At 40.1% G+C, this 144,179-nt stretch overlaps 6 protein-coding genes across 10 annotated transcripts; all 6 read left to right on the top strand.

Annotated features, from left to right (window-relative positions):
* Window positions 1–13,185: 13,185 nt before the first annotated feature.
* Window positions 13,186–13,665, top strand: LOC125383688 (keratin-associated protein 10-8-like). The gene has a single exon (XM_048402392.1). It carries the CDS (start codon window positions 13,186–13,188, stop codon window positions 13,663–13,665), a length of 480 nt encoding a protein of 159 aa, XP_048258349.1.
* Window positions 13,666–15,194: 1,529 nt separating this feature from the next.
* LOC125383689 (uncharacterized PPE family protein PPE16-like) lies at window positions 15,195–15,764 on the top strand. The gene has a single exon (XM_048402393.1). The coding sequence runs from the start codon at window positions 15,195–15,197 to the stop codon at window positions 15,762–15,764; it is 570 nt and encodes a 189-aa protein (XP_048258350.1).
* Window positions 15,765–21,048: 5,284 nt separating this feature from the next.
* Window positions 21,049–21,492, top strand: LOC124137430 (sodium/potassium/calcium exchanger 1-like). Its single transcript, XM_046503712.2, has one exon. The coding sequence runs from the start codon at window positions 21,049–21,051 to the stop codon at window positions 21,490–21,492; it is 444 nt and encodes a 147-aa protein (XP_046359668.2).
* A 170-nt stretch (window positions 21,493–21,662) lies between these two features.
* LOC124137363 lies at window positions 21,663–38,607 on the top strand. 3 transcript variants are annotated; one of them, XM_046503636.2, is made up of 4 exons: window positions 21,663–21,939; window positions 28,845–28,952; window positions 31,172–31,424; window positions 37,867–38,607. In XM_046503636.2, the coding sequence occupies exons 2-4, from the start codon at window positions 28,883–28,885 to the stop codon at window positions 37,913–37,915; spliced, it is 372 nt and encodes a 123-aa protein (XP_046359592.1). In that variant the 5' UTR covers window positions 21,663–21,939; window positions 28,845–28,882; the 3' UTR covers window positions 37,916–38,607. The 3 variants fall into 3 exon arrangements, with proteins under 3 accessions (XP_046359592.1, XP_046359591.1, XP_046359590.1); XM_046503635.2 differs by having other exon boundaries at window positions 21,671–21,939; window positions 28,861–28,952; XM_046503634.2 differs by lacking the exon at window positions 21,663–21,939 and adding an exon at window positions 22,372–22,428 and having other exon boundaries at window positions 28,861–28,952.
* A 13,683-nt stretch (window positions 38,608–52,290) lies between these two features.
* Window positions 52,291–88,023, top strand: LOC124137361 (1-aminocyclopropane-1-carboxylate synthase-like protein 1). 3 transcript variants are annotated; one of them, XM_046503633.2, is made up of 14 exons: window positions 52,291–53,166; window positions 57,201–57,371; window positions 64,880–64,939; window positions 72,054–72,124; window positions 74,307–74,376; window positions 76,096–76,162; window positions 77,083–77,180; window positions 77,570–77,629; window positions 83,822–83,922; window positions 85,007–85,139; window positions 85,509–85,650; window positions 86,193–86,335; window positions 87,414–87,567; window positions 87,799–88,023. In XM_046503633.2, exons 2-14 carry the CDS (start codon window positions 57,243–57,245, stop codon window positions 87,843–87,845), a joined length of 1,275 nt encoding a protein of 424 aa, XP_046359589.2. In that variant the 5' UTR covers window positions 52,291–53,166; window positions 57,201–57,242; the 3' UTR covers window positions 87,846–88,023. The 3 variants fall into 3 exon arrangements, with proteins under 3 accessions (XP_046359589.2, XP_046359587.2, XP_046359588.2); XM_046503631.2 differs by having other exon boundaries at window positions 52,292–53,166; window positions 57,198–57,371; XM_046503632.2 differs by lacking the exon at window positions 52,291–53,166 and adding an exon at window positions 54,893–55,111 and having other exon boundaries at window positions 57,198–57,371.
* Window positions 88,024–111,994: 23,971 nt separating this feature from the next.
* On the top strand, window positions 111,995–112,940 carry LOC125383690. Its single transcript, XM_048402394.1, has 2 exons — window positions 111,995–112,437; window positions 112,592–112,940. The coding sequence occupies exons 1-2, from the start codon at window positions 112,079–112,081 to the stop codon at window positions 112,938–112,940; spliced, it is 708 nt and encodes a 235-aa protein (XP_048258351.1). The 5' UTR covers window positions 111,995–112,078.
* The last annotated feature ends 31,239 nt before the right edge of the window (window positions 112,941–144,179 follow it).

The raw sequence follows: 144,179 nt of genomic DNA on the forward strand, positions 1-144,179 counted from the left end.
ATTGGTGTTAGAATAGTTTGGTTCCTCGTGAACAAATCACCACGAAAATATATTGTCCTTTCCCACAGCTAATTCTCACCAATTGACCAGAGTTACAATAAACTAGTGCTAAGCATAGCGGAGTTATGCCCCCTTTTCTTTGTACGTGTGTAACCTCTCTGTCGCCTTTTGACGTCATAGAGAAATGTACGGCATGCTATTTTTGGCATTGAATGTATGCCGTTATACATACGCATATAACTCTATTTCATATGTAGATATGTCGTTCAGATATTAGGCAGTATTTTGTGACAGTTTCCGTAGAGCTTCTAAATAAAAAAAATCGTCGCACAGTATTTTATCGGTGTACGATAAAAAGCGGAGAAATTTACTGTTTTTCAACGCAGGATAAATTTTAGGACAACACTTAGAAGTGTCTTTTTTTAAAACCTGTTTAATATTTGCAGTTAAATTTACACCATCAAATAGGAAATTTAATATTCTCCACCTCAGCGTAATTTTATAGCCAGAGGTAGATCCAGTGCCGCGTGAGCGCAGTTCCCGCACAACCTTCACTTTTCCGATCTTAGGAAAATGTGCGCCAGAAAAAAACTCGGCATCCAGAGGGTTAAAAGGCAACGGAAATATGGTATAAATGTACTCAACACACGTCAGAAGCAATCTGTGCATACAGTCTTTCTTATTGTTTAATTACGTCCTATTTGGTTGGTGCTACATCTACAGCATCTACAGCATCAAACATATTTACGCCCGTATTCACAACCAGCCTCTACATCTACAATGGATTTAACATAAACCACAATATCTAACATCAACCTTCACATCTACAATCCACCTCCTCATCTACCTTCCACCTCAACATGTTCAATCCTCTCCACTTCTTCCGTCTGTTCCCAGTTGTACAATCTGCTCCACGTCTTCTGTCTACGTCTAGATTTACAATCTGCTCCACATCTTCTGTCTACGTCTAGATTCACAATCTGCTCCACATCTTCTGTCTACGTCTAGATTCACAATCTGCTCCCCATCTTCTGTCTACGTCTAGATTTACAATCTGCTTCACATCTTCCGTCTACGTCTAGATTTACAATCTGCTCCACATCTTCTGTCTACGTCTAGATTTACAATCTGCTCCACATCTTCTGTCTACGTCAATATTTACAATCTGTTCCACATCTTCTGTCTACGTCTAGATTTACAATCTGCTTCACATCTTCCGTCTACGTCTAGATTTATAATCTGCTCCACATCTTCTGTCTACGTCTAGATTTACAATCTGCTCCACATCTTCTGTCTACGTCAAGATTTACAATCTGTTCCACATCTTCTGTCTACGTCTAGATTTACAATCTGCTCCACGTCTTCTGTCTACGTCAATATTTACAATCTTCTACATCTATCATCTTTTCACAGTTCGACATAAGTCTTCCATAATCACATCTACATGTTTCAACATCTACCATATTTTTACAATCAGTCAAACGTATCACCTTCCTTTCACCTTCATGTCTACCATATGCATACACAAAATCAAACTGCCTATCTAGGGACTTAATAAAATTGCTAATTGCTTACTGACATACAGCCCGTTTGCGCTTGCAGTCGCCGAGTACGAGATGTCCGGATCTGAGGCAGTAGATGTTGAAGTCGTAGTGGCATCCGGGCTGCTGGCAGTCAAGCCGAGGACGCCGAGATCCACAAACTGGAATAGAAAAAACAGCCTGGCGCATGTCAGTCACACACTAGAGTAGGACGTAACAGCTTATGTAGCAACAATGTTTATTATTTGTAAACCTTTAGATAACAAAGACAATTATTGTATTGTATTCCGTGATGTATCAGTAGTCTTTGATCGCAGAGTGGGCTAGAGTAAAGGTTGGAGAGGAATGGCATAAAATGCCAATCATTGAAATGGCTTACTAGTTACACAAGTAATCGCGCCAAAGCGTATTTGTGAATGGGGAAATATCTAAACGAAGCTACATGAAGGCTGGCATGTCACAGGGTGGGGCGTGCTTGGTCCTCTACTCTTTATTGTCTGTATAAATAACATTAGACTGTATGACAAGACTTTTTGCCGACATTACATCGATTGGCATGTCATCAAATGATAACAGTGTATTGGAACATTCAAGTAGTACACATACATCAATCTTAAGTACATGGGCGAAATTTTGTTCTATTCTCTCGCAAGACAACGTTTGGGGTCTACAACTATATTTCACCTGAAAAGATAACAGCTCTGTAAAAAAGCCATATGCACTGTGGTGTTATACTTGAAGCCCGTGGCAAACGATTTTGTCATAGATACCTTAATAAAAACAACTTTCAAGATGATTTACTCAGTTGGAAAACTAAAAAATCTACATCACAGAAATACCATAAACAATCTATAATAAATGTTCCCAAGACAACACTTTGAATGCGCATGTGAGGTATTGGATGGTTGCATCGAAGGGGAAGTGAGAAATTACAACAATTACAATTAAAAGCTGCACGTGTCGCACCTGTTCTACCTAAATATGACCTCAATGCATTCATTTTATAACACAACCGACTGGAAACCTCTAATTTGGCGTAGAAAGAAACGTAAATTCTTCTACAGTGTTGTACGCATATACATATATATTGAATTTAGAAGTTGTGAAATTTGTAAATACCAGGGAGATGGCAATCTAAGAACTTGTCCCCTAATCAGGTTCACATATTGTGAATAAATGTTTAAATCATTTGAGAGTGTTATACAACAGGCTGCTAGTAGCATATATTTCTTATGAATGTGTTCAATCGCTTTGAAATAAATATTTCACAAAAAGTCAATTTCGATATGCACTTTACAATAACAATTTTATGAACATCTTGCGTTAATGTGATTCAGTAAGTCTTTCTGTTGTTTGGATTAAACGTGCATTTCATTATATTGTACTATACCCAGTATTACATTTCTGCTATTGCTGTATCCAACGCTATAACTATCTGGAAATGATGTAATACGACTCATTATGATTTGTTTTATGTAATAATGTAATATGATACGTCACTAAAATTTTACATTAATAATAAATGCATTTGTATAGCGCAGCATTCAGTGTGCATAAGTGCTCTGTGCGCATTACCTACGTGCATTTTAAATATATTGCACGACTACACTGCAACTAAGTGAAAGATATCTTGTCATGACGGTGATATGTCCAATTATAAATATTTGTAAAAGTTTTAAAATTGGTAACTTATTTACAGTCAATTCTAATGTACGTTATTATATTCTGCATTCATAATGTACCAGACGTTTAAAAAGTTAAAGAATAAATCAATAACGATATAATCATTTGGAAAATACAGATGTAAATTGAATATCGATTTTATGTTAATTCTAAAAGTTTCATTCTTTCATCGTGTATGGCAACAAATGTTTTACTTCTTTAAAAACAGATACTTTTTGCATCTTAGTTTATCCAATTGATTAAATATCATTCAAATGTCATCCAATAAAAAACTTATATGGTCTAAATTATAATAAATATATGGTTTAAATTATGCTTAAACATTGTTATCATTCGATCAAGATTACGTTATATTTGAAATGTAATATACATTATGTAATGTTAATTTTATCACTGTAATACATTCTATATATTCTATATATATATATATATATAGCTAATGAGAATATCTCTTTTACTTACCAGAGATTAGTAAGAGTAGAAGACAAAACGATTTCATGTTGTTTCTCTCTGACCACAGCGTGAAGAGACAGATGCGTTATCCCAGCCCGGGCTGATATAAACCGTAATGCACGTCCACAAGTAGCAGCGGGTGACATACATATCCCTGGTGACGGCCATGCCCTGTCACAGGCTAGTCACCGGTGTCAATCAATATGTAACGTCGCGCACTATCAGGAACACCCCCAGAATACGTGCCTTGCTACATGGTGACAGGGGCCGGGGGGTGGGGGAGGGGGAGGGGGGTTACAAGAGGCGGGGAACTTGGTACTGGACAAAAATGCTTGTGTGGGTTGTACAAGCTGGATTATGAATTTATTAACTTTGTTAACTTATTTGATACAGTCGGGCTAACTGAAACATGGTTGAAGGAGACAGATTTGGGTGGTTTAATCAGAGATTTTATTAATTATGGCGTCTTTAGTTGCTGTATACGGTGTCATATTAGGTTAGGAGGAAAATATTTGGCGAGGCGTGGTCACGTTTCAAAGCACATGGTCTTAGCAGTAAAATTGGAAAATTAATGGGTTGTAGGTATCACAATGTAAAGGTTTGTGTGCGAACTAATGGTATTGTTTCTGACATGTTTGAAAGCAATATTGGCGTTAGGCAAGGGTGTACTTTAAGTCCGTTTTTGTTATCTTTCTTTATCAACGAATTAGCTCAACAAATTCAGCAAAACTGTTCTGAAGGCATCCAACTTCGACCGGAAAGTGTAAAATTATTTCTTCTTTTGTTTGCCGATGGTATAGTGATGTTTACAAGCACACTACCTGGACTACAAAAGCAAATTAAGAGGCTGGAATGTATCTGTCGACAAGAAAAAGACAAAAGTTTTAAAAATGGTGGTTCGCTAGCTGGAAGAGAGAAATGGTAGATATCCAAAGAAATGTTATAGCATGCTATTACTCTATGATGAACAAGGATACTCAAACTAGGCATATTCTGTTAAGCATCAACTTTATTTATGTGGTTATGTACATATATGGACAGAATAGGACACGTATATACCATATCATTTCATAGATGCTTTTACTCAGACCCTGAAAGATATGGACATTCAAAATTGGCATTTTCCCTGATCAGTACCCAAAAATCTATCAAGTTATTACCTCTTCAAAAACAGTTTCTGTAGATTCTCTCAATCATTCTGGTGTTGCTTACATGACAGAACTTCCAGAACGGGGGTAGTCTTCAAGGCTCACCCGGTCACGTTTCATCTCTGCTGCCCACCCCTTTACGGACACATAGAAAGGGCATCCGTCCCTAGTGTTGTACTCATACCTTCAGGGTGTCTTTTTGTGTTGATCATTGCACGTTCCTCAAGTATGTCCATTTTCCAAGGTCACGTACCCCTGCTTATTTACCTGATTTGTATTGCGAAACGATTTGCTCAGCTGACTGAGGTGAGGTGTTTGTGGATATGCCTCTATGACATTATCTAATGTTCACCATTACGTAATTCCTTCTATGTGAGGCTCAGAACCCATCAGTGAACCTTCATAGAAACAAAAGATAAGCTCGCACAACAGTTAGGAATAGGTATACAAGTATGAGAATATATGTTGCTATTTCTATCTGTTATCATTTTCAAGTTCCAACATGTCCACATTAAAATTATTTAAAACAAAATTTGTGGAAACTGTATGTTAGCCTATATATTAATTAATGAAATTAGCTTGTGAGTTATCATGAGCATTCACTGATTTCAAGTGTTAAGAACAAGAATCATCGTCCGCTTGGCCACAGAAAGTGATCTTCACACATGCAGTAGGTTGTTTGAAACCTGGATTTGCCTGGCGTCTTATCTCTTGTAATAAAAAGATTGTTCCTTAATCGAGGTCATTCCAGTATCCACTGCTGAATGTAGGAAATATTTACTGAGGGTTTCACTTCAAAACCCCTGAGAGCCTCATCTGTATTCCGTCACACAGCAAATGACCATTAATCAAGATGGTAGGGTAATCGACGGATAATATTCTCTGGAGCTGATATATATTTTTATATATTGTTATTATTTATGTCATATATATAATCTACACTTTATTTTTAATTTACTTCTATGCCAAGTTTATTTTTAGAGCAACCCGAACTCATGGGCAAACAATGACAATACATGCTCCTTCAAGATTAATGTGTTTACATGGTAAATCCAGAGTAGATTTCAGAAGCATATTCAAGTGTGGTCCAAATGTGAGCTGTATATATTAGTCAAGATTCGCCTTGAGAGAAGGGAGATGAATTTTCTCAATAAAACGTTACATATCGTTGCTGCTAGGTGCTTCTGGGGTAGGTGTTATTATGACGAACACTTTTATAAAAGCGACAAAACCCGATTCCTAAGAAATCTCTGACAAAGGCAGCTTCGATTGTTGATTTCGACTAAACCATGAGCATGTGTTTCTATGACATAGTGATAATTCTACTTGTTCACAAAAAGATGAGCGTATCCTGCCCCATCGGTGGCACCCGTCACAAACACATGCAAAGGCAAATCAGTTTTCCGCCTGATAAAACACGGTCAAATCAAGTCAAATAGGGAATTGCATCTGACACCGTTAAAACAATTTCCGTCCGTTTAGATAATCAGTTCAGTCTTTCTCGTATTATAATCAACCAACCAGTTAACACAGAAAGATTTCGCAAGTAGTATTACTATCCGCCGATCATCACTGGTAGCCAATGCAGTTCTTAGAGGAGCGGTTTTATGTGGTCGCGAATTCGACACTAGGTGATGGGACCTGGCAGCTGTATTGTGCACCCGTTGTAGCCTTACCCTAAACCCGTAGCTTGTCCAGATAATTGTGCTGAATGTCATGCAGAGGACTGTTGCAATCCTGAAGTGAAAAATGCATGGATTTATTTTCTAATGGATTCATAAACACGTGCTCATAATGTAGACGGAATCGTATTGTCGACCCTGCTTTATGCAGAGATTTCTATCGGATTTGGAAAAGGGTTTTGTTGCTCTATTCTCAAACTTAATGTTGAATAAATGATCACGGCCAGATTTCTTGCGTGATTGCTTGGTTGAACAAAATTGTCCCCAAAGCCTTATCGGCAAGTTGAAGCTTGGCCCTTATTAGTTTTCAACTGATGATCTAATTTCTCTTTTTGACATCATTCAATTTGTGGAAGTTTGTGGTCATCCAACTTTTGATGTCAGCACTGCAGGCTGTGATTCTCTGGAATTCTCCCTAACTGATGATGATTTGAATCCTAGATACAGTTGCGTGTCATCAGCAAACAGATGAAACCTGGGGTTATGAGGTCTTGCAGTTCTTCCAACTGGTAGGGTATATAATGTAAAAGGTATTGGGCCAAGATCCCTGTGACACTCCAAAACTTCAGTACGCTTCTATCTGATCTCACTCCATCAATACTCACTGACCAGTGGCATCATGTGTAATATGATGTGAACCATGACAGAACAACCAACTTCTGACTCCAATGTCTTCTGAAGTGTTGAGTTGTACCTTGTGTCAAATGCTGCTGGCTAAAGAGAGGAATCGCTGCGTCCTAGGAATCAACAGCATGACGTAGGTCATTCTGCACACGCAGCAGAAGTGTTGAACGCGCCTGATAGTCATATAGAAGGTTGCCAATAATTTTACTCATTCCTGAGAACAATGCGTTCGCGTCGATAAATTGTGTGTTAGCAAAGACAATGGCTGAAGTTGTATTGGTTGAATCCGAAGTATTGAGAAGGTTGCTGAAATAGAACACCGATAATTGGTGCCTCTTTACAAGCCGATGATGCGATCTAGAAGAGACAACTTCGGTCAAACGAGTACTGTTTTCCTCGAATATTGCGGTTAATGTTTAGTTAATGTTTTTTTATATTGTTCGATTGTTTCTCCGAACAGTACCCGAGAAAACACACCATCGTTCATTCAGAAATACAACCATGAGTTTTCTTGAAAATGTGTGACAGTCGTCACACTGATGGCTTGCATAATAGAGCATAGTAACATCATGGACATTTAATACTATCCATTTTTAGGGTCCATTTCGCATCCAAACATATTCGAGTTTCTCAGTATCATACAGTTGGTTGTGATCGTGAGGATAAGTTACTGCAAAATTATTTGCGCCGAGCAGCTGATTAGATATCGCGTAAGTTGCAGTATCCATCATATCAGTTGCAGTGTCGATCGTTGCAGTATCTAACAAAAGCTGTAACAGTGAGAGGTCTCCGGACAGCAAGCGACCACATGACTACCTAAGAACTAATGACTGTGGAGCTTTTATATGAATATTGGTTGTTTTATTTTCGCGTATGGTTGAAAATGAAAACCAAACTCAATTGAAAAAGTCAACTTCGCCTTTGCTTGTGACATCGGTCATAAATGGAAAACGGAACAATTCAGAACGAGACTCTCTAGCATTCCGTGAACATGATAGGTAACATGCGGTCACAAAACATGCGATCACAAAACAGTGGACGTGGGATCGTATTTATTATAATTTGGGAAGTATTTATGACATATTTGCTTGCAATTATTGGCATATCGTTAGAAAAATGGTGAAGTATCCCACGTGACATCATCAGACGACTGACTTGTCTGTGCGCCGGAGTGTGTTTTCGTGTCTTGTACCCGGGGCTGGTCATACACGCTATTACTTTGACTTGTCATTGAACTTAAGCTATTTTCGATGTGCGTTCCCTTTGTCCATTACGTTGAAAGCTTGCCTTTGCTATCCCACCTCAATTCGGGCAAAGGTCATGCAAATATCGGATGCTGTGTGACTGTCGTTATAAATGTTGATTTCGTTCTGATTTTTCATTTTTTAATACATTTTACTTCATACATATAACTTTTGTGATTTAAAACTATGGCGAAGTTTCTTTTGGCTGTCAGTTTATAATATCAATCCTATCTTTAATATTTTAGAAATTGTTTGTTTCTTGGCCCTACATCAAACTACCCAGAAGTACCCTGTCAAGAGAGGATGCATTACATTGACCTGCTGTTTCAAGTGAATTCAGCTTGCAGCATGTGTTGGTTGCCAAGTATTATCTTAAGTCAGGTACAAACATGTCATGCTGCCTGCGTATTGAATAATAACACAGACGTTGATCAACACAACTATTATTGCTAATACTATCCACATTCCAATCACATACTACTACTATTGCTAATACCATTAACTTGCCAAACACACACTACTGCTATTGCTAGTACTAGCCGAAATCCATTCACAGACAACTACTCTTGCTGATGCTACCCACATGCCAAACAGTCACTACCACTATTGCTTATGCTGTCCACATGCAAAATACAAGTACAGATACTGTGGTAATAGCTGTCACTGTAGTCATCAGCGGTAGCTGCTATCAGTGTTAGGAGTTGCTTTTGATGTAGTTCCCATGGGAGGTTGATGGAGTTGATGTCAATGTGTGCCACTGTAGTACTTGATGGAGTGTTCGTCGGTGTAGCCTCCAGTGGTAGTTGATGGAGTTGCTGTCGATGTAGTCCCAGTATATACAATTGTTGTCGGTGTAGTCCCGACTAGAGGTTAATGGAGCTGTTGTCGGTGTAGTCCCCAGTAGAGGTTGGTGAAGTTGCTGTCGGTGTAGTGCCGAGCGGTAGTTGATGGGGTTGCTGTATCTGTAGTCCCTAGTGGGAGTCGATGGTGTTGCTGTCGGTGTAGTCCCCAGTGGTAGTTGATGATGTTGCTGTCGGTGTGGTTCCCAGTGAAAGTTGATGAAGTTGCTGTCGGCGTAGTGCCCAGGTGTAGTGATGGAGTTGCTGTCAGTGTAGTGCCGAGTGGTAGTTGATGGAGTTGCTGTCGCTGTAGTCCCCAGTGGTAGTTGATGATGTTACTGTCGGTGTGGTTCCCAGTGAAAGTTGATGAAGTTGCTGTCGGCGTAGTGCCCAGGTGTAGTGATGGAGTTGCTGTCAGTGAAGCGCCGAGTGGTAGTTAAAGGAGTTGCTGTTGGTATCGTCCCCAGTCGTAGTTGATGAAGTTGCTGTTGGTGTAGTCTCAAGTGGTGGTTGATGAAGTTGCTGTCGGTGTAGTCCCCAGTAGGAGTTGATGGCGTTTTCGCTGTAGTCCCCAGTGGCTGTTAACGAACCTGCTGTCGGTGTAGTGCCCAGTGCAACATGCTGGAGGTGTAGTGCCAGGTGGAAGTTGATAAAGTTCCTGTCTGTGTAGTTCCCGTTTCTTGTAGGTGGAGTGTATGTCGGAGTAGTGCCGAGTGGTAATTTGGCTCTGTCAAGAGATTAACTGGTTCACGATGAATGGAATGTATGATTGCAAAGTGTTGTTGGTAACTGCAATAGTTTTGCCAATTCAACGCTTTAATTTCGCTGATGTTAGTTTCCGCCGCTCTGTCATTTGTATAAATAAAGCTATTGTTAATACTGACAATACGTTAATATAATTTCATGTGAAGTTTACACATATATATGCAGCTTTTCCATGTGACGAGAGGTCGGTCACATGACCGCGACATTGACGTTCCTAAGTATATGAACTACACAATTTGACGTCCCTACGTTTTTAACGAGTCTGATTTCTTACACATTCCTTGGGGAAACCCTGGGACTTCCCTAGAGTGAATGAATAAAAAACGTTCTTTCTGATCATTCATACCCCATAATTTCGAACTCTGCGTTTAAGTATACATTGAGAAACGTCAGAGCGTTAGACTTCATGCCCGTTCACGCAAATCAACGCTGAGACCCATCTAAGCGAACAACACGAAGAAATGCACATCCAAACTACCGTGTTATCAACTCGATATGTGTCTAAACTACAATAGCAATCTATGAATGTACCTTAGTATCTATTTGACACATCTTTAATCAATGATGACTAACACATGTAACCGCCACAAGTTTATCAACAACTTCGGAAATCTCTCCCGTCACGTTTATCGTGTCGTCCCTTTTGGCGTCTTGTGCACGATGTAAATGTATTACGCCTAACTGAAGAAGTTCGTAACATACCTTTCTTATCCAATGATGATATTATTTGAATACATTTGTTGTAAACAAACTATGCAACAGATTTTCCTGTAAAGCAAGTTGAGCATACATGTATACGATCATGTCATGGACTCTTTTTGAGGACCTATTTTATTCCGCGATACAGCTGGTTGTTGTTTGACTGTCAGTGTAAACATAAAGCTACACGTGCCACTTTAAACAAAATTGCATAGATCAAGCGCTCAAAACTTCGAAGTAAAAAACAGTGATATCAAAAAATTATAAGAATTGACTTTTACTTGTTCAATGAGGGCCAAACATTGTGCATACAGTTTGGCCCTCACTCTAGGAATGCTCATACTCCAATGCACACGCACATGGTTAGTTAGTTCTTAAATATATTCAACAACAAAAGTTCCTGTGACACCAATATTTTAGTGTATTTTTCACACAAGTAAAGTTTGGTTTTCAATATTGTAGTACATGAATGGAATCAAGTCACAAAAAACGCAACTCCTGCAGAAAAGCATGCATTCCATGCAAAAGTTGACTTTTACGCAAGCCCCATGCATTTCACTACCCAAGAATTGGTATAAAAACATGCGCGTTAACGGGATTCCATCTGCATTGTTTAGCATCGTGCTAACAGCAACCACTCAGAAAAACAACCAAATTACGCAATTATTCAACATTACGAAATGCCACGCCTGTCCGAAAATGAGCCTCTGCGAGCCATTGGTATGCTTGAAGCAGGATCTAGTCAACGTGCTGTTGCAAGACAATTTAATGTCCACAGAAACACCATTTGGTGTTTATGGCAACGTTGGCAACAGACTAATGCAGTCAGAGACCATCCTCAGAGTAGCAGGCCATGTGTAACAAGTAATCGACAAGACAACTGGATTCGAGCAACACACCTACGAAATCGATTCCAGCCAGCAACAGAGACTGCAAGATGCATCCCTGGCCTTCGACGAATATCTTCACAAACCGTACGTCGTCGCCTCAGATGTGCAGGCATTGTCGCCAGAAGACCCGCCAGACGTCCCATTTTCACAGGAAACCACCGTCAAGCACGTCCACAGTGGTGCAGACAGCGTCTACGCTGGACGGCCATGCAGTGGGGATAAGTTCTATTCACTGACGAGTCTCATTTTCACCTCAGCCACAGCGATGGACGGATTCGAGTGTACCGACGTCGAGGTGAACGTTACGTCAATCATTGTCATGGAAGAAGATCGGTTCGGTGGTGACAGCGTTATGGTATGGTGTGGGATTAAAGCAAGACAGAGGACCCGTTTGATAGTGGTAGAGGGAAATCTCAATGGACAGCGTTACCGAGACGAGATCATCGGCCCTGTTGTTCTACCGTTTTTGCGACGTCATGGCCCATGCATTACCTTTCAACATGACAACGCCCGGCCTCATATTGCTCGACTTGTTCAGGATTCTCTTCAACAAAACAACGTGAATGTCATCCCCTGGCCGGCTCGCTCCTCTGATCTCTCACCAATCGAGCACATGTGGGATGAGATGGATCGAATTGTTTTTAGATTTGGTAAAAAACATTACTTTGCATTAAATCTTATTCAATGTCACAGGAACTTTTCTTGTTCAGTATATATGCTGTTCTTGATCGACAACAAAAATCATGGTTGTAAAAACCTGTCAGGTAGAACACCACCCGCCCTTATAGAATGTAATGTAATATAATGTAATGTCCAGTTTTCTCCGAGAGGATTATATAAACACGATCTCTGCTGCCAGTTCTTTACTCCAATAGAGCGTCTGACTTAAATGCATTCTATGACACATAGGTGATATAAGAGGAAGATTTGTATGTAGGGTATATGTATGAAGGAGATATGAATGAAGGAGATATGAATGAAGAAGATATGTATGAAGGAGATATTATAAAGGAGATATTATAAAGGAGATCTTATAAAGGAGATATGTATGAAGGAGATATGACTGAAGAAGATATGTATTAAGAAGGAGATATGAATGAAAGAAATACGAATGAAGAGATATGTTCGACGGAGATATGAATGAAGACGATATGTATGAAGGAGATATTATAAAGGAGATATGTATCAAGGAGATATGACTGGAGGAGATATGTATGAAGGATATATGTATGAAGGAAATATGTATGAAGGAGATATGTGTAAAGGAGATATGTATGAAGGAGATATGTGTGAAGGAGATATGTATGAAGGATATATGTACATGTATGAAGGATATGTGTACTACGGAGATATGTATGAAAGAAATACGAATGAAGGAGATATGTACGACGGAGATATGTATGAAAGAGATATTTATGAAGGATAGATGTATGAATGAGATATGAATAAAGGAGATATGAACGAAGGAGATATTAATAAAGGGGTTATGAATGAAGGATATATCCATGATAGATATATGTATGAAGGACATATGAATAAAGGAGATATGTATGAAGGAGATATGCATGAAGAAGAAAATTATGAAGGACAAAGCAGATGTGTATGAAGGAAATACATATGGAGGAGGTGTGCATGAAGGAAATATGTCTGAGGGAGATATGCATGAAGGAGATATCAATGAAGGAGATATGTATGAGGGAGATATGTATGAGGGAGATATGCATGAAGGAAATATGCATGAAGGAGATATGTATGAGGGAGATATGTATGAGGGAGATATGCATGAAGGAGATATCAATGAAGGAGATATGTATGAGGGAGATATGTATGAGGGAGATAAGCATGAAGGAAATATGCATGAAGGAGTTATCAATGAAGGAGATATGCATGAAGGAGATATGCATGAAGAAAATATGCATGAAGGAGATATCAATTAAGGAGATATGCATGAAGGAGATATGCATGAAGGAGATATCAATGAAGGAGATATGCATGAAGGAGATATCAATGAAGGAGATACGCATGAGGGAGATACGTACGAAGGAGATATGTATGAAGGAGATATTCATGAAGGAGATATGCATGAAGAATGTATGAATGCGGGAGATATGTTTGAATGTGATATGCAGGAAGGAGATATGAATCAAGGGTATATGAATGAGGGAGATGTGTATGAAGGAGATGCAAATGAAGGAAATATGCATAAAGGAGATATCTGTATGAAGGAGATATGCATGAAGGATGTAAGCATGGAGGAGATACGCATGGAGGAGATATCAATGAAGGATATATCCATGATAGATATATGTTTGAAGGACATATGTATTGAGGAGATATGCATTGAGGAGATATGAACGAAGGAGATATGAACGAAGTATATATGTATGCAGGAGATATGAATGAAGGATATATCCATGATAGATATATGTATGAAGGACATATGAATAAATGAGATATGTATGAACGAGACATAAAATGAAGGAAATATGCATGATGGATATATGTATGAAAGAGATATAAAGAAAGGAGATGTGTATGACAGACATATGAATAAAGGATAATTGTATGAAGGAGATATGCATGGAGGAGATATGAACGAAGTATATATGAATGTGGGAGATATGAATAAAGGACATATGTATTGAGGAGATACGCCTTCAGGAGATATAAATGATGGAGATATGAACGAAGAAGATATGTATGAAGGAGATATGAATGAAGGAGATATGAACGAAGGAGATATGAACGAAGGAGATATAAACGAAGGAGATATGAACGAAGGCGATATGTATGAAGGAGATATGAACGAAGGAGATATGAACGAAGGAGATATAAACGAAGGAGATATGCATGAAGGAGATATATACAAAGGAGATATGAACGAAGGTGATATGAACGAATGAGATATGTATGAAGGAGATATGAACGAATGAGATATGAACGAATGAGATATGAATGAAGGAGATATGAACGAAGGAGATATGTATGAAGGAGATATGAAGGAAGGAGATATGAAGGAAGGAGATATGAACGAAGGAGATATAAACGAAGGAGATATGAACGAAGGAGATATAAACGAAGGAGATATGAACGAAGAAGATATGAACGAAGGAGATATAAACGAAGGAGATATGCATGAAGGAGATATAAACAAAAGAGATATGAACGAAGGTGATATGAACGAAGGAGATATGTATGAAGGAGATATGAACGAATGAGATATGAACGAAGGAGATATGAATGAAGGAGATATGAACGAAGGAGATATGTATGAAGGAGATATGAAGGAAGGAGATATGAAGGAAGGAGATATGAACGAAGGAGATATAAACGAAGGAGATATGAACGAAGGAGATATAAACGAAGGAGATATGAACGAAGAAGATATGAACGAAGGAGATATAAACGAAGGAGATATGCATGAAGGAGATATAAACAAAAGAGATATGAAAGAAGGTGATATGAACGAAGGAGATATGTATGAAGGAGATATGAACGAAGGAGATATGAACGAAGGAGATATGCATGAAGGAGATATATACAAAGGAGATATGAACGAAGGTGATATGAACGAATGAGATATGTATGAAGGAGATATGAACGAATGAGATATGAACGAATGAGATATGAATGAAGGAGATATGAACGAAGGAGATATGTATGAAGGAGATATGAAGGAAGGAGATATGAAGGAAGGAGATATGAACGAAGGAGATATAAACGAAGGAGATATGAACGAAGGAGATATAAACGAAGGAGATATGAACGAAGAAGATATGAACGAAGGAGATATAAACGAAGGAGATATGCATGAAGGAGATATAAACAAAAGAGATATGAACGAAGGTGATATGAACGAAGGAGATATGTATGAAGGAGATATGAACGAAGGAGATATGAATGAAGGAGATATGAACGAAGGAGATATGTATGAAGGAGATATGAACGAAGGAGATATGAACGAAGGTGATATAAACGAAGGAGATATGTATGAAGGAGATATGAACGAAGGAGATATGCATGAAGGAGATATGAACGAAGGAGATATGAACGAAGGAGATATGTATGAAGGAGATATGAACGAAGGAGATATGAACGAAGGAGATATAAACGAAGGAGATATGTTTGAAGGAGATATGAACGAAGGGGATATGAACGAAGGAGATATGAACGAAGGAGATATGTATGAAGTTTAAATGAATGAAGGAAACACGTATGAAGGATATATGAATGAATGAGATACGAATATAGGAGATATGCATAAAGGAGATATTCATAAAGGAGATATGAATGAAGGAAATATGTTTGAAGTTTACATGAATGAAGGAGATGAATATAGGAGATATGCATAAAGGAGAAATGAATAAAGGAGATATGTATAAAGGAGAAATGAATAAAGGAGATATGCATGAAGGAGAAATGAATAAAGGAGATATGCATGAAGGAGAAGATTACGAAGGACATATTATGAAGGAGATATTCATGAAGGAGATATGCATGAAGGAGATATGTATGAGGAAGATATGAATAAAGGAGATATGCATAAAGGAGATATGAATGAAGGAGATATGCATGAAGAAGAAAATTATGAAGGACATATTATGAAGGAGATATGAATGAAGGAGATAAGTATGAAAGTGACATGTATGAAGGAGATATGAATGAAGAAGATGTGTATGAAGGAGATATGAATGAAGGATATATGAATGAGGGAGATATGAAAAAAGGATATGTGTATTGAGGAGATATGAACGAAGAAGATATAAACGAAGGAGATATAAACGAAGGAGATATGTATGAAGGAGATATGAACGAAGAAGATATGAACGAAGGAGATATAAACGAAGGAGATATGCATGAAGGAGATATAAACAAAAGAGATATGAATGAAGGTGATATGAACGAAGGAGATATGTATGAAGGAGATATGAACGAAGGAGATATGAATGAAGGAGATATGAACGAAGGAGATATGTATGAAGGAGATATGAACGAAGGAGATATGAACGAAGGTGATATAAACGAAGGAGATATGTATGAAGGAGATATGAACGAAGGAGATATGCATGAAGGAGATATGAACGAAGGAGATATGAACGAAGGAGATATGTATGAAGGAGATATGAACGAAGGAGATATGAACGAAGGAGATATAAACGAAGGAGATATGTATGAAGGAGATATGAACGAAGGGGATATGAACGAAGGAGATATGAACGAAGGAGATATGTATGAAGTTTAAATGAATGAAGGAAACACGTATGAAGGATATATGAATGAATGAGATACGAATATAGGAGATATGCATAAAGGAGATATTCATAAAGGAGATATGAATGAAGGAAATATGTTTGAAGTTTACATGAATGAAGGAGATGAATATAGGAAATATGCATAAAGGAGAAATGAATAAAGGAGATATGCATAAAGGAGAAATGAATAAAGGAGATATGCATGAAGGAGAAATGAATAAAGGAGATATGCATGAAGGAGAAGATTACGAAGGACATATTATGAAGGAGATATTCATGAAGGAGATATGCATGAAGGAGATATGTATGAGGAAGATATGAATAAAGGAGATATGCATAAAGGAGATATGAATGAAGGAGATATGCATGAAGAAGAAAATTATGAAGGACATATTATGAAGGAGATATGAATGAAGGAGATATGTATGAAGGAGATATGAATGAAGAAGATGTGTATGAAGGAGATATGAATGAAGGATATATGAATGAGGGAGATATGAAAAAAGGATATGTGTATTGAGGAGATATGAACGAAGAAGATATGAACGAAGGAGATATAAACGAAGGAGATATGTATGAAGGAGATATGAACGAAGAAGATATGAACGAAGGAGATATAAACGAAGGAGATATGCATGAAGGAGATATAAACAAAAGAGATATGAACGAAGGTGATATGAACGAAGGAGATATGTAGGAAGGAGATATGAACGAAGGAGATATGAATGAAGGAGATATGAACGAAGGAGATATGTATGAAGGAGATATGAACGAAGGAGATATGAATGAGGGAGATATGAAAAAAGATATGTGTATTGAGGAGATATGCATTCGGGAAATATGAATGGAGGAGATATGGCAGAGGGCGATATGCATGAAGGAGATGTGACTGAAGGGAGATATGAATGAAGGACATATGTATGAAGGAGATATTCATGAAGGAGATATTCATGAAGGAGATATTCATGAAGGAGACATAAGAGATATGTTTAAAGGAGATATGTGTGAAGGAGATGTGAATGAAGGAAATATGCATGAAGGAGATATGAATGAATGAATGAGATATGAATATGGAGATATGCAAAAAGGAGATATTCATGAAGGAGATATGCATGAAGGAGATATGTATGAAGGAGATATGCATGAAGGAGATATAGAGGATATATGTACGAAGGAGATATGAATGAAGGAGATATGAATGAAGGAGATATGTACGAAGGAGATATGCATGAAGGAGATATGTATGAAGGAGATATAGGAGATATGCATTAAGAAGATATGTATGAAGGAGATATGAATGAAGGATATATGAATGAATGAAATATGTATGAAGTTTACATGAATGAAGAAAACACGTATGAAGGATATATGAATGAATGAGATATGAATATAGGAGATATGCATAAAGGAGATATTCATGAAGGAGATATTCATGAAGGAAATATGTATGAAGTTTACATGAATGAATGAGATATGAATATAGGCGATATGCATAAAGGAGATATTCATGAAGGAGATATGAATGAATGAGATATGAATAAAGGAGATATGCATGAAGGAGATATTCATGAAGGTGATATGCATGAAGGAAATATGTATGAAGTTTACATGAATGAAGGAGATATTAATATAGGAGATATGCATAAAGGAGATATTCATGAAGGATATATGAATGAATGAGATATGAATATAGGCGATATGCATAAAGGAGATATTCATGAAGGAGATATGAATGAATGAGATATGAATAAAGGAGATATGCATGAAGGAGATATTCATAAAGGTGATATGCATGAAGGAGATATTCAAGAAAGAGATATTCATGAAGGAGATATTCATTAAGGAGATATGTATGGAGATATGTATGAAGGAGATATGTATGAAGGAGATGTGTATGAAGGAGATATGTATGAAGTTTACATGAATGAAGGAGATATGAATATAGGAGATACGCATAAAGGAGATATGCATGAAGGAGATATGAATGCATGAGATATGAATATAGGAGATATGCATAAAGGAGATATGCATGAAGGATGTATGAATGAGTGAGATATGAATATAGGAGATATGCATAAAGGAGATATTCATGAAGGAGATATGAATGCATGAGATATGAATATAGGAGATATGTGTGAAGGAGATATGAATGAAGGTGGTATGCATGGAGAAGATATGTGTGAAGGAGATATACATGAAGGAGATATGTATGAAGGAGATATGCATGAAGGAGATATGTGTGAAGAAGATATAGGAGATATGCATATATAGGAGTTGTGCATAAATGAGATATGCATATAGGAGATATGTATGAAAGAGATATGCATAAAAGAGATATGTACTAAGGATATATGAATGAAGGAAAAATGTATGAAGGAGATTTGCATAAAGGAGATATGTATGAAGAATATGTGAATGAATGACATATGTATGAATGTGATATGCATGAAGGCGATATAAATTAAGGCTATATCAATGAGAGAGATATACATAAAGGAGATATGTAAGAAGGAGATATGTATGAAGGAGATCTGAATGAAGGAGATATGTATGAAGGAGATATGAATGAAGGAGATATGAATGAAGGAGACATAGCAGATATGCATAAAGGAGATATGTATAAGGGAGATATGCATGAGGGAGATATGGATAAAGGATATATGAATGAAGGAGATATGAATGAACAAGATATGTATACTAGCCACATAAAGAAACTGTGCACGGAGAAAATATATTCTGGATTGAAATACAACACAACAAGAACAAAATGATGCAGACGCTGTAGCAGCTGAATGATCGGACCATAAGAAAAATGTCAACGGGACCTGAACAACATCTGTTACGATGACGTCAGAAGATCAAAATGGAGTAGGGGGTCAAACGACAAAGTCACAAAGTCAATAACGGGTATGACCACACTGTGCGTGAATCACAGCAGTGCATCGGTGACGCATGGAGTCCACCAAATGGGCATGGAAGGCCTGGGGAATGGCCTGCCATATCCTCCTCAAATCCTGTGCCAAGTCACGGACGTTATCTGGAGGATGTGGAAGACGACGCAGACGGCGCTCCATTTCATCCCACACATGCTCTATTGGGGAGAGATCTGGAGAAATTGCAGGCCATGGCAGTAACATGACATTGTTATGGTGAAGGAAATCCATTGCGACCCTAGCCGTGTGAGGACGAGCGTTGTCCTGTTGAAATGTCAATCGCGGGCCATGACGTTGCAGGAAAGGAATGACCAGAGGCCTCAGAATCTGATCTCTGTAGCCAACACCGGTGAGATTGCCCTGAACAACCAACAAAGGGGTTCGGTGCGTTGCTGTTATCCCACCCCAAATCTTCACTGAGCCACCTCCAAAACGATTCCTCTCCACAATACAGTTGCGTGCATAACGTTCTCCCAAACGCCGGTAGACACGTTGGCGCCCGTCACTGTGGGAAATGTTGAACCTCGATTCATCTGTAAAGACAATATTTCTCAACCATATTCGAGGTTGGCGAACATGATTTCGACACCATCTTAGACGGTTGACTCGATGACGGTGTGTCAGGATGGGACGTATGGCAGGGCGTCGTGGTCGAATCCCGTACTGACGTAAACGATTCCTGTAAGTGTTGGGATGGATACGGCGCAGTCCAGGAATTGTCTGGGACGTCGTTACTGCCGTTTGGAACCTGTGTCGGAGATATGTCACTCGAATCCACCTGTCCTGTCTTGGCGTCGTTACTCGGGGACGTCCTGAGCGTGGGTTGTCGGCAACGTCATTTGTGTTCTGATAATGCCTCACCAATGCCGATATCGTGTTACGATTGCATTGGAAATGTGTTGCCACCTGTTGTTGCCTCATTCCCGCTCGGATCATTCCAATGGCTTCATGATGCTGTGCAGCTGTCAATCTTGGAATGATTTGCTTGTGATATGCTTGTGTCTGCGCCTGAGATGTTTTGAATTTTTTAATGACCACAGATCATGCTTTCCAAAGTGACAGCGAATTTTGAGTTGCACATGCTGTGTACAGCTGCACAGGATGCACATGCAGTAACACATTGCACGTCCATAGGCCCCCATCAATGACGTCATATCGCATGGACGTGCATGAGCGTTTGAATGTCTCCAATAATTACTGTGTTCAAACCTATATTTCATATATGGACGGTGTGCCATTATATCTATATTTTCTCCGTGCACAGTTTCTTTATGTGGCTAGTATATAAAGCCGATATGAATGAAGGAGATATGAATGAAGGAGACATGAATAAACGAGATATGAACGAAGGAGATATAGGAGATATGCATAAAGGAGATATGCATAAAGGAGATACGCATAAAGGAGACATGAATGAAGGAGATATGTATGAAGGGGATATGCATGAAGAAGATATGTATGAAGACGATATGAATAAAGGAGATATGAATAAAGGAGATTTGAACGAAGGAGATATGAGCGACTTCGAAGGAGATATGCATGAAGGAGATGATAATAAAGGGGATATGCATGAAGAAGATATGTATGAAGACGATATGAATGAAGGAGATATGAATGAAGGAGACATGAATGAAGGAGACATGAATGAAGGAGACATGAATAAAGTAAATATGAACGAAGGAGATATGAATAAAGGAGATATGAACGAAGGAGATATGAAGCTCAGGTTAGGAAGCTAAAATCTTAACAAAATCCTCAAAGCATAACTTTTTGATTATACCAGATAGCCTGTGTAGCCGGAACTGTGGAATTTCATTTTGACGTTTGACGTATATCTAAGTACAAGCCGGAAAACGGGGAAGACTCGTTGTGTTTAGACAGTTTACATGTGAAAACAAGGATGCTCCCTCCCTCATCTAGGGCAGGGATAATTGCCCTCGCTGCTATGCCACGAACGCTGACGGGAAGCTTGCAGTGAGAGACACAAAGAGAGGGACGAGAGAGAGAGGGAGAGAGAGCCGTACGTTCCTTATCTGTATCTATATCCTGCCTAACAGTTGTACACACAGAGCGGTTGCTGACATAGTCATTTGTTCGTTGCCGTTAGCAATTTTCGAACTGTCACGTTGAGAGAGGGATCCTCGCCCGACATAACCCGTCGTACATTTCTGGACGTTACAATCAGGGTAAGTGCGCTGCATTTTACTTTGTAAAGCACGTACTTTTATTTTATCCAAGAGTGGCAAATTCTAGAAGCTCACCCATACACATTTTTCTATGTTAATGGATAAAAGACATTCATTAATTAAAGTTACTCATTTTTATTTATAATTTATAGCAAACATATAATGTAGTTCTTTGAAACCATTAATACAAGATGAAGTGTGGCTTAAAGCTGATAAGGTTCTCCTTAGCATTGATATTCGTTGAGCTGTTCGGCCTTAAGTGCAACTCCGTGGTCAGTTTCATAGAGCAGGCGGAAACACGTCCTGCAGTTCAACTATCATGCTTGACTTGCGTTACTGAAGCTCAATCACTTAAATAAACCTTTGAAGTACAGTTCTAAGGAGGTAGGGTTGTTTATGTAGGTCTTTGTATTTAGAGCGTGCCTGCAGTAAGTGAGATTATACATGTTCACTAGAGAACATGCCACGCCGATTATGAGGTAACATGAGGTAAATATTAATCTTTATTATAGTAATTGCCCCCGTGATATTCGATAAGGGTGTTTTATTTTATCACCATGTATAGTGCAACGGACCAAACTTGCCGTGTCATTTTCAAACAGAGGGAGTATAATCGTGTTTGATGTAATCGAACTAGAAATGTGTATTTATTGCTTTTTACAAAAGTGTCTACATAGTGTATTTGAGCATATACGTTTTAATCATCTCAGTCTCCTGTATCTCCGCTGGCAGTGGCTCGTTTGTTTTACGTATTATGGCTACCTTATTTTTGATTTAATTGTGACGAGATTTAAATAAGTAATTGAAGTTATACATGGCGGCCTGTGTAGGTAGAACACGGCAGCAGTAATTGAGGTTATACATATAGGCCTTTCTTGGTAGAACACGGCACCAGTTATTGAGGTTATACATGGAGGCCTGTGTAGGTAGAACGTAGCAGCAGTAATTGAGATTATACATCGAGGCATGTGTTGGTAGAACGTAGCAGCAGTAATTGAGATTATATATGGATGCATGTGTAGGTAGAACACGGCAGCAGTAATTAAGATTATACATGGAGGCCTGCGTTGGTAGAGTGTTCACTCGGTTTTGCCAGGCTGTGTTGTGTTTGCTAGGTGTTGCTAGCTTATGTTGTGTTCACTGGGTGTTGCCAGGTTGTGTTGTGGTCACTGGGTGTTGCCAGGTTGTGTTGTGGTCACTAGGTGTTGCCAGGTTGTGTTGTGGTCACTGGGTGTTGCCAGGTTGTGTTGTGGTCACTGGGTGTTGCAAGGTTGTGTTGTGTTCACTGGGTGTTGCCAGGTTGTGATGTGGTCACTGGGTGTTGCAAGATTGTGTTGTGGTCACTGGGTGTTGCCAGGTTGTGTTGCCAGGTTGTGTTGTGTTCACTGGGTGTTGCCAGGTTGTGTTGTGGTCACTGGGTGTTGCAAGGTTGTGTTGTGTTTACTCGGTGTTGCCAGGTTGTGTTGGCGTCTACTGGGTGTTTCAAGGTTGTGTTGTGGTCACTGGGTGTTGCCAGGTTGTGTTGTGGTCACTGGGTGTTGCCAGGTTGTGTTGTGGTCACTGGGTGTTGCAAGGTTGTGTTGTGTTCACTCGGTGTGCAAAGGTTGTGTTGGTGTCTACTGGGTGTTGCCTGGCTGTGTTCACTCGGTGTTGCCTGGTTGTGCTCATTGGGTGTTGCTAGGTTGTGTTGTGTTAACTGGATATTGCTAGGTTGTGTTGTGTTCACTCGATGTTGCCAGGCTGTGTTGTGTTTGCTAGGTGTTGCAAGCTTATGTTGTGTTCACTGGGTGTTGCCAGGCTGTGTTGTATTTGCTAGGTGTTGCTATCTTATGTTGTGTTCACTGGGTGTTGCCAGGTTGTGTTGTGTTCACTGGGTGTTGCCAGGCTGTGTTGTGTTTGCTAGGTGTTGCTAGCTTATGTTGTATTCACTCGTCGTTGCCAGGCTGTGTTGTATTTGCTAGGTGTTGCTATCTTATGTTGTGTTCACTGGGTGTTGCCAGGTTGTGTTGTGTTCACTGGGTGTTGTCAGGTTGTGTTGTGTTCACTAGGTGTTGCCAGGTAGTGTAGTGTTGTTTCGCAGGACGTTGCTAGGTCGTCTTGTGTTTACTGGATGTTGCTTGGCCGTGTTGTTCGCGTTGTGTGCTGCGTAACATGCCCACCTATGTCCTCTGTCTCTTTAGAGCGAACCACGCCCACATCAGTGCAATTTTCCTTCCTTACTTCACAATGCTCGGTATCACTCAATGCTAGGTATGGTGTTTTTGCTTAATCACATCAATTAAAAGTCTACTTGTGCAGAACATGTACATCTTTTGTATACAAGGTTGTTCTAAATGTGTTGAAGCCAAATTATATGGTATACGGCATCCCCATGCGTGTTATTAAACGATGAAGATCAGGGGCAACACCAAAAACCTGACTAGAGGAGGGGAACTGTTTTTGGTGGAATTAGAAGCCAATCGCTTGCAACCCGACACACACTTTGAGCCACGTGATATACTAACCCATGTAAATATTTACCGAGTTGGTCCTTGCGAATTTTGTGTGCTCGTCTTAACGTTCTTCCTCATCGCAGCAATAATCAAGCAAGGTGACTGGTATGTAAAGAGGATTAGCGTGTTTTAATGTTCATCCAGTTTGAAACCCAAGCCGTAAGGAGCATGAGCTTCCAGCACCTGATGCTCCGCCGGCCTACTGGTATCAGAGTAGATACATCCCACGAGACCTACATCTAAACATATCTGTACATAATCTATGTATGTCGACAAAGTGTACTAAGCTACGCACGTGTACAGATCCTTCCCGCTCCATCCCAGCGTAAAGATCCAGGGCTCGGAAGTGTGTCATTAAAACACCTCTACAGGAAGGAGGTTATTAATTCAACTCTGAACTATAAATTGTGGGTTAGTTCACTAATTCAAATCGTTGCTGACATAATTGCTGGCTTTACAACCAATGCTGACGAAGACGGCATACTGGCTTAGTTGACGTGTCCAATGTAGCCCCAGCCCGTTGTCTAACAAGATGCTGATCGGAAGAAAACGACAGGGGGACAAAAACTGCACAGTTCAAGGTGCCGTTCAAAACAACTTAGATAAATACATCCTGAACGGCATTATGCTTTTATATAGAATAAAAACAATAGAATCGATGTAGGGATTTGTTACTTTTATCATTATTTCATATATGTGATTACGACCACTGACGTGTAGATGTAGATATGTGATGAACGACCACTGACGTGTAGATGTAGATATGTGATGTACGACCACTGACGTGTAGATGTACGTATGTGATGTACGACCACTGACGTGAAGATGTAGATATGTGATGTACCACCACTGACGTGAAGATGTAGGTATGTGATGTACGACCACTGACATGTAGATGTAGATATGTGATTACGACCACTGACGTGAAGATGTAGATATGTGATGTACGACCACTGACGTGTAGATGTTGATGTGTGATGTACGACCACTGACGTGTCCATGTAGATATGTGATGTACGACCACTGACGTGTAGATGTAGATATCTGATGTACGACCACTGACGTGTAGATGTAGATATCTGATGTTCGACCACTGACGTGTAGATGTAGATATGTGATGTACCACCACTGACGTGTAGATGTACGTATGTGATGTACGACCACTGACGTGTAGATGTAGATATGTGATGTACCACCACTGACGTGTAGATGTACGTATGTGATTACGACCACTGACGTGTAGATGTAGATATGTGATGTACGACCACTGACGTGAAGATGTAGATATCTGATGTACGACCACTGACGTGAAGATGTAGATATGTGATGTACCACCACTGACGTGAAGATGTAGATATGTGATGTACGACCACTGACGTGTAGATGTAAATATCTGATGTACGACCACTGACGTGTAGATGTAGATATGTGATTACGACCACTGACGTGTAGATGTAGATATGTGATGTACGACCACTGACGTGAAGATGTAGGTATGTGATGTACGACCACTGACGTGTAGAGGTAGATATATGATTACGACCACTGACATGTAGATGTAGATATGTGATGTACGAACACTGACGTGTAGATGTAGATATCTGATGTACGACCACTGACATGTAGATGTAAATATGTGATTACGACCACTGACATGTAGATGTAGATATGTGATGTACGACCACTGACGTGTAGATGTAGATATATGATGTACGACCACTGACGTGTAGATGTAGATATGTGATTACGACCACTGACGTGTAGATGTAGATATATGATTACGACCACTAACGTGTAGAAATACATATGTGATGTACGAACACTGACGTGTAGATGTAGATACGTGATTACGACCACTGGCGTGTAGATGTAGATATGTGATTACGACCACTAACGTGTAGAAATACATACGTGATGTACGACCACTGACGTGTAGATGTAGATATGTGATGTACGACAACTGGCGTGTAGATTCATGTTTCATTTACGGACGATGATGATCTACATGATATGCATTGGACACTATCGCGGTTTTCAGCACCGTTTGACCCCACTGTTCCTTGTGTTTCAAGGCACTAAGATGTCTAACGCCTAACTGATCAATCCCTATCTGACCTAAATAACTGACTACTTTGAGAGGATGTATGTGTTTTCAAATTCATATTTGGGTATTGATGCATGTGTGTACTTCCTCAACTGTTACGACGCATATTCCTAGTACTTAATGCTGTAATATCGGACAAACAGGACGAAGCAGGATCACCGCAACTGTAAATACGAAATATTTCATATGTGTTTACGTGAGTGAAGGCAGATTTATCTGAAAATCTCGAATATCGTTCTTAGGTAATTAAGATTTTGGCTTTCTATAACTATATCATTCTGATCTTTCCTCAAGTGGTTCTCCTTCAATTCCGCTAAGGCATTTCCAGATAATTGCCTCGCCGCTTCAGACCCTACACATTTATTCAATCATAATCTTATATATTCCTATGGCCTTAACGCCTACTGAGAAAGACGATCCCACATCATCTGACTAAAGTAAAATTGTACTGAATGAGGACTGTTAGCTATCCTGTCAAAGACTGAATGTTAATGTATCTTTAATATTGGATTTCACCAGGTGTCAACATTTAATCGTATGCCGTAACATGCCCTCTTTTGCTCATGTTTATACCTATATACTTCCTCCGTTGTACACCTTTATACATATATGCTTCCTTTTTTGCACATGTGTATTCACCCATATACTTCATCTGTTGGACAAGCATGTATACCACCTGATTTGCACGTTCATATACCCATATACGTCCTCTGTTGCACAAGCTAACACCTACATATCCTCTGTTGCACATATGTATACTTATACACTTCTCTTGTTGCACCTGTTTATACCCATATGCCTCCAATATTGCACATCTTTAAGCCTATATACTTGCACATATTTATATACCTATTGTCTTCCTCTTTTGAACTTGCCTATGCCTATATAGCTCCAAAATTACACATGCCCATGCCTCTGCCTATATACTTCTTCTGTTGCACATGTTTATGTTGATATACTTCGTCTGTCATCTTTATATACACATATAATTCCTCTGTTGCACAAATGGATACCTGTCTACTTCCTCTAAGGACAAGACTTTTTACTTCCTCTGTTGCAAATATGCATACATATATACTTTCCCTGTTGCCCATGTATATATACATATGCACGTGTTTATAACTATATACTTCTACTGTTGCACATGTTTATTACTATATACTTCTTGTGTTGCACATGTTTATAACTATATACTTCTACTGTTGCACATGTTTATAACTATATACTTCTACTGTTGCACATGTTTATAACTATATACATCTACTGTTGCACATGTTTATTACTATATACTTCTACTGTTGCACATGTTTATTACTATATACTTCTACTGTTGCACATGTTTATAACTATATACTTCTACTGTTGCACATGTTTATGCCTAAATACGCCCTCTCTTGCAAATGTTTATATGCATATATACTTCTTCTATTGTACGTGTTTATGTCTATATACATCTGTCGCACGTGTATACTTGTATACTTCCACTGTTACGCATACGCACACCTATCTACTTACTGTATTGCACACGCTTATACTTATATACTTCCCTTGTTGCACATGCTGTTGCATATATACTTCCTCTGTTCAACAATCTTATGATTACATACTTCCTCTGTGGCGCAAAATTATGCCCATATAATTCCATGGCTGATGAATCGAAATAACGAAAGCCAGCCTAACAGTTTTGGGTGTCTTTTATACCCATACCATCCACGATATGCACGTGCATCATGTTTTTGACAAGACTTTTCCACAACTGAGTCCCATTGCACTTTTGTAGGCTGCGTTTGGGCAAAGCACTCAATTTTAAATTCAATTGTTAAATGGACTTTAAGGCAACAAATAAAAAAAAGTAGAACGATAAATGAGTTTCATTGCCTTTCATTGCTTCTGTTGTACATGTATATACCTATATACTCCTTCTGTTGTACATGTATAATACCTATATACTGCTTCTGTTGTACATGTATATACCTATATACTGCTTCTGTTGTACTTTTATATACCTATATATACTGCTTCTGTTGTACATGTATATACCTATATACTCCTTCTGTTGTACATGTATATACCTATATACTGCTTCTGTTGTACATGTATATACTTATATACTACAGCTGTTGTAAAGGTATATACCTATATACTGCTTCCGTTGTACATGTATATACCTATATACTACAGCTGTTGTAAATGTATATACCTATATACTGCTTCCATTGTACATGTATATACCTATATACTGCTTCTGTTGTTCATGTATATACCTATATACTGCTTCTGTTGTACATGTATATACCTATATACTACAGCTGTTGTACATTGCAGTTTCACTACTTTGATCCGACGGATGATGCAGTTACCGATGATGCACTTCGGGTGTCTTGTAGCGGCACTGCTTCTAACATTTTCATCTGTCGGTAAGTAAACTGAAACCACAAACTCAATATCGTCAATCAACCCCCCTCCTTCCCCATCCTCCCGAACCCCTCTTCCTTATCCCCCCCCCCCCCCCCCCCCCCCCCCCCCCCCCTTTGCCGACATCAGTACTTTTATCTCAGCATAACTTGTAGCTTTGAGCCCCGTGTTTGACAACCCTTCTAATCCTGCAGTATGGGGAATGATGGTTAACGTACGCGTGTCCTATCTCATTTCCCTGAAGATTATTTATGTACGACGCCTTTTTGCAGACACCGGAACATTTCACTGTAAGACTCAAGGGTTAAACATTGCACGATGAAGCGCTAGCGGGTGACGCTGATACTTAATCAACAAGAAAACAAAACCAAGTGTGCGACTGGCTTTATAAAACCCACGCAGTACTAGCATCGCAATTACCCATTATTATTGCTAACAGTTTCATTTGTGGTCGAGTAACTGACTCCGGCAAATTTTGTGTGTCCGTGTACTACTAACCTTATAAAGTCCAAGAAAGTGTGTCCGTTTGGTAAGAACATAATCCAGGGTAAAATAAGACTTGTGCTATGAAAGATGGTGTGTCCGTGTAGAACAAGCATCACAATTCACGCAGATATGCTATACCCCTTAAACAAGCTATGATATATCTGAACCTGTTAAGTTTCCTTGCATTATGCAAATATATACTCCTTAGCTTTGTCGCCTTTCGGGATTAAGTTCCTTTTGAAAATGTATGTTCCTCTCTACTGAAACATATCAAAGATGAAAAAACGATTCTTGTTCAGTTGGTAAATATAATGACTAGAACTAAAGGCACTTCACACATGGTTCTGATTAGGGTGGCATAGAGCTGTGGGACACTGTCTGGGGTAGGCCAGAAGAACAGGTATGTACGAGGTAGTTGACAGAAGCAACAACCCACAGTTATTATATAGCGATGTGTTTGAGGCTGGTAATCAGTCCTAATTAACTGGCGCGGGATAAAGTAGTCTTAGTTTTCTACCATGCGTCACTTCCGGCTTTCTGACATAAATATTTCTTCAGTCTCCACTCTCTGCCAGGTATGCAGTATGCAGACACTTAACTGCTGCCGTAGAAATATGCGGCATGGTGTACCTTCTGTACTTTAACTGCAAGAAGTGCCTATAGGAATAGAAACCTCCGTGAAGCAGCTTGAGCTGCTCATTTAAATGTTTTGAGTTTTCGTACATGTGGGCCAGCATTTACATTTACATACACATAATAAGGAACACATTGACTCTGACAGTTATGAAACGCAAGCAATATGCAACCTACCCAATACTATGACACACAAGTAATATGCGACATGTACAATAATATGTCATACAAGTTATATGTAGCATTGAAGAGGTGCTGTAATTGCAACTGTAGTATTTCACCGTAAATTCAACTGCAGAGGTTCTACAGGTTCAACTGTAGTACTGCAGCACTTCTATAAGTACAACAGTACTATTGGAGAGGCTTTTTAATTTCTACTCTTGTACTGCAGGTTCCAGTAACTTCAAATCAAGTTTTGCGGAAGTTGTGTAATTTCAACTGTAGCATTACAGATCTTCTTTAACTCATGGGGTCTTTTTAATGTCACTCGTAGTAGTGCAGATGTTCTGTAATTTCACCTGCAGTATTGAAAACATAACGTAATTTCATCGGTTATCTTATATTAACTCACGAACTGGAGAGGTTCTGTAATTGTAACTATAGGATTGGATAGGTTCTGTTATTTTAACTGTAGGATTAGAGAGATTATGTAATATAAACTCAAGTATTTGAGAGGGTCTGTAATTTTAACTGTAGTATTGGAGAGGTTCCGTTGTTTTATCTGTAGTATTTGAGAGGGTCTGTAGTTTTAACTGTAGTATTGGAGAGGTTCCGTAGTTTTATCTGTAGTATTTGAGAGGTTCAGTAGTTTTAACTGTAGTATTGGAGAGGTTCAGTAGTTTTAACTGTAGTATTCGAGAGGTTCTGCAGTTATAACTGTAATATTGGATAGGTACTGTAATTGTAACTGTAGTATTGGATAGGCTCTGTAGTTATAACTGTAGTATTGCATAGGTTCTGTAGTTTTAACTGTATTATTGGAGAGGTTCAGTAAATTCACCTGTAACATTGTCGAGTGGCGTTTATTCTAACCTTGAACTTACTATTACTGTTATTACATCCCCCCCTTACATTAAATTCAGTAAACCCTTATTCATTCAAGAGAGCGGCCGTGGTCAGGACGTGAAGGATCTCCCCCGTGTTGCTGACGACGTGAACGATGTCTCCCGTGACGAGGACGCAGACTCCCTCGCAAGGGTACAGTTCGATAAAGACCTGCTTGACGAGTACTGCGAGGACTACAGGGCGGCTGTAGCAGGGGGGCAACCTGGCTGCGGGAAGGATCAGCGCCCTCACTGTCTGGCTAATGGATCAGTGGTGCTCGGCAGCTGCCGGCTCAAGCGAGCAGTGTGTTTGTAAGTGATTTTACCCGTGCTTTATCACAATGTCATCTTTTTATACAAATTGTGTGAATGTAGGGTGCTACCGGTAGGGCGGGACACGCTTAGGCTTTTCGCCAAAATGTAATCTGTTTCTGCTTATAATCTAGAATGGTTACTCTCTTGCATTGACACTATATATTTATATCATAATTGAAGCGTCAAGCGAGCAATGTGTATGTTAGTGATTGTATGTGTGCTTCATCACAATGTCATCTTCATATAATTATTTATCAACTCGGGATCGTACAATCGACTCTGTTTTGGGCAGATCTTTCTTATGTAACCTGGATCCTTTTTCTTGATCTTCGCAATCAGGAGTCACCACAGCAGGAACACAACGACTTGTTTTCGAGATACGATGAGTTTTATTTAAACTAGGTTTGGAGACTGTAAAACAGATACCGCACAAACGTACTGGCAGCAATCTAAATTACTTAGGAGCGCAGTGACCTCTGACCTAGCTACTTGCGTCCCGCAAACCGTTCTCCCCGAATCATGATTTTCCACCCCATTTTATCCTTACACTTTTCTAATGATAAATTACTATGACGTCACGAGGTTTGACCAACACGTGAGTCTGTTATGAAGAGTGAGTAGTACCCAGCTTCTTTGTGACTTATCCGAGGTTCTGGCCTAGTACTTTCAGGTTTATCCTATCTATTAAGTCTTTAATATATGATCTAGCTTCCAATTACAAGAGTAGAACTGGTTCCCTCCCTTGTACAATTCGTATAGATTAATGCTACCCACTAATACCTCTTAATCATCTTGGCTGACTCGTGACAACCTTAACTCTTTACATGACCCTGAGATCCCTGTACTGTGTACCCTGTCATCCTTTATGGAAAACCAATTAATTAAATATAATTGGTCGCCACCTGCGCTCCTCACACATATAGGTATACAACGTGAGTCATTTCATCTCATAGTGAAGTTAACAATTTCATGGTAATATATAATTCATGTACATCAATATACTTGCATTTAATTTACGTATTTATAGATAATTATAACCGGGTGTGCAATTCCTGGTTACACTTATGAATATTGAAAGTGTTTTGTCGCTTTTATATATTATTGTAATTGCTGCACCAAGCGAACAGCGTGTGTGAGTAATAATACTTGTGCTTTATCACAACGTCATCTTCATGTAACTACTTACTTATATAATTGCTGCGTCAAGCGGGCAGTCAGTGTGTAAGTGATTATACTCCCGCTTCATCACATTATCGTATTACTTTGTCAGCATGGTTATATACAGGGCAGGTGATGGACAGTGCAGGTTATATACAGGGCAGGTGATGGACAGTGCAGGTTATATACAGGGCAGGTCATGGACAGTGCAGGTTATATACAGGGCAGGTCATGGACAGTGCAGGTTATATACAGGGCAGGTCATGGACAGGGCAGGTGATGGACAGTGCAGGTTATATACAGGGCAGGCGATGGACAGTGCAGGTTATATACAGGGCAGGTCATGGACAGTGCAGGTTATATACAGGGCAGGTCATGGACAGTGCAGGTTATATACATAAGGGTCATGGACAGTGCAGGTTAAATACAGGGCAGGTCATGGACAGTGCAGGTTATATACATAGCAGGTCATGGACAGTGCAGGTTATATACAGGGCAGGCGATGGACAGTGCAGGTTATATACATAAGGGTCATGGACAGTGCAGGTTAAATACAGGGCAGGTCATGGACAGTGCAGGTTAAATACAGGGCAGGGCATGGACAGTGCAGGTTAAATACAGGGCAGGTCATGGACAGTGCAGGTTATATACAGGGCAGGTCATGGACAGTGCAGGTTATATACAGGGCAGGTCATGGACAGTGCAGGTTATATACAGGGCAGGTCATGGACAGTGCAGGTTATATACAGGGCAGGTCATGGACAGTGAAGGTTAAATACAGGGCAGGTCATGGACAGTGCAGGTTATATACAGGGCAGGTCATGGACAGGGCAGGTGATGGACAGTGCAGGTTATATACAGGGCAGGCGATGGACAGTGCAGGTTATATACAGGGCAGGTCATGGACAGTGCAGGTTATATACAAGGCAGGTCATGGACAGTGCAGGTTATATACATAAGGGTCATGGACAGTGCAGGTTAAATACAGGGCAGGTCATGGACAGTGCAGGTTATATACATAGCAGGTCATGGACAGTGCAGGTTATATACAGGGCAGGCGATGGACAGTGCAGGTTATATACAGGGCAGGTGATGGACAGTGCAGGTTATATACAGGGCAGGTGATGGACAGTGCAGGTTATATACAGGGCAGGTCATGGACAGTGCAGGTTATATACAGGGCAGGTCATGGACAGGGCAGGTGATGGACAGTGCAGGTTATATACAGGGCAGGCGATGGACAGTGCAGGTTATATACAGGGCAGGTCATGGACAGTGCAGGTTATATACAGGGCAGGTCATGGACAGTGCAGGTTATATACATAAGGGTCATGGACAGTGCAGGTTAAATACAGGGCAGGTCATGGACAGTGCAGGTTATATACATAGCAGGTCATGGACAGTGCAGGTTATATACAGGGCAGGCGATGGACAGTGCAGGTTATATACATAAGGGTCATGGACAGTGCAGGTTAAATACAGGGCAGGTCATGGACAGTGCAGGTTAAATACAGGGCAGGGCATGGACAGTGCAGGTTAAATACAGGGCAGGTCATGGACAGTGCAGGTTATATACAGGGCAGGTCATGGACAGTGCAGGTTATATACAGGGCAGGTCATGGACAGTGCAGGTTATATACAGGGCAGGTCATGGACAGTGCAGGTTATATACAGGGCAGGTCATGGACAGTGAAGGTTAAATACAGGGCAGGTCATGGACAGTGCAGGTTATATACAGGGCAGGTCATGGACAGGGCAGGTGATGGACAGTGCAGGTTATATACAGGGCAGGCGATGGACAGTGCAGGTTATATACAGGGCAGGTCATGGACAGTGCAGGTTATATACAGGGCAGGTCATGGACAGTGCAGGTTATATACATAAGGGTCATGGACAGTGCAGGTTAAATACAGGGCAGGTCATGGACAGTGCAGGTTATATACATAGCAGGTCATGGACAGTGCAGGTTATATACAGGGCAGGCGATGGACAGTGCAGGTTATATACATAAGGGTCTTGGACAGTGCAGGTTAAATACAGGGCAGGTCATGGACAGTGCAGGTTAAATGCAGGGCAGGTCATGGACAGTGCAGGTTATATACAGGGCAGGTCATGGACAGTGCAGGTTATATACAGGGCAGGTCATGGACAGTGCAGGTTATATACAGGGCAGGTCATGGACAGTGCAGGTTATATACAGGGCAGGTCATGGACAGTGCAGGTTAAATACAGGGCAGGTCATGGACAGTGCAGGTTAAATACAGGGCAGGTGATGGACAGTGCAGGTTAAATACAGGGCAGGTCATGGACAGTGCAGGTTATATACAGGGCAGGTCATGGACAGTGCAGGTTAAATACAGGGCAGGTCATGGACAGTGCAGGTTATATACAGGGCAGGTGATGGACAGTGCAGGTTAAATACAGGGCAGGGCATGGACAGTGCAGGTTATATACAGTGCAGGTCATGGACAGTGCAGGTTAAATACAGGGCAGGTCATGGACAGTGCAGGTTATATACAGGGCAGGTGATGGACAGTGCAGGTTAAATACAGGGCAGGTCATGGACAGTGCATGTTATATACAGGGCAGGTCATGGACAGTGCAGGTTAAATACAGGGCAGGTCATGGACAGTGCAGGTTAAATACAGGGCAGGTTATATACAGGGCAGATGATGGACAGTGCAGGTTATATACATAAGGGTCATGGGCTGTGCAGGTTATATACAAGGCAGGTGATGGACAGTGCAGGTTATATACAAGGCAGATGATGGACAGTGCAGGTTATATACAGGGCAGGTGTTTTGAGAAGAGTTGAGAGCTGAGAGATCAAAGAGGACAAGAATCGCCGCTCCCTTGGAATCAAGTATGTCATTTTGCACGTGGCAAAGTTACTTTTGTTCTGTGACCACTCTTGTAAGCCGATTGGAGGACATCTCCAGCAGTGTTGTCTTGCATGTCTTTATACAGCCTACCCGCTACTACCTGCTCAATCAACCCTGAAAGGAAACGTCGGTTTGAGACCGGTCGATAGTTCTCGATCCAATGATGGCCTTTCTAGTAGGGGCATTATCAGCGCTTCTGTCAGAACCTCGTTTTGAGCCAACGACTAATTTACTATTGAAGTGATTGTTGGCAAGACAATACCTTAACAATGTCGAGACTGCAATATTTTCTGGGACTCTTTGCTAAACGTTTTCTAACTTCGTCAGCAGTGGTGGCATCAAAGCGTGGTAAGTAGGTCGTAGCTGACTTTGCCGGATGAACCCAACCAGCTGCATTTGGCAGCATATTGTTCATTGACAAACTGAGATCATTTTGGATGTTTTATATCTTTTCAGTTAAGGACTTGATAAACTTGATAGCAAACTTCTCTGTTGCTGTACAGGAAAGCACAATCGCGCTTGCCGTTTCTTGAAGAGTTGTGCATTTCCAGTTGACATACTTCCCGCTGATCTTGAACATTGTACATCTTTGACGTGAAACATCTCTTCTTTACGTCTTCATAAACTTTACAATGTTCCTCTGTATTGCATCATCTGGCGGTAGACAGTGAGCGAGGCTTTGCACATCTGAGTCCCTCAGTAGACCATGCAGTTAGTTGTCGAATACTCACCTTCCGTGACTTCTCTACGAGTTCTCTAGGACCAACGTTGTACAAGTTGTGTCAGTAATTGTGTTGGCTTGTTGAAAGGTTATGGATGATTTTACAGCAGCTTTCGAATCCAGTACAAAACAGGAATGGACATGTCTTCAGACTAACTTTCATTATAGGAGCGCCTGACATTGGATAACAGCTGGCTGGGACAGAATGAGTTTATTCCGATTCCGTTTCCTCTTTTTCTGTCGCCACGAAAAGTTGCAAGATTGCTGATTTGCTGATGCGGAGTTAAGCAAACAATACTCACTCACTCCTCTTTTTCTGTTTGTGCATTCTATCAATGACAACATCACGTACTGACTTTAGCCACTCGTGAAAACATATGCATTCCACAGGTACATCCTCTCTTTCAGCCCATAGCTGGGCAAACTCATCGACAGAATCCATAATGATTTAAAACGTTGTGATCCCAAGTGGTAGCCAGCTATCCACGACATATTATTTTAATAGCTGTTAAAATTGTTATTGTCACGAATAGAGTAGTCACCCGTTATATGACCATATATATAGCAGTATTATGAGTCTTGGCAGCCACAAGTAGTTGCATTTACATCATAAGCTGCCAAGTCCACGTTCCGCAACGCGTTTCTATCATTGAAAAATACATGAATGAGATGATGTTCGTACAGGAAAATAAAAATGGTTGTGGTTCCGAAATTGAAATATTGTGATTTTTGTTTCACGTATTTAAGGGTTAATTTCAGTAACATTCGGTATTTTACTGATTGACTTGATTCTGTTTCTGCTTTGACCAAGCGTTTCAAAGCGACCTCAAGAACTATACTCTCTAGTCGATACTATGGGCTCTTGCTATTTGTAGACCCCTCCATTAGCAAACGTTGCTGAAGTCCTTTGGTATTTTTCAGTGACATATAGTACAGATTTATCTAACTCCTTATATGATGTAGAAAGAAAGTCACTGCATTCGATAGTTGTGTAATGCAATATCAAGTGGATATAATAACAATATAGAAGATATTGGCAATATTCATCCTAACCAAAGACCTGCCAACGCCAATGTTGTGAGTCTGTCTCCGGCATCCCAGAGACGCTGCCGCAGTCATGGTCACAAGAGTGAGTGAGTGAGTATGATTTTAAGCCGCTTTTAGCAATATTCCAGCAATATCACGGCGGGGGACACCAGAAATGGGCTTCACACATTGTACCCATGTCGGGAATCGAACCCGGGTCTTCGGCGTGACCAGCGAACGCTTTAACCACTAGGCTACCCGACCGCCCCATGGTCACAAGAAAGGACGAAGGCCAAATGATCGATGCTATTAATTTGGTAGATGCGTTGCCCCTCCTGCAACAACCATTATCATAGCAGAAAGGGCATCTACATTTAAGGCTAAACGATGGATTGCATATTTTCTCCAATATCCTAACTTTCATGCAATCGATCGAGTGATTTTCAGAAATGAAATGTTTGTAGACACAAGGAGAAAAAATTCTGATTCCTGATTCTAGGCTGGGTGATTCACGTCAATGATTTCCGTTGTGTCTCTCAAACATCAATCAATCCACAAAGTGATGACGGCTTCCGTTATATTTATGCAAATGGAATAATGTTGTGTCTTTTTTGTATGTCTGCAATTGTTCACTAGAATCTTTGATTTTCAGGGAGAATGTACTTGAAGACTTTGACTGGTTCTCCTGTGCCATTCAGTAACGCAATCCGATGTGTGCTTGTCTCCCTGATGTAATCATTGCGTCATCTAGCAAGACAGCGCGCGGTGTAATCGCCTCCTTCACGCGGTGTAATCGCCTCCATGGAGGAATCCCTGTGCCGCGGATCTGCAAGCCGGGCCGGAGAAAGGCATCGACCAGGAATCAGTTCAACGTCAGAACTTGACATAACACTGACTGTCAGTCCTGCAAGACAATTGGCTAGGCGTGATATACATTATTTAGGGTGTGAATGTGACCTCCTTTTATGACCTCTGTAACCCGACGCTATGAACGAAAGCATGTGGCAAATATGATGCCGCAAACAATCACCTTAGTCAGTAGTACAACATTATGTGGCGAATGACCGTGTATGTTCATTATTTGGATTTGCGTCATCAGGACAGACATAGCATGAACGATAGTATTATGAATGTTTCACATGTTCTAATCTAGATTAGATTTTACTTCATATGATGTGTTCAGTAGCATATATTGGTCTGTTTGCATACATACGTTGATGCATTATGACGGACTCTCGCACGGAGAGTAGTCTACTTTCATTCTCCCATGCAACTGGATAGAGTGGATACAGCTGGCTCCAGAATATCTGTGTAACCTTATTCCACGTCGATATGATTACTCATTACAAACTAAATAAATGGTAGGCAGTCATAATAAACATTTTCAAGACTTTGCTTTGCAGTAAGTCCTTTCTTCCAGCTACAACCCTCTTTTGGAATCTGTTACCAGATGATATTCAAGCTGGTTTAAAACGGATCGAATACTTCTGAATGTTGACTCCACTTCTGACACAAAGGGTTTTGACGTGAAATCTGTAATGTATGGTGACGGGAACTTAACAAGAAATGGGAACTAACTCTTATGTAGCCAGGATTCTTGATTTGGTCTTCAGGAACAAAACAACAATTATTTTTCAAGCACAATTAAACAATTCTCTTTTAAGTATTTATTAATTATATATACATAGCCGGGGGTGTAACTTCTGGTGACACCTATGTCTGTTCATGATTTCACAGAAAAAAATGGTAGATCAATATCTATAAATATAAATCAGACTCATATGCATATGACTGTAGTCTTTGAAGAACAAGTGGTCTTTTTACTCTATAACTTGTTTCTGCATGAACTTATACTTTTGATGTCTAAGCCAATGTTATAATGCTTCAGGGAGCATATACCTACATAAGCCTGTTAGGCCTGTTTACAATAACTTTCAAGTTAAGTTGAATAAAATATGTTCAAACTAAACATCCTCTCGATTAAGGATATTCAGCAACCTGCATCACCATTCCTCTCTATGAAATATTGTTTAGTAACATATATTACGTTTACTCTTGGTAAAGATGAGGTGAAGTGAAATGGAATTTAACGTCGCGTTCAAGATTATCGGCTTATATCGCGATGTGCATTTGTGTGTCAGCGTGTATGTGCGTGCGCGTGTGCGTGCGTGCGTGCGTGCGTGTGTGTGGCTGCTTGTACTAGTCCGGACTTCTGCCGATTCTTTAATGCTATCCCACTGATATACTATGCCGCAGTTTAGCAGAAATACCAACAACGAGGCGACCAGTCCTTGGTTTAGCCCCTTAATGTCGAACATCTGGCAGGGTAACAACAAGTACCAGCTTTTAACGTTTATTGGTATGACGCGGGCGGAGATCGATTCCCCGACCTTCTTCTCTCCGGGTAGACGCTATATCACTAGAACACGGAGGCGGTCTCTCTGTAAAGGACAAATAGCAACACGTTTACCCCTTATTCTCTCTATAAAGAGCGTTCAGTAACACGTTTCACCATCACTCACTATAAAGGACGTTCAGTGACACGTTTCACCATCACTCACTATAAAGGATGTTCAGTGACAAGTTTCACCATCACATTCTATAAAGAGCGTTCAGTAACACGTTTCACCATCACTCGCTATAAAGAGCGTTCAGTAACACGTTTCACCATCACTCACTATAAAGAGCGTTCAGTGACACGTTTCACCATCACTCACAATAAAGGACGTTCAGTGACACGTTTCACCATCACTCACTATAAAGAGCGTTCAGTAACACGTTTCACCATCACATTCTATGAAGAGCGTTCAGTGACAAGTTTCACCATCACTCACTATAAAGAGCGTTCAGTGACACGTTTCACCATCACTCTCTATAAAAGAGCGTTCAGTAACACCTTTCACCATCACTCTCTATAAAGAGCGTTCAGTAACACGTTTCACCATCACTCTCTATAAAGAGCGTTCAGTAACACGTTTCACCATCACTCACTATAAAGGACGTTCAGTGACACGTTTCACCATCACTCTCTATAAAGGATATTCGGTAACACCTTTCACCATCACTCACTATAAAGAGCGTTCAGTAACACGTTTCACCATCACTCTCTATAAAGGATATTCAGTAACACCTTTCACCATCACTCACTATAAAGAGCGTTCAGTAACACGTTTCACCATCACATTCTATAAAGAGCGTTCAGTAACACGTTTCACCATCACTCGCTATAAAGAGCGTTCAGTAACACGTTTCACCATCACTCACTATAAAGAGCGTTCAGTGACACGTTTCACCATCACTCACAATAAAGGACGTTCAGGGCCACGTTTCACCATCACTCACTATAAAGAGCGTTCAGTAACACGTTTCACCATCACATTCTATGAAGAGCGTTCAGTGACAAGTTTCACCATCACTCACTATAAAGAGCGTTCAGTGACACGTTTCACCATCACTCTCTATAAAAGGTTATTCAGTAACACCTTTCACCATCACTCTCTATAAAGAGCGTTCAGTAACACGTTTCACCATCACTCTCTATAAAGAGCGTTCAGTAACACGTTTCACCATCACTCACTATAAAGGACGTTCAGTGACACGTTTCACCATCACTCTCTATAAAGGATATTCAGTAACACCTTTCACCATCACTCACTATAAAGAGCGTTCAGTAACACGTTTCACCATCCCTCTCTATAAAGGATATTCAGTAACACCTTTCACCATCACTCACTATAAAGAGCGTTCAGTAACACGTTTCACCATCACATTCTATAAAGAGCGTTCAGTAACACGTTTCACCATCACTCTCTATAAAGAGCGTTCAGTAACACCTTTCACCATCACTCACTATAAAGAGCGTTCAGTAACACGTTTCACCATCACTCACTATAAAGGACGTTCAGTGACACTTTTCACCATCACTCTCTATAAAGAGCGTTCAGTAACACCTTTCACCATCACTCACTATAAAGAGCGTTCAGTAACACGTTTCACCATCAGTCACTATAAAGGACGTTCAGTGACAAGTTTCACCATCACATTCTATAAAGGACGTTCAGTGACACGTTTCACCATCACTCACTATAAAGGACGTTCAGTGACACTTTTCACCATCACTCACTATAAAGGATGTTTAGTGACAAGTTTCACCATCACATTCTATAAAGAGCGTTCAGTAACACGTTTCACCATCACTCACTATAAAGGACGTTCAGTGACACGTTTCACCATCACTCTCTATAAAGGATGTTCAGTGACAAGTTTCACCATCACATTCTATAAAGAGCGTTCAGTAACACGTTTCACCATCACTGACTATAAAGGACGTTCAGTGACACGTTTCACCATCACTCACTATAAAGGATGTTCAGTGACAAGTTTCACCATCACATTCTATAAAGAGCGTTCAGTAACACGTTTCACCATCACTGACTATAAAGGACGTTCAGTGACACGTTTCACCATCACTCACTATAAAGGACGTTCAGTGACACTTTTAACCATCACTCACTATAAAGGATGTTCAGTGACAAGTTTCACCATCACATTCTATAAAGAGCGTTCAGAAACACGTTTCACCATCACTCACTATAAAGGACGTTCAGTGACACGTTTCACCATCACTCACTATAAAGGATGTTCAGTGACAAGTTTCACCATCACATTCTATAAAGAGCGTTCAGTAACACATTTCACCATCACTCACTATAAAGGACGTTCAGTGACACGTTTCACCATCACTCACTATAAAGGATGTTCAGTGACAAGTTTCACCATCACTCACTATAAAGAGCGTTCAGTGACACGTTTCACCATCACTCACAATAAAGGACGTTCAGTGACACGTTTCACCATCACTCACTATAAAGAGCGTTCAGTAACACGTTTCACCATCACATTCTATGAAGAGCGTTCAGTGACAAGTTTCACCATCACTCACTATAAAGAGCGTTCAGTGACACGTTTCACCATCACTCTCTATAAAAGGTTATTCAGTAACACCTTTCACCATCACTCTCTATAAAGAGCGTTCAGTAACACGTTTCACCATCACTCTCTATAAAGAGCGTTCAGTAACACGTTTCACCATCACTCACTATAAAGGACGTTCAGTGACACGTTTCACCATCACTCTCTATAAAGGATATTCGGTAACACGTTTCACCATCACTCACTATAAAGAGCGTTCAGTAACACGTTTCACCATCACTCTCTATAAAGGATATTCAGTAACACCTTTCACCATCACTCACTATAAAGAGCGTTCAGTAACACGTTTCACCATCACATTCTATAAAGAGCGTTCAGTGACAAGTTTCACCATCACATTCTATAAAGAGCGTTCAGTAACACGTTTCACCATCACTGACTATAAAGGACGTTCAGTGACACGTTTCACCATCACTCACTATAAAGAGCGTTCAGTAACACTTTTAACCATCACTCACTATAAAGGACGTTCAGTGACACTTTTAACCATCACTCACTATAAAGGATGTTCAGTGACAAGTTTCACCATCACATTCTATAAAGAGCGTTCAGAAACACGTTTCACCATCACTCACTATAAAGGACGTTCAGTGACACGTTTCACCATCACTCACTATAAAGGACGTTCAGTGACACTTTTAACCATCACTCTCTATAAAGGATGTTCAGTGACAAGTTTCACCATCACATTCTATAAAGAGCGTTCAGAAACACGTTTCACCATCACTCACTATAAAGGACGTTCAGTGACACGTTTCACCATCACTCACTATAAAGGACGTTCAGTGACACGTTTCACCATCACTCTCTATAAAGGATGTTCAGTGACAAGTTTCACCATCACATTCTATAAAGAGCGTTCAGTAACACGTTTCACCATCACTCACTATAAAGGACGTTCAGTGACGCGTTTCACCATCACTCACTATAAAGGATGTTCAGTGACAAGTTTCACCATCACATTCTATAAAGAGCGTTCAGTAACACGTTTCACCATCACATTCTATAAAGAGCGTTCAGAAACACGTTTCACCATCACTCACTATAAAGGACGTTCAGTGACACGTTTCACCATCACTCACTATAAAGGATGTTCAGTGACAAGTTTCACCATCACATTCTATAAAGAGCGTTCAGTAACACGTTTCACCATCACTGACTATAAAGGACGTTCAGTGACACGTTTCACCATCACTCACTATAAAGGATGTTCAGTGACAAGTTTCACCATCACTCACTATAAAGAGCGTTCAGTGACACGTTTCACCATCACTCGCAATAAAGGACGTTCAGTGACACGTTTCACCATCACTCACTATAAAGAGCGTTCAGTAACACGTTTCACCATCACATTCTATGAAGAGCGTTCAGTGACAAGTTTCACCATCACTCACTATAAAGAGCGTTCAGTGACACGTTTCACCATCACCCTCTATAAAAGGTTATTCAGTAACACCTTTCACCATCACTCTCTATAAAGAGCGTTCAGTAACACGTTTCACCATCACTCTCTATAAAGAGCGTTCAGTAACACGTTTCACCATCACTCACTATAAAGGACGTTCAGTGACACGTTTCACCATCACTCTCTATAAAGGATATTCGGTAACACCTTTCACCATCACTCACTATAAAGAGCGTTCAGTAACACGTTTCACCATCACTCTCTATAAAGGATATTCAGTAACACCTTTCACCATCACTCAATATAAAGAGCGTTCAGTAACACGTTTCACCATCACATTCTATAAAGAGCGTTCAGTAACACGTTTCACCATCACTGACTATAAAGGACGTTCAGTGACACGTTTCACCATCACTCACTATAAAGGACGTTCAGTGACACGTTTAACCATCACTCACTATAAAGGACGTTCAGTGACACTTTTAACCATCACTCACTATAAAGGATGTTCAGTGCAAGTTTCACCATCACTCTCTATAAAAGAGCGTTCAGTAACACCTTTCACCATCACTCTCTATAAAGAGCGTTCAGTAACACGTTTCACCATCACTCTCTATAAAGAGCGTTCAGTAACACGTTTCACCATCACTCACTATAAAGGACGTTCAGTGACACGTTTCACCATCACTCTCTATAAAGGATATTCGGTAACACCTTTCACCATCACTCACTATAAAGAGCGTTCAGTAACACGTTTCACCATCACTCTCTATAAAGGATATTCAGTAACACCTTTCACCATCACTCACTATAAAGAGCGTTCAGTAACACGTTTCACCATCACATTCTATAAAGAGCGTTCAGTAACACGTTTCACCATCACTCGCTATAAAGAGCGTTCAGTAACACGTTTCACCATCACTCACTATAAAGAGCGTTCAGTGACACGTTTCACCATCACTCACAATAAAGGACGTTCAGTGACACGTTTCACCATCACTCACTATAAAGAGCGTTCAGTAACACGTTTCACCATCACATTCTATGAAGAGCGTTCAGTGACAAGTTTCACCATCACTCACTATAAAGAGCGTTCAGTGACACGTTTCACCATCACTCTCTATAAAAGGTTATTCAGTAACACCTTTCACCATCACTCTCTATAAAGAGCGTTCAGTAACACGTTTCACCATCACTCTCTATAAAGAGCGTTCAGTAACACGTTTCACCATCACTCACTATAAAGGACGTTCAGTGACACGTTTCACCATCACTCTCTATAAAGGATATTCAGTAACACCTTTCACCATCACTCACTATAAAGAGCGTTCAGTAACACGTTTCACCATCACTCTCTATAAAGGATATTCAGTAACACCTTTCACCATCACTCACTATAAAGAGCGTTCAGTAACACGTTTCACCATCACATTCTATAAAGAGCGTTCAGTAACACGTTTCACCATCACTCTCTATAAAGAGCGTTCAGTAACACCTTTCACCATCACTCACTATAAAGAGCGTTCAGTAACACGTTTCACCATCACTCACTATAAAGGACGTTCAGTGACACTTTTCACCATCACTCTCTATAAAGAGCGTTCAGTAACACCTTTCACCATCACTCACTATAAAGAGCGTTCAGTAACACGTTTCACCATCAGTCACTATAAAGGACGTTCAGTGACAAGTTTCACCATCACATTCTATAAAGGACGTTCAGTGACACGTTTCACCATCACTCACTATAAAGGACGTTCAGTGACACTTTTCACCATCACTCACTATAAAGGATGTTTAGTGACAAGTTTCACCATCACATTCTATAAAGAGCGTTCAGTAACACGTTTCACCATCACTCACTATAAAGGACGTTCAGTGACACGTTTCACCATCACTCTCTATAAAGGATGTTCAGTGACAAGTTTCACCATCACATTCTATAAAGAGCGTTCAGTAACACGTTTCACCATCACTGACTATAAAGGACGTTCAGTGACACGTTTCACCATCACTCACTATAAAGGATGTTCAGTGACAAGTTTCACCATCACATTCTATAAAGAGCGTTCAGTAACACGTTTCACCATCACTGACTATAAAGGACGTTCAGTGACACGTTTCACCATCACTCACTATAAAGGACGTTCAGTGACACTTTTAACCATCACTCACTATAAAGGATGTTCAGTGACAAGTTTCACCATCACATTCTATAAAGAGCGTTCAGAAACACGTTTCACCATCACTCACTATAAAGGACGTTCAGTGACACGTTTCACCATCACTCACTATAAAGGATGTTCAGTGACAAGTTTCACCATCACATTCTATAAAGAGCGTTCAGTAACACGTTTCACCATCACTCACTATAAAGGACGTTCAGTGACACGTTTCACCATCACTCACTATAAAGGATGTTCAGTGACAAGTTTCACCATCACTCACTATAAAGAGCGTTCAGTGACACGTTTCACCATCACTCACAATAAAGGACGTTCAGTGACACGTTTCACCATCACTCACTATAAAGAGCGTTCAGTAACACGTTTCACCATCACATTCTATGAAGAGCGTTCAGTGACAAGTTTCACCATCACTCACTATAAAGAGCGTTCAGTGACACGTTTCACCATCACTCTCTATAAAAGGTTATTCAGTAACACCTTTCACCATCACTCTCTATAAAGAGCGTTCAGTAACACGTTTCACCATCACTCTCTATAAAGAGCGTTCAGTAACACGTTTCACCATCACTCACTATAAAGGACGTTCAGTGACACGTTTCACCATCACTCTCTATAAAGGATATTCGGTAACACGTTTCACCATCACTCACTATAAAGAGCGTTCAGTAACACGTTTCACCATCACTCTCTATAAAGGATATTCAGTAACACCTTTCACCATCACTCACTATAAAGAGCGTTCAGTAACACGTTTCACCATCACATTCTATAAAGAGCGTTCAGTGACAAGTTTCACCATCACATTCTATAAAGAGCGTTCAGTAACACGTTTCACCATCACTGACTATAAAGGACGTTCAGTGACACGTTTCACCATCACTCACTATAAAGAGCGTTCAGTAACACTTTTAACCATCACTCACTATAAAGGACGTTCAGTGACACTTTTAACCATCACTCACTATAAAGGATGTTCAGTGACAAGTTTCACCATCACATTCTATAAAGAGCGTTCAGAAACACGTTTCACCATCACTCACTATAAAGGACGTTCAGTGACACGTTTCACCATCACTCACTATAAAGGACGTTCAGTGACACTTTTAACCATCACTCACTATAAAGGATGTTCAGTGACAAGTTTCACCATCACATTCTATAAAGAGCGTTCAGAAACACGTTTCACCATCACTCACTATAAAGGACGTTCAGTGACACGTTTCACCATCACTCACTATAAAGGACGTTCAGTGACAAGTTTCACCATCACATTCTATAAAGAGCGTTCAGTAACACGTTTCACCATCACATTCTATAAAGAGCGTTCAGAAACACGTTTCACCATCACTCACTATAAAGGACGTTCAGTGACACGTTTCACCATCACTCACTATAAAGGATGTTCAGTGACAAGTTTCACCATCACATTCTATAAAGAGCGTTCAGTAACACGTTTCACCATCACTGACTATAAAGGACGTTCAGTGACACGTTTCACCATCACTCACTATAAAGGATGTTCAGTGACAAGTTTCACCATCACTCACTATAAAGAGCGTTCAGTGACACGTTTCACCATCACTCGCAATAAAGGACGTTCAGTGACACGTTTCACCATCACTCACTATAAAGAGCGTTCAGTAACACGTTTCACCATCACATTCTATGAAGAGCGTTCAGTGACAAGTTTCACCATCACTCACTATAAAGAGCGTTCAGTGACACGTTTCACCATCACTCTCTATAAAAGGTTATTCAGTAACACCTTTCACCATCACTCTCTATAAAGAGCGTTCAGTAACACGTTTCACCATCACTCTCTATAAAGAGCGTTCAGTAACACGTTTCACCATCACTCACTATAAAGGATGTTCAGTGACAAGTTTCACCATCACATTCTATAAAGAGCGTTCAGAAACACGTTTCACCATCACTCACTATAAAGGACGTTCAGTGACACGTTTCACCATCACTCACTATAAAGGATGTTCAGTGACAAGTTTCACCATCACATTCTATAAAGAGCGTTCAGTAACACGTTTCACCATCACTCACTATAAAGGACGTTCAGTGACACGTTTCACCATCACTCACTATAAAGGATGTTCAGTGACAAGTTTCACCATCACTCACTATAAAGAGCGTTCAGTGACACGTTTCACCATCACTCACAATAAAGGACGTTCAGTGACACGTTTCACCATCACTCACTATAAAGAGCGTTCAGTAACACGTTTCACCATCACATTCTATGAAGAGCGTTCAGTGACAAGTTTCACCATCACTCACTATAAAGAGCGTTCAGTGACACGTTTCACCATCACTCTCTATAAAAGGTTATTCAGTAACACCTTTCACCATCACTCTCTATAAAGAGCGTTCAGTAACACGTTTCACCATCACTCTCTATAAAGAGCGTTCAGTAACACGTTTCACCATCACTCACTATAAAGGACGTTCAGTGACACGTTTCACCATCACTCTCTATAAAGGATATTCGGTAACACGTTTCACCATCACTCACTATAAAGAGCGTTCAGTAACACGTTTCACCATCACTCTCTATAAAGGATATTCAGTAACACCTTTCACCATCACTCACTATAAAGAGCGTTCAGTAACACGTTTCACCATCACATTCTATAAAGAGCGTTCAGTGACAAGTTTCACCATCACATTCTATAAAGAGCGTTCAGTAACACGTTTCACCATCACTGACTATAAAGGACGTTCAGTGACACGTTTCACCATCACTCACTATAAAGAGCGTTCAGTAACACTTTTAACCATCACTCACTATAAAGGACGTTCAGTGACACTTTTAACCATCACTCACTATAAAGGATGTTCAGTGACAAGTTTCACCATCACATTCTATAAAGAGCGTTCAGAAACACGTTTCACCATCACTCACTATAAAGGACGTTCAGTGACACGTTTCACCATCACTCACTATAAAGGACGTTCAGTGACACTTTTAACCATCACTCACTATAAAGGATGTTCAGTGACAAGTTTCACCATCACATTCTATAAAGAGCGTTCAGAAACACGTTTCACCATCACTCACTATAAAGGACGTTCAGTGACACGTTTCACCATCACTCACTATAAAGGACGTTCAGTGACACGTTTCACCATCACTCTCTATAAAGGATGTTCAGTGACAAGTTTCACCATCACATTCTATAAAGAGCGTTCAGTAACACGTTTCACCATCACTCACTATAAAGGACGTTCAGTGACGCGTTTCACCATCACTCACTATAAAGGATGTTCAGTGACAAGTTTCACCATCACATTCTATAAAGAGCGTTCAGTAACACGTTTCACCATCACATTCTATAAAGAGCGTTCAGAAACACGTTTCACCATCACTCACTATAAAGGACGTTCAGTGACACGTTTCACCATCACTCACTATAAAGGATGTTCAGTGACAAGTTTCACCATCACATTCTATAAAGAGCGTTCAGTAACACGTTTCACCATCACTCACTATAAAGGACGTTCAGTGACACGTTTCACCATCACTCACTATAAAGGATGTTCAGTGAGAAGTTTCACCATCACTCACTATAAAGAGCGTTCAGTGACACGTTTCACCATCACTCGCAATAAAGGACGTTCAGTGACACGTTTCACCATCACTCACTATAAAGAGCGTTCAGTAACACGTTTCACCATCACATTCTATGAAGAGCGTTCAGTGACAAGTTTCACCATCACTCACTATAAAGAGCGTTCAGTGACACGTTTCACCATCACTCTCTATAAAAGGTTATTCAGTAACACCTTTCACCATCACTCTCTATAAAGAGCGTTCAGTAACACGTTTCACCATCACTCTCTATAAAGAGCGTTCAGTAACACGTTTCACCATCACTCACTATAAAGGACGTTCAGTGACACGTTTCACCATCACTCTCTATAAAGGATATTCGGTAACACCTTTCACCATCACTCACTATAAAGAGCGTTCAGTAACACGTTTCACCATCACTCTCTATAAAGGATATTCAGTAACACCTTTCACCATCACTCAATATAAAGAGCGTTCAGTAACACGTTTCACCATCACATTCTATAAAGAGCGTTCAGTGACAAGTTTCACCATCACATTCTATAAAGAGCGTTCAGTAACACGTTTCACCATCACTGACTATAAAGGACGTTCAGTGACACGTTTCACCATCACTCACTATAAAGGACGTTCAGTGACACGTTTAACCATCACTCACTATAAAGGACGTTCAGTGACACTTTTAACCATCACTCACTATAAAGGATGTTCAGTGACAAGTTTCACCATCACATTCTATAAAGAGCGTTCAGAAACACGTTTCACCATCACTCACTATAAAGGACGTTCAGTGACACGTTTCACCATCACTCACTATAAAGGATGTTCAGTGACAAGTTTCACCATGTTGTGTAGTAAAGTATAGTTTTGCCCTGAACTACACTCGTAACAAAAAGAAACGCACAGGGGATAATAGGAATGTTGATTTTGTTCATTCATAAAATATTCAATACAAATGCAATAGTTTTTATTGAACACTGTTAGGCACATGTTCGTTAACTGGTGTCACTTTTGTAGATTTATACAGAAAGTTTTATAAGACTGCACGAAGATGTCATGGAAAGGAAATTTAAAGCAGGATGCACGTGAAATTGATGCACAGTGACTATGGCTATAAAAGGTCAAACAGCAGTCAACATTCTATCCTATGTCGACTTATTGGAAGTGGGAAAATGCCGAGAAGGAATGCTGCCATTGGACGTCGTAAAGCTGCAGTTGTACGTCATTTCAGCATCCACCAGAGCATCTCGTTTATGGGATCGGTATACCCGGCTCAATTCAACTCAAGATCGTCCAAGAAGTGGTAGTCCCCGCCCTGCACAGGATCGCTACATCCGGGCCATTCATCTACGTCACCGAGATGGCAGGGCATGAGCCTGGTTTGAGGAGGGTAACGAATCAGGAATCGTCTGCGAGAGGTTGGAATTAGACCTAGAGGACCGGTATTCGTCTGTGTATTGAGGCGTTTACATCCACGACAACGTATGCGATGGAGCAACACGGTACAGGCAGTGTGATGATGGGGAGCCATATCCTGCAGCCGATGATCTGACTTGGTGGTGGTTCAGGGAAATCTGTCAGCAAACTGGTACATCGATCAAAATCTTCAACGTCACCATCTTCCGATAATCAACCGACAGAGGGAGTTGTTTCAACATCACAACGCCACACCACACACAGGCTTTAAACGGGGTATAACCAACGGGGTGACGACCTCAATTAAGGCAGTGATGTACACACAAAGGGTGACCACCTCAATTATAGCAGTGACGTTCACACAATAGGGTGACTACCTCAATTATAGCAGTGACGTACAAACAATAGGGTGACTACCTCAATTATAGCAGTGAAGTACACACAATAGGGTGACTACCTCAATTATAGCAGTGACGTACACACAATAGGGTGACCACCTCAATTATAGCTGTGACGTACACACAATAGGGTGACTACCTCAATTATAGCAGTGACGTACACACAATAGGGTGACTACCTCAATTATAGCAGTGACGTACACACAATAGGGTGACTACCTCAATTATAGTAGTGACGTACACACAATAGGGTGACCACCTCAATTATAGCAGTGACGTACACACAATAGGGTGACCACCTATATTATAGCAGTGACGTACACACAATAGGGTGACCACCTCAATTATAGCAGTGACGTACACACAATAGGGTGACTACCTCAATTATAGCAGTGACGTACACACAATAGGATGACTACCTATATTATAGCAGTGACGTACACACAATAGGGTGACCACCTCAATTATAGCAGTGACGTACACACAATAGGGTGACTACCTCAATTATAGCAGTGACGTACACACAATAGGATGACTACCTCAATTATAGCAGTGACGTACAAACAAAAGGGTGACGACCTCAATTATAGGAGTGACGTACACACAATAAGTTGACGACCTCAATTATAGCAGTGACGTACAAACAAAAGGATGACGACCTCAATTATAGCAGTGACGTACAAACAATGGGGTCACTACCTCAATTCAGGCAGTAGGCTACAAACAATAGGGTGACCACCTCAATTAAGGCAGTGGATGACATCGAATACTGTGCTTCCACAATACAAGATGTAGGGTTCAACAGATCGGGTGCAGTTGGATGTCATCAACAGTGTTTCAGTAGACTCTATATCAATATTATGGTCGTCAAAATGGCGGTTTACGTCCATATATGCTTGTTCGAACCACCACTAGGCACTGTTACTGACACGACACAGTCGGAACATGTGGGTTTAGTTCAGCTAGTTTTAGTTTAGCTCGGAGAAGGGGCGTTAGAGCTCTGCCTAAGAGGTGGCTGGGGATCCCAGGGGTTAGCATCAGAACCTTGACCCGAGCATGCCTACGTGATTACACTTCCCCGAGGCGTGATATAAGGACTAACGTGTCTTGTGAAGACGACATGGACGGCATAGTTCCCCGAGGCGTTGTATAAGGACTAACGTGTCTTGTGAAGACGACATGAACGGCATAGTTCCCCGAGGCGTGATATAAGGACTAACGTGTCTTGTGAAGACGACATGGACGGCATAGTTCCCCGAGGCGTGATATAAGGACTAACGTGACTTGTGAAGACGATATCGTGGGCATAGTTCCCTGTGGCGACATCAACGGCATAGTTCCCCGAGGCGTTGTATAAGGACTAACGTGACTTGTGAAGACGACATCAACGGCATAGTTCCCCGAGGCGACATCGACGGCATAGTTCCCCGAGGCGACATCGACGGCATAGTTCCCAGTGGCCTGATATAAGTACTAACGTAATTGTGAACTTAATGCTGACGAATTTAGGAAAATGATACTTTCATGCAGTTTCCCTGGAAATTCTCGACGATAAATTTACATATTTCGAGAAAGAAGTTTAAATATTGTGTATTTTACTCATATTGCAAGATGTTCCGTTAATGATGAATCAAGCCCCTTCATACCAACTGCAATCAATTATCCTTCAGCGATATCTCAGGAACAAAGTACCTTGTAACGGTTTAGACCACCATGTAGGCCTCAATTGTATACAACCATAAGAACATTCCTCAGTGCCAGAAAACAGAGCCGGCTATTGGTGGATGTGACCGTTATCTGCAGTCGAAGTGACCTACAACACAGGGACATTTCTCACAAAGGCCACATCAGTGACGGCAAGCACTGAAGATACGTGATCTACATTTCTCTCAAGGTCACACAGACCAAACACAGATCGCTGGTTTCATTTCATTGGGTTCCAAGTCACGGCTGTGCGTGAGCCTCCACGGTAAGTTCAATTTAAGTTGTAATTTAGGAAGTCACGGGGACGCCGTATTATGTGTAAAGCTAACTTTTACTAAGAGTAAATACACATCGGAAAGACATTGTTGCTGTTTTGGGTTGTGATTTAAGTATTTTCTTTGATCTATTACTTTGTTGTTTTGTTACAGTTTGCATAAACCGCCAGTTACAACCCACTTTATGTTCTCAACATCACATTCCTCTACCACATTCCAATCATAGATTAGGGGTCGTGTGGCTGGTGAATGTGTGGTCACATGCGGCATGAAATTAATCTTAAAAAAAACACAATTATGTCTTACTGTATGCGACCGTTTTGCATTGGGGATAGGAACTACATCACAATGATTGTACTTTTGACAACAATTACAAAACCATACATCACTTTTGATTCTGTTCATGTATTGTTCATGTAATAATATATCAACCAATCATAAAAGGTTCTTCAACAATAACAATGTTATTTTACCAAACATGTACAGGCAAGTGCCACGTACGGCACTGTAGCCCATATGCGTTTTTTCCATATAACAAAAAATACTTCTGAATTAATTCCAAACATCTATAGTGGAATTAATATGTTTTATCTTTCTGTGTTAACTAATATGACTACATAAAATAAAAATCTTAGTTGCCATACTATCGTCCATGTTTTAGTTATGGACTGAATCGTTTCCACAACTCAACCACAAAGTCATATGATTTGGATTTGAGGACTTGTCACTGATGCCCTAAGTAGACCTCAGTGCCGTAGCCTGCCCCCCAGAAGCATGGGGCCGGTTGACATGCTCATTCCAGTCGTACATTGAAAGTGGACACGTTTGTCAAGATATGTCAGTATGGTGTTGTGATATTCTTTCTTATTATTATCATTAATATTCAAAAGAAAGAAGCTTTTCAAAATAAGATATGCAATTACGAAAACAGAATCCTTAGCAGACAGGTGCTTGTGTTTTGTTTACATGAAGAGCGTCATGGGCCCCGGAAGAGCACGTTTGTGACCTGTGCGATATCCCAGAGATAACAGGCCTCCCCAGATCACCCTTATGTAGCTAATTGTTGTAGCTGTCTGTTTCTGGTAATAAACTGCTATTATTGAACACGAAAAGGAATAATCCCACGTCGTGTGTTTCCTCAAGGACTAATGTTCCGATTGAGAAGGTCTACACAAAAGAAGAAGTGTTATTAATCGTCATTAACAACATAACATATTCCTCAGTAAAGCTGAAGGGGTCCTTGTCGGCACAGGTACTACATGTAGCTACTATACCCCAGGTATGTTTCTGCAGACAGAAATATACCCTAAGCCAAAATCAGAATACAGAAACGTACCCGATTTCTAAACGAGTCCGTATAGTTCTCAACCCGAAACCGAAACCGGTTCATGTTGTGCCAGGTCGCCTGATTACGAGTGCATGCTGGGGAATACTGTGCAGAGCGGAATATGCAGAAGCTTGGATGTCTTCGGAAATCCAAACGTTGGTAGTTTTTAAAACAATATCGCAGAAAAAGAAGAGGACACAGTCATCGGAATCCCCCGCAATGGGGAATTGGAAATTCAAATATTTGTTTTGTTAATAACGGAAAAGAGAGATTAATACTTGTCCGTAATAATTAAATCTTTGTTAAAATTGGACTCATTGTGTCATAATAAATAGCGGACGAAGTAAGTCAAAGCAGGAGTATCCATGCCAGTGGACGAGCATTCTCTGTGGGGCCTCTCCCTGGAGTCTCCCTGGAGAGAAGCAATCTCCCGATAACAACATACAAATAGCATGGGTATCATGCCCTCCCAGTACTAGTGTGTGTGGTGTGTGGGTTGAGGGGGAGACAGAGCATTTTCGGGCCGCGGGACAAAGTGTGACAAAGTGCGTCAGCGATTAAGGAACCGGTTCAGCGCTCTGCGCAATGCGGAATGGACTCGTCCTTGGGTATGTTTCTGTTATTCTGGTTTTGGCTAAGGTACATTTCTGTATACAGTGAGAGAGTGAGTATGGTTTTACGCCGCTTTTAGCAATATTCCAGCAACATCACGGCGGGGGACACAAGAAATGGGCTTCACACATTGTACCCATTCTGTATACAGAAAAGTACCTGGGGTACATAATTTGCAAATTTTTAATGTATGGTGAACAATAACATCATTTTGGATTCTTGATTGTTGTTTGGATGTTCATGTAAAAGGCCATATACCGACGTATATGGTCTCAGCTCATGATCACTGAAAATATTTGGAATCGGGGTTTTTTCATATATTAAATGAACCCAGTCTGCCGTGGCGGTGTAAGCATTTGCCACAAGTGAAACACCCAAGCTAACAAAGTTGAAGCATAATGATAAGTAGTATGTCGGCGAACTTGCAGCAAGGCTGTGGTATGTTTTAACCGTTTCATGGAATTCAGTGCACGGCCGTAGCCTGGCCGATCAAATCTATTTGCGTCTGTACCGCTTGTGATCCGAAAGGACAAGCGGTCTTACTTCTATTGAGTACTATGAATGAAATGTTATTTTAAATCTTAGAAGAATATCAATCATCATCATATGAACACATGCTTGCCGTAAGAGGCGACTCATGGGAACGGGTGGCCAGGTTCGCTGACTTGATTGATGCATGTCATCGTATCTCAAATGGCGCGTGGATCGATGCGTATGATGTATGAATTGGACCTGACTCGATTAATTACAGGCCGCCGTCATATAGCTGGAATATGGCCGAGTGCGGCGTTAAATGGCAGACTAATTAAACAACACATAAACACATGTCAACGGAAAATGTAGACACTAAATCATCATTTCATAGTTCAATATTTGACAAACTGTACTAAAAACAGTCAACAGAGAAATAACAGTTATCATATGCCAATGGAACCCTTAATGTTGTCAATATGTCCATTATTGTAACCACATGCTTCTTATTGCCAAGTGTGGACAATGTGATTATATAGTATCTGAGTATGTGTATCTGCTTTGTTTATTGGCAGTTTTTATGGGGGGTTTTCACATATTTATTTTTCTTCAAGAAAGTGCTGCCATGTCATACGATTTACTTTTGTAAAATACAGCTTGCAGCAAATGTATTGTTTTGGGGTTTGTTTTTTTGTTTAACGCCGCACTCAGCAATATTCCAGCTATATGACAGCGGTCTGTAAATAATCGAGTCTGGACCAGACAATCTAGTGATTAATATCATGAGCATCGATCCACGCAATTGGGATCGATGACATGCATCAACCAAGTGAGCTAGCCTGACCACCCGATCCTGTTAGTCGCCTTTTACGGCAAGCATGGGTTGCTGGAGACCTATTCTACCCCGGAATCTTCACGGGTTGCAACTTTATTGAGAAACTTGTGATAAATTATATGTCCTGATAATGATAATATCATTATTTAACTGGTTTGCGCTACTTTTGATACTTGGAATTAACTATTTCCCAATGACATGTATCAGTAATGTAAATATGCATACATTCCAAAAAATAATTGCCGCAGACGATACGGAACAAATAAAGTATTTATTTTGCCACTACAATACTTGACATTGTTATTTGTATCTGGGCCCATGGCCTTCAGACTGATTGATTACATTCCGTTCCTCGGTAACATCATTGTTGTGCATTTCTGAGGCATCACATGTGGCGGGGCTCTGCATCAACGTTTTCCTGTGTGTACAATGTTGACATATACCAACCATAGATGAATAATTCGTGGCATTGCAAGAACATGTCTCACAATAAGGGATATACATACACTGTTATAGACACGGAGGAATACATGGCGGATAAGACACCTCTTACTTTGATCTGAAGCCGCGCGCTTCAGTGCAATGATTCAAATGTATAAATATAATGTACCTTCATTATATCGCGACGACAAGAACGCATAAATTATTATATCCATTTTGAACGCGTAATTACACAGGTAATTGAGATTATGTACGTTTTTCAAGTAGCTGATAAGGTGGCAGCAATTTAATCAGAATCACCATATTGCTTGGTATTGCGGCAACTTGCTTTTTAGAAGAGAAGCTGAGAAGCAGCAACTGCAACCTCGTCGTCAGGGAGGATGACAAGTATGTCTGGAGACAACCTTCTTTCAGCGCGGGGCTACAAGGCAATGCAGGTCCACAGCCCCCTGGTCCAGTACAGTCAGCTTGTCAGCAACGATGCCTACGACAAGGACACAAACTCTGAGGTAACGTTAAACGAAATCTTTCGTTATTACCAGGTCGCGTATATAGATACTTTCCCCCGCTATAGTTATAATATTACGTAATATATACCAGCGTCGCATATATGGGGTAACATTCAGTTATAATCCCACCATGGTCGCATGAAAAAGGTACAATTCCGTTATATCCCTACTATATATGGTATATATGGTAACACTACGTTATATCATCAGTGAAGTCTCATATACAATGTAACAATCGGTTATATCGCAACTGGTGTCACATACATAGTTTAACATTCTGTTATAACGCCACTCGAGTCACATATATAGTGTAACATGCCGCTATAACGCCACTCGAGTCACATATATAGTATAACATGCTGCTATAACGCCACTTGAGTCACAAATATAGTGTAACATGCCGCTATAACGCAACTCGAGTCACATATATAGTGTAACATGCCGCTATAACGCCACTCGAGTCACATATATAGTGTAACATGCCGCTATAACGCCACTCGAATCACATATATAGTGTAACATGCCGCTATAACGCCGCTCGAGTCACATATATAGTGTAACATGCCGCTATAACGCCGCTCGAGTCACACATATAGTGTAACATGCCGCTATAACGCCACTCGAGTCACATATATAGTGTAACATGCCGCTATAACGCCACTCGAGTCACAAATATAGTGTAACATGCCGCTATAACGCCGCTCGAGTCACATATATAGTGTAACATGCCGCTATAACGCCACTCGAGTCACATATATAGTGTAACATGCCGCTATAACGCCACTCGAGTCACATATATAGTGTAACATGCCGCTATAACGCCACTCGAGTCACACATATAGTGTAACATGCCGCTATTACGCCACTCAAGTAACATATATAATGTAACCTGCCGCTATAACGCCTCTCGAGTCGCATATATACAGTAACATTCCGTTATGTAACGTTCCGTGTGTCACATATGTAGCCGGTAGTATCCACGCACAATAATGAGGTCGACAGCATTTGGGATGAGACTTTTATTCAAGCAGGGATTATTATAGTTATTTCCGTACTTGTCTCAGATCTGCCAACAAAACCCTGGGTGACCATCATGGTCAAGAAACTAGCACTTTTTTACCAGTGCAGAAGCCTGATCGAATGCAACAAACAAAATGCAACAAATCCCATCCACGCGGCTCGTTTTCTCTCCCAAGTTGAACGACGAGCCACCCGTACAGTTCTTAACTACAAGATGCATTCCTTGCTTCTCCCATCTGTAACTTTAGGTTCCACACTTACCAAATCTGTAGCTACGACGACCTCAATGGTGTCATGGCCGTCATTGTCAAGTTTGTCACCATCTTCTTCCCCTGAACTTCACCTACGACTGGTTGGCTAGAACTAAGTAATGAGGAAATTTTCATTTCGTCATCATCACGGGAATGGTCAATTCCAGTACTTGAGGTATCACACGTGGTGGCCACTGGACCAATTTCAATGATTAAAACCTTTCACCATGAAGCTATCATAATCCAAGCCCGGAGGACCATCATCAATGGTGTGTGCATTAAACTGTAAACAGGGTCTTGTCCACCACTGCCTGTAGTCGCTCCAATGGAAAGTAACAAATTGTGACGTAACACTTCCTTTCTGGCCTGTACAATCTTCTCTCAATACAGTTTGCTGTTCTATTACAATATAGACTTCGTTTTCCCTTCATTCATGATGTGTGTTCATCGATGCTATCAGCAAACACTATGAGATCATCTAAATACATCGTACACATTTTTAAATGGACATCACTAGAAATCTGTTACATTTGCCTTTGGTAAGTAGCTATAGCATTAACTAAACCAAACGGTAGACTGTTAAATTCATAGAACCCTGAAGGTCCTGCTGTGAATGCTGTGCCAGGTTTTATGTCTCTCCTTAATTTCAGTTTGATGTTATCCAGACTGAATGTCAAGGACTCCGTTGACCTGAGACAATGAAAGCACACGGGAGCGCAAATAAATCCGACGATTCAAAGAGGGATAATCCACACAAATTCTGAGGGAAGGGCCCCTTTTGCGAACTAAAACCATGTTCGAAGCCCAAGGACTAAACGGTGACCTGATCACACTACAAGCTAGCAGCTGATTTTAATGTTCTTTAACCTCATCGTAAAGTCCTGGTGGAACACCCCTATGACACTGCCTTAACGGAACGTCATCAAACAAGTTTATCTTGCGAGGAACTGTTGACGCATGTCAAATATCAGTATCACCAGAGGAAAAGACATTAGCAAATACTCTACAATGAACTTTTCAATTCCTAAGTTGCAGCTGAGCTGTTAATTGACTTCCATTGTCTGTAAGGTCTACTTCATTTGTTTCGCCTATAAACCCTGGGGGTAAACGTGAAGCGATGGGCCTACTATCCTGAGAACTAAGTGTTCGTCCCTCAACATTGGTCTTGATCAGTTATCTTCCCCTCTGTGCACATGGTCAAGACGAACCCTACATCCTCGAGCACGATGACCAAAGTGACGACATCCCCGTCACTGAGGACCACGTGGATCAAAAGGATTTGTTGCCATAGATGTATTCTCACCCTTTGTCGTAGACCTAGCACGTTTCAACTCTTTCTCGGGTTCGTTTTCCGTGAAAACCCCCTTAGAAACAGTTGAAACATTTGGCAACCTGTCCTTAGTATGATGATCATGCTGAAAATCAGAGCTGATCAAACTCAGATTGTATCAAACTTGTGTTCGGGGCAATCCTTGATTCACCGGCGAAGACCTCCCCAAACGTTCTTTCTAAGCATCTCAGTAGAACTGAACAACATGCAACAACATGCTCTTGCTGAGTAAACTTGTGTGGCATTTGTTCTAATCTACTCACCGTAACAGTAACATCTTCACTTTCCTCCTGTTTCGCACTATATAAAATAGCAAGAACATCTTCACCTTCCTCCTCTGCACAGACGACACTCATACATTACTGAATTAATTTAGTAATCGAAGCAGCAGGACCCAAACCCATAGCAACCATAGCTACATGACCCCGCAACGACCTCCGGACTGTGTGACCCAAACATGTTCAGGATGTTTATTCTCCCTAAGAAGACAGGTTAATCAGCTTCTCCTTTAGCTGCAGGGTCACCAGAAAACAGTGAGGAGGTTGACAAATATGAACAGTAGACTGTTTAGGATCCTTGCCAGGAACATGACCTGACCCTGATGCGCCTAGTTCAGACTCGATTAGACCGTCACCAACGACATACTCAGCCAACCATTGGCGTACATCACCTGGACTAGCACCCTCGGGCTTAACACCCCACTCCTTGAGGCTTAGAAGTAATGCTTTCTCTTCCTCCACACAGAGAGAGAGGCATGTCTACAATAACCCAGAACCAACAGAAGTCACGGGACTACTACAATGCCTTACTCTCAGGATGTTACACTGGTTAAAACAAAAAAGACATAAGTAAACAACGCTTATAACGAATACGCTTATAACGAGCTTCCGGACATAACAAACTGTTTCTTGGTTCCGTCCATTTTGTGTTTAGATGTTGTAAACGAACTATGCTTTAAACGAACTTCGGTTATAACGAATTAAAATTAGTGGTCCCTTTGAGTTCGTTGTAACAGTAGTTCGTTATAACCATAGTTTACTGTACATGTACATACTTCTAAAGTTTAACAACTCCAGCCACTTGCCTTCAGTTTAACAACTAAGTAATTAAGTGTGGCAATCAAAAGCTAATTTACACTCGAGTATTTATGAAATGCTATACATTTACTTTATGTAGTAGTATGATGAAATTAATGTATACTTAATGAAATAATAATTAACCTGGTAGCTGTTCGGTTTCTGAATACACAACTGAAAACAACTTAAATATCTGGTAAAACTAAATTAGCACATAATATCTATCAAAACAATTACATTTGTTTCAGAATCTAACAATATTTAAGCATTTACACTTGAGTATTTATGAAATGCTATACATTTACTTTATGTAGTAGTATGATGAAATTAATGTATACTTAATGAAATAATAATTAACCTGGTAGCTGTTCGGTTTCTGAATACACAACTGAAAACAACTTAAATATCTGGTAAAACTAAATTAGCACATAATATCTATCAAAACAATTACATTTGTTTCAGAATCTAACAATATTTAAGCATCCAAAGACTGTAGAATATTTACAGTTATAGTGTTCCGAGGTACAGATCACGTGTAAAGGCTCAAAGCATTAACTATAAATGTCTGCAGGGAATTTGTTTGACAGGCATTACTTAGAAGTTGACGGCTGACATGGCAAACACAATTTTATGGATAAAACTTCGTTAATACTATAGTGAGTGAGTATGGTTTTACGCCGCTTTTAGCAATATTCCAGCAATATCACGGCGGGGGACACCAGAAATGGGCTTCACACATTGTACCCATGTCGGGAATCGAACCCGGGTCTTCGGCGTGACGAGCCAACGCGTTAACCACTAGGCTACCCGACCGCCCCCGTTAATACTATAAAAAGCGACGGTTCAGTATAGATCCTTAATTAGACACAATTTTATGGATAACAACTTCTTTAATACTGTAAAAAGCGACGTTTCGGTATAGACAATGGTATAAGGATCTATACCGAAACGTCGCTTTTTACAGTATTAAAGAGGTCGTTATCCATAAAAGTATGTCTACCTTGTCTGTAGGGAAGAGGCACATGTCACGTTCATAAAGTCACATAAGCCATGGTGGTCTTCACTGTAAACGGCGTCCATTAAAGCAGCACTGCTGGACATGGACTTGGTCATGGTATTTTGAATGCTGTGGTCTTGGTCATGATATAGTGAATGCTGTGGTCTTGGTCGTGATATTGTGAATGCTGTGCTCTTGGTCGTCATCGTGTGAATGCTGTGGTCTTGGTCATGATATAGTGAATGCTGTGGCCTTGGTCGTGATAATGTGAATGCTGTGGTCTTGGTCATGATATAGTGAATGCTGTGGTCTTGGTCGTGATATTGTGAATGCTGTGCTCTTGGTCGTCATCGTGTGAATGCTGTGGTCTTGGTCATGATATAGTGAATGCTGTGGCCTTGGTCGTGATAATGTGAATGCTGTGGTCTTGGTCATGATAAAGTGAATGCTGTGGTCTTGGGTATGGTATTTTGATTCCTGTGGTCTTGGTCGTGATATTGTGAATGCTTTGGTCTTGGTCATGATATAGCGAATGCAGTGATCTTGGTCGTGAACTTGTGAATGCTTTGGTCTTGGTCATGATATAGCGAATGCAGTGATCTTGGTCGTGATATTGTGAATGCTTTGGTCTTGGTCATGATATAGCGAATGCAGTGATCTTGGTCGTGAAATTGTGAATGCTTTGGTCTTGGTCATGATATAGCGAATGCAGTGATCTTGGTCGTGATATTGTGAATGCTTTGGTCTTGGTCATGATATAGCGAATGCTGGGGTCTTGGTCGTGATATTGTGAATGCTTTGGTCTTGGTTGTGATGTTGTGAAGCCAAACTGTGATTCAAGCAGCCAACAACACCGTTGTAATCAAAGAACCATAAAAAAACTAATTAAAAAAAACAATGCACGCATCATGAGCATGCATATATAACACTACCACATGGTGATATGAAACAAATTCACGCCACATTCTTCCCATTCATATTATGTATATATAAACAGAACATAAGTGTTCTGGGAGTCAGCATTAATGTTTATACAATACTGACATGAAATAGGTTAGCCTTACGTTATCGATGTGATGAGTGGGCAATGCGAACACATCCATGAACTATGACATCCATTGTTGCCATCGCGATACGACCTGAACAAGTAAAACTTTCCTCATAAATGAAACCTATAAACATGAATGGACCAACCAACAAGTCAAGCAGTACTTGATATATACAAGCTAGATACAATTACACTGTAAACTGTTCAACAATGTTATAACATAATATGTAATATTTTTTCTGCCTACCTAATATGACACCGTATACGGGAACCAAAGACACCATAACTAATCATATTATTGGTTATTGTGTCTTTAGTTGCCGTAAACGGTGTCATATAAGCTATAGGTAAGCAGAAAATGTTGGGCGAGGCGAGAGCCGGACCAAAGATTTTTTTAACTAACCTAATATGACACCGTATACGGCACCTAAAGACACCATAACCAATGTATTATGCCAATAGGTTTACAATATCTGGTATCCTTATCGCACATGTTATGTCAGAGAACTTGACACTTACAACCGGTATAGATGACCGGACCAGTACATGTGTTTCCGATACAACGGTTCAACGTAAACACAAACGTCAACAGTGGAATATATGACACTAAATGTGAACATTTAAACAAATATTATATCTACAATGGATAGAATTATCATAAAAATGTGTGCATATTATCAGAAATATGCGGGCCACTCTAATTTGATAGCAGCCCGCTTTTCCCTAACGACGGGCTGTTATCTATTCCATTGCTTGTTTGCGTCATTCTTTAGTATGTCCTATGACGTTGCTATTTGTTTAATCAGTGACCTTGTTACTTTGTCAGTTTACTTTGTCTCACAAGTTTTATTAGTCAAATCTTGAACGTGGTTTCTTTTAAAATTAATGTCTTTTCACATCAAAATTGATTATATTAAAATTCAAACCAGTGCTCAATAAAATTTTCTGTACCTGAACTTTCATGTGAAATATGTGAGGTGGGTGTTACTGATGGTATACGGTCTTATGTTAGATCAATAACAACCATCTTGGATTATTACTGACGGTATACGGGTTCATGTGGGGTTAGTCACCCTGCCCTCTGATTGGTCTCCCACTTTGAGGCATAATAATCTATTATATTCCCGATTAGGTCGACTACATTTTGTATATGGGTAATAGTCTATTATATTCCTAACTAGGTCTCCTATATAGGGAGGCATTCTATTATATCCTAAATATTGTTGCGTAAATAAACATTTATTCCGATGTATTCCCACTGGGGCCGCGGACGAAAGGAAGCGAATGGGGAGAAACATTCAGTTCTACACCTGGGTCGCCTCCAACGGTCGACATCACAAATCAAGGGGTCGTTTATTGTTAATACAAACACACCGATTACCCACTTGATAGAATCTACACATATCTGCACGAAGTACGTTAACCATCCATACTGTTTTAATTACTTACATACTACTGCATGTCAATCAAACACTATCCTCTTGTCTCTCATGCAGGCTTTCCAGATATGTAATGCAAGTCTATAATGGTGTGGCAAGTCTAGGGTTTAAAGTGCCCGGGAGGACATTCTCACGATGCGCTCTTATTATGAAACAATTTGACAAATAAATATGTTCACATTTCAGATACTGAATGTTAGTTTAGTCTACGAATGTATATCATCAACGTATGTACAGACAGTGTAAAATGATTAAAATACAAAACTAAAGCGATCAACTATCATGCTAATCCACATTATAACGCTCACTATTAAACTCATACGATTCATTTACGGACTTTAACACAGGGTTTCATTGACATTGGCACTGCCGAGAACAAGCTACTGGAAGACGTGGTCCTCCCTAAGGTACGTTTTATTGAGTGTGCAGCGTGAATGTGAGTGTATGTTGTTTTATAGTGTGTTTATATGTTTCACCCTGGCTGTGCAGTACTTGATGTTACCCTGGCTATGCAGTGTTTGATGTTACCCTGACCATGCAGCGAGGTATGTTACCCTAGCTACGCATTACCTGAAGTTACAATGGCTATGCAATACTTTGTTTCCCTGGCTATGCAGTACTTCATGTTACCCTGGCTATGCAGTACTATGTGTAACCCTGGCGACGCAGTACTTGATGTTACCCTGGCTATGCAGTGTTTGATGTTACCCTGACTATGCAGTGAGGTATGTTACCCTAGCTACGCATTACCTGAAGTTACAATGGCTATGTAATACTTTCTGTTTCCCTGGCTATGCAGTACTACATGTTACCCTGGTTATGCAGCACTATGTCTAACCCTGGCGACGCAGTACTTGATGTTACCCGGGCCATGCAGTGTTTGTTGTTACCCTGACTATGCAGTGAGGCTTCTTACCCTAGCTACGCATTACCTGAAGTTACAATGGCTATGCAATACTTTCTGTTACCCTGGCTATGCAATACTACATGTTACCCTGGCTATGTAGTACTACATGTTACCCTGGCTATGAGGTACTGTGTGTAAACCTGACTATGCAGTACTACATGCTACCCTGGCTATGTATTACTTGATGTTACCCTGGCTATGCAGTACTTGATGTTACCCTGGCTATGTAGTACTAGGTTCTACCCTGGCTATGCAGTACTTGATGTTACCCTGGCTATATGTAGTACTATATGTTACCTGGCTATGCAGTACTAGATGTTACCCTGGATATGCAGTACTGTGTGTTACCCTGACTATGCAGTACTACATGTTACCCTGGCTATGTATTACTTGATGTTACCCTGGCTATGCAGTACTTGATGTTACCCTGGCTATGTAGTACTAGATGTTACCCTGGCTATGCAGTACTACACCTTACCCTGACTATGCAGTACTACATGTTACCCTGGCTATGTATTACTTGATGTTACCCTGGCTATGCAGTACTTGATGTTACCCTGGCTATGTAGTGCTAGATGTTACCCTGGCTATGCAGTACTACACCTTACCCTGGCTATGTAGTACTAAATGTTACCCTGGCTATGCAGTACCAGATGTAACCCATGCTATGCAGCACTAGATGTTACCCTGGCTATGTAGTACTAGATGTTACCTGGCTATTTAGTACTAGGTGTTACCCTGGCTATGTAGCTCTAGATGTTACCCTGGCTATGCAGTGCTGTGTGTTACCCTGGCTATGCAGTACTAGATGTTACCCTGGATACGTATAACTATATGTTACCCTGGCTATGTAGTACTAGATCTTACCCTGGCTATGCAGTACTTGGTGTTACCCTGACTATGTAGTACTACATGGTACCCTGGCTACGCAGTAATACATGGTACCCTGGCTATGCAGTACTGTATGTTACCCTGGCTATGTAGTGCTTGATGTTACCCTGGCTATGTAGTCCTGCATGTTTCCCTGGCTATGCATTTCTACATGTTCCCTTGGCTATGCAGTACAACATGTTACCCTGACTATGCAGTGAGGTATGTTACCCTGGCTAAGCAATACTTCCTGTTACCCTGGCTATGCAATACTTTCTGTAACCGTGGCTATGCAGTTCTACATGTTACCCTGGCTATGCAGTACTAGATGTTACCCTGGATATGCAGTACTGTGTGTTACCCTGTCTATGCAGTACTACATGTTACCCTGGCTATGTATTACTTGATGTTACCCTGGCTATGCAGCACTAGATGTTACCCTGGCTATGTAGTACTAGATGTTACCTGGCTATTTAGTACTAGGTGTTACCCTGGCTATGTAGCTCTAGATGTTACCCTGGCTATGCAGTGCTGTGTGTTACCCTGGCTATGCAGTACTAGATGTTACCCTGGATACGTATAACTATATGTTACCCTGGCTATGTAGTGCTAGATCTTACCCTGACTATGCAGTACTTGGTGTTACCCTGACTATGTAGTACTACATGGTACCCTGGCTACGCAGTAATACATGGTACCCTGGCTATGCAGTACTGTATGTTACCCTGGCTATGTAGTGCTTGATGTTACCCTGGCTATGTAGTCCTGCATGTTTCCCTGGCTATGCATTTCTACATGTTCCCTTGGCTATGCAGTACAACATGTTACCCTGACTATGCAGTGAGGTATGTTACCCTGGCTAAGCAATACTTCCTGTTACCCTGGCTATGCAATACTTTCTGTAACCGTGGCTATGCAGTTCTACATGTTACCCTGGCTATGCAGTACTAGATGTTACCCTGGATATGCAGTACTGTGTGTTACCCTGTCTATGCAGTACTACATGTTACCCTGGCTATGTATTACTTGATGTTACCCTGGCTTTGCAGTACTTGATGTTACCCTGGCTATGTAGTACTAGATTTTACCCTGGCTATGCAGTACTTGATGTTACCCTGGCTATGTAGTGCCAGATGCTACCCTGGCTATGTAGTACTAGATGTTACCCTGGCTATGTAGTACTAGATGTGACCCTGGCTATGCAGTACTGCGTGTTTCCTGGGATATGGCGTACTACATGTTACCCTGGATATGCAATATTACATGTTACCCTGGCTATGCAGTACTACATGTTACCCTGGCTATGCAGTACTGTGTGTTACCCTGACTATGCAGTACTACATGTTACCCTGGCTATGTATTACTTGATGTTACCCTGACTATGCAGTACTACATGTTACCCTGGCTATGTAGTACTAGATTTTACCCTGGCTATGCAGTACTTGATGTTACCCTGGCTATATGTAGTACTAGATGTTAACTGGCTATGCAGCACTAGATGTTACCCTGGCTTAGTAGTGCTAGATCTTACCCTGGCTATGCAGTACTTGGTGGTACCCTGGCTATGTAGTGCTTGATGTTACCCTGGCTATGTAGTACTGCATGTTTCCCTGGCTATGCATTTCTACATGTTCCCTTGGCTATGCAGTACAACATGTTACCCTGACTATGCAGTACTACATGTTACCCTGGCTATGTATTACTTGATGTTACCCTGACTATGCAGTACTTGATGTTACCCTGGCTATGTAGTACTAGATTTTACCCTGGCTATGCAGTACTTGATGTTACCCTGGCTATATGTAGTACTAGATGTTAACTGGCTATGCAGCACTAGATGTTACCCTGGCTATGTAGTACTAGATGTTACCCTGGCTATTCAGTACTAGGTGTTACCCTGGCTATGTAGCTCTAGATGTTACCCTGGCTACGTATAACTATATGTTACCCTGGCTTAGTAGTGCTAGATCTTACCCTGGCTATGCAGTACTTGGTGTTACCCTGGCTATGCAGTGCTTGATGTTACCCTGGCTATGTAGTACTGCATGTTTCCCTGGCTATGCATTTCTACATGTTCCCTTGGCTATGCAGTACAACATGTTACCCTGACTATGCAGTGAGGTATGTTACCCTGGCTAAGCAATACTTCCTGTTACCCTGGCTATGCAATACTTTCTGTAACTGTGGCTATGCAGTTCTACATGTTACCCTGGCTATGCAGTACTAGATGTTACCCTGGATATGCAGTACTGTGTGTTACCCTGACTATGCAGTACTACATGTTACCGTGGCTATGTATTACTTGATGTTACCCTGGCTTTGCAGTACTTGATGTTACCCTGGCTATGTAGTACTTGATTTTACCCTGGCTATGCAGTACTTGATGTTACCCTGGCCATGTAGTGCCAGATGTTACCCTGGCTATGTAGTACTAGATGTTACCCTGGCTATGCAGTACTACATGGTACCCTGGCTACGCAGTAATACATGGTACCCTTGCTATGCAGTACTGTATGTTACCCTGGCTATGTTTTCTAGATGTTACCCTGGCTATGTAGTACTGCATGTTTCCCTGGCTATGCATTTCTACATGTTCCCTTGGCTATGCAGTGAGGTATGTTACCCTGGCTATGCAATACTTTCTGTCACCCTGGCTATGCAATACTTTCTGTAACCCCTGGCTATGCAGTTCTACATGTTACCCTGGCTATGCAGTACTACATGTTACCCTGGCTATGCAGTACTGTGTGTTACCCTGACTATGCAGTACTACATGTTACCCTGGCTATGTATTACTTGATGTTACCCTGGCTATGTAGTACTAGATGTTACCTGGCTATGCAATACTAGATGTTACCTTGGCTATGTAGTGCTACATGTTACCCTGGCTATGTTGTACTACATGTTACCCTGGCTACGCAGTACTTGAAGTTACCCTGGCTATGTAGTGCTAGATGTTACCCTGGCTTCGCGCACTGTGTGTTACCCTGGCTATGCAGTACTTGAAGTTACCCTGGCTATGTATTGCTAGATGTTACCCTGGCTTCGCGCACTGTGTGTTACCCTGGCTACGCAGTACTTGAAGTTACCCTGGCTATGTAGTGCTAGATGTTACCCTGGCTTCGCGCACTGTGTGTTACCCTGGCTACGCAGTACTTGAAGTTACCCTGGCTATGTATTGCTAGATGTTACCCTGGCTTCGCGCACTGTGTGTTACCCTGGCTACGCAGTACTTGAAGTTACCCTGGCTATGCAGCACTAGATGTTACCCTGGCTGTTCAGTACTACATGTTCCCTTGGCTATGCAGTACTACATGCTCCCCTGGCTATGCAGTACTTGATGTTACCCTGGCTATGTAGTGCTAGATATATGTTACCATGACCATGCAGTGAGGTATGTCACCCTTGCTACGCATTACTTGAAGTTACAATGGCTATGCAATACTTTCTGTTACCCTTGTTATGCAGTACCACATGTTACCCTGGCTATGCAGTACTACACCTTACCCTGGCTATGCAGTACTAAATGTTACCTGGCTATGCAGTACTAAATGTTACCTGGCTATGCAGTACTAAATGTTACCCTGGCTATGCAGTACTAAATGTTACCTGGCTATGTAGTACTACATTTTACCCTGGCTATTCAGTGCTTGATGTTACCTGGCTATGTAGTACTAAATGTTACCTGGCTATGCAGTACTAAATGTTACCTGGCTATGCAGTGCTAGATGTTACCCTGGCTATGCAGTACTAGATGTTACCCTGGCTATGCAGCACTAGATGTTACCCTGGCTATGCAGTACTAGATGTTACCCTGGCTATGTAGTACTAGATGTGACCCTGGCTATGCAGTACTACACCTCACCCTGTTTATGAAGTACTAGATGTGGCCCTTGCTATGCAGTACTAAATGTTACCTGCCTATGTAGGACTAAATGTTACCTGGCTATGCAGTACTAGATGTTAGCCTGGCTATGCAGTACTAGATGTTACCCTGGCTATGTAGTACTAGATGTGACCCTGGCTATGTAGTACTGCATGTTTCCCGGGCTATGCAGTACTACATGTTACCCTGGATATGCAATATTACATGTTATCCTGGCTATGCAGTACTACATGTTCCCTTGGCTATGCGGTACATGTTACCCTGGCTATGCAGCACTGTGTGTTACCATGGCTATGCATTTCTACATGTTAACCTGGCTATGCGGTACATGTTACCCTGGCTATGCAGTACTGTGTGTTGCCATGGCTATGCAGTGCTACATGGTACCCTGGCTATGCAGTAATATACTGAACCGCAAAAGAAACGTCACCAAAGTAACATTGCATGAAAAGTTCAAATATCTGGGTAATTTTTGTCAAAGTTTCTAAGATTTAACATTATCTTGTCTGGAAAAATGAAATTTGATGACAAAAAAACACAAGCAGATGACAATAAAACCGATCGCCCAAACGCATCACGGCAACGGCCATGGTAACCCGATGCACGTGAGTTGTGTGCAAATTGAAATGCACATGCGTTCCGCCATTTCTTTCCCAATAAAAGTCCGCCCAGATCGGATAACATTCATTCGTTATTGAATTGCTATCATATGCCAAGATTGACAAGAAATCAGCGACACCAAGCCCTTGGACGATTGCAAGCTGGACAAACCGCCCGGCAAGTAGCCAATGCATTTCAAGTCCACGTAAGGACCACGTAAGGACTCCAGCAACGGTACCAGACCACCAAGGGTCACCACCCGACGTCAGGATCGTCAGATTGTGCGACACCATCTTCAAGATCGCTTGGTTACTGCTGCGGAAACTGCTGGACATGGAGACACACCAGCGACACATTAGTGCAGACACCCCTACTGTCACAGGCCACACCGAGGACCCATTCTGACACCACGTCATCGTCAGTGGGAAACACAGCACCAGCATTGGCGCTACCACCAGTGGAGAAGTGGCCTCTTCTCAGACGAGAGCCGTTACTGTATCTCAACAGCAGATGGCAGAGAGAGGGTCTGGCGACACCGTGGGGAACGTTATCCGGATGCTTCTGTTGCTGAGAAAGACTCGTGGTGTGGTCCGAGCATCATGGTGTGGAGTGGAGTTGGTCTTGCACAGAGGGTGGGCCCTGTTGTCTTCCAGGACATCGGTTCAGGGAGAGGCAATGGTGTCACAGCAGCTCGGTACATTGATCAAGTCTTGAGACCATCAGAACCATGAAGTGGCCGGCCCTCAGTCCCGATTTAAATCCCATTGAGCACGTGTGTGACGAGATTCAAAGACGGCTGAATGACGTCCAACCAAGGCCGACAACTGCAGCTGAACTGCGTCAGGCGTTCCTCAGACTGTGGGCTCAAGTGCCTATGGCCTTCACCAACCGCCTCATACATTCCATGTATCGACGTTGCACGGCAGTCATCAATGCACATGGCGGACACACGAGGTACTGACTTTTGATGCCATTTTCTCAGAGACTAGAGTTGTGTTTCACTTTCAGAACATTTGACACTTTAATTTCAACCTTGAAGATCAGTTTTGCCAAGTTTCATCTTTTTAATATGTCACAAAGTATATTTACAGTGTTTGGACAAGTAAGGTTTCTCATATATCTATCCATTGCGGTTCAGTATACACGGTACCCTGACCATGCAGTACTACATGTTATCCTGGCTATGTAGTAATACATGCTTCCTTTGCTATGCAGTATTTTATCTTACCCTGGCTATGCAGTTGCGTGTATATTTCAGCTGGGGTCTTTGTCGGAGGGCAAGGAAGACTCAGTGCAGATGTATTATCCAAACCTGAAGGGCTTGCTTAGGTAGGTATTTACAGACTGCTACTACCACTACCACTGTTGCTGCTTCTATTACTACTTCTACTACTACAACCACTACTACTGTTGCTGATGCTACTACTACTGTTGCTGCTGCTGCTACTACTACTACTTCTACTACTACTGTCGGGGTGGTAGGGTAGCCTAGTGGTTAAAGCGTTCGCTCTGCTTGAATATTGCTACAAGCGGCGTAAAACCACTCATTCACTACTACTGCCGCTGTTGCTGCTAGAACGACTACTACTACTGTTACTACTACTACTACTAATAATAATAATAATAATAATAGGTTTGCATCCCATACTGGCTTACTATATTCACTATTGATCTTGTCAATCAAATCAGTATCAAAAGGGACAGGGAGTTCAATGATATACACTCTTCACAAAAGGAAACGCTGGGATAATGTGAATATTGATGTTGTTTATTCAAGAAACATTCAAGACAAATGCAATATGTTCGATTGCACGATGTTAATCACAGGTTCGTTAACTGCTGTAGTGCACAAACGTAATCGTTTTAAACGTTTGTAGATTTATACAGAAAGTTTTATCAGACTGCATGACAATGTCATGGAAAGGATATTAATAGCAGAATGCACGAGCAAGTTATGACATTCATGTGCAGTGAGTAGGACTATAAAAGGACAAACGTTAGTCAACATTTTGTCATACGTTTGTCGACTTATTGGAAGTGGAACATGCCGAGACTAAATGCAGCCAATCCCAACATCGCCACAGTACGTCTTGATGCTGGAGAGTCCCAGGCTGCAGTTGCACGTCATTTCAACGTACACCAGAGCACCATATCTCGTTTATGGGATCGGTTTACCCGCCCCCATTTAACTCCTTTCTAAGCATTATCAGGCTTTCCACACATGTTTATTGATGCCGCAACTGATTCTGTCATGGTCCGTAGTGCTGGGGTATATTGGATTTCTGATTTATGTTTCTTGCTAGGTGTCGATTCCCGAATTGAAACAATATGTTAACCCAGGATTTTTACGTAAATGGATTTAGTGTGAACCAACAATTCTACCATGAATTTGGAATTTACTCGATTCTGATTGGTCAATCAGAGGTCATTTACAAAATGAATGTATTTACGTTTTGGAGACAAAAGAGATCTTGGAATTTTGGCGCTTTTCTATATACGACTGTGACGTCATATCTTTTGCGTCGCTGAGCGATATGACGTCATAATGGTGACGCGCGATGTAGAGCCTTGCAAAGCTTGCTTTGTTTTCTTTAGGGATGCCCACCTCATATTAGCTTACCAAGTTGCCGTGCTTATATGCTTTCAATGCCTGTCATATGTTCGAGTGAAAACAAACTGCTTGAGGTTATACGGCGCCATATTTTGTTCGATGATTCCGTAATTTAAATCGATAACCCACTCAAAACACTGGACTCAACCCATACCGCTTCACTCAGTATATTTGCTAACACCAAAGAGTTCGCGGTTTATTAAGTCATGGTAGAATGGAGATAAACATACTGTGTTTTCAATGTAGAGCTAGGTTACCAGTAGATTTGACCGCGCTAAATTAAACATTTGAAACCTCACGCTGCGCGTTCGGTTCCAAATTCAATTTAGCGCGGTTAAATCTACAGGTAACCAAACATATCAAAGAGTTCAGGGATGATAATATTCACCTATCTGCAATAGTGGTCCAGCATCCGAGATAGGCCTATGCTGGGAATCCGGGGTGACAAGTTTAAAAACAATTGATATGATGGGTGCAAATATAATACAAACTTACCAACAAACCAATAAGTAAGGTATTAAGTAATGTGATGACAATGTGGAGACTACTTAACACCGTGAACTCCAGGTGTTGTGACATCCGGTGCATACTTTGTGTTTGAAAACAAACGTCTTGACCCAGTCAACGCATTGCAATCGTGGCGAATAGTAATGTTCAAGGACGCTAAGACGTACAACTTTTATGAAGGTACAAGAAGTAACTGTGCGGCGCCATTACAATCAATAATGACGTTATCCATAACAGTTCTCATGTTCTACCAACTTATGAATGCCAAGACATTTTGTATTCCGAATTGAAGTCAAATCTACATCAAACACTGTTATGTTCATAGATTGATATACATATTTGCTATTGATATCACCAACGACGTTCTTGAATAATCCTTGACGATATGTTTAGTTTCAGGAAGCAGTTGAAGTATTTCTTTGAGGAACGATTTCATCCTATTTATGAGATAGATCCAGAAGAGGTATAATGTCCTTTCTAAAATCTGCTGTGGAATTAGCAGTATAAATTCATTACTCGATTAGTATTTAAGTTGATGTTCCATAGACTTTATCTTAACACACGTTTTACGTATCTGTGTACCCCTGTCTATATTATAACATGAAGAGTTTGACACGTATAACATGCACTCTAACAAGGCGACTAAGTTGGATCGGGTGGTCTGTTTCTATGATGTGTCATTGTGTTCTGGCGAAGTGACTAATTATGTCTATCACTGATTCGTTTTATCTTTAGCCTAACATGTATAATCGTTTACCTGTTTCGCCTATGGTTATCCTGACATGTATACTTATTTAACTGCATAATAATTAATCATTATCCGAATATATGTAAACGTTATCTTCACACCCACCCAACGTACTAACGGAAAAAAGTAACTGTGCTTCAAATAAAGTTCAATAAAAAATACATATAATTCTGAAATTAAATGATGTATCTTTCAATGCATATTCATGACGACATATATGTCACTTGTGTTTTGGGGAGCATGATAATCACACACGTGTTTTGCTTAATGTGAACATCACACAATGATTGTTCAGCTATCAGGTGCTCAGAAAAACGCCTTTGTTTCAACGTAAATAACCACACCGTGGGTATGCTGCAAACAGGAATGGGGCAAAAGTTAATGTTAATGTTCATCAAAACACAATATCATCTCTCTGGAGACGTTATCTATAGCAGGGCAACACGCAACTTGTCACGGGCCGGTCGTCCATGTGTGGCGCTCCGTCAACAAGACAACCATATTTGGTTGGTGCATCTACGGAATCGATACCAATACGCCACATTTACTGCTCAGGCAAGTTCTTGGTTGAGACCAATTAGTGACACAACCGTACGCAACCGGTAGAGGGAGCCCAATATCCGGCTTCCACGTCACCGTCAGGCAACATAACTTTGATGTACTACCATTGTCGACTGTCTTTCCAGACCTCTCCCCTGTAGTACATGCCTGGGATGAGATAGATCGACGTCTATCACAGGACCAAACAGACCGGCAGTGACAGCTTAATTGGTCTAATATTTGGTTGATATTTTGAACATTATCCCCCAGGCTATTTTCCATCATATGGTGTCTTCAATGTGCCGCCGCTGCCTCGCCTGTATCAACGCAAATGGTTATCACACCCGACATTGACATTGATAAACATCTACACCACTGTATATGAAGCACAGTTACATTTCTCCGCCGGTATATCATTATCGTAATGAATGTTAAGCTGTTCCGCCTGTGGTTATCCTAGTATAGGTAAATGTTTCATACACGCCCATTTGTTATCCTGGCATGTTTAACACCTCTTATCGTCTATCCGTGAAGATTCCGGGGTAGAATATGTCTTCAGCAACCCATGCTTGCCGTAAAAGGCGACTGTCCTTGTCGTAAAAGGCGACTAACGGGATCGGGTGGTCAGGCTCGCTGACTTGGTTGATGCACGGTCATCAAACCCAATTGCGTGGGTTGATGCTCATGATATTAATCACTGGATTGTCTGGTCCAGACTCGATTATTTACAGACCGCCGTCATATAGCTGGAATATTGCTGAGTGCGGCGTTAAACAACCAACCAACCAACTCTTATGGTAAAGAAAGCTCTTTTAAATATTTCTCAAATAGTTGTTTTCAAACATTGTGAGCAATATATGTTTCTCATGATGTTTTGTATTTTCCCTGTTTTAGCTTGTGGTATCAAGTGGCACAACTTCAATTCTCGAGACGCTTGCATTTGCCATTGCTGAACAGGGCGGTAAATATAGTGTACATCCGTCCACGTCGTTTGTGTTAGGGTACATGCTGTCATTGCTGAAGACGGCGGTTAATATAGTGTACATCCTTCCACGTTGTTTATGTCAGGTTACATGCTGTCATTGCTGAAGACGGCGGTAAATATAGTGTACATCCTTCCACGTCGTTTGTGTTAGAATACATGCTGCCATTGCTGGAGACGGCGGTAAATATAGTGTACATCCTTCAACGTCGTTTGTGTTAAGATACATGCTGTCATTGCTGGAGACGGCGGTAAATATAGTGTACATCCTTCCACGTCGTTTATGCTAGGATACATGCTGTCATTGCTGAAGACGGCGGTAAATATAACTTCTTTGCTAATCCCTGTCGAAATATAAGTCACATACTTCTTTTGACGATTTCTATGAGAGTTCATAATGCAATAGCTGGACCAGGAAAATATTCTCTTCTTCTACGGAAGTGTGCCCAATTGCATTACTAAACACTGGTAAATGTCGATCATCTTTGTTGCACTGGCAGCCTTAGGATTCAATACATAATATACAAGTTGACAAAGACATACAGTTTCTGGTTTTCAGAACTGCATTTAGAAATGAAACATCACCGTCGTTCTCTAATTTAACAATTGCCACTAGGCAAGAAAACGGCCAGAAGTTTTCTATTGATATGTCAACGCTTATCAGATCATAATTAAAAAGTAATGTTTAGATATGACATACCCAATTATATAGCATATGATTGACTTTCCGCAGTTATCTATGCAGCAGCATGTGACGTAGACGTAGCGTGTATTTAATGAAAGGGTTTTTGCTTTCATTTGGTAATCCTGGTGGAGTTTAGTCGAATTTTACCGTCACTGAAACAGTCTCTGTGTTTTCTTGTTGTCTGAGCATGTTCTGTTTTTTTATAATATTTCAGACTGCATCCTTGTGCCGACCCCCCATTATTATCGTATAACGAACGACTTCATGGAGCGGGCTGAAGTGGAGTGTCTGCCTGTACCCCTACTCAGCCAGGTAAAAACATGTCTACATAACCCTCGGATTAGCTGGCCAGGTAGAGGGTCAGCTGGGTTCCAATGTTGATGATGAGAGCCATCCGTCGGTGTCAGTGTTGATCCATTGGTTCAGGATGAGAATGGTCAATAAAGTCTTTTGTGTTTCAGAATGCGAATGGCTTGGCACTTGTCAATGCATTCGCATGTGCTTCAGCGTAAGAAGGGATTGGCGTCAATGTAAATGTTGTCTTCTATGTTTCAGGATGAGAATAGGATTGCGTCAATATCAATGGAGTCTTCTGTGCATCAAAATTAAACAGGCTTCAAGTCTCATCTGTTAAAATAGTCTTCTATGCTTCAGAATGAGAATGGATTGGCGTCAATATCAAAGTTTCTTATCTGCTTCAGGACAAGTTCCACCTGTCGGGAGAAAAACTGGAGGCAGCCTACAATAAAGCTATTAATGAGGTATGTGCGTATCAGTGAAGTACTCTACACTTGTCTCATCTTTGAGATCTCCTTAGCCACAGATATCTCATGTCACAATTTCATTATATCCCTGCTAAGTTAGCTTTATGTCTGATATCCTACTACATCAGCTTTATCTCTGATGTCTCTTACAGTACCCTTATCCCCAACATATCTTTGAAGGAACGTTATGCCTTGATTTCTCCAATTCAGTGTCTTTGTCTTTATCGTACATATCTCTAATGGTAAGTGAATATGTGATATTTTGTATCAGTTATTGGATCTTGCAGGACATATCGCTTGTGGGGTACCACACTATATCAGTTAGGATATTGAGGTTTTATTGAGATGAAACAAACATGGCTGCCAAGAATAAAACATAATTCCGTCCAGGTGTAAACACACAAACCTATGTTGTTGAATTGTTGTTTTATTTAGATAAAACTGTGTAAAGATCAGGGGAAGATTTATTTGTGTTGTTTCTGCTGGTATTAACATTTCTGATATGGTGTGACTTCTTATAGAGTGTGACTGCTGAATGCAAAACATAACTTGACATTGGACATTCCTTTACATGCGTATCTTAGAAATTTGGAAACAGGCCAGCTCTGAATAGTTAACGGGTGTGTTAGCTTTGACAAATCAGCAGGGATCTTTTACATTTTGTGATAAAATGCACCCAAACAACTGCAAAAACTACATGTAAACCATTATGTTTTTTCTGCAATCAATCTTTATTTACACATATACTGACATGCCACAGGACTATAGTACAGAGTGCATAGATTGTGTGGTATACATATTCTTAATTAACCTTTTCACATGCATGTTCTATAATCCATTGCATGTAATACATATGATGTCAAGCGCGTTAACACATTGATATTTTCGGAAGACTTTAGTACAATAAATTTTAAAATGTTTGGTGGCTGGTACATATATGTTGATAAATATTCCATACGCAAATAATAAGATATTGGACACACAAAGAAATCTTAAAATTTACAAACTTTATGTTGTTTTAATATTTGTGTGTATCCGCCATGTTCAGTGTTATGAGTATGCGATGAGTATCGTTTTCGAGCAAAAGACATTCTATTTTTTTGCAAAAGAGGTTTAAAAATATATTCTTCAGTTTTAAATTGAGTTTTAAACATTACATAATATTTACATTTTGATGATAATAATAGTAATAATAATGTAAATTCTTTTACATTGCTGAGGCGTGTAATCTTTCTCTGAAGTGTGACTTCGTCAAACCCTATATTTCTGCCCCATACAAAAAGTGAGTGAGTTTGGTTTTACGCCGCTTTTAACAGTTTTCCAGTTATATCACGGTGTGTCAGCTTAATGTTGGAGGAAAGCCCGAAGTGATGCAGGTCTCAGGCGTTTACCACTTCGGTGAAACCCACAAGCACGGGTATGGTGCTGACAAACCTAGAAACATAATCGGGGCGAACCGGGATTCGAACCCACAATCATAGGTTTCTGGCGTGCCCAAGGCACGCAACTCTGCACAGCGAATCGCGGCGCCTTAGACGACTGGGCCATCCGTGGCCCCCATACAACAAAATAGGATTAATTTTTGTATCGAAGATTTTAAAAATTAAATCAAAGTTTACATCACCAATGTTTTGGGGATGTTTCCGAATGCCAAAGAAGATCTTCTTTGCCGGAGTGGCAGTTTGTGTTGAATGGAACTTTCATGACAATTTACTGGAGAAATAGACTACCAAATATTTGTATTTAGTAACAACTCATACTTAGCCTTTATAAAACCATTTTCCTTGTTTTGATAGTATGCCTCCGTTTTTGAAAACAATTACCTTAGTTTTTCCTATGTTGACCGTTAGACAGGACTTTTCACAAAACTGTTCTAAACCTTAATTTGATGAAGCAATCCAGTTATGGTTCTGACAGCCAGTTGTTAGACATCTTTTAACAACAATTTCTTCTGGTTGTGTGCACAGCAAGGTATCAGATGAATAATGGAATGACCCATAGGTCTATACATAAGAAAGAAGTGTTAAGTGTTAAATATTCACAATACAAGTTGACCATAAATCAGATGTCAAATGAATATCTACGGACAATAGTATGACACACGTTACATAAAGGCACTAATTTGATGACAGCATTTATAAATTTGTGTTAGGGATTTTATTATTTGAACAGTCAGGCTCTGTGGTATTACCTGTACACCCTGGGATTGAGCTCTATCGTCGTACTTCGTATCGTGAAAAAGGTTTGGTGTGAAAACATCTATGAAAAAGCTATTCGCATTCGTTCATGTCGAGTATTGGAGCAAAGTGAAATTTGTTATCAATATTATTTTCTTTGTTCGTAAAATATATTGTCAAAGATCTCTCATCTTCACAGGACCTGGGCGTTTTATTCATGTATTTTCGATTGTTGTCACCCCTGATCACACTAAGTCTAATTAGGGTTATTAAAAACTTTTTAATTCCGATAGATATGTTAGCAATATTTATCAAACATTCTTAAATAAAAAGTTAACCCATCCTAATAAAGAAAGCTGTGTCACTTTGGTCAGATAAATATCCAATGAGTACAGTTTGGGTTGTTTGATTATGGTCAGATAAATATCCAATGAGTACAGTTTGGGTTGTTTGATTATGGTCAGATAAATATCCAATGAGTACAGTTTGGGTTGTTTGATTATGACAATCTATCGTAAATGTTGTTTTTTATCGGAACAAAAAACAGAGAATCCACATATACATGTACATATGTGTGGCGGGAATTATCAGATCTATGATGCCAGACTGCATTAGTCTATATATTCCGTTTTGAAATGTATCTCAATAGTAGTAGTATTACAAAATAAAGAATAGCCCTCTCGCGGTTTTGATTAAGCTCATATATGTCTAAGAGTGCAAATGTTAGACGGACTAAACCAAAGTTACAGTTAGAACACCGACTTTGTGAAAATGAAGTGGAAGACGAATTACTTATAATTTGTACGAAATATACTTATTTAAGGAAATTGTATCTGCCACAGAATTGATATGCACATTCGTGATTGTATTACTTGTGTCCAGCTAATGTGGGATACATGTTGAAATATTATGTTTCGACTATATTATCATGGTCTAGCATGGTATATTGGTATTGATCGAAGTTTTATATGTACCCACAGTGGGCGGCTGGGTTTGAAGTGGTGGGTCACGTCTCATGCTAATGTCATCACGTATCCACATACTGTGCTGCTTGAAATTATTACATGGGGCCCATGAATATCATTATCTGTCTGTGTCATCGGACACAAGACAGCGAAGTGTACCAATATAACATCATGGCAACCAACTAAACGGAATTAAACCCTTCCACTAAGATGCAATTACTGGCATTGATCTTAAAATCAAACACAATTAGAGCACTTCACTCCACAATCCATATGTAACACTCTTTGGTTAAACAACACCTTTAACTTCAGCCTTTGTGGATGTATGCTGTGATGTGAAGGTGACATAGAGCTTGGGCCGATACTAATCACCCCCATTGTGATACATGGCCATATTCTTCATGTTACCCCAGACTTCTCATCTTACGTCCTGAGTTACTCATTGTAGATTACATATCAATCCAGGTCATCTCTGAAATCTCTCTCACATATATCATTTAAATATATCTTCTTTCACATATGCTATCTCCCTGTGAATTATTTTGTATGCAGTTCCATCACAGAGACGAATTATTGCTGTTTGGTCTTTTGAACAATTTCTGTCTTTTAGCAACACATTCCTGCAACAACCATTTCCATAATCAAAAGAAATGCCAAAGCAGTGTTCATTGTATGATTCCGACTATGTCATCAGCATGTGTTCAGGAATCACTATAAAATAATTCTGATGCCAGTTGTTCGCGAACACGGGAGCGTATCAATAAGCCTGACAATGTTTTGGGTATAAAACCTAAGGTGGATTTATTTTGTTCATGTATTTCCTAAAAAACATGTTTTTACAAAAATCCTTGGCAGGAATATCTTATATTTTACCAGTAGGAAAGGTTGTCGACACTAATACTTGTACAGCAGGATATCCACATATAGTACATAAGCAGTACATCTGCATATACAGTACATAAGCAGTACATCTGCATATATAGTACATAAGCAGTACATCTGCATATATAGTACATAAGCAGTACATCTGCATATATAGTACATAAGCAGTACATCTGCATATACAGTACATAAGCAGTACATCTGCATATATGGTACATAAGCAGTACATCTGCATATATAGTACATAAGCAGTACATCTGCATATATAGTACATAAGCAGTACATCTGCATATACAGTACATAAGAAGTACATCTGCATATATAGTATATAATTCGCCTTACATCGGACATATACTACTCAAGAGAAGCTAAAGATCACCCGAGTCTTTCATATTAGCATGACAGAAGCACTGGAGCAATATGAAAGCATCGGGTGATCTATATATCGAACAGTAGATTTACAAACTTTTTCCTTTTTACCCCGTGAACGTTTTTCCTTTACTCCTAACCAACAGACACACGTATATCATAATCAAATTACGGTTTTTAGCTTAAATAAAGTCGGTAAATGCTCCATCGCGTCACTGGATTTCCTAGTCCATCATCCTTTGATTGTTTTGTTTGTCTGCAGGCCACCGTCACCTGGCATCAGTCCTGCTGTGTGGCATCAGACAATAAACACTTATTTCTTCATCTAAATTGTGTATAATCTTTTCGCGAACACCTAGTGTCTTCACTGATTTTCAGTGATCCATTGATGTGATTTATACCACTATTTTGCCATAAACCTCCATGATGCCGTTTATGACCAATGGAATATTGTGGCGAATAATGGAGACTGGTTATTCTCCGGCATTGACGTTTATTTATTTCATGAGACATATAATGTACAACTTCATTTATGCATGTGTGTGTGTGTGTGTGTGTGTGTGTGCATTTGTGTGTAGAAGAGGATTGATCCCTTACATTTGACATCCATTTACGGTTGCCTTGCATCCGATATATACTTTGTACACAAGCCTTTCATAAAGTGTTCAGACGCAGAGGAGACGAAGTTTTTGGAAGTTTTGGAATCCAGTTTGAAAGATGAATGGACATGTCTTTAGGGTCAAGGCAAAGGTTGATAGTAGCAGAGGAGACGAAGTTTTTGGAAGTTTTGGAATCCAGTTTGAAAGATGAATGGACATGTCCTCAAGGTCAAGGCAAAGGTTGATAGTACTGATACGTGGTTTTGACGAACCTTTTCTTCAGCTAAAATACTGACCTAATGTGGCATTCTTTGATACGTCTTATACCAAGGTCTTGAGCAAACAAATCATGTAGTGACCCTTACATATAATGGTCATGTTATTTGAGGCTAGGCTTTGTAGGACAGCCGCTTTTTGGATGGCAGCTGGCTGGGACAGAAAAGGTTTATTCAAATTCAACTTACTCGGTGTTGTCTGCTTGTGCGTTCTACCAAAGACACCATCCCATATTGAAGGTTCATCTCCACGCCACGTCTGTTTATGACAGTCAGTGAAGTATGGTAACTATATCGGTTTTCAGGCCAAGGGGTCTGACTGGAAACATAATAGCTGGTCTCAAAACAATACGCATCCCCATCACTCTAACTCCCATCACAAACCGCCCCCCCCCAACACACGTCACCCTCCTCCAAAACACCCATCATCCCCCTATCGCCCTCCAACACCCATCACCCACCCCAGCCAACACCCACCCACCCACCCAAAAAACAATCATCCAACCCATCTACCCTCTCCCCCCCCCCCCCCTCCCTCCATCCACATCACCACCACATCACAAAGAAACCCACACCCATCCCACCTACCACCACCTCCCCATCTACCACCACCTCCCCACCACCCAGCCAATGAGCCAAGGACGCATAATTGTGAATTGTGGTTGTTGTTAGTTGTCGAACAGTTTGATTTCCGGGGATTGGTGATGAGGTGCTTGTGTTTTGAAGACAATATTAATTATTCTGTCTCTGACGACAGCTGTCGCCACCCCCTCGAAGTGTGGTAATCGGACCCTCACTGATGGTTTGTATGCCAAGCAAGAAAACAGAAGCTGGTTCATTTAAAGTTAACTTCATTCTACGACAGGACACACAGGAAACTGCATTACGTTAACTAATGCTACACTAATTCTGTTACTCACAGGGACGCACGGTGCGAGGTGTGCTGCTCATCAATCCACACAACCCACTCGGCGATGTCTACACGCAGCAGCAACTCATGGACTGTTTGAAGGTGGCACAAAGGTAAATACTTGGAAATCTTGAAGATGTCATAGACAGTGGATATGCACTGTATGTCAGATACCTGTGTCAACCACCTGCATCGGATACATTTGTTGAGTACCTGTGTCAAGTCCCCATGCCATGTGTTTGGTACCTGTACATGTGTTAAATACATGTGTCGAGTTGCTTTATCTGGCAACAATAGAAAGTACGTTTTGTGGGTATCTAGATCCTATGTCAGGTACACGTATAAAGTGTATGTGTCGGGTACCTGTCTCATGTACATGTACCCAATACCTATAAATATGGTATGTGTTTCCTTGGCTGGTGCTCAGCATTAATAGGACAAAAGTAGTCAGCTCGGGGCAGTATACTGTGTCTAAAATGGGTGTCCATGTCAAATTTGTATGTGACTTTAAACCTGACCTCATCTTACATCACCTCACCTCACCTAACCTCATCTTACCTCTAGGTTCAAAATTGACAATAACCTGGAATGAACAACACCTGCGTCAACTTCTGACAGATCAGCTCATACAGCTCGGCAGACATTGGCTGCCATCACTGTTGTCATGTGATGCATTTCAGACCGTGGCATCCATTGTCGACACACAACCAGGGTTACTGTCCACACACCAATGTTTTCCCAAGACTACCATGGGCAAATGCAGCATCGCAACACACAATACTGCATAGAATTCACAATACTGTAAAGATTTCGCAAATGCCAATGCAATGCAAGATAAGAAGACAATGTTCCAATATGATAAACATAGAGTAGCACAAACCATTTTATCAAACGTAATATAATTGACTTTGGACGTCTTAAGTCTTCAGGATAAAGGTTCTTCTGTTGACACACAATGACGGTGTTTCTGCAATTATGCTCAATGCTAGTATTCACAAAACAAAACACAAATAAGCACATCAAATTATAGGAATTGTTTAACCACGTAAGACACGTATTCTGACATGCATGTAAAGTGGCAGTGGAAATATTGATATCTCTGAAACATTTAGAATATAATGCATACGTTTATCAATAATTACACAAACATGCTCATATGTATAAGTACATCAATAACTGATTATTATATATTTGTAGTCATGACTTGCACGTCATCATGGACGAGATTTACGCGCTATCTGTGTTCGACGAAACTGCAACCTTCAACAGCGTCATGACCCTTCCTGTACCTGACATCATGAAGACACACATTGTCTGGGGATTTAGTAAGGTAGATGAGCTACAGCTAATGAGTGATTTTGTTTTATTCCGCTCTTAGCAATGTTCACCAATATCAGGGCGGATGACACCAACAAGAACTTAACATTATGTTCTCATTTCGGTGTACTGCTAGAAGATAGCAGGTGGAATCGACGTTTTGTTACCTTTTTCATTGTAGGTGATTATGATACATGACAGTTGTTGCTTTACATTCTTCATGGGAGTTGATTAGTATTTTGATACATGCTTTATGGGAGTTATGCTAGACGATGACAATCATTGTGATAATTCTTTCATGGTCGGTGATTATGACAACAGGTGGCAGAGTCGTTTTATTAAAACAGGATCAGGTTGTACTGCAGTTTATGGAATGCTGCAGGACCTTGGCCTCTCTGGGTACAGATGTGGTGTCCTACATACAAGGAACCAGCACATCCTCCAGTATGCAGAAAAAGTGGGGATTTTCCAGCAGGCAGCTGCTCCGGTACAACTAAAGCTGCAGGAACTTATCAAAGACAAAGGTGAACCTTCAAGGAATTACTCATCTAAATCTTTGAACACAGTATTATTCAAACGAAGGTCTGCACATGAACTTTAATCTCATTATACTTAAGAAAGTCAATATCTGTGTCTGCTTCTCATTGTTATTTCTAAAGTAACTTTATGTACTTACGTCTCATAGGACTTGAGTCAGTCAGTTCCCATATTTACATCACATTGTACTTAAGAAGGTCAATACCTGTCCACTTCCTGTTGTCCTTACAAAAATCAGTTTGTTTTTACATCTGGTATTACTTACAAATGTTATTACGCGTACGAATATCTCAGTGTACTTGAAAAAAGTCTTCACATGTACTTGCTAGATTGACAGTCAATACATTTATTCATATATTGCTAAACCTGAGATATTCTGAAAATCTACTCACATCTCATTATACATGAGGAAGTCATGTACACTGTTAAATATTGGTGGCAGTCAGAACATGTGCTTGCATTTTGATCAGCTTGATATGAGGTATAAACGATATGGAGATTCTGATCCTATTGGTTGCCATGTGGACAGAATGGCTTGACGACATCTACTTCCCTACGTACAAGCAACGTCTGACCGACAGCGTGACCTATGTCACTGGACGACTGGCAAAGTTAGGGGTCACAGTTCATCCAAGCAAGGCTGGCTTCTTTGCCTGGGCAGACATGTCGAAGGTACTTTTGTTACAACACGTTGGCAGTATGTTATCATTTGGACTTGTTCTCAAGAATAATGAGCCAGCTCTTACTATCAGTACAAGTCTAATTCTCGAAAATGAAGATACTTATTTCAACATGATTTTGAACCTACAGTGAATAAAGTTCAATGAGTGCAACTAATCTTCAAGGATGAAGTTTGATATTCGAGTTTGACTAACACTTTGACTTGGAACTCAGACATTGGATAAGTATACTCAGTAATGATTAATATAGTGAGTTTATGAGTAGAATATTGTATTATTTCTGCCTTGCTTATTTGTCTTGTACACATTTTGCATTGGTTTGAGTCTCAGTTTCTTTGTATTCTGTGTCTTGCATATATGTATTAAAACAATTTGGATTGCAAGCTGCCAATTGTCAATTACTAAAGATTAGAAGCAAATCACCTATCCCTGTAACTTTAAGTGTACTTTCCTCCAGCCGTTTATTCAGCATGTATATTTCCGTATCAAGGAGATCTAGGGGAAACAACTCTTAGTTGCCTAGCTGTGGCATTCTTTCCAATTCGGACCAAAGTGTACATGCATTGCAATGCAATTAGGTGTGTAGTAAGATAAATTCATTGTCCATGGATGACATAATAAGTTGTCAACTGATCCCGAGATGTACATCACATCATGAGGCATTGCTTGACAACGAATTTATCTCACTGATATTCATTCATACAAACCCAGAATATAATTTCACCGAGTAAAACGCTTTGATTCAGCTATTTTGGGAACTAGTAGACGATGCAAACTATTTTATTTCCCTTTACCCAATGCATTCGAATAAGCATAGGTTCATTTCAGCCAAAAGATACTTATGCAAGATAAGCAAGCTACCTAAAGTGTGTTTACACTGATTTTGCAACAGAGTACATGAGCGAACTGCAAGGAAAAAATTGCCCGCTCCTTAACCAATTGGAAGCTTGTATTTTAATGTAAGGTGAGATCAGAGCTGATGCATCCATGTCCCCCTTATAAGATAGGTAGACAGACAAGCACACACACACATATATATATACATACATACATATGTGTGTACTATTTAGTATCTGGCTGCTCCAACCTTCGAGGCAGAGGACCAACTCCAGGCTCGCTTTATCAGTGGAAAAGTCTACATCCTCGGAGGGCGCTCTTCATACGGCTCGGAGCCAGGCTGGTTCAGGATTGTGGTCTCAAATCAGATGACAATACTCCAGTTAGGTCAGTCAGCATGCTTCAGTCAACTCAGTAATTAAACTTGAAAATTCAAAATAACAAGATTTGTTATAAATGTTGATATATTGAAAATGTATATGTACTTCTTTCATATAGTTAGTTAGTTGACATTTAGTAATGACCGTTAGGTGCACATCATATATACATCCATATTTCTCAAATTGTCATAGTATTTAATCTGCTTCATCTCCTCTGACAATTTTGTATTTCACACAGGGATGGACAAGGTGGAGGCAGTGTTAAGAGGCACGCTGGAGCTGTAAGAGATTCACGAGGGATGGTGGAGCAGTAAGCTATGGGGAACAAGGAAGCAGAAGCCAATCCCCCAAGTCAAATTGATAATGTCATGTTAGTCCATCATAATAGCATTGTATACAAAGTTAATCGGTGTTACTGTATTTTGACAGTTCTGTAACAAAATAAACTCTATATTCATTTTGACCGATGTTTTATACATACTTGGTTGATACACCATTTAGGAGATAACCTTCTGTGTCTTCAAATATGTTGTGGTCCCATTGCAGATGAGATATGTCTTACTTTAATTTGGAACCTACGACGTAATAGGATGTATCCATTCTACAGTGGGGCTACATCACATTCTAAAATACATTCTACCATGACGGCAATCTTGGAACACATAATTACACATGTGAACAAGGGTTTGCTATCTGAGAACATTCCGAAAAGCAGGTAGTTATCAATGTATCACATATCCCCAAATTTCAAGATTAGAATACTCATAGTCTTGACTAGTTCAAAATAATGGTTCAAAACACAGAGTTTTCTAAAAATAAATTGTCAATTGTTTTGGTTTGTTTGCTGTGTAACGCCGCACTCAGCAATATTCCAGCTATATGATTGAGGTCCGTAAATAATCGAGTTTAGAACAGACAATGCAGTGATTGATGTCATCAACATCGATCCATGCAATTGGGATACAATGACATGCATCAACCACACAATCCCGTTAATCTTCTTACGACAAGCATAGTGTCTTCATTGTACCACCAGTCCCAGAACCACCCGTTTGGGCAGCTGGCCTCCAATCAGTTGATTTTTGTGGAAATCTTGCCCTCCTCCTGGAATGTAATGGACTGTGACTCGGACTCAGGTCAAACGATCAATGTAACCTTGACGTACATAAAACTCGGCTTTGGTCAGTTCAAATTGACAGTCTCGAGCACTGACCAAGTAAAAATCAATAGGCCTACAAATCAGGTGTAATGTCATGGAGACCCCATCCACCAAATAACGTTCTTAAGAAATAAGTCACAGTGTATACTGTACTGTCAGTTCTTCTTCTTGAGTGTCAGCGAGAAGAATATCCTGTCGTCATGCTACTGGTCCTGTGTAGGCTTTCTGGACCAGTTGAGCCTTGGAGCATTCACATGCATCTCAGTGCATCATCTTGACAAATCGTCTGGACAGGACATCTTGACAGGTGTTGACAGGTGTTGACAGGTCTTGACAGTACCGTGTCTGGTGTTGAACTGTGCCCATTCCCCTTCTGGACTGACATTTATGTTGGTTGATCCGTTTCAGGTACATCTCAACAAAACAGAAGCCAAAGCGGTTGGTGGTGGTGGTGGTGGTGGTGGTGGTTGTGGTGCAGACGTTGTGTTTGCACCACATCTGCCAAAGTGCTCTGCTCTGCTCTTCTCTTCCATTCTTCTTTGAATTTTTCTTTCACTTCTCCATCAGGACAAAAGACGGACAGGTATTCCCACGGGAATTTTGCATACTTCAGATATTCATGCCAGTGTTTGTCTGTGGCGTCCCATTGGCAGAGTACCACACCACAACAATAACAGATAACACCATCACCTCGACCATGATAGAAATAGCCAGCCATGGCCATATAAAAAGGGGTTTGTGTCGTCTGTTTAGGCAAAGTTTGAAAAGACCTCAGACGTTGTGGAAATTGATCATAGTCAGGATGAGAAGGGTTACTCAAGGTGTAAGGAGGAGCAGATCATGCATCCAGAACGTCACCAAGTTGCCATGTATCCATAGAGTTTGTTTTCTCTTGCTTGTTCTCTCGCCTTTTCAGACACTAACTCGGTATTAGGGACATCTTGGTATCATGACATTGCATTGATATTCATATTCTTGACACACACGAGTGGGAACACATCTGCACTGTAAGACAACTTGCTGATGTCTTTCAAAACAAACAATAGTCAAAGCTACGACTTTGTGTTTCTTGGTGATATGAGAGAGAGCAGGTTTGTGTTTGATGCTTCTTTTTCTATCTGCGGCTGCAGGCCTTGGTTGGTGTTGTTACAATGTGGTGAGTAATGCCTGTTTTCCATGGTGTTTCAAACTGTCCCTGATACTTCTATGTCCAGAACTGATATCTTCCACTAATCCAGGCAACATGTATGCTCCTGTTTTGAGTGCTGATATTCCTCGAGTCTTGAGTTGGACAGTGCTGATCGGCATGTCCTCGGTATGCTGTCAGGCCTTTTCCTTTCTGTTGTCCACCCAAACCGAGGGCAAAATGGTGGGTGATAAACTGGTGTCCAACCATGTTAAGAATAAGAAGGTACCCTGACAGTGTGAGAGGAAATGAATAGTCAAGATGGTCTTTCCACTCTGGAATGACACGGGACGTCCTACGTCATCCATTAAATAGATTTTGATGGCAAATGTGGTTCCCTGATGCAATCCCATGTAGCCTAGGTGTTGAGGTGTTTTGATCAAGACACATTCTTCCCTCATCTGACAGGACACAGGAACATACATGAGCAAAGAAGCCATTGTGTCCCCTACAATTTGATCTTTCCCCACATCCGAGTACATGGAGACAGTATCAAAACCAGCTCACTGATGATTAGATGAGGGTCAAAAACACCCACCTGGACAGGTACAGCAGAGGCATGGCTTCCTGATCTTCATTGACCATGGGTATGAAGGGGTGCGAATCCGAATTGCTCTTTGGCGTAGTTCACGGTCGTTGTGTAATGCCCTAAACCATCCGCTTGGTAAACATCAGCTATATACTTCTGTAACAGGTGTGAGCAGGTTTGTTGGTATCTGGACCACTTCTCAACTGGAAAAAAACACTTCTGTGCTAGTAATCCTGGTCATTTTTTCCAAGTTCATCATTATTCATCACAGACATCCTGTTAATACACCCTCATGGGACCAGACTGAACATGGAGGAGTGAGTGAGTTGGGATTAACACGGCTTTTAACAGTATTCCAGTTATATTACAGCGTGTCAGCTTAATGTGGGAGGAAAGCCAGAAGTGATGCAGGTCTCAGACATTTACCACTTCGGTGAAACCCAAGAGCACCGGTATGGTACTGACAAACCTAGAAACTTAATCAGGGCAAACCGGGATTCGAACCCACAATCATAGGTTTCTGGCATGCCCAAGGGACAAAACTCTGCACAGCGAATCACGGCGCCTTAGACAACTGGGCCAACCGTGCCCCCCGTCAAATGTTCAGACATGAAGGGTGTCTGCTGTTGTAAATGGTACTGCTGTTAAACTTCAACAGACAAGGACATGGCTGGATGTCTCTATTTATGGTAATGTAGGTGAGGGAGTGGGGGTAATGGGGGTGGTAATGCCTCTGATGAAGTTTTCTTATGGGCTTGGCTCCTTAACACCATTCGTGTCAAGGCTGCATCAGGGGCTGCTGCTGCTGTTGATGCTGTTGGTCAACACATCTTGGTGTCACAACAACCGGGACTGATGCTGAGTCTTCAAGAAACATGCCCTTCTCGAAGATTTCTCAAACCATTGCAACAAATGATTACGTCCTTTGAGGGCCACATTTTCCTTTGAAGGAATTCATTTTGCTTTGCTTTTTGGTTGTGCTTAGCATGGTGGAATGCCTTGAGTGGTGGTTGGGAGACGGCAACGGGGTGATGGTTCATTTAGGACATCAGACTAGCAAACTTTGCATGGCAGACCGATGCTGTTTGGTTTGATCAATACCTAGGAAGGTACGTAATGTTTTTCGGGCAGATTTAACCAACCATGTGGGTTACTGGAGCAGCTGGGTGGGAATCACCTGTTTCTGTCTGCGCATCATGACTGCTAAGTGGCAACTGAACCCTGGGGTGGAGGACGGTCTCTAATTATGCTTTTACTTGGCAATGTAGAGGGTGGTAGTGTTGTGAAAGAGATGGCTACATTCACGATGTTCCTTTAACATGGTGGGTTTCAAGTTCAAAAACAAGAAGGAACAAGCATGAAATACTCATACCCCGCCAATATGACATGTCCGGTTGTGTGCAATGCATCAGCTCCTGTGAACTATGTTCACTGGACCTTCTTGTAAAAGGCCTAATTGCAGCACTATAAAATGTTATTACTGGCGTTGTTTTGCCATCTGCAGTTTATGATAGAATACGTAACTGTATTTGTAATGAGTAATAATGAGACATATGGACGAACAACTTCTTTATTACAATTAGGAGCGACGTTTCGGTGTAGGTTCTAACACCGTTATCAAGCAAGTGAAGTACAGAGTATGGTTGACAAGAATATATATAGGATAGAAGGCAGTGTTTATACAGTTGAGTAGATTTAAGATGCCGTTCCACTGTTGTATTTGTATTGAGTTGCGTTATTACTTCAACAATAATCAGAGAAGTAAGGAGTTCTTACTTTACTTAGAGATCAATGAGAGCAGGGGTCACCATGAGGTGTACTGAGAAGTACAGCACCAATCATCTGATGATCTGAGTAGTAGACTGGAGTCTGGAATGCTACAGCACTGGCATGATCAGTAAACAACAAGTCCAGTGTAGCTCCAAGACAGTGAGTTGGAGAGTGAATGAGTTGAGTCATTTTCCACACATTAAAGATATCTTCAAGTTTCAGATTTTCACTCAGATCACTGTTGAAATCCCCAGTAACTAGGACATGTTCACATTCATGCTGCTTGGAGAGATCCTGAAGTTTCTGCATGAAGTTAGTAAGTGAATGCCACAACCGTGTCCAGGACACGTTTGGAGGAACATACACATAAGTAATGTAGAACTCGCAACAAGAACGGAAATGTATTCTATACTGTGAGATGACATTACATCACATAGCTGGACACTGTTCTTGAAACTTGTAAAAACATACACAGCAAAACCATGTGTTGTGTCTCCTGGACAGACTTGATATCCTGGCAGGTCTCTTTCACTGTAAACATTGATGTGTGTTTCTGTGAAACACAAAACATCAAGCACACCAACAAACATATCCTTCTTCACGAGGGATCAAACTTCAAGTGAGCCACCTTGAGTCCATCACCATGAATGTTCTCTACAGGGTGTCACCACTAGACCTATCTATGTGCCAAGTTTGGTTAAGATATCTCTCACGTTTTTTTGTGATCTGCTCCGGAAACGAAGGAAGGATGGAAGGACGGAAGGATGGCAGGACGGAAGAATGGATGGACAGCACCCATTCCTATATCCCCTTCCACTTCGTGGCGGGGATTAATAAGGAGCCAAGGTTGCATCCTCATAGGCTTCCCAAATAAAGGCATCTGTACCGGAAAGACATGTGTGGCCAAGTGATCAACTTGAGAGGCATCCCTGGGGTTCTTAAACAGTATCATGTATTGGGCATATAATCTAATGGTCCGATAATGAGATGTAGCGGCAAATAGGTTTTGGGTCAAGTACAACACAGACGTGCTTTGATGATGACCATGGCAGTACCTCTACTTCTTCCTCTTTGGTATTGTCGCCCAGCAAATCATCAATGACCAACCTTAGTGGGGCAGGCAGACCCCTGTCGCCACCTCTCTCCTGATGACCTGTGTTTGTTGTGGTGCGTGTTGTCTTCGCCAATGGTTTGTACATACGTGATTGGAATACCTAACCTGGATGTCAAGTCCTCATGCATGGCTTGCCATTCACCATACACCCAAACAATACCGGAGGTGGGTTGTCAAGGATCCCAGGTTGGAAAACATGTTCCATGAAGGCTTTGACAAAGGATGTTTTACCTGATCCTGTGGATCCTGCAATCAGCATGGTAAAAGTTAATGGGGTGACCATGGCCTTCACCAGGTCTGAGGTTACCGTCGACATGGTCTGACCTTGATGCAAGTTGCACTGGAAAAGACCTCGGGGATCTGAGATCCCTGAAGATAAAACACCAAACACACTATGTATGCAACAGAAAACATTTATTTTTTAAACAACATCAACAACATCAACTGTATTTACAATGGGCTTTACCACTCATTTCTTCCCCCGATAAAGATCCACCCAGATCGGATAACATTCATTCGTTATTGAATTGCGACACCAAGCCATTGGACGATTGCAAGCTGGACAAACCATCCAGCAATTAGCCAATGAATTTCAAGTCCACGTAAGGACATTTACAGGCACCAGCAACGGTACCAGACCACCAACACTACAGATGGCCGACCACATAGTGGAAGACCATGGGTCACCACCCGACGTCAGGGTCGTCAGATTGTGCAACAGCATCTTCAAGACCGCTATGTTACTGCTGCAGAAACTGCTCGACAGACACATGGGAACACACAAGTGACACATTAGTGCGGACACCGTGCGTTGACGATTGACGAGCAGATACCTCCACTGTCACAGGCCATACCTAGAACCCATTCTGACACCACGTCATCGCCGGGACCGTCTTCAGTGGGCAACACAGCACAAGTTTTGGCTCCACCAACAGTGGAGAAGAGTCCTCTTCTTAGACGAGAGCCGTTACTGTATCTGAACAGTAGATGGCAGAGAGAGTCTGGTGATGCCATTGGAAACGTTATTCGGAGGCTTGTGTTCTTGAGAGAGATTGGCCTTGCACAGAGGGTCGGCCCTGTGGTCTTCCAGAACATCGATCCAGGGAGAGGCAATGGTATCACAGCAGCTTGGTACATTTGTTACAGCTGATTAGACGCCGAGGATGAAACATGACTCGCTGTGGGGTTGTGATCAGTTTTTATTTCGATTCAAAGATGTTGACATGGAGAAATGTTGAAATGTAGAAATGAAGAAATGAATGGCCTGAAAGGCAGATCACGGAATGTAAACAACTCAACTTCCGGTCACCATTAGGTGAAGATCCTATCTGAATAACTCCACACTGGGGGGTCCAAATGTTACAGCTAATTAGACACCAATGGTGAAACATGACTCGCTATGGGGTTGTGATCGGTTCAGATATCTTGACATGGAGAAATGTTGAAATGTAAGAATGAAGAAATGAAGAAATGAAGAAATGAAGAAATGAATGGCCCTATTTGTGGAATTGAGCCATGAAATTAAATGTGGTGACTCACACTGGATGACCCTAGATTGCCTGTTTAATCCTGCTGCCACCTTGTTGTTGCCTCGTGTGCTGTGCTGTGCTTGTGAGGTGGTTAGATTGGTGCAAAGAAGACTATCTTAGTTTTGAAATTAGCCGATGAGAAGCTAAAAATTAGGGTCAGGTGATAAACAACTTTCATCCTGGATCCAGAATGAGACAATACTCTTGATCCAGCATTATACTGTACATAGCTCTGATGTCATAACCATTCAGATGAATGAAATTCATATGAACTAATAGATAAACAAATGTCAATCTAATTGACATTCGCTTAAAACCACAAACGTTAGAATACTGCCACCAACCATCAATATTTTTAACAACCTTTTTATGACTTATACATTATTTTTAAACCATAAAATATAAAACACCATGTTACATACAACAATTGAAAAATAGATATGTACAAAGAAACCAAATTAAGACATTAAAATACCATTCAAATGCCACTGCCACACACTACCCCCCAATCAATAAATGACGTCCCTGTCATCTTTCAGTTATCTTTGACAAAGGATAAAAGAACATCTGATATCTTAGAAGGCAATGTGTTGAAAGTTTCACTGGTTGCCAGATGTTCCAGGATTCTTGCTTTCTCCAGCCAGTCTGGTGGTCGACCTGTTTGAGACATTACAAACTCAACACTAGTTTGCCATGCAGGTTTCCGTGTAACTCTGTCTGATCCTCTGGGCCGACTTGGCGTGATAGCTTGCACAGGAGCTTGAATCCTTGCGTCATTCACTCCAGATGTCTCGGGACTACTTTGAGTCTATTTTTCAAGATTTTCTGACATGACGTCTGTGACACTTGCAACATCAGTGACGTGGGCTACGTCAGCAACATCCGGGACAGTGGCAATATCTGTGACATGAGCACCATCTGTGAAACCTGTATCAAGTAAAGCTGTGCATACTTTACCTCCCACTGTGACACTTGCTTCATTTGCTTTCCCGATCAATCCTTCTGGAGTTGTGGTAGGCGTTGTTTCTGGTTTGCTTGTGTCTCCATGGGCCCGTACATGTTAAAGTCCAGTTGTGGTCCATGATAACCCTACATCCACGCCATAAAAGACCTATCTGTCCACATTTCCAACAGACAATATCCTGCCTACCATCTGGGAGAACAGCACCCTGATAAGGCAAGTGTGAAGGACCATATGTAGTTTGACCTCTAGTGCTGAACTGACCCCGCCCATTATTGTTCCAAGGTGACATATTATTAGATCTGCCACGAAATAGAAAATGAGTGTGGGAGTAGGAGTGAGAGTAGGAATGTCAGCTAATTGCCTTTTAATGGCACCGAACTCTGCCGTTAATTGTTGAACCATACCCTTCAATTCGTGGTAATCACTGTGAGGAGATTTAGCAGCCATTTTACAAGGAATTGGCTTCTTTGAAGATTCTAGGGGCTTCCTCTGATTCAACTCAAATTCAATCCTTCTAATCGCTACACGCAATTTATCAAAGTCCTCAATAGCATCCTACTTGTGGCCAGATACATCTTTCAAATCTGATTTAAGACCTTGCCAGAAAACACACCTGAGGGCTTGGTTAGTCTCACTTGGTGATGACTTACTACTCTGTCTAGCCTTAGCATATACATCTTCAAGTCTGCATCTTCTTCTGACATCTGTTTGGCACTATAAAATCTTGCCATCAGGGATTCACTTTCCTCACAGCTGCCATAAACACTTGTAAGTTTAGCCAACACAGAATCAAGGGTAGACTGCGGACCTAAAAGTGAAGCAACTTTACCAGCTTTGCCCTTCAGAGAGCGTCAACAACCTCAAATATGACATGCTTAGGATAAGCACTCTCAGCCAAGAGACACTCTACCTCATAGCGCCATAAATCGTAAGAAGCCTCCCCCTTACCAGCTTCACCAGTGAAAGATGACAACTTAGGAGTCTGACTTAAGGTGACTACAGATTTACTAAGATCTGCAGTAACAGGAGTAAACTGAGGACCTTTATTCTCTAATGGATTAGCATCTGATTGAAAAGCCTGAGTATCCACAGAACCTTTGTTACCCCATGTACCTTCATAATCAGCCTGAATACCACGGGCAACTTCCCTACCGACTGCAAATAGGAAACTCAGGGCTATCTACCACAGGTACTACACCTATCTGCTTCAAAGTATCACTAAGTCCAGTGAGACTAAGATCGCCTACATCTGACTCTAAGGCTGGCATGATATCAGACCCTGGTTACTCCTTCTGTTCTGGATCCTCCTCCTTGATACCTGCAAATGCCTCCATGACTAATAGACTTAACTGCCCAACTACAAAACTAAGTACTAGTACACTTATCCAAACACCACTAAGAGCCATCTACAAAGAAAACAAATGCTGCAGGGGAGGTAACCGAACTTAAATCTCCACAGTAGATGTACCAACTAAAGGGCAATGTAAAGGATTAGTTGAGTGATGGGTGTCTAAATAAGAAGAGTAAACGGGCAACAACAAATATAATATTGGGTGACTGGAAACTAAACTGTATTATTACCTAGTTGAGATTGAATAAATAAATAAATGAATTGACTAAGTACTATTTAGGTAATTTAGTTAATATAAAACTAAGTTTGTTTTGTTATACTAATTAAAGTGTAATTAAAGTGTACCTATCTGTAACTAAGTAACTGACTAAGAAGGAACTGACACAACACAGGGACTACATACCAGTGACCAAATTCACACATGTCACAATGTAACCATACACATACCACACATAACAAAGGCGAAAAAAGAATCTTTAAAATAAGATGGGCAATAAGAGGTAAATCTGGGCAACTACTAAATTCATTTTTGTTTCACAACCCATAGATACAAATATTATCACAGTGTTCAGATACAAGTAAGAATAGATAAAAGTCAGACAGTATAAAATATCACAGAATCAGTAAATGTCCGACACACCATGTCAATCTGTAATGTTCACTGGATCCCTGATACACACTAAAAGTTCAATGCTGGAAAATGTTCACATGATTGTATAAACAATCTACTGATCCAGTGTTCATGGTGTACTGAGTTTAGCAAAGTGGCATTATCACAGCACGCTGATTAAAACGGGCAAAATAGATGCCACAAGGCAAAGACATGTATCTCACTGAAAGGCAGATCACGGGATGTAAACAACTCAACTTCCGGTCACCATCAGATCAACTTCCGGTCACCATCAGATGAAGATCCTATCTGAATAACTCCTCACTGGGGGCTCCAAATGTTACTGCTGATTAGACGCCAAGGGTGAAACATGACTGGCTGTGGGGTTGTGATCGGTTTTTATTCAGATTCAGAGATGTTGACATGGAGAAATGTTGAAATGTTGAAATGTAGAAATGTAGAAATGAAGAAATGAATGGCCCTATTTGTGGAATTGAGCCATGTAATTAAATGTGGTGACTCACACTGGATGACCCTAGATTGCCTGTTTAATCCTGTTGCCACCTTGTTGTTGCCTCGTGTGCTGTGCTGTGAACAAAACCAAATGTCAATCTAATCTAATCTAAAACCACAAACGTTAGAATACTGCCACCAACCATCAATATTTTTAACAACCTTTTTATGACTTATACATTATTTTTATTCTTATTTGACTTTAAACCATAAAATATAAAACACAATGTTACATCCAATAATTGTAAAATAGATATGTACAAAGAAACCAAATTAAGACATTAAAATACCATCCAAACGCCACTGCCACACATTGATCAAGTCTTGAGACCACATGCCATACCTCATTTGGCACGTTGCCGCATCCACAAGTTTCAGCATTGTTACGTGTGGATCCACTAAACAGTTTCCATACATAACAAGGAGAGATCACACAACAATTTAAAAATAACTTAATACTGGCAGTCTAATCAAGCTTCATATTATTCACCCCGCCCTGATATTGCTGGGATATTGCTAAAAGCGGCGTAAAACCAAACTCACTCACTCACTCATATTATTCACAAACAGAAAAAGCAAGTATCAATCCCAATAAAAACAGTCTTACTTTATGCTGTAATATACCCATCATTTCAGAACAAGATCCAGCTGTTTCATGTAAGTCGCTGATTCTTGTTCTTTAGTTTCTTCACAAACACAAGGGGATTGTGAACACAAGTATTGGTGTCACCGTTGTACTAAGGTACACATCAAAGTGTTGGAGAGCTAGTATCAGGGCCAGAGTCTCTTTCTCTATGGTTGAGTAGTTTCTCTGATGAGTGTCAAATGTTTTGCTAAAGTAGCAAATGTGATGGTCTATCCCCAAATCATCTTCTTGCTGTAGTACTCCTCCTGCCCCTATGTCACAGGCATCAACATAGAGCTTGAAGGTCTTGTTGAAGTTTGGCACAACCAACACTGGTGCATTAGTCAGAATAACTTTGATCTTCTCAAAGGCCTGTTGTTGAGACTTTTCCCTGATAAATTTGAAGTCTTTCTTCAGATGATTGGTCAATAGAGCTGCTACTTGAGAAAAGTTCTGACAGAACCGGCGATAATATCCAGCCATCCCTAAGAATCTCATCAATTCTTTCCTGGTTGTAGGTTCTGGAAACATGTTCACAGCTTCTACTTTGGCCTGGACAGGTTTAACTTCACCTTGTCCCACAACATGTCCTAAATACACCACTGTGGCCTTCACAAATTCACTCTTGGACAAGTTGATCGTGAGTTTAGCACGGGTTAGAGAGTCAAATAACATTCTCGTGGTCTTCATCTGATTATCCCACTCAACTGTAGCCACAAAGACGTCATCAATGTATGCCTCACAATGGTCAATACTTGCTGTAATGGTGTTGATAAGTCTTTGAAAGGTAGCTTGGGCATTCTTCAATCCAACAGGCATCACATTATACTGATATAAGCCTTCTGGTGTGACTAGACCTGATACTTACTTTGCCCTATCTGTTAAGGGGATCTGCCAGTATCCCTTCAATAAATCAAACTTGCTTACATACCTAGCATTTCCTATCCTATCAATACAATCGTCTATTCTAGGCATTGGGTAAGAGTCAGATTTGGAAAGGGCATTAACACATTTTTAATTATTACATAGACGAATGCTGCCCCCAGCCTTTGGTACAAGAATACATGGTGAACTCCAAGCACTGCTGCTGGGTTCGATGATATTGTCCAACATATACTGAATCTCTGTTCTAAGTTGAGCTAACTTGATAGGATTCACACGATATGCATGCTGCTTGACAGGAGTTGCATCCACTACATCTATGTCATGAACAATACAATCTGTCCTAGATGGCACATCTGGAAATAAATGTGAGTACTCATGAATTAACTCTTCCAGTTCTATCTTCTGTTCACTAGTCACATGTGACAACTTAGCATCCAGATTGTTTAAGACATCAGGTTCTCCATTGCTCTTAGTACAAGAGTCTCTAGTTAATGTGTCCTCCTCAGTTATCTCCACTGTGTCTATAGTGCTAACACTCACAGTCTGTGACACACTTTCAGCACAACTATCAAAGTAAGTTTTCATCATATTAATATGACAAACTCTTTTGGACTTTCTCTGATCTGGAGTCTCTATGACATAATCTGTGTCACTCAATTTCTTGTGTACAAAGTAAGGACCATAGTACCTAGCTCAAAGTGGGTGTACTGGTATTGTTAAAAGAATGAGGACTTTATCACCTGGTGCAAACTCCCTGTGTTCTGCCTTTTTATTATACCAGGTTTTCATCTTCTCTTTGCTAACCTGCAAGTTTTGCTTTGCCATGCTATAAGCCTCAATGAATCTCTCTTTAAAGTTTGAAACATAATCTAGCAAACTGATTTCCCTGTCATCATCTAACCACTTCTCTTTTGGGGACTTTAATGGTACCCGAACTGTACGTCCAAATACCAACTCAAAAGGACTGAAGCCCAGTGACTCCTGCACAGATTCCCTAGCTGCAAACAACATGTATGGAATCCCTTCATCCCAATCTTTCTGATAGTCCTCACAATAAGCCTTTAGCATGTTCTTCAGAGTTTGGTGGAACCACTCTAAAGCACCTTGTGACTCGGGATGATATGCACTTCAACTATACTGAGTGATACCCAACTGATACATAACCTGCTGAAATATTCCAGACATATAAAGTTAGATCCCTGATCTGATTGGATTGACTTTGGTAGCCCAACTAGAGTGAAGAACTTAATTAAAGCCTTGATAATGAGAGGAGCCTTAATATTCCTCAGTGGAATAGCTTCTGGAAAACGTGTTGATGCACACATTATTGTCAACAAATAGACATTTCCTGTCCGTGTGCGAGGGAATGGTCCGACACAATCTATTATAACCCTGCTAAAGGGTTCTTCAACTGTTGGAATTGGCTGCAAAGGATATTTTGCAATCTTCTTATTTGGTTTACCAACCATCTGACAAGTGTGACATGTTCGACAGAAATTGCGGACATCATTCTGAACTCCTGGCCAATAGAAGTGAGTTAAGATCTTTTGATAAGTCTTGTTAACTCCTAAGTGCCCTGCAAGAAGAGTATCATGCATTAGACTAAGAACTTCCTGTCGAAACACTGGTGGAATGACCATCTGGTGCACTATTGTCCATTCGTCATCTGCTGGAGAGTCTGGTGCTCTCCACTTCCTCATCAAAATATCTCCTTTCAGATAATAACATACTGCCTCCCCATCACTATCTTTTTCTGAAATAGCCTTGTCTCTTAACAACCTAAGTTCTGGATTCATCTTTTGTTCTTCAATAAGTTTCTCCTTAGAAATAACTCCACTTGAATCTTCCCCAAAACTGTACTTATCACCTTCAGATCTAAGCCCTTCAGATAATAATCCGCCCCTTTTATCTGATTCATCCACTTTTCTGACACTAGCAGGTGACATTTCCATATCTTCAATTTCCTCAGGATGACTGATAAAAGTCTCTGATAAATCAATTTCGCCTGTTCTAGGAATGTCAGACTTAGCTTTCTGTTGAGCCATAGCCTAGTAACAGCACACAAAGGTATACATTTAACTCTTCTCTCTCTTCCTGCATATCGCATGGTATCTCACTAACTTTAGGAAGATCAAATACAACCTTATCCTCTGCATACACCTGGCACTAGTAGAGTTGACATGATTCTAACTGTAATACATCCTGTCACCAAATCTGATTTCAAATGGACTATATGAAGAGGTACCTTAATGTAACCACCTCTGGACATAAAAGGTGAATAACCCTTTTCAGAATTAAAGGTTGAGTTATTCACTTGCACATCTTCAGCCTCAAGTCCAGACATTTGCCTTGATATCACTAAAGTCAGAGCATGTTTCACCTGTCCATTCTGATCTTTGTTTTTCAGTTTCAAACATGCACTTCTTACAATATGAACAAACTGGTCCTGAAATCATCATTCTTGTCAACATGGATGTATTGTTTCCCTGAGGAGAACTACTTGCAAAAGCTGACACCTGGTTATTGTTAGGGCCTCTAAATGATGAGTGAGAAAATCCACGACCTGTAAAGTTACGACCTCTGTCATTTGACCATGAAGAATTACTCCCTGTAGCATTTGACTGACTGAAAGAACTAAACCTTCATCTACCATGGTAAGCTGCACTTCACAATGAAGCTTTATGTGTAAGTGCATAGTCATCTGCTAGAGTAGCTGCTTGTTCTAATGATTCATCCAAATAAGTTTTAATGTCACATGGAATACACCTTTTGAACTCCTCAACTAGCATAAGTTGTTTCAACTTCTCATAGTCTTTGTTTATCTCTTTTGAGGAACACCATCTATCAAACATCATAACCTTGGTTCTGGCAAACTCAACATAAGTCTGCCCTTCATGTTTTCTGCAGTTTCTAAACTTTTGACGATAGGCCTCAGGAACTAACTCATAGGCACTCATATGACACTCTTAGCCACCTTGTAATCAGAGCTCTGCTCAATGGATAAAGCTGCATAAACTTCCTGAGCTTTGCCTGTTAGAACACTCTGAATAAGTGTAGTCCATGCTTCTAACGGCCATTTCAAATTAGTAGCTAACTTTTCAAAGTGCAAAAAGAACTTGTCTACCTCGTTTTCATGAAAGGGGGGTATAAGTTTTACAAATTTTGCCACATCAAATCCCTCCTCCTTCTCACCAGTTAGACTCTGCTGCTTTATCTTAAGTTCTAGCTCTAATTTCTGAATATCTAATTGCCTAGATCCCAGTTCTCTCTCTGTCTGCACTAACCTGTATTACTTCAGATTTCTTCAAAGCAAGGATACCTTCTACACTAATTGTCTCTACAAAATCCTTCACTTTGAACTCCATGGCTACTAACTGTTGTGCTTTCTCTATTTACAACAATTAAGATCAATAAACAATTTGAATTTGGAATGGAAAAGCATTGGAAGTAAGTAAGTGTTTTAGTTGCACAACATTCATTATTTTTCTCCCTTTATCAAGCATTCCAAATAATGAAATGAACGATCCCGGACGAGCCCCAAATTTGTTACATGTGGACCCACTAAACAGTTTCCATACATAACAAGGAGAGATCACACAACAATTTAAAAATAATTTAATACTGGCAGTCTAATCAAGCTTCATATTATTCACACACAGCAAAAGCAAGTATCAATCCCAATAAAAACAGTCTTACTTTAGGCTGTAACATCCCATCATTTCCGAACAAGATCCAGTGGATGTTTCATGTAATCCATAATTCACCTTAGTTCACACATTGCCGACATGGCATACACAATTAAAGTTTCAAATCTTGCCGACATGGCATGTCAGTTAACACCTGAATCCGACCTGGGAACTGACCACTTTGTCTACCTGTCGAGCAATAACCAAGCCACAATTGCATAACATCAGCCTACATACTTGGCTGTGAGCTTACCAGGGCTTGCATCTAGACAATGTGAAGTGAAGTGTGTAAATGGTCAGTGTTGATCACTGGCAATCTGTACACAAGCAACATAATATATAAAAAGGTTTGAATATACATTACATGAAAACAAAGTACATTTAATATATTCTTCATGAAAAGTAAATATACATATATAATGGATTCTCATAACAGCATGTTAACGCCCATGCCCACACTGCGAGAGCAACAAGAGACTTCCTCAAGCAGAATGGCATCAGAACCATGCAGTGGCCTGCCCTCAGTCCCGATTTAAATCCCATTGAGCACCTGTGGGACGTCCGACCAAGGGAATTATGTCAGGCGTTCCTCAGAGTGTGGGCTCAAGTGCCTATGGCCTTCATCAACTGCCTTATCCATTCCATGTATCCACGTGTCACGGCAGTCGTCAATGCACATGGCGGTCACATGAGATACTGACTAGTGATGCCATTTTCTCAGAGACTAGTGTTGTGTTTCACTTAAAGAACATTTGACACTTTAATTTCAACCTTGATGATCAGTTTTGCCAAGTTTCATCTTTTTAAAGGGGCACTGATCTAAAGCAATTCCCCGGTACTGGTTGTTGCCTTTGTTATTGTTTTTCCCGTGAGTACCCGGATGGTAAAGCAGAAACCTAGACTAGTTTGCAATTTCGTAAGCGCATTTGTTACTTTTATTGATAGTATAAGGGCATATGGTCACATTGATCAACAAAATGAAATACAGTTTTGGAAATAATAAGGAAATGTACATATCTTTGTGGGTAGCATCGGTAATGGTGAAGAAGTTTTGATAAGTCCCTTGCTTGGTAACTGTGCGTTTTCGTTTACACTATTTTGACTTGCAACACAAAGTAAGTATTTCTCCTGAGCATTGCTTATTTTATCATGTTTATATTTTTACAGTCAAATATTGCAAAATTTTCACTGAGAGGATTTATTAAACGCATTAATATTCAGTTATTTTACAAATTGACTGAAAAATATGCCCATATGTATTATTATTCCAAACATTTTTATGTTTAATATCATCACCAAGAGACTGAAAATGTTAGGATGAAAAGTACATTTCTATATTGTTTGGCTTCTAATCCTACATAATAATCTATTGTGATGGTTTTAGGCCCTTTTGATAAATTTTAGTCAATGGACAGATTTTTCAGTCAAAATGACTGAAATATTTACACATTTTATATGAATTGCCTGAAATATATACGTGCTTACCAGGGATTCGGAAATATTTTTTGGCCAATGGGACATTTGCATTTGGCCACACCAACCTCATATCTGAGGTGTTGAAGGTTCATGCATGAATAAATGAATAAACTCAAGTGCCTTTTTCATAACATATATACATGATATACATACAATTTATTAACAATGCAATGACACAGATCTGATAATACAATTTCAACCTATCGTGATGTTGGTTTGACTAATTTCGCTATGGAACGGTTTCGCAGTAAAGCTGTCAGTTTCGTCTATCCTTTCAGCATTGCATCGTAGGTGTTGGGTCAAAATCAAACAAGTTTGGTCCACAAAGCGATATACGCATAAGTCTGTCCAGTGTCTCCGTCGTTAGTCTACATCTCAGTCGCGTCTTAATGAGGTTTTGTTTAGAAAAAACCCTCTCACACTCTACACTGGACACGGGCAAAACACGACCGATCTCCATGAGGTTAATAATATTTGGGAAGTTACCGGCCAATTTGGAAGCATGCGCTTTACTCAGCAGCTGTCCATGTGTCAACTGTCTGTAGTTGTTGAAGATTAAAGGCCGAAATATTCCCCATTCTCGTTCTAATTTGTCTTTGTCGATTGGGGTATGTCCTTCTCGTCTGCTGCCATAATGGATACCTAACCTAGAAATACTCTTGTCCCCATACGTCGAAAGGTCACTGGCATTGTATATGGGCGATCTGAATGGGCATAACCCTCTATGGTAAAGTACCGGTGCCAATGCAAAAGGGAAACTCCTTGAAGACTTAATTTTGAATAATGATTTAGGTATCTTTAATGATGGCTCTGCCACATATTTACATCCCGCTACAGGAGCTTATTCTGCACTTGATCTGTCACTTACAGATTCAAACATTTACAACGAATTTGAATGGTCGGTCCATGATGACCTATGTGGAAGAGACCATTTCCCCACAATACTTTCAGCTATTAACCCAACTGATAATCCACCTGCCACAAGGTGGAATTTAACCAAGGCCAACTGGCCATTATTTCAAACATTTTGTACTGACAAACTGAAATCTGACTTTTTTTATAAATGTCCCTGACCCTATTCAGTTGTTCACAGACAAACTGAATAATATTGCTGATATGACTGTTCCTAAGTCCTCTGCTAAGCCACATATTCGTAAACCATGGTTTACTGAGGTCTGAGGATTGCAAACAGGCTAGGAAGTGTAGAAAAAAGGCTGAAAAATATTGTTCCCGCCATCCTACAGTCCATAATTTAAATAAGTTGTGCCAAGACTCAACCTACATTTAAGCAAAATCGGCGACAGTCTTGGAAGAATTCTGGTGTTCATCATCTTAAAAATGATCATGGTATACTAACAGATAAAGTTGACATTGCAAATAAATTGGGTGAAACTTTAGCTCAACATTCTTCATCATCCAATTATGGTCCCCAATTTTGGAAGCATAAAAATCAACAAGAAAAGAAAACTATTAACTTTAATTCTGATAATGGTGAAGTCTACAGTGAAGTTTTTTCACTACATGGGCTCAATACTGCCCTGGCGCAAGCCCATGATACCACAACAAGAGCTGATAATACCCACTGTCAGCTCCTCAAACAATTCATGTCTAGCGACGATTCTTAATATTTTTGATGATATTTGGACCACAGGACACTTCCCTTCTTGTGGCACAATGCCATTGTTATCCCCATACCAAAACCTGGTTGGGATCATACCAACCATCTAACTATGGTCAATAATAGACTAGTATGGGTTTTAGAAACCAATAATCTTATTACCAATATTCAATGTGGTTTCCGCAAAAATCGGAGTACTATTGACCATCTGGTTCATTTAGAATCCTTCATTAAAAATTCCATTGTAAATGACCTGCATGCTGTATCGATATTTTTCGATCTTACAAAAGCTTGTGATACAATATGGAAACATGGTATTTTAAAAGATTTAGATGACTTTGGTTTGAGAGGCCGTTTGCCGACAGACATTTTCAAGTTCGTGTCGGATCAACCCTGTCTGATCATTATAATCAGGATCAGGGGGTTCCACAGGGCAGTATTTTGTTACGTTGTTCAGTATAAAAATAAATAGTTTATCAAAAGTATTAAATGACGCAATCGATGGGTCATTGTTTGTGGATGATTTTAATATCTCATGTCGTGGTAAAAGTTTGCATACTATTGAGCGCCAATTACTGTTGTGTCTTGAGTTTTCACATACCAAGACCAATTATATACATTTCTGTCGGAAATATAAACACTCCAATTAAGGTTGTAATGGAAGCCAAATGTTTGGGATTAATTTTCGACCACCATATGACTTTTTGGCCACACATAACATAACCCTGAAAGTCATCTCAAATTCAAAGTGGAGAGGGGATCAAACAACCCTCCTTTACTTATATAGATCATTAATCTGCTCCAAATTGGACTATGGCCCTATTGTGTATGCTGGAGCTTGCAAGAGTAAATAAAAACAACTAGATTCAATCCACCATCAAGGACTTAGACTATGCCTTGGTACTTTTAGAACTTCTCCTGTTGACAGCCTCTTTTGCGAGGCTGATGAACCTTCTTTGAAAGAACGCTGTAATAAATTGTCTCTTCAATATCTCACTAAATTTCACTCCAATCCTGCCTATGACTCCCGTTTTTTCTTCCTTATATGAAGAAATGTTTCAGAGAAAACCAAAGCTTGTTCCACTTGGAATTTCGGATGAAATCACATATTTTTGTTGCAAGTATAAATCTAGATATTGTCTCTCCATATCGGCTCATGTCTACTCCTCCCTGGCAGCTGATGAGGCCCGAAATTGACGTCTCCCAAACCCTTCTTACTAAATCTGACACAAATCAACTAATCTATCAACAGGAATATGTTCAACTAAGAAATGAATATGACACTCACCGTTCAATCTTTACTGATGGATCCATTGACGGTGGCAAAGTAGCAAGTGCCACTGTCGTTGGATCAAAACATTTATCATCTAGAATACCAAACAATAGCTCTATTTTCACTGCTGAGGCCAATGCTATCCTTACAGCCTTGGTATACATTCAAAGACATTTTATCATCTATTCTGATTCTTTATCTTGTCTTCAGGCACTGAAAAATGTCTCTTCTTACATCAAATTAAGCCAGCTATCGGTTACACCTACTTGGGTTGTCAGTCCAGATTTGAAGAGGTCATTTTACGATGATGTGGTATTGGCCATTCAAGATACACACACGAATATCTCTTAAAAGGTGAGGATCCTCCGTTTTGTATACCTTGTGATGAGAGAATCACAGTCAAGCATGTACTGCTTGACTGTATTGTCTTTTCCATAACAATGGATAAATATTTCAAAGTTTCAAAGCCGTTTAGGCTGCCTGTACAAAGTTTCTTTATGTATGGGGAAGGATTTTACCACTACTTCATTCAGTTTCTAACATTAGTAAGGGTTTCCTTGATTCATACAGAATGTTGTTGATTGTTATTTCTTATCAATAACTTCATTGAAAATATCCCTAATGATTATGTACCGGTCAGTATGCTTCTGTATGTGACAATAATATTTAATACCATGTTCATTATGACAACTATATTTGGAGGGTTATGAATTAATTTGTAAATAAGATGGTACATAAAAATTACAAGAACCCGGCAAACAGGCCTATGAGAATCTAAAAACATTAAAAGGGAAAGTTAAAAGCATTTGTTGGCACAGCAAATGTAATGGAGTCCTGTTTAACAGTATACAGTTACAGATGCATGGACTGACAAATCAAGGCTTGTTACATGCCATAGAATTGAACTGTTGCTGGGACATAATGGGGCTATTGTGGTGGCAATACATTTTCTAATTAACACCTGTCACAAGGGAAACGCATTTTGGTTGGTGCTCAGGGATGGTGTCATGCAATTGGTGTATTCTCGAAATAACATTCAACAAAATATCTACCAGGTCTTGTGCTGTTCATGGTATTTGGCATGACTGAACATGTCAAAAGATAATTAGTTATGCTGTCCGACCGTGGGAGGATTGAGGCATGAGTACTTGGTCTAAGTAAATTAATTACAATTCGTTCTTAAATAAATCATAGTACCTAATGAATTTGATCATTTACAAGAAATTAGTGACTGAATGGTTTAATACATTGCATTTAAGATAGCCTTAAATTATTTTAAGTGAGAAATCAAACATAATGTTATAACACAGGATTCCAGAGAAATATACATCTGAAACATTCTAGTTTACAAAAAGCGTTAAATTTATAAATGAATAAGGCAAGCAGGGATCACTCGTCCAGAAATTATTATCACTTATATCACAATAGTTTGTTTAAAGCATATTTATCCTAATAATTTTTAAACTAGATTGGCAAACAAGCCGCAGGCTAATTTGAATGCCGCTCCAGAAACACAATACAATTATTAATAATGACATGGTGATTTGGGTATGTAGTACAAAAATATGGTCTCTTATCAACATTTAGGTGTTTCATTGAAATGAAATAAATAATATTAAGTCTAATCAATGTCACCCATTATTGTCAGTCATATATTTAACCATTTAAACTAAATTGGGCATATTTAATAATAAAGTTATGGTACAGTTTGTTTGGTATCCAGTGTTATCCTATGCCCCTGTGATTGGAGGGGGAATAAGCTGACCCCTGGAGAAACAAAGCAGACCTGCCTGTGTAAAATAAAATAAAGAAGAATAAGAGAGTTGAATTTTATTTATTAAGTACAATGACCAAATATAACATATCATAGTAGAGTCAACAAGCAATATTTATCAGACACACGCATTATTCCAATTAAGGACTGAGGTCAGGTGATAGTTCAACTATCACCTGACACGAGGACGAGGACCAGGACACAATGCATGTATGTGTATGAACACTTGAAGATGTATGTGCATAAATGCATGAGGTTATTAGAAACATATTTGTGTGTTTTTTCGTCAAGTAAGATTGATCTTTTGCAAAAGTTTATGTAGCCCGGACGTTATTGTTAACTACTTTGATGGCTGCGACTGCTGGGACCATCAGAATACGACTTGGCATTCGGGGAACAGCTCTCAAGTGGATCCAGTCCTACCTGTCTGACCGGACCATGTCTGTTAAGATCCATGATCGTCATTCTACAACATGCAAAAGTCACTATGGTGTACCACAAGGTTCAGTCCTTGGACCTCTGCTATTCACAATTTACATCCTGCCAATTGGAGATATCATCCAGAAACATGCTCTTAACTTCCACCTCTATGCGGACGATAACCAGATCTACATTTCCTTTAAAACTTCCGAACTGTCTCTGAACCTCACCGCCCTTGAGCGCTGTATTGATGACATACGATCCTGGATGAGCTTCAATTATCTCGAACTCAATGAAGAGAAGACTGAGTTTTTAATCCTTGGTTCGCGACAGCTGGATTACTTCAATGCATTGTATGCTAATCTTCCCATGAAAGCCATATCAAAGCTACAACGCATTCAGAACTCTGCAGCTAGATGCATCTCTAAAGTTCCAAGATCCAATTACATCAGTCCTGTCCTCAAAGCACGACATTGGCTTCCAGTCTCCTTTCGTATAAACTATAAGATATGTATCATCACTCACGACTGCCTCAACAACAGCGACTATCCAGACTATCTCAAAGATCTTATATCCCTGTACTCTCCAGAGCGTGCTCTCCAATCCTCTGGTGGAACTCTACTGTATCAGCCTCTGTCTACTTCTGCTATGTCAGACTGTGCCTTTTCCTTTTGCAGTCCACAGTTATGGAACTCTTTGCCTTTGAATCTGAGAAACTCTGCGTCTAAGGAAACGTTTAAGTCTCTCCTCAAAACCCACTTCTTCACCTCAGCTTTTCAATAGATCTCCTGATTGTTGGCATATGTACATAGACATTACATTTTAACCTTGTCACAGCGCCAGTGAGCAACTGTCGATGGATATTAGGCGCTTTACACATCAATTATTATTATTATTGTTATTATTATTGTTATTATTATTATTATTATTATTATTATTATTATTATTAATACAAATAGGGTGAGATATACATGCACAAAATAATTCCTACCTGCTTGTTTACTCCGATCAATGCTTATTAACAAACAATTGGGCAACAGGACATTCAGCCTTTTTCTGAACAAAAGCCACTACACTCAATTTGCTCGACAAATAAGCCAGTTACACACAATTAAATAACATGTGGGTTGGATATTAAAAACCAATGTTACAATATAACTCTACAGAGGTGCCAATTTCGTGCTAATTTCAACACACCTTATCAAACAATGGAGCGTCAGCATGCAAGTTGCTTAGCCAATCAAATGAATATTTGTTGACAAAAAAGAAGGCAATGATTAAAATCCGGGGAATGTCAGTTTTACCAAAAGAATGTAGAGAAACGGGATGGAAGTGATACAACACACAGGATTTATTAGATACAATGTGATAAGTGTGTGACAACAGATACAAATATTTACCACAGTATATATGGTTACATTTTTATGATTATTCAGATAGAAACTGTTTTTAGACATACATGTACAACAGTCGAATTACACTTCCCACATGTTTTTAAAGTAATTTTTATGTGATTTAAAGGGTACTTCAAAATTCACCCTCTGGATTAAGCCTCAACACACACACATTCACCATGTAGTTATTCCAATGACAACACGCGGCACGCTGATGTTCAAAACAATTTACAAAAGTTCACTGTGCTGATCTCATTAATCACTCACTGTTGCAACATAGGAAAGGGTAAAAACTGGTTATATCCCAGTTAGACGTCCCATTAGTTAGACGTCCCAATTGTTAGACATGTTTATTTAGGCAAAGAGGGAATATAGGTGTAATGGATCAGTCCTAATTAGATTAAAGTACTGGGTAGGGATAGGGGACTCACAGTTTAGGGATTATATATGTTACAATTTCGTTTAATTAACCTAAATGACCTTACTCTCAGCACAGGTTCAATAGGCATGAGATTAACTATGTAAACTATGGAGAAACTTAATTGTCTTACTGTATGATCAGTTGAAGGAGTTGAGTTTAGATTATCTACTCATCAAACAAATAAAAATGATCTTGGGGTACGTATCATTATCAGTATCGATATGGCTGGTTCAAGGAAAGTAGAGTACATCACCTCTCGGCGTGGAAGTGAGCAGTTGATATTAGATGGATATATTTACAACAGAAACCGCGAGAGGCAAACCTGCACACATTGGAGATGTGTCGTCAAGACATGCAATGGGAAATGTACGACTGTCCGTGACTTTCTTTGCAATCAGTCGGACCATAACCATCCGCCTGAAGATGAAACCAGAGTGAACTTTGTCAGCAATCTTCGCAAAAGACCGCGAGAAGAAACCACACCGATGCGGGCATTGTACGAGGAGCAAGTCACTCAAGTAGATGAAGCCAACATGCCAGCGATGCCATCATTTCAGAGCGTGAAAAGTGCACTTTACAGGTAAATATCATCCCGTATTTTTGACTTGGTTAGAATTTACTTCTTTTTTTTAGGTCCCACATAACTTGTTTCTCTCTTAAACATTTCAAGTTAATGAAATCATTATCAATATTTCATGTAACATATGTGTAACTGTTCCTTTGCTCTTGTTCAGGCGTTACATTCCAGTGTTACCCAGGTCGCGGTCAGCAGTAGACATTGAAGACAAATGGTCAGAGACAACAGATGAACGTCCCTTTCAACTGTTCAGCGACGGCGACGATGACAAGATCCTGGCTTTCTCCACTGCAGAACAGATACAAGCCCTCCAGAAAGCTGACACCATTTACATGGATGGTACCTTCACAGCATGTCCAGGTTTATGGGATCAAGTATACATCATTCATGCCAGAGTTGGTCCCAACACCTTCCCTCTAGTGTTCGCCCTTTTGCCAGATCGCCAAACAACAACCTATGGCCGGCTTTTTCGACAACTGAAGACTCAACAGACCTCTGTCACCTAGCACACTTGCTTGTAAAGTGTCATTAAATGTTAAGTATAATATTAAAGTATCTATTTAAAGCTGCTTTCCTTTTTTGTCAGATCTTATCTGGACTATTCCATTTTAAAGTCTGAGGTAACAAGCATGAGGATTAGTGTGCACTCAGCCGTTTAAAGTGTTGTTATAAGCTGTCTAACTATTGGGACGTCTAACTAATGGGAGGACACCTAAAAACTTACTAACAAGGTAAATGTTTGTTTAACAATTAATGTTAAATTGACGAGGTTGGAAGTTGGATCCTAATGGGCGATCTTTTTCAATTATCTTCCCTTCACTAACCCGATAGGTGCCCTGACCCGGACTAAACAGTGGATGTGGTATGCGAGATACGAGCAGTACAAGTTACAATCACACGTATAGACAGTTAACCAGTATAGCCTTCACCTCTATCAGCAATGGTCACACTGGTGTATGGGCAGTATACCTTTTAGCCCAAACAATGATCTATCTGTTGTCATGTCTGTGAATAGATGTTCCGCGATTCAGTGATACATCAGGGATGACTACGCCTGCTTATACTGTATAGTTAACCACTAGACAGCCGTTCAAAGCGAGGTGATGAGATCAGCTGACTGTTCATTCGAGGTTGCTTTGTTGACATTTTGCAATCAGTACTGAAAGTGATGGCCTTGATTTATGAATATCACACTTTTAAAAATTAAGTAGATTTTGTATACATACCCATATCTATGTTGAAGTATTGCTTAGCAGGCTACAATCACGTATTTCAGTACAGTGGTTAGGCGAAGCGGTACATGAAATGTGAAGGTCTTATGCAACGTTAAGTTGCCAGTAGCCTAAATATTGTGCATTTTGACAGCAACACATGTAAGTATGTATCATGTATATAACTGAGAGAAGTGAGAAATGTTTTCAAGAAATTGTAAGAGAAATGGGCACTGACAAATTATGTCATCAACTAGACATCATAATACAATGTTCAATATAAAAGAATGGAAATCACTGAAATCAATTTTGATTTTTAAAGGGTTAATTGGTGCATGTTATATAAAAGGATTTTATGTATGAATGGTGGCTGCTTGTTACCAAATACTACCATAATTATATTTAAAAATGATAAATGAAAGGTATATGTTATTATGGCCTTTAGTAAATTTTAAAACTTAGAAAATTATATTTTTTTCAGACACAGAAAACCCTATATATTAGTTTAAATACATATCCAAGAGTACTTTTACCATATACATTTTTTATAAATCAAAACAATATATTCATACTACTTTTCAAATTCTATGATGTTGATTGTATTAACATTGCAGTGTCTGCACTGATTGCTTTGACAATCATCAGATGAGTGTAATAGGGATAGAGCTCATTCATAATTTCATTAGGCCTGGCTTTCAATGATTCTTTATTCTAAACTGATGTCCCAAATTCCCACTTAAACTTATTATTAATGTTATTCTTTGTTCCCTTTACACCAACAGGTATCTGCATTGCACAATGACTGTTATCAGTTTATTTGATGTCTTGGTATACTTGTACATGTGTGCTAGTATTAGATTACACATGAAGGACTTTTTAGCAGTCATTATCTGTAACTGAACTGCATACTATGTCAATACAGATAAGTAACATATAAAGGACTCTAGTATACTTTCATGTTTGAAGAACCACTCAGTTCACTGTGGGAACATATTTAATTACTTACATAAGTTACTTAGATCTTCTTAAGATCAAAATAGATCCAAATTAAAATGAGGAGATTAAATTATGCAGAGTGAATCAGTCACCATACAAATTGGGCCTGATTATAGACACTGACTGTAGCATATGTAAGTATAATCTGTTATATGCAAAAACAAAAACATAAATAAATGCATTTATCTACATGGAATGATTGTGGTGTTTAATTTGCAGAAAATGTGATGATAAACTTTCTAAAATCATATTTTCTATATAATAATAATATCTAATAAATAGACTTAATACTAAAGATGGCTTGAAGAAGTGTTGAATGAAATTCAGGATACACAGCTACAGCAGGATAGTGTATGGCTTTGTATGGGAAATAACTTGTCAACATATAAATAGATATTGTGTTACTAAAACAAGAAGATAAAACTATGATTTACATCTATTTATGTATTATACACATCTTGTGGGGCAGTCAGTATGATTTGTTGTTTGTGGGGACAAATATCTGTATCAGAATTCTGTAAGAAATGATGGATCAATGAATGATAACACTTAAAGTGGGACACATTTTACAAGAAGCAGAATAATATGGGTAAATCTCTTATTTCAAAGTATGCTGACTGATATGTATATTGCAACTGAGAAACTGACTGTGTTGAGGAGAGATAAAGAAAAATAAAACAAAACATTGTTTCAATTCATGTAACATGAACAAATATAAATGCCACATGCTCTGCGGAAATCAGACCGTGGCATTCTTTGCAAGCTCAGAAAATGGATTCTGACACATGAAGCATTGCAATCGTCAGTGTAGGCATTTTGTTCATTCGAGCAATACACACCTTCCCTTCGTGGTCATAGACCAATATTCGTGGTCTTTATAGATACTAGTTGGACCAATATTCATGGTCTTTATAGATACTAGTTGGACCAATATTCATGGTCTTTATAGATACTAGTTGGACCAATATTCATGGCCTATATAGATACTAGTTGGACCAATATTCATGGTCTTTATAGGTACTAGTTGGACCAATATGCATGGTCTATATAGATACTAGTTGGACCAATATTCATGGTCTTTATAGATACTAGTTGGACCAATATTCATGGCCTTTATAGATACTAGTTGGACCAATATTCATGGTCTTTATAGAGACTAGTTGGACCAATATTCGTGGTCTTTTAAGATACTAGTTGGACCAATATTTGTGGTCTTTATAGATACTAGTTGGACCAATATTCATGGTCTTTATAGATACTAGTTGGACCAATATTCATGGTCTTTATAGATACTAGTTGGACCAATATTCATGGTCTTTATAGATACTAGTTGGACCAATATTCATGGTCTTTATAGATACTAGTTGGACCAATATTCATGGTATTTATAGATACTAGTCGGACCAATATTCGTGGCCTATATAGATACTGTTTGGACCAATATTCGTGGCCTTTATAGATACTAGTTGGACCAATATTCTTGGTCTTTATAGATACTAGTTGGACCAATATTCGTGGTCTTTATAGATACTAATTGGACCAATATTCGTGGTCTTTATAGATACTAGTTGGACCAATATTCATGGTCTCTATAGATACTAGTTGGACCAGTATTCATGGTCTTTATAGATACTAGTTGGACCAATATTCATGGTCTTTATAGATACTAGTTGGACCAGTATTCATGGTCTTTATAGATACTAGTTGGACCAATATTCGTGGTCTTTATAGATACTGGTTAGACCAATAGTTGTGGTCTTCATAGATACTTAGTTGGACCAATATTCGTGGCCTTTATAGATACTAGTTGGACCGATATTCGTGGTCTTTTAAGATACTAGTTGGACCAATATTTGTGGTCTTTATAGATACTAGTTAGACCAATATTCGTGGTCTTTATAGATACTAGTTGGACCAATATTCGTGGTCTTTATAGATACTGGTTAGACCAATATTCATGGTCTTTATAGATACTAGTTGGACCAGTATTCATGGTCTTTATAGATATTAGTTGGACCAGTATTCATGGTCTTTATAGATACTAGTTGGACCAGTATTCATGGTCTTTATAGATACTAGTTGGACCAATATTCATGGTCCTTATAAATGTAAAGTGTGTACTTGCTCCTAAAGTTAGTAATTCAATCCTACATTTGTGGTCATGTACCTACCAGTTTCTTTACACCGTTGATAGTAATGTTCACAGAAAAAGAAGCTATTCAGAAGGAGATAAAAACAAATGTGAACAAGTACAGAAGGAAGCAAAAGGCGATTCAGAAAGTAAACAAATGACTTTGGTAAACTTTGGTTAACAAATCCGAATGTTGTGATGGCGGGAAAATTGAAGATAGATCTCGGGTTTGTTTAAAGATGTGTAAAGTAACTGACATGTTTCAATGTCTGCTATCAGAATTTCGTGATGTTAAATCGAGCCTGCATACTAGAAAAGACAATCTGAAAAAGAATTTTGATACAAACATGGCCGAAAGAATAGCAAAACTCAATTCAGCGCAGGTAAAATGTCTGCAGTGAGAGAAGAACTACATATGAAGTTGAATGAGTTTGAAGAAAAGATTGAAATGGTTCAAAGGTCATATTCAGAGGCTGTGCAGTCATCAAAAGTGGAAGACAAACATGAAAGAATAGTCACTACCAAAGCTTACCTGAAAGAGGAGGTGAGAAAGACAACCCAAAGATGATAGAAGAATCAGTGAAAGAGCTGCTCAAGGAAGGGCTGAAAATGAGGGACATCCAGATAACAGAGGTGGATAGAAAACAATCGAAGACCGAGCATCCAGGTGTTATAGTAGCCTGTCCAGAGACTACCGACGCCAAGAAAGATGTTATTATTGTAAAGAAGGAACTGAAAAACAATGATCGTTATATGAAGGTGTACAACGAAAACCACATTCCGTTTGAAACAAGAATGTACAGAAATAACACACACAGTGAGTGAGTGAGAGAGTGAGTATGGTTTAACGACGCTTTTAGCAATATTCCAGCAATATAATGGCGGGGGACACCAGAAATGGGCTTCACACATTGTACCCATGTCGGGAATCGAACCTGAGTCTTCGGCATGACGAGCAAATGCTTTAACCACTAGGCTACCCGACCGCCCCCAAATAACATGAGAACTCTTCTCTGAGAACTAGGCAAGGAATGACTTAATGGTGACACAAAAAGAACATCTTACTAAGAAGCAAATTAATTCAACATCCTCGGGAAGTAGGAAACATCAGTAGGAGGTGAGGCTTGGCTTTTGGAATGTGGGAGGCTGGGCCACTCAGAACTGTGACAATAACTAGTTTAGAACTGTGACAATAACTAATAAAAGGTTTGGGGCTAAAACCCAAGAGCAATCTATGTGACTAGTTTCGAGCGGGTATGCTCTCATCAGACTGTTGTATATGGGGTGGGGGGGCTCCTTATATACATTTTGTGTTCCAGATGCAGTACCGGGGTAGTCTACCGGCAGGGGTGTGCCGGTGGACCGGTGGACCGGTGGAGCTAATTGCCATCGGTGGATCGTGAGTGGTATAGTCAAGACCGGTGGACCGATAGGTCGGTGTGCCGGTGGACCGGTGGACCGATGGTGGCGTCATGAGTACAGATGGGTTATCGATTGTCATGATTTTACGATCACTTCAATAAATTCTAGTTTCGAAATTTATTGTTGTGTTTTGTATGTGTTAATATCACAGTGGTCGTAGTCAGCCAAAATGCATTGGGTTTGTTGAATGTATATTTATTGGGACTGGATGTGGTCCCAATGTAGATTCATTCTGGTCACCATGGACGTCACATCCCTCTACGCTAACATACCCAACACGGAAGGCCTCCGTGCAGTAGCTCAGGCCATTAGACGCCACAAACCTGACTGGTCCATCAGCCCCACTAGCTTACTCTCTTTACTTAGACGTGTTCTATACAAAAACAATTTTGTTTTCAACAATGAACATTTTGTACAAACCAGAGGCACAGCTATGGGTAACAAATTAGCCCCATCATACGCAAACATTTTCATGGGAAAATTAGAAGAAAAACTTCTCAATAAAACCACTGATAGCCCCAACCTCTACGTCAGATTCATAGACGATATCTTCCTCATTTGGACTCTGGGCTACACTAGGTTAGAATCTTTCATCAAAGAAATGAACCAATCACATCCCACAATTAAATTCACTGCCGAATTCTCTAGAGAAAAAGTAGCTTTCCTAGTCACATGGGTCATATTCAATCAAGAAACAAATCAATTGGATTTTGACCTATATTGCAAACCCACAGATACACACTCCTATCTGCTATACACCTCCTGCCACCCACGATACATCAAAGTCAAGGGACCATACAGTCAATTCCTCCGACTCAAAAAGATATGCAGCTCGCAATCACAATATGAGTTCCACAGCAACAATCTATTTAAGTATTACCTCAACAGAGGCTATCCAAAGAAAATTCTCTTGGACAATGAAACAAAAGCCAACGCCAAAGAGAGAACATCCCTCTTAACACAAAAACAGACACCCTCCAAAGACACTAAACCAGTGATCTTTATCACAGATTACAACCCCACTGCACTCAAGGTTAGCTCCATCATTAAAAAATCCTGGCACCTACTCCTAGGATCAGACACTTGCAAAGACACCTTCCGAGTCCCACACATCACTGCATACAGGAAAAACCGCACTCTCAGAGACATCCTCATGAGAGCAGCAATCACCTATCCTCCAGTCAAACCACAAATCAGTGGCCGAACGATGCCCAATTTAGATCATAGCTGTCACAAACAGGCTTGCAAAATCTGCACAAATATGAAATGGGTCAACACCTTCAATAGCCACACAACAGGAAAAAAATATAAATGCCATCCGCATTTCACTTGCAAAAGCAGAAACATAATCTACCTGCTTAACTGCACCAAATGTGGCAAACAATATGTAGGTGAGACCAAACAACACTTCTGTATTAGACTCAAAGAACATTTTGCAGATATAAACCACCAAAGGGACAAACCCGTCGCAAACACTTCAATTCCGTAGGACACTCAACCAGAGACCTACACTATCAAATCATACAACAGCTCAAAACAGACCCTGAGTCAGCTCAGAGCACGGCCAAGCGCCGGTCCATTGAACTTAAATGGATCTTCGATCTCAAAACCATCCTACCGCAAGGCATGAACGATAAGATCTAATCCTGGAATTCCCCAACCCACTCACCTATTCTGTGACAATAACTAGTTTAGAACTAATGTTGTGACTGATTTTAACTTCGATATTTTTAGCTTTGTGTGAAACCTTTTTAAGGAATAATGACGTGCTTAATACTCCAGGAGTTACATGGTATGGGCATAATAGAAAATTACTACATGCTAGGGCTAAAAGGGGGTCATGTGGTGTGCTGTAACAAATAAGCTTTCTTCAGATTGTCTCTTTGTTTGTGTATCTCACCTACTCCCCAAGGGTTCAACTAGATATATTGATCCCGATGTATTTTTTACTCGAAGATGTATACACATACCAGAATGATGAATGTTCCGATTCCTCTAACTATGTAGAAAATGTAGATGTAATCCCTGATCACGAGGTTATAGACTTTGTGTCAAACTCTCATGGTGAGACTATGATAGACTTCCTTGTAGATGGAAATATGTGTATGCTTAATGGCAGAGTTGATGAAAATCAGTTTACATCAGTCTCGTGTAAAGGCAGCGCAGTTTTTGTACCACATGAGCAGTTTCACCAAGTTAACGACTTTAAGAATTATCTATGTCTGATGTCACTAATATGTTGAATATGGAGGGAAATGTAAAAGCACCTGATCATTCAATATTAGAAGCTACAGTGATATCAGCTGATAATGTTCCAGCTTAATTATAACAAGACATCTTAACAGGAGGCCAAACCAATATCTATCAATAGACAGAGGTATGCAGTAAAAAATCTCCCACAGAATTTCCTTAATAATGATGATATCTCTCAGAAGATTCAACACACAATTGAGAAGATTGAAGAATCCCTGAACACACAAGCAGATATAGATAGTGCAACTGTTTTGACCTTGAGAGTGGTGAGATGAGAGACAAACTAAAGAAGATAAATAATAAGAATCAACAACCATTAAATAAATCTCAATACAAGCCTTACTGGAGCTCAGGGCTTCAAGATTGCTGGACTGAAGTGTGTATGTCAGAAAAGAAATAGTTGTCATGTAGTGGCAACAAGAATGACAGACATATATATAAACAGCACTACCAAGACAGGAGGAAACAATTTGACAAGTTGTTGAGGAAGGCCAAAAGACATTATCAACTACAACAAGAGGAACTTCATAGAAGAAAATAAGTAAATTGGGAATTTCACAAGAAAGGAAATCTTACATTCCTATGGAAGTTTATGATGAAAATAATGATGAAGTTAGTGACCATAATTCTGTACTTAAGAAGTGGTTTGATGTGTATAATAATCACCTCAATAATGATGTAAAAGGACATTTCCATGAAGAATTTTATAATAACATCTCCACAGAATCATCCATGTACCACATGCATAATGTAGATATGAACGATGTTGATTTTAATAAACCCATTACCTATGAAGAAATTGAAAAATCTGTTTCTTCACTGAAGAATGGAAAGGCTATGGGATTGGATGATATACCAGCTGAAGTGATCAAGAACCCCCACTGTGTCAGACTCCTACACAAGATAATAGCATACTGTTTTGAACATTCAGTTACACCATCTATATGGTATTGACTAATTAACCCTATACCTAAGTCTGGTGCTGACTTGTATGACCCACTAAGTTACCGGGGCATTGCTATTACATCTATTCCAACAACGTATATAGCAATATACTTAATCAGAGACCACAGAGATGGCTAGAGGAAACTAATCATCTAGCAGATAAGCAAAATGGATTCCGTCCCCAAAGAAATTGTTTTGAACATTAATACAGTCTTTGTAATCTGATCAATAACAGGAAACTGAAGAAGCTTGATACATTTGTATGCTTTGTTGACCTGTAGAAGGCATTTGATACAATTAATAGGAACTGCTTGTGGTACAAATAGCTAAAAATAGGAATAAATGGGAAAATATTCAATGGTATCCATTATCTATACGAGGATGTACAGTGTCATGTTAATGTCAATAATCACTATAAAGCCTCATTCCCAGTGTCTTTAGGTGTAAAACAAGGCTGTAAATTATCTCCTGCTTTGTTTTCTATTTATATCAATGACTTTGCTGAGCAGGTTAATCACTATAGTGTGGTGTACAAATAGAAGACACAATGTTATCACTACTACTATATGTATATGCAGATGATATCACCTTAATTGCACCAAATGAAGACTCGCTACAGAAAACGTTAAATGTTTTGTGAGAGTGGTGTCATAAATGGAGATTATTAATTAATCCAAGCAAAAACAAGATCAGGCATTACAGATCTAACTCATGTTCTGCCACTGATTTTCAGTTTAAGTGTGGAGATAATTTGAGTCTAACAAACAGCTATAGATATAATGGACTGTGAATATTTGATGATTTAAATATGAAAATATCAGTTAAAGAACTGTGTAAAGCTGCTAGTATAGGCCTGTCTGCTGTTTATCTGAAGTTTAAAAGTGCTGGTGTACTGTTTTCATAAAGTGCGAGTTGGATATATAAGTATTGTGCCTAATTATGAACTTGGGCAGTGATGACAATGATATACATGGTGAAACACGGTCGCGCTCACGGTTTTCCTCCAGGCACAGAGGACCACCTGCCTATTGGTCAGATTATGTAGTTGACATGAATCATGAATTTGATGAAATAATGACCACACAATCAGAAATAAGTGTGGGAAGTGCACGTTCTACTAGTTCGTCTGTCAAGACTAAGTGATAAGCAAACTGCTGAACTTGAGACAGTAAAACGTAAACATGAACTTGATGAACTTAAGAAGCAGTTAGAAGAAGATAGAGATATAGCTGTTCACATTAAGCATATGGAGGATGAAGCGTCTGAAACTAGACATGAGTTAGAGAGATTGGAGAAGGGTATCAAGAAAGAGAAGGCAAGTAGGATGACACAGGTTGCTATAGAAAGAAACTTAAGAGAAGCTGAGAATAGGTATAAAGAAGTTAATTTCATCAATGATTGACCGTGGTGATAGGATAAAGGAGCCAGCAGTCAGTGAGACATCCTATCCCAGGGAACGTAACACTGAGGTAACATACCCTGCGCAGTTAACTGACCAAGGTGAACCAACTACTGATGGACATGTCAAGCATGAAATTGAACATTCATATGTAGACCATAATCACACTCTCCGTCCAACTGCTGATGTGTTTGCACCGGGACAGAATAAGGATTCCCATGTCAATCTATCACCTGCTATTGTATCTCAGCCCACACTTGCTTCAGATGTTCCCAGTGTTGAATTGCCCATGAATGCAATGCTGATTTCATCTGTGTATGGAATTCCTAAACCTACTCTACCAGAATTCAAGAGTGGTAAGGAACGAGACTTTATCTTACTGAAGCTGGCACTTGAGACACAAGTTGATGTTCATCCTCACCTGACTGAAACTTACAAGTATCAACTATTATTGGATAAACTGTGTAATAAACCAAGACAGCTTGCCAAGGCCTTCATGTTTCACCCTACTCCTTACACAACAGCTGTGCAGGAGTTGCAACACACATAAGGTAGTGCGGGCCAACTGATTCAGAGTGAGATAAGTTCCTTGCTTAACAGTCCACCAATTAGGTTTGGAGTTTATGATACCTTTGAGAACTTTGCCTTATATATATGTTGTATATAGTACTTTTCACCTATTGTAAGTGCATTCAGTTAAATTTTGCATCCCCTGTGTAATAAATTCCTTGTTTTCAAGGGTGTAAGTAAATACATGTTGAGTGTCTCGTCCACGGTCTAAGGGAAATCACTCTGACAGTCCTCTGAAAGAGGTGCCTCTTAGCGCACTGTCAAATAGAATGCGCTTACTCATTGGCTGATGAATCTTTGTCAGCAATGTTTTATGAAACATAAACTGATGTGACCCAAATTCTTTGTTGTTTTCAGGTAGGTATGATACTTAACAGTCAAGACAAGACCACAACATATGTAATTATGTAGATAAGAACATGTAGATTTGAAATAACCATATTTGGCTATATAGGTAATGTTGTAATTAGATAATTACTTGCTTAACGATAACGCTGCGCTGTGTTCATGGACGACATGGTAGTGAAGGACAGTCAAGGTCATTTGTCCTTTTAGTACTCACACAGATATATATGATGTGTATCGCTGTCAAACATGTACACACACTCCTCAGGCAATGTTTTCAAGCAAAAGTTTGGATAAAAAGCACTATTTGTCCACACCTCGCTGATCGTTCATATTTGAGGACCTCCAACATTTTCATGTACATCATTTAGCTTACTTTCGTTGTATATTTTGTAATAACACACTTCAAGCATATAGCATAATCATTGTAAATATAACTTTTCTGCATTAAAACATCATAATTGAGCTGAACCAATATAAGTTACAGCACATCCTATTTCATTGCATAGCATCTGTCTCAGTTAGAGGGAGGTAATTCTTGTTGTCTTGTTTACACACTGATTTTACGACACTTCACAATGTAATGCAGTTTGACTCTATACTTGTTTATAACATAATCTGTGTAATTTCTTAGTTTTCATTTGTAATAACAAACTAATGGGAGTATAATTCATTAAGGTATAATTTTCACACAGGACATTTGCCAAATATATAATTAGTTCACTTTTATAGAGTATTTGATGATTTATGCAATGTTGTAATACAGTATGGAAAATTAGCATCTTATTGGTGTTATGGTTACTATTAATGCATGGATTTATCTTTCATGGTTTCTTGTAAGTTGATATTAATGTTATCAACTAGTTCCATTGCAAGTTGTGTTGATGGGTCTTGTCATCTAATGTTGACATTGAAAATATAAGTAACCAAGAACTAGTTTGGTATTATAATACTTGATTGTATGCCTAGTATAGTTAATGAGTGTTGATAGTTTATCCGTTGCGCCACACCAAGTTGAAAACTTGAAGCATAAACATGATGTATATTTGTCAGCCATGCTTTATGAAACATAAACTGATGTGACCCAAATTCTTTGTTGTTTTCGGTTGTCAATCTGAGCGATTGTGACCTGGGTAACAAAGACAGTCGTTCGTTGGGATGTTGAAATCCATGCAGAGTGGAGCTGAACTGTATTGTGCTTCACATGTGTCAACTCTGATCACCAAGCTTCCCCATGGGATGCGTGATAACTTTACAGAGTACTGTATCAAACAGGGACTGTATGATTCTGGTTCTAATGCAACATACAATTTGACCCACCTTGACCAGTGGTTACAGCTAAAATCAAGGGCCAAGATATCATCTCATCAAGCAGTGCCTAGGAGTGACTCCATGAAGTCTGATAAGCGAATGTCTCGATGTACAGTTGTCTCCAGCCAACAAAGTAAGGAAACAAGTTCTGTGTCAACATTCTACACTCAACAAAATGGTTTCGAATGGCAGACAACAGGGTCAACAGGTCAAGGTCAAACCAAAGTACAAGGGCTACTGTCCTAAATGTATATCAGCTGATCATTTTCTGAATACGTGCCCAGAGTTTAAGAAGCTTTCTGATCTGGAAGTTGAATCTTGGTTGAGAGATCAATGTTTTCGATGTGCAAGAAAACATAAACCAGAGGACTGTAACCTAGACACCATGTCAACTATGTACCGAGTTGCATCTTACTGCCCTACATGATGCATGCAGACATATGACTGCAAAGGAGGTGATGTTTTCAAAGACCTCTTTCTGTCTGCACACGTATATCTTGATCAGCCATCCAAGCCCTTTAGTACCATGTTAAAAGTGGTCGAAGTTACTTTGTACGGTCAAGGCTGAAGCTTGAATGCTTACGCAATCCTTGATGACGGATCTCACAGAACCATGATTCTTGAATCCGCTGTGAATTCTCTTGATCTTTTGAGAAACCAGATACCATTTTGCTTACAACAATTCGGCGTGAGCCATATCTGTGCAGTGGACAGTCTGTGAATCTTCAGGTATCTGCAAAGGATATGCCAGAAACAAGATACAATGTGCTAAATGCCTTCACATCAAGCAACATGTCTTTATCTGAATATACATACCCAGTAGCTGAAATCCAGAAACAGTGGGCACATATCAGAGACTTGAACCATATTGACAATGCTCAACCAGGCATTCTGATTGGTTCAGACTTGGCCGAACTGATTGTACCTCAAGAGCCAGTTAGAAGTGGACCAAGTGGTTCTCCAATCGCTGGCATACCAGAGAAGGCTGGTCACTACAAGGAAACACACAATGTACAGCAACAAGTTAGGACCCAAACAGTATTATTCACTGAGGTGGAATCTACTAGTCTCATGAGTGATGTTCGGGCATTGTGGAAAATGGATGTGATGCCTTATCTGAAGAAGGATGTGATAAGGTCCAAGCAGGATAACCTTACCATACATATTTTAGAAACTGACACTCAAAGAGTGGAAGTGAATGGTGTTTATCGATACGCAACTCCATTGTTGAGATTTGATGACACACTGTTTGAGGCTGCAAAAGAAGATATGAACCCAACACTTCAACGTATGGAGCGCCGTTTACTGAATCATCCAGCAAGGGCAGAAATTCACAGTGATCTTGTTCACAACTTAGTTGATGCTGGGCTAGTACAAGTTATTAGTGACGAGGAAGACAGGAAGACTTCTGAGTCATGGTACATTCCTAATCATGTTGTGGAACAAAATGGTAAACACAGGTTGGTGTTTAATTGCTCTTATGAACATGATGGTAAAAATCTCAACAAGAAATTGTTACCTGGACCACAGTTGGGACCATCCCTACTGGGAGTTCTTTTGAGACTTTGACAGCATTCTGTTGCCATTGCTTCGGACATAAAGGCTATGTTCCATCAAGTGCGACTTTTGCCGAGGGACAGATCACTTCTTCTTTTTCTGTGGCTTGACATGAGATGTCATGGTGAACCAGACATTTATGAATGGCAAGTACTGCCATTTGGAACAACGTGCAGTCCAGTATGTGCTACTTATGCCCTACAGAGGCATGTAAAGAACCACAGGTCGGGCAAAGAACATGTCAAGAGATCTGTTATGGAGGCTTTCTATGTCGACAACTGCCTGGACAGTGTGCCAACTAGCAAAGATGCTAGAAACTTGTTCCATGATATTGGGAATCTGTTGGATGATGGAGGATTTCATGTTCGACAGTGGACCAGTAATGATGCTGTTGTGCAAGATGTCCTATCCGAGGACTGTTCAGATTTGAGTGAGATGTGGTTCAACAGGGGTGGAGATTATCAGTCGGAGAGAACTTTAGGTTTGTTGTGGTACATCAATACTGGTGAGCTGGGTTACAAGCTGAAGCTAACAGAATATGCTTCACTGACCTTGAGAGTGATTAATCACATACTTGCAAGCCGATACGATCCTATTGGATTTTTGGCGCCTTTGTTAGCCGTAGCTAAGTGTATTGTTCAGGACCTGTGGGCTGTTAAGAGAGACTGGGATGCAACTATTGAACAAGGTGTCCTATATGACAGATGGATGACTTTGTAGTTGCAGCTTCCAAATGTCAGTGAAGTGCGACTTCCACGTTGTTATGCTACATTGACAACTGACCCTAAAGGAACAATGCGGGAAATTCATATTTTCTGTGATACGTCTGAGCAGACATATGGAGCTGTTGCATAGATGAGGACTGTTGATGATGGTGATGTTCATGCATGTATGCAAGCATGTATGCGAGTCGCACCAAAGCGCCAGTTGTCCATGCCCCGATTGGAGTTTTGTGCAGCTCTTGTTAATGTTAAGAGCTCAATTGTTAGATGTATTGTCCAGTGTACTTACATTGCCAATCCACAGAATCATGCTTTGGACAAAAACAGTATTGACATGGATCAAGTCTGACTCTTGTCGTTATAGGGTAATTGTGGGAACACGTGTTGCGGAGACACAGACCCTTACTGAATCCTCTCAGTGGTGTTACATCAACACTGCATCCAGTACAGCAGATGACTTGAAAGGCAAGAAATTGATAGATATAAGTGATGATCAATCCCGATGGAGAAATGGTCCTACCTTCTTACATCTATCTTCTGACCAGTGGCCTATTGAAATTCAGCCAGACACTGTAAATGATAGTGAAGTGAAAAAAGGTGCATGCTATCTGTAATGAATGTTGATCTACCTGTTGATCCCAACAGTTGTACAGATTGGAATGATCTCATCACCAAAACTATGCAGGTGCTTCATGGGGCGGCTGATGATGCTGACACCAGAATTCAAACTGAAATGAATCGAGATTACTGCATTAGAATCTAAAGCATGCCATGACCCAAATCCTCATAAAGGAGTATGATGAAAGACTTAAACACTGTGGACCTGAACGAGTGCTTTAGGAAATGAGGAGAACTTTCTGGACCATACATAGAAGGGAGGCAATTCGCAAGAATCAACGCAAGTGCAGAACATGCCAGAAATGGAGAGGCAAGCCAGAAGCTCCCAAGATGACAGATTTGCCATCAGCACGACTTCAATTATTCAAGCCAGCTTTTTATTCAACTGGAATTGACTGTTTTGGCCCTCTGACTGTGAAGGTTGCTTGGAGATTAGAAACGAGATGGGGCATTTTATATGATGTGTATACAACATTATACTCTGCCCTAGTTGAACCAATACTGTTTTATGCTGCAGATGTGTTGGATGGTAATGTACACAGAGAAATTCAGTTCATCCAGAATAAGTCATTTCAAGTAATCTCGTAGCTGCAAAGAGTCATGTGGTACCTCCTAGAGCAGTCAGTATTCCAAGAATGGAATTGCTTGCATCTATCATTGGAGTTAAACTTCTCAATGCTGTTGTAAAAACCTTGACTCATCCATGAGAATACAAATCCTAGTCAATGGAGGTAAGTCCCCTCTCAACTGAACACTGCAGATATTGTCAGCAGAGGTGCTCAAGTTCAAACAGGAAATGGTTTAACAGTCCTGACTTCAACTGAAATTGATTGCCCAAAACAAGTTGTTGACTTCAGTCGCTGTGATGGACTTGAAAGACTAATTCCTCATTAGAGTTGATGACGTTGTGATTGTAGTGTATCCGAACACACCTCGTGGTTGTTGGCCTCTTGGCAGGATAGTGAAAATATTTCCTGGACAGGATAGTCATGTTTGAGTTGTTGAAGTTCAAGTTGGCATATCAATTCTGGACACAGCTTCAGACTCAACAGCATTAATAGCTGCCAATGAATCAGTAAAAACGACTGTTTCAAGGTCATGTTTATCCACCCATGTCAATGCTTGTAGAACTGCTACAAGTTCTGCTGCAATACCGAAATGTAATCATGAAGTCTGAATCAGCAGATAGTATAATCAGGGGTCAAGGGGCGTCAGTATAAATGTGTGTAAAGTCTGCATAGCATCCTTGTATAAAATCCTCAGAAATTGCTCTCACTATGTTTGGAATCATATTCTTCTTTACAATGGATAACATAACAGATTCCTGGCATGAGGAGAAGCCAAGGAGCAGTTTGAGAAGCATCTTCCCGAAGCAAGAGAGTTAACTGACTTTAAAAGTCCAGTTTCCACCCTTGCCGAACTAGGCTGGAATAACTGGGCTCTATCGTAGCGCCACCAGTGGCTATTACCAGTCTTGTCCCCTCTAAGCCTATGGACCAATGAGTCTCCACCTCTCATATCACTTGCGTTTGCTTCACCCAAAATGGTGGCGCCCAGTCAGGATGATCTGATCGATAATCAAGATCTATAATGTGATAAAATAGGTCTTACATCGCGAAATGCATCAAATCACGTGAGCACCTTGATTAAAAACATGAGATGAAAACATCTGCTGACAATGAGTTAGCGGTGCACATGCTTTGTAAATCCTCCAATCGACCGAAATCTGCACGATAGTTTACGAACCGTACTTAGATTTCGGTGCGCGATTTTTATTGGACTGTGCATAGACTCGTTAGTCCAGCCAAAATGTAACTCTGTAACACCAGCCTAGTTCGCAAGGGTGGAAACTGGACTTTTATAGTCAGTTAACTCACTTGCCTCGGGAAGATGTTTGAGAAGGTGGTGATGGATCCACTGGATTCAAGTGACAAACTCCATGTTGTGCCAATGTCTGAATATTCAAGCCAAACGGAATCTTGAAATGAGACCAGGCACACATGACATACTCGACACAGTCATTCAATATATCAGTAACTGAATTACACCTCATCTTCAGGAAGTATTGGAGTGATATCTGTTGACGTCGAGGGAACAAGGGCATGCCGGAACACTCAGCCTGAAGAGCTGAGACTGGAGTTGTTACAAATACTTCGGTACAAATTCTTTGAGCTCTAGACGGAATACAATCAAGTTAAATGAGGTGGCTTTTAGAAGCAGACATGAATATTTGGCAGCCATAGTCAAGTCTTGATAGGATAAGTGCTTTATATAGCAATAACATGGTAGATTTATCAGCTCCCAATTGAGTTTTGGACACACACTTCAATAGATAAACTGACTAGTGGGGGCTTCACCAGTAGATAGGTAGCTATGGGAAGCAATAGTAATTGTTACTAGTTTCGCGCGGCTTGCGCTCATCAGACTTATTGCTTAGGGGTGTGTGCATCCTTAAATACCTAAATAAACCGGCGGGGTCGTTAATTCCATGATGTGTAAGCCTGTCATTGGTTATTATGACGGATAAGCGGTGTGTTATTGTAGTGACACGCCGTTAGTGGGTCGCCGGTGGTGTGGCGTAACATGTAGTTGCCGGTTTTGGCGATTTACTGGTGCCCCTGCGAATAGGTGGTCGCCGGTGGTTGTATATGGCTTTGTGACTGTTTGATGCATTTATAGACCGGTGGGTCGCTAGTTTGAGTATGCTTGTCGTACCAAATTGTTGTTTTGGTCGCCGGTGTTATTACCGGATATATTAAGGTGGCCTGGGTAGGTCGCCTGTGGCGGTGGTTAGTGGTTGCCGGTTTGTGAAAAGTGACCGGCGGCTCGCCGGTTTTTATCAGATGTCTATTTGGTTGTGAGGGTCCTTAGTAGAACACTGATTTGTTCTAAGTGACACAGTTATTTTTAGCAAAGCTATTTTAGTCAAGGATGCGAAATTGTATCCTTGGTGAACATAACTGATTTTAGTTGTTCAACATTGTATGTTGTAAGTGTCATACTGGACATAAGGAAAACGAGGGGGTGGAATAAAAGGTGAAATAAACACGTTTTGTGGTTTTATTATTTGACAAAAGAGATAGAATTGTACAAATAATGAGTCCAGAGTTGGGTGAGAAGGACATCGGTGGGGCACACTAGGTGAATCACAAACGGGCTGTTGAGTGTGCCAGTCACTGGTAGCTGGAACCGACAAGGTCAGTAGCATGCTGGTATTGATAATGTCCGTATGGGTGGCTCCAGGTCGGAGTTCCCTGAATTCTTCCAAAATGGTATCTAGTTCAGCGGCGATGTTACCGGCTTGGGTTTTTGAGGTGTTCCTGGTTCAGTTGAGGGAACACCTACCACGGTTCCGTGTCCAGGTCGCCTCCTGCAATGACGTAATTGTCCCATTTAGTGAATGGTGGCACCGGTATCCAAGGAAATGGAAAACGATGGATAGTGGTGTAGGATTTTGCACTCACGTTACTGTTGTGGCAGGACTGTCCTCCGGATTTCTTGATTAGATAGTCGCCCGTTGTGTAATTGGCCTCCAGGTAAGGTCCATGTATACGTTTAACGTGTGCCCTTGCATCGTCGGGCCTTTTGAAGGATTTAGTGCAGATTGTGCACTCGATACGGATGGAAGAGTGGGTGGCGCTGAATTGGCGGTGCAAACTATCCCTTTGGGTATAGATTTCCCACATGCAGCGCAAGAGTGTAAGTCCGACATCTTAATAGGCTGATTGTTAACAGACGATAGACTGTAATCGTCATTACGTGATGACGTCACGTAGCCGGGTTATGTTGGTGTGATTGTGACGTCACAATGCGTTATTGGCATTGTTGTGTGACCGGCGTGTGCTGGAAGTGTCGACTAAGAATGGGGCTGATTTATCAGAAAGTAAAACAGCAAGTTGACCAAAGGGGGGAATAATCAGCCAACCATTCTGTCATTGAGACCGTGCGGGTGGAACGTTTTTAGCTCAAATATCCACCTCAGTTCGAGTGATCTCCTCTTAACTGTGGTTTCAGTGGACTCAGGGTTTTCCTTGAGCTGTTCTATGATGTTATATCTAACATCTTTGGTGCTGTGATCATCACTATTAAAGTGATTGGCTACAGGTTTGTCTCTCTTGTAGCTGATGTCTGCAAAGTGTTCTTTCAGTCTGGTCTGAAATTCTCTTTTGGATTCCCCGACGTATTGCTTCTTGCATTTGTTGCAAGTAAGCAAGTAAACTATGTTTTTACTTGTACATTTAAACTTGTGGGTTTTGAATGTTTTGCCTAATGTCGAGCTGCGGAACATATGTGTTTTGCTTAAGGAATTTCAAATCTTGCATCCTTCTCTTTTGCAACTCTCATTTACGAAGTCGACTACCTTGCCGCTAATTTGCGGTTGGGTGGGTTGGTAGTTTAATACTGTCCTGACTAGGTAATCCTTGATTGTAGGATTCCTTCTGTAGGCCGAGACATGGGGAATTGAGAAACAACTTTTGAAAGTGTCAGAACCGGTGAGTAGATGCCACCGGTTTCTGATGATTTCACTATTAAATTTGAGCTCATTATTAAAAAAGCTGATAAAGGTTCGGCAGTAGTAATACAGAACACTACTGATTACATCAAAGAGACAGAAAGACAGCTCTCTGACACTAAGTTCTATGTCAAATCAGACCATGATCTCACAGAAAGATTTTCTGAAATTGTTGCCAAGGAACTAACCAATCTGTTCCTTAAAGAAGAACTATCACACAAATGTTTTACGGGACTCTTACCGCAAAACGCAAAAGCAGGTAGATTTTACCTGCTCCCCAAAATACACAAATGTTTATTACCAGGAAAAATACCGGGCCGTCCCATCATCAGTGGGAATGGCACACCTACTGAAAACATCAGTAGCTTTGTAGACGAACACATCAAAGCATTTGTCAGCAAATATCCCAGTTACCTCAGGGATACAACACACTTCATACAGAGATTAGAATCACTCAATCTCCCCAACAACCGAGACATCATGCTGGTTACTATGGATGTTACCTCGCTGTACACTAACATTCCAAACGGCGAAGGTCTAAGAGCCGTTGCACAAGCCATTCGTTAGTTTAAACCAGATTGGCAACTCTCGCCCACCGGTTTACTCTCTCTCTTAAAAATTGTCTTACACAATAACAATTTTGTGTTCAATAACCAACATTATCTACAAGTTGGAGGCACAGCTATGGGGATGAAAGTCGCCCCGTCCTACGCCAACATTTTTATGGGAGAATTGGAAACTCAACTCCTATCTGGGTACCATGATAAGCCGGACTTTTACGCCCGATTTATTGACGACATTTTCATGATTTGGACACTAGGAGAAACCCGCCTAGCTGCATTTATTAACTTTCTTAATAATGCACACCACTCCATTAAATTCACCGCAGAATTTTCCAGGAATAAAGTGGCCTTCTTGGACATGTGGGTTTCTTTCAACTAAAAGGAATGCAAACTGCAGTTCACTTTATACAACAAACCCACGGACACACACTCCTATCTGCTGTACACGTCTTGTCACCCCAGTCATATCAAAACGAAAGGGCCATTCAGCCAATTCCTGAGACTCAAGAGAATCTGCTCTTCTGAATCAGATTATGACACACACAGTAGAAATCTCATTAACTACTACCTCAAAAGGAGCTACCCCAATAAGACACTACAACAAAACAAATCCCGGGCAGACGCCTGCAAAAGAGAATCACTCTTAGCAACCAAACCTAAACCTGCTCCAAGTAAGTAAGTCTCTCAACCAATTAAACTCTATGGAGTTTAGACTTTGATGCAACATCTAGGTTATGGCCCTGTAGAAATGACTCGACCTTTGAAGGAATTTTACAAGTGATCATTTTTGCTACTGATTTTGACTAGGATATTTTGAAACCCCATTTTGAACACCAGACAGAAACTATGTCTAAACATTTTTCAATTGATTATATACTGAACTGAAAGTTACCAAATCATCTCAAGAACAAACTATCATGTGCAAATCAACATTCAAAGGAAGATTGGTGAAAAAGTCGTTGATAATGATGTTAAAGAAAACTGGGCTAATTACACTTCCTTGTAGAGTACCATTATCTATAATGTGCACGCCAGACAGTTCTGTGCCAATACACACCTGAATGACCCATTCAGACAGAAATGATTGTATCCATCTAAACATATGACCTGTTATACCAATCTTTTGCAATTTGAAAAGCAACCCTTGTCACCAAATCTTATTGTAAGCCTTTTCAATACCAAGAAATACTCACAACCTGAGTTTCTGTCTGTAGTCTTACAAATGTAGCTGATCAGTACATAAGTGACCTTTTCCAAACCCTGATTGGATTCTGAAAAAGAGCTCATATTTCTCAAGATAATAAGTCAAGCGTTTGGTAACTTTTCTTTCAATAATTTTACATAAATTTGAGATAAGGGAAATTGGCTACATGATGCTGGTAGTGAGGGATCTTCTCCTGGTTTTGGTACAGGTATAATAACTGCGTGTCGCCAAGCCTTGGGAACATCCCGAATGACAGCACAGATCCAGAAAGCTCGTGAATAACATCAAGAGCAGAATCAGGCATATTCTTCAACATCTCATAACACAAGTTATCTAACCAGGAGAGGAGTTGTGAGCTTCAGAAATTGTGTAAATGGTGTACTTAAATCTTAATTAACATCAGCTACAGCCAATTAAATATTTGGCATAAACTGTTTTTAGAACTGCTTACATTTGTAAACTGTTCTACCGACCTGTTAGCTTTCTGACTATTCGTCACTAAGTTGCCAGTTAAGTCATAGCAGGAATAGGAGATCTGTTATTTGTGACACTAATCATCTTTATTCCTGACCAAATGGACTTTATTGGGGTCAACTTATTCATGGTAGACATGAACAACCGCCAACTTGAACATTTGGTACTCCTAAAAATGTGTTGAAACTCCACACACTTATTTCTGGAACACAGCCAAATGACATACGAGTGAGGTGTGGCATCCCTTATTGTCAGCTTTTTTCCTTGCCCTGCTGGCCTTTTCACATTACTAATTCCACCAGTGTTTGGGGACTAAGACTGGATGTTTATTTGATACATTCACAGATAACATTCCAATGGATGCCTCCCTTATTTCAACAATCTGTTTAGTAATATGTCCATTGAAGATATCAACTCATTGAGTAAGTCAAGAGTGATATGTTTATCCCACAGAGACGAAAATTCAAACCAATTTTTCTTTTTAAACTTCCATCTAGGTACCTGGTTATTACATGACTGCAGTGGACTCACCTGAGTTTCTGGGAAATGATCACTACCATGAGCATCATCTTGGAAAACACCCCAGTTGCACTTATTTGCCAATGAAGAGGAAACCATAGATAGATCTAAAGGAGTCAAAGGTCGATATTACAAGATCCATTCTGGTTATTTTTCCGTTATTCAGGATAACTAACCAAAGTTCAACAAACACACTTGACTTCTTTGACATGACAATACAACTAACCCTGAACTGAGTGAATTAGTTTATTATGTGAAGATACCAAGGACCCTTTTTCCAACTCATGCAAGTCCACAGCGACAGTTTCACTGTACTCAGTTGCCTATGTAAAACCAACAACAGGTCTTGTACAATGGTTTTCTATCCAGATGGCGTATCTCACACTTCTCCACAATCTTGAGCACAGTAACAGTCTCATTGTCACTTGCACCTGCACTTTACAACAACTTTTTCAATCTCTCTGCAGAAGCATGGCCAAATTGTTTGTGAAGATTTAACAGTAGCTTTTTTTGTCTTCTACTTTCATGGTCTTATTGACACCAAGATTGCTTCAGTTTATACCATATGATTGTCATCAAATTCATTTCTGCACAAAATATATTCATACAATAAGGTCCACCACTGAATGTGAAGTTCAAAACCACAGGATTGTCAAACATCATCACCTTGGATCAAATACAGTTCCAGCTTTTGCTAAGGAGAAGTCTATAGCTATAGCATCTATAAGCAGTTTCTCTAATGACTTCTCTTGACTTGGAACTGTGCTCACACATTTCATTTGCTCTCAAGCTGCATTAGAAAATCAAACCAACTTTCACCACAAAACTATCAGAGAACAAGTTGTATCCATAACAGCAGATCCTTGTGATTCAACTACAAATATTTCAAAATCTGTTAGTTGTTCACTTACCCTGTCCACAAGGTAATGTTACAATGTTAAATATCTTCACAAACATGTGAACCTATGCCATTATCCCTTCGTTTTAGTCTTAGGAAAATGACGGCATCTTCTGGCAGCCATCTTGTACATTATACTCGTTGAAGTAAAAGCATGTTGAAAATATTGGAAGTGTTTTGGTTGTTGTGCCTTGCCCATCTTATCCAGGGTACCTTCCCATCTAAGAAACAGACTAATATCAAGGACACCAAATACTACCTCAATGTGGCATCCATTGCCAAAGATGGCTGCTTGTTGTGCCTCAGAATGAACCACTGGCTCCTGCAAGGGAAGTATCATCATACCTCGGGAGGTTCTTGGCAGCATTTTGACAGCACTCCATTTACAATTAGACCACCAATCAACTAAAGCTTGTTGTCCACCATTTTTTCTATACCCTTGACATGGACAAAGTCACTGATCGTGTCACTACAAGTGGTCACTATTGCTCATCCCTGTCCAAGATGCCCCATGGCCTAGAAAAGCAATCAACTAGTGATCCCCCAGAAGCTGTTGGTCCCCTATTTGCTTCAGATGGTATGAAAAGAGAATGACAGTTGGTTCTTGTGGAAAGAGAATGTGTAACATCCTTCACTGCAGCATGCATGATAACAGATGAACACCATGAGACCCTGCGTAATGCGCTCATCCAGTTGTGCATCCAACCCGAGCCCCTGACTGGACCCACAAGTGTCATACAGGTTGACCCAGCCCCAGGCTTCACATCTCTCTTTAATGATCGAATATTGAGGCGTCTTGGTTTGTGCTTGTAGATTGGTAGAGCAAAGAACTGCAACAAGAATCCAGTTGCAGAGCATGCCATTTAAGAGCTTGAACACAAACTCTGTTGATGGGTCCACATAGCTGACACTTGCTGTAGCTGCTGCCCGACTCCATTCTCAAAGGTGTCTCTCGTCCTGGGAAATGTTTACCCAATCACAGACTCCTATCTCAGATATGGATATAATACTGTGGGAGATCTTGTATATCTATCTCAAAACTTATGGCCACAAGTCACACAGGTGTAAGAGATACCTTGTCAGCTCAAAAGAAGGGGCTTGGTGCAACATTCACAAATGAGTGGGTTCACAGCTTTGGAGCATATCATACCATATCATAAGTTGTCGGACTGTAATAAGACACCTTGTCAAGATGTTGAGATTGCTAGTGTGGTTCAAGACCAGTATGCTCCAGAGTCATCTGATGAGGAAGACGCAAAGTGGATCTTTGCACCTAGCGCAACCAAATTACCCTTGGTACCCTCGGAGCTGTCCATACCTCAAGCTTTGCTGGCACCCCCATCGATGGATGGTGCATATATGCGTGCCCCTCGTTCATAAGAACTGGTATCGCAGACTCAGGACAACCCTCCTTGTGAGTCAGATAATCTGCATACTTTACACATGAGTGACACAAGTGTTACCACTGGCATCACAACCTAACAGCTGACACACTCCAGACATCCACCTACCAAGTTCAAGGACTGTTATCTGAACTTTTGACATGTCATCAGTAGCTAATTTGAAAGAATGCTAGTGACTGACCTCAGTCTTATTTTGTTTGCCTTTTCAGTTTGTGCTCAAGGACAGAGTTACTCATGATATAATCAACAGTAGTTCATATTACGTTCTGCATATATATATATATACAGTGATCGCTCGCTATTGTGCTCTTCGATAAAGCGCTACTTCGGTTATTACGCGCGGTAACGCATGGCTCCCAAAATTTATGTACACTTTTAATACTGAGAGTTTTACACAGACATGATTGTATTGTTGTTCGTTGTTTATTTGCACATAACGCTTCTCATTGCATAATCAACGGTTTATCGCTGAATGGAGTTCTAATAATCTGTTTGAAAACATCCGCGGCAAGTCCCGGAAATACGATTGTTCAACTAGTTAACTTTTCACACTATACATCCTTTGATCTTAGAAGCGCATGCATGCAATAAAAGAGAACCACAAGCGAAGTTTATATTCTTAATTAGTGGGCAATCCAATTTAAGGCTAAACTGTCACACACATGTAGTTGCTGTCACAACACGGCGGTCATTCATTTCGTAATCGCGCTTTCGTAACATCGCCTGTTTTTTCCCCGTAGTTATAACAAGCGATTTCATTGGATTAAAATTTGTTTCTAATGACGCTTTCTTGCCGAAATCTGCTACAAGTTTCGTGATTGGTCAATTTTGAGCACGTGACCTCAGGCAGCCAATCAAGCTGTGATACCAAGCTCGTGTTTGATAAATTTCAGAAGTTAGCGAAAGATTTTTTGTTAAATCGTGTTATTCTGAACGTTTTAGGCAGGAAATCACGATATATATTAAAAATATGGAACTTCGCGAATGTTTCGTGCTAGGTTACGAGCTGTGACAAAGATTTTTCATGCATATATTTTTGCATTAAACGTTGTGTCCGAGCCGAGAATTCAAGGCGACGAAAGCCGAGATGTCATTTGACTTACATTACACGCGATCGCACGAAACGATGGAAATAATAACTTAGATGTAAGTTTGATTACTTTAAGATATATTTTTGTTGATTTTATTTATCACTTTGTATATTATATTTAAAGATTTGCTTAAAATAGTCTTTATTTTGCTCTTTGACATGTTCGATGCGGACCTGTTGTCGAAATGTGTGTCCGAGAATTTTAATTTTCAATAACATCGCGGGAAATAGTGAATAATTTTTTAATTTATTGACAAAAAATGATAAATTAGAATGGAATACATATTTCAGACATGGTGAAATATGACAGATTTAATAAATGAATAATATTACAGGTAGATCTAGGTCCATAAAAATATATACTATTTTGACGTGACGTGAGATAAACACATAGGCCTAGGCCTATTGATGATTTGAGATTTGCCGAGCGCGCTCCCCCGCCTCGGCCTCGGTTAAACGGCTCATCGTCTATAATGCCCACCAATTATCTGGACCCCATTGGTAGCGCAATAGCGAGCGATCACTGTATATATATATATATATATATATATGTTCGTGTTCATGTTAAGGAAGGGGAAAAAAGATGAACTTCAACAAGCTTGGACTTTGTTTGACAAAAGTAAATTGGTGGCTCGATCAAAATGAGTTGACTGAACATGAAAATGTACTTAAAGGTGAGATCAAGTCAGCTTTATTGCTGTCATCTTATACCATCACTGGAAGTGTGTTTTCACATATTAGCTCTAAAGGTGTATCTTGCTTTGCAAGTTGAGCAAGCTGAGCAAGCTGAGCAAGCAAAACTTCAAGCACTTCACGTAAAGGGCAGCTGAACTTGGAGCAGATTGTACTAAGCAGCAAGTCAGACAGGATACTGAAATGGCAGAGCTAGAAGCTCATGTTTATGGTACGCTTGGGAGGTGTTGGCAGAGAAGCCAGCCAACAGGAACTAAATATTCAAGAAATTGAAGGACGTGCAGCTGAATATGTAAGGAATTAGCTGGACCAACTGGACATTATTGACACCGGGCAGCTTGTGCCTGCTGGGGAGCATGGCGATGTTGCAAACATCCCAAACTTGAGACAGGTTAATTCCTGGAAATGTTGTGCCGGTGACGGATCAATTAGCGCAGGTACTCATTAAAGTGGAAAGTGAGTGGGAGTTTCCCAAAACTGAATTGCCAATGTTCTCAGGTGCTGCGATAGTGGCCGCAGTTTGTTAAACAACGCCATCAGTGTCAGCAGCATCATTGCTACAGACGACAATCCTCTACCAGTGAATCCGCACACCGGAATATACGATGTAATTTGTTTGTCAAATACAGCACCCAGTGCCAGTTCTCCAAACACTTATAACACGAATATTGTGAATAATAATAATAATAATAATAATAATGTAAGCACTGTTATTAATGTGTGTACATGGAACATTCATGGACTTAAGTCCAAAGAAGAGTCAGCTGACTTTATTTCATTCTGTGAAAATTTAGATATATTCTGTTTTATAGAAACCATGTGCATTGATGCTAAGACCGTTTTAGACAAACTATTCTGTAATTTTGATACCTTTGTTTGTAACCCAAAGCAGTTTTCCAGTCGAGGTAGATTTTCTGGAGGGTTAGCAGTGTATATCAGAAAGACGCTGACACATATCTTTGAAAGAGTTTACAGCCACTGGAACACTGACCTTTTATTCAGAATTAAGGATAAGTTGTCTCCCTGTACCATTTTCTTTGTGTTTGTTTATATCCCCCCTGAACGCTCACCGATGTACAGTAACAGTGAAGCAAACGGCATTGATCACTTGGAACAACAACTGATGCACATTATGTATGACTATGGAGAAACATGTACATTTATCCTGTCTGGCGATTTTAACGCTAGAACCGGGTGTGAATTAGATTATATTTTAGATGATGATATTGAATACTTACCCACTGATGAAGATTACAAGTCAGATTATTTTAGTTGTATTAGAAATTCTCTCGATGCAAATGTTAATAATTTTGGTAGAAGTCTATTAGACTTCTGTTAGCTATTTGGTGTAAATGGGAGATCTGTACTGGATCTGTACTGGATAGCTCTGGTACAGGCTGCAGCGTTGTATATTATTTTATTGTATCTACTGAGTTATTTCCAAATGTATTAGATATGTCCGTTTCACCACGTACAGAGTCTGATCACTTACCTTTAGTATGCAGTTTCAAGGATATTGTTACTGGTGGAGTATATAAGGAAAGTACTACATCTGCTAATTTAACCTATCTTCCTAAATATAAATTATCTTCAGAACAGTTTTCATCTTATGTTAAGTATCTCAGTGAAGATATTTGTAAAGTGATGTTTGAAGAATATATATTGTTGGTAGATCAAAATGTAAATGCTGCAGTATGTAAGCTCAGAGATATCATACTCTACTGTGCAAAGTCAGCTGGTGCTGTTTCTATAGGATCTTCAGGTAGACAAAGATATCAGCCTCCGTGGTTTGATAAGGAGTGCGAGTTTCTGAAGTCTGAGAAATACAGACTTTTGAATAAATTTAGAAGTTGTAAGTGTGACTCAAACTTAAAGCAGTACATATCAGCCAAAGATGGTTTTAAGAAATGTTGCAACCAAAAGAAACTTAACTATGACCTACATTTAAATGAAGAAATCAATACTGCTGCTAAACACAGTGATTGTAAACAGTTTTGGAAGACAGTGAAAAAGGCCATACAGCGACATCCACTGAGAAGCTACATATCTCCAAGTGACTGGCTGACTTACTTTAGAGATCTTCTTAATCCCTTACAAGGAACTGATAATAATGAGTTTGATTGTGTTGTGGGGGAGTTTCTGCTCTCATACATGTGATAACTGTAATGATTTACCCTTGTAGGATGAGCTCCTGTCAGGTGAGATCACTGAAAGAGAGGTCACGGACGCTATCAATAACCTGAATACGGGCAAGTCCGTAGGTGAAGACGGGATCCCCCTGAATTCTTTAAACTACCATCAAATCTCTTTGCACCATACTTGAAGCTATTGTTCAATAGGATTTTAGACATGGGTGTGTTTCCCGAATCTTCGAATATAAGTATGATTATTTCATAATATAATTCTGGGTCAGTTGGTGAACCAAATAATTATAGAGGCATTTCACTACTAAATGTTATGGGAAAAATCTTCACATCAATCATAGAAAAACGTTTGAGGATCTGGATGGAAGTAAATGATTTACTGTCCGAGTCTCAAGCAGGGTTCGGACCAAACTACTCTACTGTTGATAACTTGTTTGTTTTACAAGCTCTTTGTTCTAAATATTTGTGCAGAACCAGAGGTCATTTTTATTGTGTATTTATTGACTTTAAAAAAGCTTTTGACTATATTAATAAAAAAAACTGATGTATTTACTTATTACTAAGGGATGTCATATTTAAATGTCTGTACTTTTAAAAAACATGTATGCATCAGTCAGCGCATGTATTAAGGTCAATAATGAATGTACAGACTGCTTTACAACATCCTCCGGTGTACAAGGTTGTGTGTTAAGTCCGTTGTTGTTTATATTTTTCATAAATGAACTTGCTATAGAACTGCAAAATAGTTGTCAACATGGGATATTTGTAACACAAGAAATAATGGACATTATGCTCCTTCTCTTTGCTGATGATGTTGTAATTTTTTCCTATTCTGTAAATGGCTTGCAAAAACAGTTAAATCTGTTACAGAGTTACTGTTCAAAATGGAGCCTTGAAGTAAATCTGAATAAAACCAATGTTATAGTTTTTAGAAAAGGTGGTATTGTTGCAAAACATGAAAAGTGGTTTCTTGGTTCATCTGCCTTGAATGTAGTCACTTACTATAGATATTTAGATATGTTCTCCTCTAGATCGTCATGGTCTATGGCGTGTAAGCAATTAGCTGCTCAGGCGTCGAAAGCTATTATGCCTCTTTATAATTTATTCAGGAAAAATTGTCGTGTATCTTTTTTCACAGCATGTACTATTTTTTAAGGCAAAATGATGCCTATACTTTTGTATGGTTCTGAGATATGGGGTGCTAAGTATTACGCTGCAATTGAAAAAGTTCACACTTCATATTTCAAATGTTTTCTTGGTGTTGGTAAGTTTGCCTCAAATAAGGCAATCCTTGGTGAAACAGGCTGTAATAATATTTTTGTAGCCAACCAATTAAGGGTACTTAAGTATTGGATTAAGTTACTTAGAATGATGACTGATAGATACCCATATCAGTGTAACAAAATGTTAAAGGTACTTGATGATTATGGAAAAAATAATTGGGTTTCATATGTGAGAAATCTATTATTTGTTAGTGGCTTTCAATGTGTATGGATTTCTCAAGATGTGGGAGATCCACAGTTATTTTTATATTCATTTAAGCAAAGACTGAAGGATATATTTTGTCAACAGTGGCACCAAAGTATTTCTGAATCACTTTATCTCAGCAATTACAGCAAAGTAAAATCACTGTTACAAACTGAAAGATAGTTAACTTGTTTAAATGATAAAAGTTTAATCAGAGCTTATTGTAAACTTAGAATTTCATTGCATATTTTTAATGTAAATATATGTTGCAGGTCCAAAGACGGTGATATTGTGAACTCTATTTGTACAAACTGTTCATCTGGAGAAGTAGAGGATGAATACCATGTCTTACTTATATGTGAAACGTATTCCCATTTAAGGTATAAATTTCTCCCCATTTTGCAAGGTACTTTTAAAGACCGTCAGTTAATGATAAATCTGTTAAACTCTGAAAATCCTGATATGATCCATGCTGTTTCTGTATTCTTTAAAATTAGGAATGTGTAACTTGATTAAAAATCTGATCATGTACATCACGTGACAATGTTAATATCAAAACTGCATTGTACTATGGGCCTTGATGCCTAAAAAACTGAATAAACTGTCTGTCTGTCTGTTTGTTGAACAGTTCCATATTCAGGTACAATGCAGACCTGGGATTACAGACACTCGACGAATAGATTTGCTACAGTCCACCTGAACGGTGAATCACGATTGTCAGTTCTAGGACTGGGCTACAGTGGCAGGAATTATGCCTTGGCATTCCAGGAACTGAAGTACTCTTTTGGGCAGGCATCGTGTAAAAGTGGCAAGAGCATTCCTGGATAAAGTAACAAATGGCCTAACGGTCCCATGACTTGGTTGCTCTGAGGGATTTTGTTGTCACACTACAGCAACTAAAGTACTTGTCTGATTTGGGTAGCTGAGAAATACTCAAGGCTGCCAGGCGACACCCACAAGACAAGACGTCGAAGTGGAATGAAATCACGAGAGCCAACCTTGCTTGATCTCCAGAATTGGTTTAAAGAACGTGTTGATGCAGATTATAATCCCTACACAATCAACCATGTCAAAACTGTGACTACAAATATCTACAAGCCCATTCATAGATGCATGCAACCAGACAACCTGTGGACAGGCAGAGTACACTTTATGCAACAACCTGGCAGCAGCCATTCTCTCATCAATTGAGCAAGAACCCACCGAAGCCATCCTTTACAAGTGAAAACACAACTCCAAAACAGGGAGACACTCAAACGAAGAAAATTCCCTGTCCTCTGTGTACAGAGGCCAACAA

The sequence above is a fragment of the Haliotis rufescens genome, unplaced genomic scaffold, assembly GCF_023055435.1.
Source record: "Haliotis rufescens isolate VD_foot unplaced genomic scaffold, xgHalRufe1.0.p SCAF_26, whole genome shotgun sequence".
Classification (NCBI taxonomy): domain Eukaryota; kingdom Metazoa; phylum Mollusca; class Gastropoda; order Lepetellida; family Haliotidae; genus Haliotis; species Haliotis rufescens.

Bases quoted from the DNA above. Each gene is read 5' to 3' on its own strand.
- LOC125383688 (XM_048402392.1), top strand. From the start codon at position 13,186: ATGGAGGAGGTGTGCATGAAGGAAATATGTCTGAGGGAGATATGCATG.
- LOC125383689 (XM_048402393.1), top strand. From the start codon at position 15,195: ATGAATGAAGGAGATATGAACGAAGGAGATATGTATGAAGGAGATATG.
- LOC124137430 (XM_046503712.2), top strand. From the start codon at position 21,049: ATGAATGAAGGAGATATGAATGAAGGAGACATGAATAAACGAGATATG.
- LOC125383690 (XM_048402394.1), top strand. From the start codon at position 112,079: ATGGCTGGTTCAAGGAAAGTAGAGTACATCACCTCTCGGCGTGGAAGT. The intron at 112,438-112,591 runs GTAAATATCATC...GCTCTTGTTCAG, and splicing joins GTGAAAAGTGCACTTTACAG to GCGTTACATTCCAGTGTTAC.
- LOC124137363 (XM_046503634.2), top strand. The intron at 28,953-31,171 runs GTAAGTAAACTG...TATTCATTCAAG, and splicing joins TCTAACATTTTCATCTGTCG to AGAGCGGCCGTGGTCAGGAC. The intron at 31,425-37,866 runs GTAAGTGATTTT...TTTGATTTTCAG, and splicing joins CTCAAGCGAGCAGTGTGTTT to GGAGAATGTACTTGAAGACT.
- LOC124137361 (XM_046503633.2), top strand. From the start codon at position 57,243: ATGACAAGTATGTCTGGAGACAACCTTCTTTCAGCGCGGGGCTACAAG. The intron at 74,377-76,095 runs GTATAATGTCCT...TCCCTGTTTTAG, and splicing joins ATGAGATAGATCCAGAAGAG to CTTGTGGTATCAAGTGGCAC. The intron at 76,163-77,082 runs GTAAATATAGTG...ATAATATTTCAG, and splicing joins TGCCATTGCTGAACAGGGCG to ACTGCATCCTTGTGCCGACC.